Here is a 141699-nt window from a genome sequence, read left to right as displayed (position 1 = left end):
TCAGCCTCAGGGGACGCAACCAGGACCCCAGCAGGGGACGTTTGGCCGTAATCCTTCATACAGATCAGGGACACCAGATAAGGGAGGGGCTTATTCATGGGAGTGAAGCCAAATCTGGTGAATGACGTTTCCAGCAGAGCCACAACAGTGCCCAGTGAATATTTTTACAATATGGTGGTCTAAATCTGGATGGGTATATCCGCACGGATCATCGCTCTGAGAATGACTGAACACAATAATCACAGTTGTCACTGATTACATGCTAATTAATTCTCACTTTCTTTCTTTGGAGGGATCAGTAAAGTTTGATTTTGTTTTTAATAATAATGATATCTGGGTTTACAAGCAGCGGACTGCTACAAATTCATGATGTGCTTGTTCAAATCCAGAAAATTGTATTTCTTCTTTTAGATTTTTTTCAAATATACCAGAATTGTTTTTGTGTCTGGTATATATTTATGGAGCAGCCAAATAAAAGGAGTCTTAGGTTTGAACATTATAAACATCTTGAACTTCAGTAAGGAACTGCAAAAGATTATTTTAACAACTGTAAAGCTAATTATGTGAAAATAAAAGGGTAAAACTGTATGTTAAGGGCTTAACTTTATGAGTTGCTCTGTTCTTTCAACACATATTTTATCAAATAGAGTAGATACGTTTCTCGTTTCCTTTCATCTATAAATTTATATAATTCTTTTTGAAGATTACTCAAAAAATTCTCTGTGGTAGAATATTATTTATTTATGTTCTTCCTCAAGAGATATTGTTGAGACAAGTTTTGTTATTACTAAATGCAGATTTGCATGTTTAGCATGTTTTTCTAAGCTATTTATTAAAAGCAGGACAAGTATGATATTATTATATCAAGTTAAAAAACACACACAAATACTCTTTGTTGCAGCAGAGCCAATTTGTACTTTATAAATAAAATGACAGCCATATATTGGAGAAAAAGCTGTTTTTCATTTCAGATTCACTGAACTTTATATGGACTGAGAAAAGTATAATATCCTTATCTTATATCATTTTTTTGTTTAGATAAACTCCACTTTTATACAATGACTCAACTGAATGAAGGTCAGCTACAGCTTTCCTAAGTAAGTACCACAACGTTAGCAAGTGCTTGTGTTTAAGGACAACTTTTGCAGGACAGTTCAGCAAATATCTGCTGCTTCACTCAGTCTTACAGTTGATAAAGATCACTTCCACAGGCGGAGCTCTGCAGCTGACCTCCTTCTGCGAGGAGAAGAACCAGAGGGTAATTCCCTGCAGGCATGTTGTTATGTGAGCATCCAAACACATACTTGTCATCACACTCTTCTAGTATCGATAGGCAGTGTGATCATTCAGGAAGTGTGACTCAGGTGCCCTGTCTGGGAGCCATTTCAAAACTATTGATCTTTGCCAAATGGAAGAATACTTGAATATTAACATTTACTGTGAATGACTGTTGCATTTGACAGTGATACCGTAATAATTTTGATTTCTTACTAGGAACTTATTTACATGGGGATTTAAGTGATTTTGTATTTAAAATTTTCATGAACAAAAGTGATATGAGTAATTATTCATAACTGGACGGTCTCACAGATGTGTTCATTTAAAGTGAATCAAACAAAAGAAGAAAATAGAAACTGACACTGAAACTGAGGTTTAACAATAGTGACATTTGTGTTGATCACTTGGTAAGTTCCTATTTGCATAATTCCTAAGCAAACACTGTACCGTTCTCATTACTGATTTGAAATTCCCTCTTAATCTTACAGAACAATCATTGTGTGTTGATAAGAAGCATAGTTTGTAGCTGTGCTGTATTTCCGTGGTTTTGACCTTATTGGGGCCTCCGTGTAAATCTCTGTTGAGAAGCATCTGGTCAGGTGAGATTTCTTCACAAACCAGTTTCAGCTGAGAGGCAGCGGCGGCAAACTCCTCCTCTGATTTCCCCTTTACAGCAAAACCTGTAACCTGTGGGCAATAAAACCTCCATCCACTCCTTTGTTTGTTTCACTGGTTATTCCCTCCAGCTCTCCGCAAGACACATTCCTCCTTCTTTGAAGAGACCAACAGAGCTTCAGCATGGTGTCTGCTGGACGACAGATTCTGGGCTTGGCACTGGCCATCATCGGCTTTCTGGGAAGCATCATCATCTGCGCTCTCCCCACATGGAAAGTCACAGCCTTCATTGGTGCCAATATCGTCACCGCTCAGGTGATCTGGGAGGGTTTATGGATGAACTGTGTGACCCAGAGTACAGGTCAGATGCAGTGCAAAATCTACGACTCTCTCCTAGCCTTACCTCAAGACCTGCAGGCCGCCAGAGCACTCGTCATCATCGGCATCATCGCCGGGATCTTCGGAGTCCTTCTCGGCGTGGTCGGGGGCAAGTGCACCAACTTTGTGGACGATGAAAGGGAAAAGAGCAAAGTGGCCATCGCTTCTGGAATCATCTTTATCATCGCAGGCCTCCTGGTGCTCGTTCCCGTCAGCTGGGCCGCCAACACCATCATTCGTGATTTCTACAACCCCGTTATGACCAACGCTCAAAAGAGGGAGCTTGGGGCCTCGCTCTACATCGGCTGGGGCTCTGCAGGGCTGCTGTTCCTGGGTGGGGGACTCCTCTGCAGCTCCTGTCCCCCCAGAGATGAGAAGAACTATGATGTGAAGTACTCTAAGGCTAGCTCTGCACACAGCAGCAAGGCCTACGTTTAGATCTTCAGCGGGAAGACAAACTGGGACAGTCTGTTGGAAAGTGTTTTGATGGTTTGTCCCATGAAGATGACTTGACCAATTTAAGTTGTAAAATGTGTGTTTTTTTAATTCTCTACATGTGAATACACAATGCTTTTGTATTTAAACTATCTTTCACACAGTTTTCCTTGTATGCTGTTTATTAGTCCCACACACTAATATGTTTTCTCTGACACGTTAGATTCAGAACATGACTGCTATATATGAAACACATTGTATATTTATGAAACTTGCATGTATAGTTACTGTTTTGTGTGTAAGCCTGATACTCTTTCTTGATCCGACTACAATACTGATGATAATGGGACTGATTCACAGTAGCTGCTTGAGTAGAATTTTCTTTAGATTTTTTTGTCATTTGTAAGACACATATTTGCAAGCACACAAGTCCTTTTCCATCTCTTCACTGCATTTTTTAAAAGAGGAAATAACAGTGATGGCATGTGCCCAAATAAATGGTGTAAAGTGGATCAGGTTTTCCAAGTGAAGCTACGTGAAAGAATCTTCACTAACAGGTTGTGTGACAAAGTGTGCTTCCTGCCAAAGAAACATTGCTAAATAAACAAAGAGACTGAGTGATAACTGTGTGAATGTTTTGAGTTTAAATTTGTGTTTGTAGAATTCCCTCTTTTATCTTGTTAAACTAAGCACAAGCGGAAGAGATTTCTTGTGTCATTTAAACACAAATATTATGATATACGTAAACCTGGTTTGTTATAATGTGAGGGAAAAAAATGAATAGACATGAAAAGCCAGTGCGTGAAGTGTTTTCTATTTATTCACTTTTAGATTGGAAGGTAGCTTTTTTCTTGAAATAACATGACTTTATTACATTGCAACTTTATTTAATATTACAATTTTTATTCCCAATATATTACGACTTTATCCTTGACTTCTAAGGGGACACAGATATGTGTTAAGTGTTTTGCATGTTTAGAAAGTTTCAAACATGAGCAGAACTCTTGCTAAAAAACAAGCGTGTGTGTTGACACAGCAGAGATAACATTTAGTGAGAAAAGTTGATCTAAATAAGAATACAAAATTGTGAAAGCAATACAGAAAGCCTGAGAGCCTTACTGCTTATATTCCATTATATTTGAATGTTTTCATTTACACAAATACATTTCACCATAAATTGGTACAACATCAAAATTGAGGAAATGAAGTGTTAACCACTCAAAATTTCCTGTAAGAGGAGCCCAAGACCCCCGGCTTTAGAAATGTCCCCTACTCCTTAAACAAAATATCTCTCGGAACTTTAGATGACAGCAAGATTAAAGATGATTTTGTGCCTGATTAACAGGTTAAGTAGTGTGTGTGTGTGTGTGTGTGTGTGTGTGTGTGTGTGTGTGTGTGTGTGTGTGTGTGTGTGTGTGTGTGTGTGTGTGTGTGTGTGTGTGTGTGTGTGTGTGTGTTGTGTGTGTGGGGTGCATGTTTGAAACAGGTTTTTCTATGCAGAGATGCGGAGATTGTGTTCCACATCATTCTCCTTTTGTTACAAAAATACACTCTGCATGCACGCTTTATTCACATCCACAAAAGCCAGAGGATGTGTATACACATACACACACACTGAGCTTACTCAAGTATTAACTTTTGAATCAAATCAAATCTGACTTCTGGAGAAAGAAAATGATGCAGCGCCTCATGAGTGTGCATCTTGTAAACATGTTGAATGCCCAGGGGCCTATTATTCTTTCTGCTTCGTACTAAGCTTATCGTTACCAAAATAATTTCGTCAGACAAAGATGATAAGGGAGGGAATAGATGATGTCACGGTTTCACAGCTACCCCTCTCTGGCTCTCCCTCCCTGTTTTTCTGTCAGCCTCCTCCCCCTTTTGTTTTCCTATAGAGTAGGTGTGGTGCATCCACACCTGTCCAGTAGCACACAGGCAGCAGCTCAGGTGACAGAAAAGAAGGAACACTCTCAGATGGAGAAATAAAGAGAGAGAGGACAGGGAGAGAGAGAGAGGGGATGAAGAGGACAGCAGTTAGGGAAACGAAGGAGGCGGGACGAGACAAAGGAGAAGTATGCTGTAAACAAATTAACTGAGGCTGAAGAGAGACACACCCGGAGTCGAGCTACTGGAGGCTGGACCAACAACTGAACGAGTCAGACAAGGCTCTGTGTTTTTTGGGACACACACCTTACAAGATCGCAACTGTGGCAAGAACAAAATAGCTGAAGAAAAGCACAAAAACGGAGTCGAATGAGAACGGCAACATGACACTTTGAGAAAGACTGACAAAGAAAAGCTCACAGAGAGATACAAGAGAGGAGAAGAGTCACCAGGAGTGACAGCAAAAGAAGCTCCGCAGACAAGAGTAATCCATTAGAGCACTCACAAAGGTCTGAGAATTTCTTGAGCACCTTCAGAGAACTTTGCATCCCCCCTACGTCATGGCCTCTATGGGGATGCAAATGCTGGCCAGCGCCCTGTGCCTCCTGGGTTGGGCAGGGGTCATCATCAGCTGCATACTGCCCATGTGGCGGGTCACGGCCTTCGTGGGGAGCACCATCGTCACCTCGCAGACCATCTGGGAGGGCATCTGGATGACCTGCGTGGTCCAGAGCACGGGGCAGATCATGTGTAAACCTTACGAGTCTCTCCTCGCTCTCAGCGCAGACCTGCAGGCCGCCAGGGCTCTCACCGTCCTCGCCATCGCCACGGGCAGCGCAGGCCTCATTCTGGCCTTCATTGGAGGAAAGTGCACTCGCTTTTTGGATGAGGAAGGAGAGGGGGTCAAGGGCAAGGTGGCTGTAGCAGCGGGGGCAGTTTTGATTGTCACAGGGTTACTGTGTTTGATTCCCACGTCATGGGCGGCCGGGTCCGTGGTGAAGAAGTTCTACAGCGCCACCATAGATGCTCAGCGGAGGGAGATTGGAGCCTGTCTCTACATCGGCTGGGGAGCGTCCATCCTGCTCATTCTGGGAGGGGGTTTGTTCATCAGCTCAGCGTGCCCCATCAAAGCCCACAACACAGACAAGAGCCCTTCTGTCCGCTACGTGGTGGTCCGCTCCTCCAACGGGGCAAGCCAGGCAGGTTCTCAACGCACCAGAGTACCAGCGGCAACGTCTCAGCCTGTCGGAGCGAAGCTTCCCACGTCTCAAAGCGCCAATGGATCATCAACAAAGCCACCGCTGTACACAAGACCTCCATGGGAGGACGGGCCTGAGCAGGACTCTAAGCTGGAGTCTGAACGATCATGGGCACCATCGACAAAGTCTCAGATGAAAAGACCGGAGTCAACAAAGTCTGAAAACAGTGAGGCGCCCTCGACAAAATCTCAGCTGCAACGAGCAGAAGTGGAAGAGATTTTATCAGTGGAGACTGAAAATGAGGACGCATCCTCAAATCCAGCAAGGACTTATCTATAATATGACCCCCACCCACACACACACACACACACACACACACACACACACACACACACACACACACACACACACACACACACACACACACACACACACACACACACACGTATATACACACTTACGTTCAAACACACAATACAGAAGTTTTACATATAGGAGTAATTTAGCAGTAGTAGTTTACTTATTTTGTGACAATTTAATGAAGGGAAAGTAGTTCATTGTATTTATATAGTTATCTTTATACTTTATACTTTGTACATGTTGCTTTGATAAAAAGATGGAAAGAAGGAGGTCTGGACTACACTCCCAATATGAAGGACAATAGCAGTTTCAAAAAGTTATGTGCACTAAAACAGAATTTAAAACCAAAAACGGTAACAAACTAAATCCAGGTGCAAGTGAAGTATATTATTGTTGTATTTTTTTATTCTTTTTTTATTTTAAGAAATTGTCAGCTTTACCTTTGACATGTTGTGGGGCATTAAACTGGTATCAACTTTTTAACTATTTAAATGCACTGAATGAGGTTGAATTTGTCTTAATTACCAACTTTTGCTCAGACTTTTTAGCTTGTTTGTCTCTGCTGGACATTCAGCAACCTGAACAACATCAAGGGACATGGGCAACATACAGAATGAAGCAGCAACATATTTAAGCCTTCTTTAAATTGATACCAATGCATGTTTTAATCAAAGGATGTGCTAATTTGATGAGACATATGGCCATGAAAAACTTGTTGCAAATAAATAGTTACACTATTTAGATTGTAATATTGTCACTGAAATGTGATTCTGTGTTTATTTTATTTGTACAGATATTATTGACAGATATTTGTTCACTTTCATTCATACTTTTCATTAAATGACTGTAATTTGATTGAGCTGGTCTTTTTCACTATTCTAAATGTATTTAACTTGGTCACACATGAGCTGAAAAGGGCCTTTCCTTTGAAGTACACATCATTCCCCTGGACGTTTTACAGCTCCTGGCTATTCAAATCTACAGGATAAACTGGTTTGACAGAGAGTGTGTTAACAGTGGAGGAAGAGGGAGGGCACCGAGTGTTTGTAGAAGAGTTGAATTCAGTTTCAGTGTGTCATGTTTGTGGGACATGGTTTGTTTTATTTATTCATTTATTTATTTAAATGTACTGTAGCAGCATTATCTAATCCAGTGCTGCCAGTTGCCTAAAATGCAAAACACATAAGTTTTACTTTAGAGAGTTATAAACTTTTGTGTTATGAATACGTTTACATACATAAGTAAGGATGGAAACTAGAGAAACAAGTTGTATACACAAATAAAAACATGCTGAAGCAAGCCAACAACAATAAAATAAAGTTATCTGAGTTTGAAAAATGTTTAGGAGTACGACATGACTGACCAAACAATACAGGCCACTGTAACTTCATGAAAACACTTAATTGATGTAATTGATGTTCATGCTCGTCTCATAGTATTGTGAAACACTGCCATCCCATGGTCAGTGGAGAAAATCTGATCAAAATGACAATCCTTGTTTCAGGTCCTGCTTGTCTCAATTCTAGGGCCACATACTATATATATATATATGCATACAGTAAAGGATATAGCCTTTACCTTGTATATTGCCTTTAGCCTGTATATTGTTTTTTTATAGGATACTGTTCTTGCAATTAGCAAACAAGAATTCAACACACTGTTACACTAATAGGAAATCATTCAATATTTACATGATTGGGTGTCAATCAAACTACAACTTTGGAATGCTGGTGCCAATAAAATGCCAAGATTAAGTAAAATGTTTTTCCAACACTAAATAGTTATTTTTGGATTTGTTTTTCTGAGATATTCCTGCAGCTGTGGCAGCTGTTTGCAGCGCCTCCTTTTGCTTTGGGTGGTCCTTTGTGGGAAGAACGTATCATTTAGTATGCATAACTGTTCAGAGTGTACTTTGTTTAGTCACTTTTCCCATTTGAACGCCATCGTGTGTTAGAGATGTTATGCTGTAGTTGAAAACTATGTCAATATGAGTGTTAAAGAATAACTGTGATATACATTGGATCATTATTTATACAGTTAATGTTACTAATTATTTAATGTGTATAGACTTCTACTTGAATTATTTTATTTACTTATTTTGAAGTTCACTCCTCATGTGTCGTGTTTGGTTTTATTTCCTGTTTTTAAGGTGTTTTCTTTTCCCTTTATATTTTCTGCCCCACCCTAATCAGTCTCACCTGTCCCTCTTTTGTCCTGCACTCACCACCTGCTCACCTGTTCTCACTTCCCTTGTTAGTCAGTCACTGGCCACCTCAGTGCCTTTGATATGGGGTTTTTTTCACTTGTAACCTGCCTGCCTTCCTGCCTGCTTGTTGGACTCTTGGCTTGTAAGCTTTTTGCTTAATTACATGGTTTCTTTGTATTTATCTGTCTGACAAGTTATCCCTCTACTTAAAATGAGATATCCACTGCTTTAATGTGAAGTAGTACATTGATTGTTCAGATCAAAACATTTGTTGGGAAGAAGCCCGAGTGGAAAAACACCCCACAGAAAATTTTAAAGAGCATTTAACAGTGTTGTTTGTCTTGGGGAAGCAGGCATCACAGATGCTTTTTGGACAAAAAATATGTTCTGTGTCTGGTATAGTGATTGTAAAAGTGATTCACAAGAATATAAACACTGTCACCTTGTGGTTTACCTTGAGATCATTACAAGATGCAACACTTTTACCAGCAAGTATTTTAATAGAGCCAAAGGGAAAGTACAACACACATCAAATGCATTAAGTTAATTTGCATTTGGCACATTTTCAAATACCAACAGTAAACAATGTTCTTAACATGCTAGATCACATCACATTTGCATTTCACCTTTGAACTTCTCAAACAAAATCACACATTTTTGTGAGAGAATTTATTTGGGAGGCTATACAGGCAAAACTATCAATTGTAAATGATTAGTGTATGTTCCTTTGACAGATTAACATTAGTGTCAGTCAGTAAAAGACTGACGTAAAAATAGAAAAATATAGATACTTGACATTTAAGGTGTAGATTGAGTTACTTGAGTATGTTGTATTTCCTTTCATATTTAGTCTACACTTGCTGGTCTGAGTCACAGCATGGTATGCCTCATCCCTGTGGTGAGTTGTGCTAAAGCCTCTTGTAGAGGTACACATAACCAGATTAAAAGACGTTTCCTTCTGTTGACACTCCTCTTGCCCAGTTTTCCTCCTCAGTGGCAGCTACACAAATCCAGAGACTCTCTTCTTCCATCTGCTTCAGCTCACACTTCAGAGCAGCTTTGTACTCCAGGTTGTCAATGCTTTCTCTGAACGTCATAAGAACGTAGCCAACTAAAAAGAACAGGAGCCAATGTAGCAGTGTTGCTTTGTAAATGGTTACATTATGTCAATATGGACAAATTACACATAGCCTACATAAAATACAATTACAACCTAGTTTAATATGTTTAACCTGGTTTGCAGACGATGCACAGCTCTCTGACCACACTTACAGAAAAATGCTTCACACTGAGTGCTCCACACTTCACAACCAAGTCAAGTGATTCTGCACGAGGAAGTGCCCTTTAAACAGTATTTAAACTGACATGAGATTGATAAGATGATGAATGAAATGTGGGGTGAACTGCCCTTTAAGTACATGTTGTTAACAAGGCATTAAAGATGGTTATGTTGTATTATGATTCAAAAGAGCTGTGGTGGAAGAAATCTATCAGTTAATGTCCCGAGATGAGTCTCAATGACCGTGGAAATAAAGATCAAATGACAATTGAGTGTCTTTGTGGGATTTTATTTCTGCAGGAAGAGGCATATGTTTTACAGAGTCTGAAAAAGAATGCACTAAAGAAAGAGGCTGCACTCTCTGCTTTATAGGCTGTAACAAACATGTCTTGTAATGTCTGTCTTGATAGCTCTGCTGGAGCCTCAGTAGTAATGTGATGGTCAAAGTGGGAAAAACAAGTTGTTTCTCACATGAAACTTTCACACAGTAAATTTCCATTACAGAGCCTAATAAGTACAAAGACATATTATCACCAACTGTAGTCATACTGTGAAGGGATGCTTACACTTCTTTCACAATTTCCAACGTTCTTTGTGATGACTCCATTACTCCGTCCATCTGATGATAAGGGCACAGAGGTCAGGGAAAGGAAGACATTCAGAGGACAAACCAGCGGACACAGAAGAATGAGTTGACGTGTTGACTTTTGTGGCCAGGAAGGAATAGGAGAGGTTCAGCAGAGATGTGGACCAGAACAAGAATTCAGTCGTTTCCTCACAGGGTACTTGGGCCAAAAGATGGTAGCAACGTCCACAATCAAGTGGAACATTTAAAATAGAGGACAGGGAACCTAACGCTCCTTCAAAATAAAGAGAGAACTTGTGGCTGGGCTACAGGCCGAGCTTGTAAGGACTATAGAAGGACTAAGGATCTATAATGATGTTTAGATATGGAAAATATTTAATTAAATTACTATTCTAACTCATTGTACCCCAAAATACCTTGTACCAAATCACTTCAAAATATGCAGCTCAAATGTATACTACTTACTGTGTACTTCTACTTCAGGGGAAACATTGTCTTACCACATTAACATGACAAATAAATGATAACTGGTTATGTTGCAGATTCAGATACTCACATTATATATAAAACTTACAATATGGTGCATTATTATTGATTAAACTATACAGCATCACATAAGAATGTTAGCTCCACATTGACCAGAGGATAAGTGAATTTTCAGTATATTGCGCTGATAATGCCTCTTTCACTCTTAACTTAGTAAGAAGTTGCAGGACCTTTGCTGTGCGGTATTAATAGTCTTACTTCTGAAAGAGAGTTTTGAATACTGTTGATAAAAGTTATATTACTTCATTAAGTTTAAATATATTTCCATGCAAAAAGAGAGACTAAAAGTAGATTCCCAATAAGTTGTCAGTTTACCCAAAAAACACTTTTTGGAAATTTGCTGCGATCGTTTTCAGACAACTAAGAATTGCTACGAGGTGCCTTGAAACCGGCTCGGCTGTCGCCATTGATACTTCAGCGAACCCATGGTGTGAACAGGATGCTGGTAAAACATACTTAATATGAAGACATCCCCGGGACTCACAGTCGACCGGGCCCGGCTTAGCAGAGGCATTTTGTTATAAAAAATGTTTTATATTGCAACATGTTAGACTGCAAAGCCCTGAAGCTCTGCCCCTGCTACTACACAGAGTGCTGTTCACTTCTTTATTCAAAGTTTATTTAAATAACAGATTAATCTCCTGTCTACAACTTGCACTATTCTGTTTAGTTTTGGTTTAATGTGTTAAAACATGGCTTTCATGAGGTCATTACAACATCAAATTAGGATACATTTTTATTTCATTCCACACAAATCCAAACGGCTTTATTTAACACAATAAAACTCTTCACTCTGTATCTTCGCAGTGTCTATAAAGGCTCATGTAAACAGTTTTTACTAACTTGGACATTTTTAGCTCTTAAATAAAGTTGCTCCAGGTTTGTACCTGAGCTGCAGTTAGCTGATGATAGGCTGTCTTTCTTTACATTTCACTTTATCTATTAAAAACTCAAACTGTAATCAGTTCAAAGCAAACTGAGGTATTCACTCAAATGTGTGCTCTGTAGAAACTACATTTGATCTCCACTAAATTGTATAAAGAGCGATGTCTTGAAATGTTAGTTTCAAATGAAGTGGCTTGATTTGAAAAAATACTTGTTAAATTCAGGCTGACGTGTAAACTTGTCTTCTAAGTCTGAGCATTCAGTCCTAAAGTGTAACAGGTCTTTTCGAAACATCTGAGTAATCCTAAAAAATACTGAGCTGCAATTAGTCTATAAACTGCACTATGATCATCATGATCATTGCAAATGGCCAAACATCGTTGTAAAGAGTCACATGACATTTTGTACAAGTTGCCATTACTGTACAGGATTTAGTTTTTCTGCAAAGATCAGGGCAAATCCAACTTTGGATATCAAGATTGTCTTTAAAATGTGTATTTGATGCACATTCATATGCAGATTATTAATTCCTAAGAATTATCTATTATTAAAAAAACATATTTAGAAGACATTTTTTGCTCCGTAGTTAAAATGACAAAATTAACTGACACATTATGGGATGATTAAATTATTGTCTAAGAGACGACAACCAACGTCAGCACAAACATCAAGAAAACAGAAACATTACTGTATGATCACTTTCAAAATAATTTGACAACTCAAATCACTGACACAACTTTGTTGTGCATGTGAGAAACACAAGGCATCTCATTGGCTACAATATTGTTTTTAACTACTGGACTTGGAATTTGGCAGGAAAATCCCATTATAGCAAATATAAAACATTAAACTCTCCACAATGACCTCAAAAAAACATGCATAGTGATGTTATTTAAGCATTTATAGCACAAATAAATAAGGTCAAAGATACAAATTGAAGCACTTAAGCAATGGTTTGAAAAAAAGGACACTTCCACTTAGACATTTGACACAACACCATTTACACAAGACCAATGTTGGGCTCATTTATAAAGAAGTCTGACTAACAGGCTGGTCCAAATAAACAACATGCAGAGTCTCTGGTTGTTCATTTGGCATCCAGCCTCTCCCTTTTTAAGGATGTTATAAGGAGTGTAGTAGAATAAACATTCACTAAGTTTATGCAGGTCTAGATTTGTGAAATGCAGTGCACACACCGCTGTCAATGATCTTTACCATGTGAATTACTATCGGACTTAACCAAGTCAAATGAAAGTAGCCTGTTAAACAAGGTAACCGTTAATGGATACCATACTGTTTGTCTCAGGGAAAAACAATTAGATTCTACCTGCAGTGATTGTCTCCAACACTGACCCTGAGAAGTACATGCGCTGAGGCAAAAAAGAGAACAAGAAAGCCATGAATCTACAAATCTGTAAATCAGTCAGCATATGGCATTAACCCCCAATGCTAACATGAGACACATGAGAACAACGAGAGCAAATGAAACCTTAGTAACTCAAATCATAATAGTAAAAAATAAAGTTCAAGGCACATCAACGGTCTAAAGTACAAAATATAAAAACTTGAAATGGCAGAGCTCAAGCTTGTAAATGTAGAATACATTTCTATGAACTACCAAGATGATGCACTAAGGACAATAGAGACACCTTTGTGCTGTTAACAGTAAAGAGTCTGTGAACCAAGTAACAGAAACGGCAAACAAACAAGTGAAAGACCAAAACAAAGATCAATCACAGTGTTTAACATTTTTATGGAGTGTCACATGTAGCCATGTAGACACTGTCCCTGTACACACTTTTCTGTGTTGCAATTACTACTTTTATAAACTACTTTAATCTGCAAGATCACAAAGTAAGTTTTTCACATTAAATATTATTGATCAATAATTGTTTTAAGTGTATTTAGTGTTCAAAGCTACATTAAACAATAGCTTGGTACATGTATATTCAGAAATTTGGGCATTTTTATTTACTATTTTCAAAAGTGAAGTTTGAGAAACACTTTGCTGGTTTGAAAGAGGATGACCATATTAACAAGATCTTGATGATACTCATAACTTTTCAAAATATAATCCAGCCTGAAAAGATAATTTACCAAATTACATTCAATGGAGGAATTTTGCCTGAAGCCGGTTACATCAAACGTTCACCTCAATCCCAGTTTCAAAATGTTGTAAAGGCATAAATGTCTAACTGTCATTGAGTTATGATATTCTATCTGACATCTTACAGCTAGATATCCCTTAAAAACACAAGAAAACATCAGCAACTCAATAATACATCCATCTTCAGCACCATGTCCTGAATCAGTGTTAGATACACACATTAGTGTGTTCATTATATATGTAAAAATAAATGTGGAAGGTGCTGTAGTGTCGCAGGTGGTACAACCTAGCATGACAACCTGTGCAGGAAGCCCAACTAGTGGCTGTTTGTTGTTTAGGATACATTTAAAGTCTTTCCATAGCACACAGTCGTGATGTATGTGTCTGTCTGTTAGTTTCAGCCAGGTAAAAACAATAACCAAACATGTTGAGAAAGCACTGAGTCAGCCGTAGCCCTCCTTCCTCATATTGCAGGACGAGGATCACACTTCTTCGAAGTAGGCCATCTGAGACATGTACGCAGAGTTTCGCTGCAAAAAAAGACGGGTATGAGAGGTTTAAATGAGCAAAGGGGGCTGAACTCAGTGCAAAGAAATGTGCATTTGTTGTGATAAGCAACTCAAAGTATTTGAGTAGTTATGTAACTTCACTACTGCTGTTAATACTACTGTTACGAAAAAAAATTTCTTATTTAACATTAGAGGACAATGTTTGTGCTCCACGTAAACAATATCAATTCTGGTAGGATAGTCAACATAACAGTACACTCAAATAAATCTACTATCACGGATTTTGACAGTTTCTTTTTTCTTATTTCCATTTGAGAGGGAAGTTTTTGGCACAATATTTCCCATAATGCTTTGGGTAATGCAAATAGGAAGTCCGGTGTTGCCAATGCAGTAAGTCTGCTGTGGTATACTCATGTGAGCCTATTATGATACAGTAGAAAGGGGGGAAACAGGAACAGTATTAGCGCTGTTCGCCAGTTATTTACTCTATAAAGCATCCTGGCAGGTAACCAATCAATAAAACTAATGATATTAGTAATAATAATACAAAGAGGATCCTACGTACATTGCTGTGAGGTATGTAGACAGGCTCCTGGACGTATCCTCTCGCCTCGTTGCGGAGGGTGTAGACGCCGGCCTGTTGCTGCTGCTCCTCCAGCTTCAGAGACTCGATCTCAGTCTTTAGTTCCTTCAGCTGGTCCTGCAGGTGTTTACTCTTCTCCATGTACTCCAGCCTGCAGTAACGCATGTAAAGATATCATGCACAAGCAGATCTGTACTGTCTTTCTAAAGTGTTGTTGCAGGGGATTTAATCTCACCTCTCTCTCTCGATCTCCATAGACAGCCTTTTCATGTCCGAGTCCTTGAAGTCGAGGCGCGCAGACGCTGATTCATAAGAAAAGTCGGCTGCTTCAGGAGGTGCAGGGGGAGCAGGTGGAGCAGTGTAGGCTGCTATGAGCTGGAAGACGGGCAAACAGATGTCAAGTAAGTAGAAACACAATGGCAAAAATGTATAGTGTTAAGAAGCTTAACATGATGCACATAATACACTTTTGTATAAAACCATAACTGCCCTGTGACAGCTGTTATTCTCAGCGACAACACAAAATTAAAGCAAACTATTCCTATCCAACTAAATCCAATCTATACCAAAACACTTAAATAGTTGGTGGTAGTGCACATTGGATTCATGCTTATATTTTCTCGTTTGGTGGAGTATTTATCTGGCTTGATTGTTTTCTGTGGGAAAATGTAAAATTACAAAGGCTCATTTTTGTATGCACTAACCCTCAGAGACTGAGGAGTCATACTTTAGAAATGTAATATAAATGAGCTTTTAAGCACAGCAGCTAATCAATGGCCTAACAAAATAACTGCACTGAAAGAAGCTGTATTTATATTTCAGAGATATTCAATAACAACCTTCTAAACACAGAAGCTACGTTCATCCACAAAAAGAAATAACAAAGAGCACACATGCAGCAGCAGCATCACTGTACAGGGTATGTTGTTTTTGTGATCTCCAGCAGCTTCTGTTTGGCTCTCCGCTCAGCGTCCTTAGCCTCCGTCAGGTCCTGTTTCAGGTGATCTGCCTCCTTCAACCTGGAATAAAAGGTCTGGTTAGTTCAAGGCTGATGGAAGACATATTTATTTAAATACAGTTAGCAGTTGGGAGAATTATAAGCAGAATACTGTATGTGTTTTTCACTTATTCTGGATACATATAACCTAATAACTATTTAAGGATGATTCCAGACCTTCTCTCAGACTGCTCCACCAGTTTCACAGCCAGCTGCTCTGCCTCCCTCATCTTCTGCTCCATCAGCCTTTTCTCCTCCTTGGTCTTCATGGCGGTGACCTCTAACCTCTGCCTGTCCTGCTCAGCTTCTGCAGCCTTGTGGGCCAACAGCTTGGCCTCTTCTTCAGCAATCTGAGCCTTCTCTGCCAGCAGGTCTGCTGTCTCCTCAGATCGCAACTAGAGAAAATGCGTTGTAACATTTAAAAAGCATTTTTACAAATTTAGAGCTTAGCCGTGACGAGAAATCTGGCTCTGTAACGTTCTTCCAATCAACAACAGAAACGTAAAGCTTGCTGCCCAAACAGGAGCTCACCAAAAGTCTGGGAGATGCAACAATTAACTCATATCAAAAATGAAGCTCTCACCAGTGCCTCGTTGGCCAGTCGTGCCTCATCCTGCAGCTGGAAGAGTCTTCGTTCCATCTCTTCTTTTGCCCGTTCTGCTTCCTCTCTCATCTGTTTTTCCCTTGCCAGGATTTGACGCTCCATCTAGATGGATGCCAGGAAAACAGAATTTTAAGGCAATCAAACATGCTCCTTGATGATTATTCTGACTGTAGTATACATATGAATGCATAGTGTACATCACGACTAATCTGTTATTCTTAGTACTTTAGTGGAGCAGAGAGAGCACTGACCTTCTTGCGGGCCTTCTCCTCTTTAGCTTGAGCCTTCATCTGTTGCACTTCAATGGAATCCACCTTCCTCCTCCTCATGAATAGATCGTGGTTACCGATGCACAACTGCAGGATCTAAACAAACAGGCGTTACAAACCAGCAATATCTTACTTCACATAACTCTCATCTAACTTTTGTTATCGTTCAACATTTACACGAACAAAGAGCCAACCAACCAGCTTGTTGACACGCAGTTGAGATGAGTAGAACTTGAAAACATCTTTCTTCTTATCCAGGGGTTTGATTGTAAACTGCAACATGGGAACGTTCAAAGGTTCATTTCTACTACACCACATACAGAGCTTTTTAGCATTGTTTTTCGACAGACAGCAAAGTTTTGCTTTTACAGCCATACAGCTAACTAGTTAGAGTGAAAATCCTGTACTGAACGGTTGCAGGGGTTATGAACAGCTCTATGCATTCACAGTTGTCTTTTGCAGTTGCAAATATTTTCATAACAAAATAATTATGGATGTAGAATTTACATGCAGCTGAACAATCAAAAAAGTTGTTGCCACAACATATTGCACCAATTTCTCGACTTCCTCCAAAGTGACAGGAAAATGCATATCCTGACTGCGCAAAACCAGAGACCACTGCTTGCATTTACCTCTTTTTCGCTGTAAGAGATGTTGCGAATGCCGCTCCAAGGGAAGGATTTGTTAGGGTTGAGTTTGCTGTTGGGGTTGTAGATGTGAAGACCTTGAGCATCCACTCCAAGTAACAGGTCTGTATCCCTCTTATTTTGCTGTTAATGTGATGTGTAAAACAAATGTAAACAAACAGGACGGTAATGTCTAAGGTTGCATTTTTTTTCAAAGCACCATGCAAAATGTACCTTAATTGACAGAACATCAAGGGCACAGTTATTTACACTCACAGTTATGGCAAAGTAGCTGACACCGTACATCTCAAGGTCCTGAGCAATTTTTAAATATTCCATCTCAGCTTCATCTCTGTATGGACAGTGTAAAAATAAAGGAAGAGGAGGCGTATCAAAGCATGAAACATTTAACACACTTCAACCGAAGAATCTAGGGCAACACGTTTTGTAAAGGGGTTCATTTCTCTTAACATCCTGGATTTCAGAATTATATCTGGGTCAGTCCTACCTGGCGATGCCTCTGTGCTCTGCATACCAAGCTGTGATCTTTTCTTCCCACATGTCAGCCGTCATTTGGTATTGCATCAAAACCTAGGATACAGAAACAGGAAAAACATGATATACTGCATGGAGAGACACAAGCACACACACAAGCATTGGCCACCTGCTGTAACATTAAAGTACACCAGACAGAGAATTACTACAGGCGAACAACAAGAGACAAATCTGCCCATAGTAATGCAAACTTACTCTTTTTGGCAAAAGCTCATCTTGTGCCAGGAAGCCCGGCTTATGAAAGTTTGGGTCATAGTCCCCATACTGTGAAAGACATTTAGGGGGAGACGGCGGAAAACAAGGAATTAGATGATGTTACTGTTGCACATTAGCAAACTTAAAAATATATATGTATACGTCAAACCAAAAAAAAAAATGTTGCACCATCACATCGATTTGCACTGTAATTAAGTTGTGCTGTATCTTCTTTTGAGGACACAAAATCATCAACCAAAAGGGATACATTCATTTGTATACTTGTTGATCTTATGTCCAAACACAGATAGCTTCTAAGCATGAAGATGATCAAACATTTTTTTTTAAGTGTCTTTGTATGAAACATTAACAGCTACAGCTGGTCTTTAAAGGCAGTATTTTTTGAGATAACGGTAGGATAAGCATACTGCAGGTGCAGCAAATGATAGTAAGAGAACATTAACCTTGCATGGCTTTCTTACCTTGGCCTGGACGGCATATGACGCCAAGAGAACAGATGCTTCAGGGGAACAGAATATCTCCTCATCTAATATCTGTTTTTTCACCTATACCAGAATTTGAAGACATGAATTGAATTCAGTTTTCTAAAACATGGAGATTCTATTTACCTATAAAAAATAAAACTGACAACAAAATCTCTAAAAGGTGATCTGGTACAATCACTTAAATAAGTAACAATTTAGTACATTTATATCTATGTATTTATTTGTTATATTTAGTTTAAGTCAAGCCTGATATTGCCTTACACATATAAAGAGGGCATACAGCTAATTTATCAAACACTGGCTTTAGATTGGTACTAGTTATCGGCCAATACTCAAAGGCTGAGGAATCAGTATCAGTCCTGAAAAAGTTGGATCAATGCATCCTTAGGTCAAAGGTTATTTTACAAAAATGTTATCGGTTATATCACCTGTAAGAAGAAGAGGTGCTGAGTTATCTCTTGGACCAGCTCTTCTTCTACTTTTTCTGGGAAGAATTTAGCCAGGAAATGAAATGTTATGGGAGAGTCTTTGGGAACCTCCTGATCCAAGACCTTAGTGAACAAATAAACAGAAGAAAAGTGCACAATAAGATGTTTATTAGATCAGACTCTTGCTAAAGCTGGAATACCATGGCATAATTAGAGACACTATGATTAATTGGTTACATGCAACACTTTAAACAATAAGGCAATGAATTGCTTAGTTTTTCGACTTATTTATAAACGTTTAAATTATCAATTATTTACAGTAATTTGTCAAACAAACATGACAAACATTAGCTTGTTTGGCCTCTCAGATGTGAAAATTTGCTGTTTTATATTGTACATTGAATATATTTTGGTTTTCGACTGTTTCTCAATTTAAAGAATTCACTTTGGATAGGTAAATTGTGATGGGTATCTTTTTGGTATGTTTGGACATTTTGAAGCCTAACAAATGTTTAATTCAAACATAAAATAAATTATCTGATAATGACAATGGCATTATAAACTTCAGCCCCATAATTCAGATTAGCCTGACCTTTTGAATTCTGGACACACACAAATCATCTGCATTGTGCAAAACATTTTAACCACATTTAACCATACTGTTTGAGTCAGGCGTAGTTTTTGAATCCTCTTTAGCCAGTTTGACCTTAACAGGTTCACACCTTTACAGGTTCGCTCCGTCACTCACCCGTTTCTCTTGTTTCAGCCAGGCGTAGGTGTCCTTTACTGTGTACCTGAGTCCAAAGAACCAGGTCTCCCGCAAACCAACAGTGCGACACACCAGGTCAAACAGGTCTTTACCTTTCCACTTCACCTGAGAAAAACAGTAAGTGAAACAAAGACCAGTGAGATAAGACGCTGAAAGAAAACATGTTGCTGTTCTAAACCCATTTCCTGTTAAAGGGAGCCCAAATATGATCTTATATTTCATGCTCTTTTTGTGGAGAACCGACTATCACTTTACTTGTTATGGTTAAATCTTGATTTGACCGATTTATGGCAAGTATTAAATGAGTGTGACAATCAATTAGACTGTCATCTTCTAACTAAATTGATCCCAAAATGAGATGCACCAGAATCTTGGCAGCTTGCAACATCTGTTAAACAATTTCCCCGGGGAGAACCCTGACTGATCCTATTCCAAGGGAGTTGTACAACATCTTTCACTTGGTACGTGTTTTTTTTTTTAAAATGGCAATTATGAATGGTTTTATATATAAAGGAAACAAGCGTAACTCTTATCTCCTTCTTTCAGCACAGGTACTAGAAACTTAAAAAAAAAAGTCTACACACCAGGATTTATGCGGAAAAACACATTTAACAAGCAACTATGTTTCAGGCCCTTCTGCAGTGAGTTTGGGCTTGCTTAAATGAATCCATACCTCACAGCTGAACTCCATCTCAGCATCCATGGTGATAACTTTGACTTTGAAAGTCTTTGGCTGCTTCTTCTTTAATCCTAGGATAGACATTTTAAGGGTGCTGCTGTCAACGAAACCTGTGGAAGCACATTTAAAGTATTTCAAAACAGGATCAAATATGACATTTTACAATTGATGAGAAGGATGCAGCCAGTAACTAGAATATAACATGCTAATGCATTTTACAATATTAAACTTTTTGGAGAGATTAAGCCATCTTTCTGACAGTGAACTGAGAGTGGTGTTTGAGCTGGAAATAAACTAACGTAGGCGGTGAGAAGTTAATGTTTCACAGACCAAAAACGCTGACTTCTTAGTTAAATACAACATGCAGCTGAAATGCAGATAAGGCCCATTACCAGCGAGTTAAGTTACCACCGTCTGCCGTCCAACAGGGCTCAGATGAGGCAGGATCTTTTTGTTGTTGGGGAGTCCAATGCTAAGCTAACTGATATTACTAGACAATGTTAGCTTTTTCCAGCTATGCCACGAAAACGCACCAAAAGAAGTTGTAGAAAGAGCGCAACTTTGGAGAGACCTCCATAATGAAACGTATCCAACGAGTTCACTTTGGAGCTACTCAAGTTATTTAAAAACACACTTGGAAACAACTTTGCTGTCGTTGTATTTAGTTACGTGTTTTCCCTGGTTAGCTTGCTTTTTACATAGCAGGAGGACTTTCCAGAAGACTTTTGTTTTGACTCCGAAGTCACTCTACAGGTGGGAACACGAACAGCAGCCTGGGATCAAGTTACTGCGCATGTGCACGAATTTGGAACCTTGTCGCCTTCAGGGGTTGTCGGAAATATTGGTTTTCAAGGCGTTTTAGGACAGTTTGTATGGTGGCCATGAATGCAGCAGCACACCAAATGGACCCTTTGGTGCAGAATTATCTCTGTCTGCTGATTGACTGAAGTCTAATCATACAGGATTTTATTTGCAAGTACAGTACCAGTCAAAAGTTTGGACACACCTTCTCATTCAACTACTTTGAAGAATCTAAAATATAAAACATATTCTGGTTTGTTGAGCATGTGTTTGTTTACCACATAATTCCATATGTGTTCCTTAATAGTTTGGATGTCTTCAATATTAATCTACAATGTAGAAAAAAAAATAAAGAAAAACCATTGAATGCGAAGGTGTGTCCAAACTTTTGACTGGTACTGTATGTTTCTATGAGATGAGTATCCACGAGTCATCAATATATAGACTTTGACCATTCATTATTATTATCTTTTCCTCTCAGTTTTGTACGCCAACCCAGGACAATATATAAAAAAGCAGGAAATGTCACCGAACTCACATTGTTGCCAAGCCGGTAATACTGTACATGCATTTGATTGTAATAGAGCATCTTCGTTACCAATAGTTAACCAATCATCAAACTGTTAATTGTATTTAATCAGAGCTTGAAGTGGGCCAGTACTCACTGGTTCACAGTACCGGCACTTCTACACTTTCTCTTATTTATATATGGCAATTTTGGTCTGTACACTTTTGGGGCATTATTGAGGCCTGTAGCACTATAAGTTGTCCAAATTGTTTCTGAAAATGCATATTGTTTTAAGTCAAATACCTTCAAATTGTTTTGGGTGAGAACTCTCAAACCCATCCATCCATCCATCCATCTCCTTCCGCTTATCCGGGGCCGGGTCAGCAAGCTAAAGAGGGTCCTCCAGACGTCCTTCTCCCCAGCAACACTTTCCAGCTCCTCCTGGGGAACCCCGAGGCGTTCCCAGGCCAGACAAGATGTATAATCCCTCCAGCGTGTTCTGGGTCTACCCCGGGGCCTCTTACCAGTTGGACGTGCCTGGAAAACCTCTAAAGGGAGGCGTCCAGGAGGCATCCTGATCAGATGCCCGAACCACCTCAGCTGGCCCCTTTCGAGGCGAAGGAGCAGCGGCTCTACTCCGAGCTCCCTCCGGATGTCTGAGCTCCTCACCCTATCTCTAAGGCTGAGCCCAGCCACCCTACGAAGGAAGCTCATTTCGGCCACTTGTATTCGCGATCTTATTCTTTCGGTCACTACCCAAAGCTCATGACCATAGGTGAGGATTGGAATGTACACTCAAAAAAATAACTTGTTGGGTGAACGTAATAAAATTATGGAAAGAATTTCCACCTAATTAAAATGCTTTCGTTTAGCAATAAACAATTTTGTCAAGCCAACTAAATTTAAGTATGTTGGGTCAACTTGATGCATTTGTGTTATTGTTACTTAATTACAAGGGCTGAGTCCAACTTAATTTGTAAAGGTTAATTTAACATATTTACTAAGGTAAGATCTGACTCTGACATTTAAACTTAAATAATAGGATTACATGTGACTGAATTTAATTGGGTATGTACAACTACATTTTTAAAAAGTACAATTACACTAGTAAATGGTGCTGATCCAACAACTAAACCAAGTGGGATCATCACAAATGCTTAATGCTGAGAAACAGCCTTTTAATCATATGGAAATACATTCCACAATTGTAATTTTTCAGAGAATAACCTTAGCTTTTTGACATAAAGAATGTTAACATTCAGCAATTTAAACATACATGTCAACTTAGTTTACCCGTTGTTGGTGTCAAATTTGGAAAAATATCACAAAACAAACAGGATTTGTTGGTATAGATCTGTATTCACCAGAAAAGGCAAAAATAACTTTTCTAGCAATTGCTTGCAAAGCATTTTAAGTGTTAAAATACAGCAGACTGCTTCAGCCTTTAAAGTGTTAACAGATAGACAATCTTCCTTATTTTTATACCTTGGATACTAACTTGGTAGCCATTAACAATGAAGTGGCTTTTGCTACATACATTCCAGTTAACATGTTGTAACAACATTAACATGTTCCTCATTGTCACAGATGCATACAAATTAAATATAAAATAAAAAAAAAAGAATGCTGCAAACAAAACAAAAATGTCTTTAAGACAAACTGAAAATACAGCATTGTGCATCCTTATATTTTCAAATGCCAAACAGAAGTTTGAAGTATATAACTTTTTTTTTTCTCAAGAATCATTTCACAACAAATGTCCACTCATATCCCACAAGTAGCAACAGTTGGAAGCATAAAAAACACAAAACACATTTTGTTAATTTTAAAAAAGGCAAATACTTCCTTTTCCCCCCCCAAACATGAACCGATTGGATCTCTTAAACATTAGTGGTGCTGCTGACCCATAACAGGGACCCAGCGGTCACTCAGTTGTGGATGACTCGCACGAAAGTAGTGTTTTAAGAGCTTGAGCTTTTTTTGAGAGTTTGTTTCCATCAAGCTCCATGATGATCTTCTGTAGAGCTTCAAAGGTATATTTCAGCTCTGGAGGGTAGCTTAGGTTAAGAGCATAGACAAGAGCCAACAACAGTGCTACAGCGAATGGTACGTTACCAAGCTCATCCAGAACTTCCACACCCTCCAGAATGATACCCACATCCTCCGGGTCATCTCCTGGCTCTGCACCTTCTTTTCGAACAACAAAGATTCCAAAGATTGTCTCTGTTATTTCCGCTTGACTGCTTTCACCATCTGTGTCCTTTAAAAAGGAAAAAGGAAATAACAGAGGAAAAAATGTTTCATTTATTCTTGTATATATATCCCAGTTTTTTAGTGCTTATGTAAACATTACTGCTGTAAAACAGCTAGCATTTATTTAAATTTACATAGCCAATGGTTCTATATTTCAGAATGAGGACTATAGAAAACTAAATTAGAATACCCTGTATTCTTTCACCAGCTTCTCCGGCTCTTCGTTCAGGTAGACACATAGGGCTTTGAGGATGCACTCTCTTCTGACATCAATGGAGTCGGTCTGAGTGTGTAGGCCAGACAAAGTATGCCAAAAAAACAACAAAAAAAAGAAATGTTTTCATGTCTTCAAACTCACTGTCAGAAGGGTTCACTTTGTATTGAACTATCGCTTCAGCTAAAGTGTCAAGAATGGAAGTTTTAAGTTTAATATCAGGATTCAACAAAGTTCCAGTTTCTTTGAATGCAGCATTGGCCCTGTCCAGCTGCAGCTGACAATCATAGGGGAATCGGGGCACAAGGAAAACAACAGGCCATCTAGAGGATCTTGAAGAGCTGGACTCAGAAGAAGACAAAATGTCGGTATCAAATGAGCTGCGAGATGAAAGTGAAGAGTCATCAAGAGAGGGGGATGTAGCAGGGGATGTAGGAGGAGCCGAGTAGGGAGGGGGCGGGGAGCCATCGGGCAGGGCAGATGCAGCTGAATCAAAGATGAGCTTTATGGTACTTTTGTCCTGGATATCCGATACGGAGGTCAAATTGGTAAATTCCTTTCCAAACTCAGCATCCATGAATTGAAGCCTGAAGTCCGCTTCTACTCCACACTGCCTCTTTATTTGCTGAACAAGTTCACCGACAGTCTCTGGAATCCCATCTTGCAGCATAAGTCTCTGGGAATTGTTTTCTCCTAGGACGATTCTGAGCTTCACTGGAGCAGCCATTTGACAATAGCCATCATATCATGAACCTGAGACTGGCAGATGACCCCTTTCCTGCAGTCACGCTTTGGTTTGTTGAAACAGTCAAACAGGACACTCTCACAGGAAGACAGCAGATGGAGGAGCTTGAACAGGAGAAGCTTGTTGCAAGATGTCACAGGACACTTTTGTAGTCACAAATTTCTGTGATAAATTGAGAGAGAGAGATCAATTCTTGGTTGGTAAGGGAACTACAAATGTTAAAGGTTTGTAGCACAAATAAAACACAAGCATATCATTTGTCAGTAGTTCAAAAAGTATTTGCCTTTTCTAATTGTTAAGTATTGTTTATTAAAAGTGCTATATAATATATATATTAAAAAAACCACAAGGTAAACACCACATTTGTTGCAAAAGATGGCACAAATTTCAAATCATTAACTTCAGGTTTCAAATATTGCCATTACTTTCCTTAATGATCACCAGTACATATAATAATAATAATAATAATAATAATAATAATAATAACAAATCCCTATTTTAGGCCTCAAAAGAAAAGAACAAAGCGTATTTGTAACATATGAATTTTAAATTCAAATAATATATATATATATATATATATATATATATATATATATGGTGTTTGTTCTTATTTTTGGTGATGAGATACTAGCAAAGTTACTGTGAATTTGCCTTGATCATAACATTAATAAAAAAAAGGAAATAAAAACAATCCAACCTGTGCCCACCTTGATCTATTACTGCACGCTCACCTTAACTAGCTATGTATTTTAACATCTTTCACTTCTTAATCTTAATACTTTTTAAGAGTTGAGATTTGCTGGTTGTGAATATTAAACTGTTATTGAATCATTAAGTTATTCACACATGCTAAGTCACATCAGTAGCACCTTAAAGGCTGTGAAAGCTGTTACTAAGCTAATGCTAATGCTAGCGCAAGTCAATGGATTTCTCAATATACAAAGCTCCAATTAAACACTCTAAAGTGCACACAAAGCAATTCGAATATGAAGAGAATTCAGTGTTCACGTCATCATTTCAAAAGTCAAACTACGGGTACCGCGTGGCCGGTTGTTCGCGGGCTTTTTAAACAACGCCATGAAGGAGTTCATTGTAGGAGGGCTGCTCTGGTCTAAACGCGGCCTCATTTCATTAATACACAGACACACATTTAACACTAGCTTGCGGGGCATAGTAAGCTATGCACATGGTGACGGTCGGCTATATAAATCCACTTTAATATGGCAGTTAATAACGAAATAAATCATCCAAAATGTTAAAGAGTACAAGAACTAATGGTTGATGACATTTCTAAACAGTACTTTGTTTTAATTTTGATGGATGAAACAGATTCAGCTTACCTTCTTCCACAGTTGATCTCCTGATTCAAGGTGATGGTTCTTTGCCAGGGCTCTACAATTAACCGAAGAATATGAAACTCCTTCGTAGGATCTGTGTTATTTGTGCATTACTGCCACCTTATTCTCTGGAGTGGTAATCACAAACTATTTGCTATCTTAACCCCTTAGTATTAGGTTGTGTTAACATAAATGAATCTAGTAAATTTTAAGTTGTTGCATGTCATGATGGAACTACATGATTTAAAAGTGTTCATCCACAAAACATGGATTTATATAATAGAAGCTACATGTTACACTTTGGTTAATGTAGCAGACATCCAATCTGGTTTTTTTGAGTGTAGATGGACTGGTAAATCGAGAGCTTTGCCTTACGGCTCAGCTCCTTCTTCACCAAAACGGTCCAGTACAACGCCCGCATCACTGCTGACGCTGCACCGAACCGCCTGTCCATCTTCCGTTCCATTTTACCCTCACTCGTGAATAAGATCCCGAGATACTTGAACTCCCTCGCTTGGGGCAGTGACTCACTCCCAACCCAGAGGGTGCAATCCACCGTTTTCCGGAAGAGAACCATGGCCTCAGACTTGGAGGTACTGACTCTCATCCCGACCGCTTCACACTCGGCTGTGAACCGCCCCAGTGCGTGCTGAAGGTCACGTTCTGAAGAAGCCAACAGAACCACATCATCTGCAAAAAGCAGGGATGTGATTCTGAGGTCCCCAAACCGGAAACTCTCCTCCCACTGGCTGCGCCTTGAAATCCTGTCCATGAAAATCACAAACAGGATTGGTGACAATGGGCAGCCCTGGCAGAGGCCAACACGCATTGGGAACAAGCTCGACTTTGTGCCGAGTATCCGGACACAGCTCTCACTTTGGTCATACAAAGACCGAATGGCTCGTAGTAACGAACCAGGTACCCCATATTCCCGCAGTACCCCCCACAGGACTCCCAGAGGGACACGGTCGAAGGCCTTCTCCAAGTCCACAAAACACATGTAGACTGGATGAGCAAACTCCCATGCCCCCTCCAACAGACCTGCAAGGGTAAAGAGCTGGTCCGCTGTTCCACGGCCAGGACGGAATCCGCATTGCTCCTCCTGAATCCGAGGTTCGACAATCGGACGGAGCCTCCTTTCCAGCACCCTGGAGTAAACTTTCCCGGGGAGGCTGAGCAGTGTGATGCCCCTATAATTGGAGCACACTCTCCGGTCCCCCTTTTGAAAATGGGAACCACCACCCCGGTCTGCCACTCCACAGGCACTGTACCCGACTTCCACGCGACAGTGAAGAGACGTGTCAACCAAGACACCCCAACACTGTCCAGAGCCTTTAGCATCTCCGGTCGAATATCATCCACTCCTGGCTTTGCCGCTGAAGAGCTTTTTAACTACCTCAACGACCTCCGGCAGGCATATGGACGAGTCTTCCCCTGAGTCTTCAGACTCTGCCTCTTCCACAGAGGACGTGTTGGTCGGGTTCAGGAGTTCCTCAAAGTGTTCTTTCCACCGCTCGACAATATCCCCAGTCCGGGTCTGCAGTTCTCCCCCTGCTGAGCACAGCCTGAGAAAAGCCCTGTTTCCCCTTTCTGAGTCGTCTCACGGTTTGCCAGAACTTCCTTGAGGCCATTCGAAAGTCCTTCTCCATGGCCTCGCCGAACTCCTCCCACACCCGGGTTTTTGCCTCATCAACTGCCGCAGCTGCAGCCCTTCTGGCCAACTGGTACCTGCCTGATGATTCAGGAGACCCCTGGGCCAGCCAAGCCCGAAAGGCCTCCTTCTTCAGCTTGACGGCCTCCTTCACCGGGTTCTCGGATTGCTGCCACGACAGGCACCGATCGCCTTCCTGCCACAACTTCTAGCAGCAGCTTCCACAATGGAGGATTTGAACATGGCCCACTCGGATTCCATGTCCCCAGCCTCCCCGGGATGCACAAGAAATTATTCCGGAGGTGGGAGTTGAAGACCTTGCGGACAGGATCCTCAGCCAGACGTTCCCAGTTCACCCTAACTACACGTTTGGGTTTACCGGGCCTCCCCCGCCACCTGATCCAACTCACCACCAGGTGGTGATCAGTTGACAGCTCTGCTCCTCTCTTCACCCGAGTGTCCAAGACATACGGCCGCAGGTCTGATGACACAACTACAAAGTCGATCATAGACCTTTGGCCTAGGGTGTTCTGGTAACAAGTACACTTATGAACCTCCCTATGCTCAAACATGGTGTTTGTTATGGACAGTCCATGACTAGCACAGAAGTCCAACAACAAAGCACCACGTTCAGATCGGGCAGGCCTCCCTCCTCCCAATCACACCCCTCCAGGTTTCTCCGTCGTTACCCACGTGAGCGTTGAAGTCTCCCAGAAGAACTATGGAGTCCCCAGTCGGCGCCCTTTCCAGAACACCACCCAAGGACTCCAAGAAGGCCGCGTACTCCGAACTGCCGTTTGGTGCATAGGCACAAATGACAGTCAGAGACTTCCCCCCTGCGATTCGCAGTTGCAGGGAGGCGACCCTCTCATTCTCCGGGGAGAACTCCAAAACAGCGGTGCTCAGCCGGGGGCTTGTGAGTTTCCCTATTCCGGGCGAGGTGCCACAACCTTGCTTCGTCCGATTCATTGGGGTTTTGTGAATCGAACTCTCAAACCCAATCATTGCAATAACTTTAATCAATAAAAAAAAAAAAGCTTAATATAACTGAACGGTTGGATTAACATTATTTTCACATAGGAAATAATAATAGTGGATTGTCAGTTTTTGGTATGTGTGATCAACTGTGAGCAACATTGATAGTAAAATGTGACAGCAGCAGGAAAGAAAGACCTGCGGTACACACACACTGCGGGTGAAGCAGTCTGTCCCTGAAAGAGCTGTTTAAACTGCTACCACAATGGCAAGAAGTGAAAGAGGCGCTTTTTGTAGTCCTCTTCGAAAGATTTGTAGTCCGGCAGACGAAAGCAACAACCGCCCTCACATTTTAAATATGCAGCTTAGTGTCAGTGCAGGCGGGTTGTCTTTCCTCAAATAGATTAGGATAGGATTCAACATAGACTGTCAGTCGCCTTCACAGTTGTCCCTGGTGAGGTTTTTCGTCTAAGGCTTAGGTTCTTAACCTTATTGGAGGTACTGAACCCTGCGAGCTTCATCAGTGCATTCACCGAACCCTTCGTAATTGGAAAAATAAAATATGATTTCTTCAAAACATAGGTATATATTTTATTAGTGCACAAAATTAACCATGCATCAGATGCACACAAAATCACTGTGTGCAAAGAACAAAACCAACAAAACATGAATTTCACACAAAAACATAACTCAATGAATGATTTGCGATCAGGTACGCAACTTCGTACGATGCTGTGAGGATCGGTTTGTCGACAAACAAAACATGAATTTCACACAAAAACATAACTCAGTGAATATTTACTGCAAATCAATGTGACTTTTGCTGTTACCTTTCAGATACAAGTTCAGAAATGCGCGGCTTCACCTTGGCAAGTGCCACTCTCATATCATTTTCGCAGCAAAGTCTGTTCCTTTTCTTAGTTTTCATGTCCACCATCCTCGAAAAGGATTGCTCACAAAGCGGTGTGAGTATCTCAAGGGCTTTCTTGGCAATACGAGAGTATGGTACGATTTGGTGACACCAAAACGTTGAGAGCGTTGTTGTTCCGAAGAGTTGCTGTTGAAGCTGGCTCTGCTGAAGTTCAATGATTTCGTCGAGGCATTCATCGTTGACATCTGCTGTCATCTGCTGAACGCAGCATAAGTTTTAGCTTTCTCCGTGCTTTTTGGGCTACCCAAGCCACCGTACAGTTATGCTGCGTTCACACCGAACGGGGCGCTCGGTGTGAACGCAATAGACGGTCATTCATTTTTAAAGCGGCGGCTCACTTGACCGCAGTGTGTGTCTGCCGAACCCCTGAGAGTTCGATCGAACCCAGGTTAAGAACCACTGGTCTAAGCAAAGGTAAAGTGACATTAGGACGTGCTTATGTGACTTTTCGACCGCAGCCCAGACGTTCAACTAGATGCAGTAGTTGCACAGTGTAGAGTAAAGGCAACTGAGCTGCACTGTTTATTCACACTTCAAACTTAAACTCACTAATGAACGTTCTGATATTTTTCATCAACAGTTTTGTTAATAATTAGTAATGGCAGCTGTCAGCAACACATTTGAAAATGTGAAAGCGACCATCTTGTCAGCTCATGAAAACACCACAGCAGAATCAAAGGTGAACTTTTACAACTCCTGGGCGGAGAACTATGATCAGGTGATGTACAATAAGATAATATCAGCAATAATAATATTTTTTTTAAGTTAAATTTTAGGTTTGGCTTAAATTATATAATTGTGCAGGGGGACATTACAAATATGACTTCCTATTTTCTTTAAAACGCGCTAAATGTAGATTTGCGGTGCTAATGTTTACCTTCTTTATTTGTGCTTAAAGCCACTGTTCTTTTAAAAAACTGGCAGGATATCGCTCTTCTGGAGTACCGTGCACCAAGTCTGGCAGCAAACAGCATGTCCTCCCATTTCAGCGGTGATCGTGAAGCTGCTGTAGTGTTGGATTTAGCCTGTGGTACAGGACTGGTGGCTAGACAGGTAACTCACAAGATACAGGCTTGAGGGAGTATTACATAATATAATATAATAAAAAATACTTTTTCTTGTCAGAGTAACCAGACTTAAAATAGTCTTTTCCTTGTAATGTGACTTCTGTGTTAATGTCTGGTCTGTTTCAGTTAAGAATTATTTCCAGTGAATCTTCTCTCTAGTTTCCATTTTCAATTTACTTGACCAGTATGACTGTTAATCAACCAAATGTATCTGTTTTGTACAGATGAAGAGACATGGATTTGGACATTTTGTGGGGATTGATGGAAGCGAGGCAATGTTGAATGTGGCCAGAGAGAGCGGGTTGTACCAGGACCTGAAGCAGTCCATGCTGGGAGACGAGCCGTTACCTGTCCAGATGGGTAATTTGATTGTTTAAACAGGCCCTATTATGCTATTTTCTGGGTGCATATTTTTAACTCAAATTACAGTTACAACATGTTTAAATGCGTTAATGCTCATAATCCGCCTTGTTTTTCTCATCCTGGCTGTCCTGCAGCACCTCTTCTCACCCTCTCTCTGAAATGCTCTGTTGTAGCGCTTGCTCCTCCCTCCAGAAAGCAAAGTCTGCCCTGATTGATCAGCTAGCCCACTCTGTTGGGATTGGTCAACGTTTCAAATTAAAAAAAACTCTCCCTCCGGAGTATGACAAATTAACGACGGGTCACAATGTGATTAAAACCTGTGCCGCCCGGGTGAGAGACTGCTATCATAACAAATGCAAATTTCCCCGCTGCGGAACTAATAAAGGATTATCTTATCTTATTTTATCTTAACCACTATGCCATGGTAGATGTGAACTTCACCTCCATCTCTCTTTATTTGTTGTTTGAGGGCCAAACTAGCTGGAGAGTTATACGTCACTTCCGTAACATTATGACCTCATAAAGTTACGGAAGTCAAGGAGAGAATTCAATCGAGCCGTTTCAGGCAGCTCAGGAGCAGTGTTTCTGAGGGGGAGGGTGACTCCTTTTTAGGCGTGGACTTCAGGTTTTAAACTCTACAGACCTTTTACATGTAAAAAATATATATAACACATTAAAGGAGAGGGAAAAAGTGGAAAAGCATAATAGGGCCGCTTTAACTTATGTCACATTGGTCATTAATCTTTATGATTCAGTAGGTGTTCCTCAAGCGTGGTAGGTTAGCCAACTTTGACTTATTTTGAAGAAAATCTTTTATCTCTCATGATATTATGGCTATTTAATAATCTTAATCCTTCTTGTTAATTTGATAGAACTGCAACCTGTTTTATAATCTTTCCCCCTTCCCTTCCTCATGCAGGTTTGTTTGATGTGGTTGTGATCGTTGGAGCAATGAGTGTTGGTCAGGTCCCGGTTGGTGTCGTCAGAGAGTTGTTCAAGTTCACCAAACCAGGTGGGACTATTTATTTTTTGGTTTGATGCTGCCTCTAATGCAATCCTGATCCTTGGTTGTTAATCAGTGTCTCCTCCCTGTAGCCGAGTTTTAATCAATCAAAAACACCACTTATCACCTGAATTCACTAGGTGGCCTTGTTTGCATGACAACTAGAAGTAACCATGCCAACTTGGAATACAAAGCCGCCCTGGAGCGTGAGCTGAAGCAGATGCAGGACGAAGGGCTCTGTACTTGTGTGGAGGTCACTGAAGTGAAGGACTGGGAGAGAGGGGTGTCGGAGCAGGAGGACGGCTACATATCTGGTGCTGTGTACATTTATAAGAAACTACAATTTTAGCCCATTGCAGGACAACAAAGATGTGTCATCACACCAGCAGCGAAGGTACAAAACAAATCATGAAGATAGAAAATGGTCAAATAACTAATTTGGATCTTTCTTTTATTGTTAGTCCCTTATGGACCCAGAGTTAAAGATGTGGCGCTTCATTCACCGATGTTAATGTAAGACTTAAAATGTTCATTACTAAATGTTTCAGTTTCACTTTAAACAATATTAATGGATTGGAACATGGATTGTGAAAATACTGTTATTAGTTGAATAAAAACCTACTCTGTTTATTTCTACATTGAAACATTTATACAAACCTTGTGACAGTGACTATTCCCAGTGAGAGGATATGGGCTTCAAGAATAATAGATTTGATTGAAGTTTAGTCAAGTTTGGATATTTGTATTCAATTGTCAACTTTTATATCAATTACACATGAACATAAACAGTGAATATACTCTAATAAGACACCCAAAAAGCAACAGGAGAGCAACGCCTCCATCAATGAGACACTATCCTCTAAATTCGTTATTTTACCTGCATTTGGATCTGAATCAAAGTAAACGTGGAAGATAATCATGGCGTGTTCAACATAATGAGAGTTTTTGTTAAATAAACCACAGCCAGAAAATGTTCTAGTGTTGGTTTATACATACTATGAAAGGTACTTTTTTAGGTTTTCTTCTTTAATGTCTTACACTGTTAACCAGAAAAGAATGAAATCTCATATCCAGTGAGAGTGAATGCATGATTATCAGACCTTTGACCCCTGACTTTTTTTTTTTAGTCCAGACTGAGTTGATGTATTTGGGATGCCACCAGAGGGCCAAAGAGACCAGATATTAACTTTATGTGGGCTTCAATCATTAAACAAATAATTTAAAAGATGAAAAAACATCCAAACATTAGATGTTAAAGACTATCACAGTGGTTGAACAGCGGGACGTTTTATAATAATTTGTAATGTATCAAAGGGAAAAAGTTTCACTCCCTTCTCTGAATTGAATCAGATAATCCTTGGCCTCAGCATTAGGATAAGTTAATTTCTCTCTCTCTCTCTCTCTCTCTCTCTCTCTCTCTCTCTCTCTCTCTCTCTGTGTGTGTGTATTAACACAGTGTATGCACAGCTGTGACTGCATGAAAGGGTATCATAGTAAAAGTGTTCCACCAGTCTGTAGCAGCTTGTATTTTTCTCAGCAGCACAGCAATCACGTTGAATCATCTGAGGCCTTGAATCAAACTATCAAACATTAACACTTGTTGTTTTTCCCATTAGTTCAGCCAGCTGAAGTTTGGAGGCTATATAAGACAGTTTAAATGTACCACTGAAATATTTGGAAATATGTGTAACTGGAAAATGAGGGTTGTTCTTCCTTTGCTGTTGGTGCTACTCAGTCAGTGCGGGTCGGGGGCTCAGGGGGAGGATGAAGGTCTCGGCGAGGTGGGTGCGATCAGAGAGTTTCGGGAGACAGCTCCAAGAGACACAGCTGAGGAATCGATCGAGCAGACCACAAAGCCAACCACCCCTGACATCTGGGCGGAAGTGAGGGCTCTGAGAGACATGGTGCTGGAGCTTAGGGTGCATGTTCAGCTGCTGCAGAAAGACAATCCCGCAAAGACAGGTAACTTTTCCTGTTTCGTATTAATAATGTTGTCTTTTACCAGCTGGATTGAAATGTTTCAAGTATATTTTTGAGTGTTGTATATGATTTGTTGTGCATGTTAACAGTTCACTCTGCTCTATAATTCTCTGTCATTGCATTAACTCCAGACTTGCCAACCAGACTGTTTAACAGTGAGACTAAACTTCTCCAACTGGAGAAAGAAAATGCAGGTGATGAAATGTGTTAGCGAAATGATAATTATAATGATAGATTGATATTGATGATATGGATAAGATAATTTAGCTATATTAAATAAAACATTGCAGCTTATTTTAGTAATGAATTCAACAGTTCCTAAAAAAAGTCTTCTGTTTTTAGTCAAAGAAACTAGACTGACTGCCACCGAGATCAAAACAAGTGACCTAGAAGGAGAGAATGCAGGTATTTCACTGTCAAACATATGGTTTAATAAGTTTCATGGTTTGTTATTTTCTATGCTATTATATTAAATTGTTAATGGTTTATTATGTACATCATTTAATGTAATTTAAGTTTCTGCTTTTTAGAAACAAAAAAAAAGCTTAAAAAAAAAAGGTGTTGAAAATGTTTCTGTATTTGGTCATAAACCAAGGTGTTGTACACAAATTTGACCTGATGATGGCGCTAGATGGGAAATTAAGAGAACAGGTTTTTTGGACCCTCATCTTGGTTTGATTTACAGAGATAAACTAGATTATTTGATGAGCAGGATTAAGAATCATTTGATCACTGAAAGTACTCGTCCTGACACTGAATGACAATTATTTGGTTCATGCTTTATGCTAATATGTTTTATGACTGTTGCCTCTTTTTTGTGTTTTTTTTTTTTAATGTTGTTTTTAACTTTTTGCTGTTTTATTGTTTAAGTCTCCTATTTATGTTTTTATGTGGCGCTTGTATGAAACTTTTACGCTACCATTGTGGCAAGAACCCACTTGTAAATGAGATTCCAAGTCTCAATTTCAAGTTAATCCATTAAGTAGTTGATGAGACATTTCCCTCAAAACCACAAATGTCTATCTCAAGTTCAGGCTAGAGGACAATTTAGGGCATTGTTAAAGTCTGTAGGAATCATCCTCTGGAGATGAATGTCTATACACAAGTTTGTGGTAATCCATCCAAAAATTGTTGAGATATTTCCGTCGGGGCTAAAGAGGCGGACTGACTGACAGACCAACATCCCTAGAGACATGCTGCTAGCACGGTTAAAAAATGTACTCACAATGAAAACAAGTAAAAAAAATCTTCTGTATAACAAGGTGTATGGAGAAGGGTCAGCAGTCTTCAACTAGCAACACTCAAGGTATTAAGAACAACTTAATTAGTTTACATTAACCACCCTGCTGTCAGATGAGAAATGACTAATAATAATTTTAACTTGGTTGTTTTGGACGGCTCCAACAAATAACCTGTTTTGTCATTAGACATGAGTTAAATATGGTTTGATGTTGTCATGGACATTTACAGAAGTTTCATATTTGATTACTGGTTCAACAGAAAAGATGAGAGTCAAGATACTAAATATGCTTTGTTGTGCATGTTAACTAAAGTTTGCTCTGCTGTAATTCACTGTCATTCACTGAACTCCAGACCTGCAGACCAGACTGAGCAGCAGTGAGAGAGAACTTCTAATTAGCAAGTCCAGGATTGACCAGTTGGAGAGAGTAAATGCAGGTGATGAAGTGTGTCAGTGAAATGATGAGCTGGTTGTGAGCTCCAGGTTACTTGTTTAATGACATACTCTACTTTTCTTTACACTACTTTTTTTTGTGTTAACAGGGCAATCAAAGGTGGCCTTTTACACGGCTCTTACTGATGCAGGATATGTTGGACCCAACAACGCCGACGTCACACTGAAATACAGCAAGGTCTTCACCAACATCGGCAATGCTTACAGTCCAGATACAGGTAATAAATACACTGCAGGACATACGCACATGTAAGTCTACATAAATCAATTGGTATTGTTTTTCATTTTCTACTCTTACTCTGTAGGTTTCTTCACAGCACCAGTCAAAGGGGCCTACTATTTCCAATTCACTATGTGTGGTCATCACACAGGTCTTATGGGTGTATATGTGTACAAGAACAACCAAAGGATCATGTTTAACGTGGAGTGGAAGGAAGAAATGCTTTATAAGTACTTCACCAACTCTGTTGTGTTGGAGCTGAATGCAGGAGACAAAATTCACCTGGTTCTCCCATCAACCCATTCGCTCTATGACGATGGAGATAACCACAACACCTTCATTGGCACCCTTCTCTTCCCACTGTAAGGATGTCGTTTAGGCTGCTGTGTGATTCATTTGTCACGAAATATCAAATAATATTATTCTGAATCTGGCTTGCTTTTTGTGTTATCACATCAAAAATAAAAAAAAGTCGTTATCATTATGTGTAGTGTAGGTCTGTACTGATGTTCACATAGTAAAATTGTTTAACGGTACAAACTAGTAAATTAATAGAATAAAAAATAGCCCCTGTATGTGTAGTTGTAATGGGCTATTATATTACTGGATTATTGTTAAGACATCATTTTAAAGTGGCATTTTAAAGTTGGAGCTGGTTGAGGTGGAGCTTATCCTAACTATTACATACTGTCGGCTAGTTTAACAATTAATTTGGATTTAACTGTTCATATGCAAACTCTGAATTTAAAAAGTAACAAGTACGCTTTCTTAAGGTATTAAAATAATGTAGTGTAGTAAAATATAGCTGACAATAATTCCCTTTGAAATGTAGCAGCATTAAAGTAACTAGCATAAAATAGAAGTACCGCAAAAACAGTAGGCCAAATATAATAATGTCCCTCTCAGGTCTGAGCCATTGTTTCCTATTTACACTGTAATACACAATTATATAATTTACATAATTTTTTTAATGCACAAACTTGGCTATCAGAATATGTATGCTGGAATGATGCACATGGATGTATACATAGTTATATAACCATAAATACAAAAGAAACACAAAATGGAAATAGAACAGATATTTATTCAAATCATACATAGCACATTAATGTTTGTTTACTTTTATTTGTTTTTATAAGCCATTGTGATCAGGAGGTAAAAAGTAGCCAACACAGATCAAAACTATTACATTTCTTTCCGTCAAGTGCCGATTTGTATTTTTGTCAAAAAAGTTTGTTTTGCCTCTCCTGAAAGCGGTTCCTGTCTGCCATAACACAGAGGGCCACATCCCAACATTCCCTGCACACAGGGGGTAGACTTCTTCACCTGCTTGGTCCGCCTGCAGTGTCCACAGGTCCTGTGAATTAACTTGGGATCATAAGGCTCCAAGAAGCCAGATAAATGTATTTATTATTTGTATTGTTAATATTTTTTAATACAATTACTATTCAACTTTATTTTAGACACATGGGTCCACATCCAAAGGTTGTCATAACCTTATTTAGCATTTTTTATCTTTAAATGGTAGGACTGACTGTTTGTACATTCTTATAACAAAAAAAAAAGAAACAAGTAAAATGTTTAAAAGCAGAATAACAACTATACATTAATGGATTGCTTAGTATGATAATCTACACGTTATTTACAATCATGGTATTCTACTCATTATTTTGGTTGCTGCCTGAAAAGCACAGATATACATAATCAAGGTTGGGGTTAAATTCATGTTATGTCAAAAAATAGTTTGAAAACATATATAAATGTACATAAATTGTTAATGTCTGATAGGATCTCATAGTTTATCGTGGTATTATCATTTTTTAAGCTATATTGCTGCAATAATAATTATTCTTGGAGGACAATTAAGTCATCTGAACTGAGATAAACACACAGTATTTCATACATGGACATTAGATTAGAATCAGCACAACGAAGCTGTGAGGTATATAGTTAGATAGTAAAAAAGTGATGTAACTTTGATACAAAGAAAGAAAACAATGAAGAAATGTTAGCCTGGGTGAACCTATCAGCCTTGGTGTGTTAATGTCCAACACATTGTAGAAAAAGTAAAATATAAATGGGTCTGCTGTTTGGAAACTGTATAACCCAAATGACAGGCTTTCTGTGTCTTTACTTTAGTGCCCCCCTACTTGTGTTTGTTTTTTAAAAAAGCTGAAAAAAGGTGAACTGGATTCTCCACAGTAATACACAAAGAAACTTTCTCTATTACAGATCACTTAAAGGGCCTTTTGCTGCATTACATGTCTCAATGGCAGTGATGGATCTGCTAGGATGAGATTATGATAACACACAAAAAAGGATTTTCTAAGAACTAAAGAAGAGTGAAGGAGATAAGTGGATGAGGGAGAGGGTTTCCCTCACAGGGACCCATCACAGCGGGATGTCCAGCAGCCACAGGAATATTATATTTAGGAGAATGAGTATCATTCAGAGAGTTCATTTTCCCTGGAGATTGGTTTGCTCCCTCTTTTACTATTGATACCCTGAGACAGTTTCTTCCATCTGTTTTAACTGTGATCTGTCCCAGGGCATTTGGCACACCGATTAGAGTAACAGGAGAGAAGGGGCAGCAGCACATTTAGAGAATGTGAATTGCATTCTAGGCAGCGGTGACTGGAGAAGAAGGGCTACAAAGACATAAAGGAGGGAAATCACGTCCTACTCACACAAAGAAAGAGAGAACAGGCTTTTGAAAGGGTTTTGCTGTGAAGGCATTTAAATGAGTGAAATAATTGGATGCTGGAGGCCTTGTCTCAGCAAAAGCAAGGATGCAAACCCCATTCTTTCCATGAGTGTTAGGAGGTGAAGTCAGGTGACAGGAGTTGTCATCCAGTTAAACCACAACCAATATCTTTTATTTTCACACATTCAATATGAACAGATTAAGGGCGTTTTTTTTCTGCAGAATCATATCTTGGGAAGAAACCAAGTTATACACAGGATCTCTACACACTGTATTGCTTCTTGAGAGATATAGATCCTTTCATGGCTATTCTGCTCCACTGCAGATGAAAGCGAGCTGCTTCCCAGCCTGGTATCGCCCTGGTGAACCTGGCAAAGAATGAATGAATGCATGAGAAAGAGATGGAGGCAGAACAGTTGAATTCAATCCCATGACAAGGCAATTGGGCTATGGTTTAAAGAACAATGGGACAAGAACTGGGCACGCTTATTCTCATTCATCCTCATTCAGTTTATGGTAATTGAATTGAGCTGAGTTGAGATTATTTGACCCATATTTCATTCAAACATGTCACATGTTAATCACTTTTGATTTAAAGTTTGTGTACAATTCTTGGTTAGTGTGGGCTTGGATACTGAGAACCAAAGTCTATTTTTAGACTGTTCTTGGATTTACTGTCAAAAGCTTCACTGGTTAGCTCATTGCCGCTGCTCTGCTTTGCTCTCATACAGTGGTAACAGCTGATAACGGTGTCTTGACCAGTTGACAACTACCGGTTCCGAAAAGTAAAGCATGCAAATTTGCCTTAAACTTGCATTCTCTCTACTGGCCAGCAGGGGGGACTCCTCTGGTTGCAAAAATATGTCCGATTGTGTAAAAATCTATGAGAAAATTAACCTACTTCTCACTTGATTTATTACCTCAGTAAACATTGTAAACATGAATTTATGGTCTCAATCCATAGCTTAAAGTCCTCTTCAATACAGCATGTTGTTCATTTAGTAAATGATGGTCCCAATTTAAGTGAAATAGCCGATAAATCATGGTATGTTTCAGGGCGGGCTACCTTGTGGTTGGCAGGTCGCTATCAATACCAGGCACGTATTGGGAGTCTCTACATCACTAATCTATAGTTCATATATGGTCACTTTCGTTCACTGGTTGCTAAAAGTAAAGATGATGACCGCCAAAATCCCAAGATGTTGACGGCGAATATGTCGAACCCAAGGCTTCAAACCCGCAGTAAAAAAAACAATGTGTGACATCACAACAACTACGTGCACTTCTTTTTACCGGTCTGTGGTCCTGACCGACAGCGTGGCTGCATAGGTGCAGCACCCATCATCCGGTTCCCCCTCAGGTAAACACTGTTGTCTCTGTCAGCACTTTGAGTGTAGTTTGCACCGTTCGCTGTGAGCCGCCGGCTCGCCTTCACCATGTTGAGAGCCGTTGAGAGGCAATCAAGTTGCTCCCAATTTCGGATCTTGTACCTTTAAGTGTAAAAACAAGATATTTTTTGTTGAATGGGGAGTTACGTGCTATAACTTTTTCGGTAGTTTAGATTACGGCCTGCAACGTACAGCCCTTATGGTTGTTTGTTATCAAAATGCTCACATACCTTGCACAAAGTCGATATACAAGCTTGTTTGATGGCTGCTCATAACAAATATTGGGGGAACGTGGCTGAATGTGTTTGCATATGCTCCTACTGTATATGGGTGTGTATTTGTGTGTGCGTGCCTGAGTGCATGTGTGTGCCGTCTGTACCTGGCAAGGTCAATGCTCCACATAAATCATCGGGGCCTATGGGGTTTCTCTAATCTGTCAAACTCCAGCAACAGTTGAATGCCCAAAACAAATGGTAGATGAAGACTGACTGTTTTATAGCTACAGGGCTTGTTTCTGTGGGATTTATGTGTGTTTGTGTGTTATGTTTGCATGCTTATGCCTTTGTCGAGACGAAACTGAACATATGTATTTCCTTTGTTCATCTGTAACCACTGTGCAGCCTCAGAAGGGACTGACAGGCTACAAGATGAGAACTTCCTCTATTATTTGCTGTCCTTCCCTTTTGAATTGAGGTAGTGAGAACAACAAGATAAATAGATGATTTATTGATTTTATATATAGATTCTTTTTGCAATCAAACGTTCCGTCTAGAGTCTTTCTGGTGGTGTAACACACAGAGAGAGTTGTCTCTTGAGCTAATAAACTTTGTCAATGAGATGCAAATCCATGCAGCTCTGAGGAGGGAGAAAGCCAACAGAGCTGGGATACTGCACACACGCACTCACTCACACAAACACACACACACGCACATGCACATGCACACACAATATTAAAGCCTAACTTTCTTCTTCAAATGCTTCAAACAATACATGCATTTGCTGAGACACTGCATTGTAAAAATGTCTTTGTTCTTGATAAGTCACTTAGTGATTCACACACCGTCGGTGTCAGCTGCAGCACACACAGAGCCGTCTGGGCAATCCTGTGCAAAATTTAATCAAGCCAATAATTCTCACAAAATCCAATCATTCTGCAATACAGGTATTCCATGTGGGGCTTATTTAATAACAGAAGAATTGTTTTCCAAAACATTATATATCCATTTCAGCTGTAAAAAATCCTCATAACCAAAAGGTAATCTCTGTAGAATTGAGGAGGTATTGGATTTTTACATTAATAGTTTATACATTTTTACAATAGATGTTAAATGGTTCATGTATAGCCTCTTTTATACTGATGAGGAGAATCCGGCTAATAGTCGCTGAAGCAGTTGTAAATTGTATATTGTCCCAAACTTCAGTGTGGATAGTTATTGGAAAAAGTTAATAGAAAATAATCCAATCCACCCAAATCGGATGTGGATTGGATGTGATCTGATCCCTGCGTTAGTCCTCTATAACCTTGGGGAAGCACCTATCTGATTCATCATAATATACCGTGAAAGCAACAGGAACATATTTACAACAAGTCATCCTACTTAAAAAACAAGCCATATGGTCACCCTCACCGCTCTGTGATTGGAGGTCACTTTGCGTTTGGCTTTGGTCCGCAGATCTGGTGAAGGTGACGGCTTTGTCAAATTAGATATTGATCCTAAGTGTGTGTAAGCTTATGTGTGGGTTGTTTTTCCGGTCTCCCTGAAATTGATTTATCTAAAAGCTTTATAGCATCTATGAACCATAGGTCATTCCTTTATATCAAGTTGGTAATTAGCCAGCAGCTTGTTGAATATGTGATGTCTTCTTTAAATGCGAGTGTGTGCGTTGTGTGTCATGCATTCAACAAATATTAGTGGATCGATTCTCATCTGTGTGGACAGAGCCTCAATGTGAAGGTTGAGTCCTCCTTATATCTGCAGCTCACCAACATGGGGTTACACCGCTGATTTGACAATGGATCAATAGGACAGGATTCTGTCAAACCAGAAGATAATGAGGCACCTCTGACACTCACAGCATCATGTGTTTGCTGATGCCATATTTTTAGAACTAGTGCAAAACTGTAAGTTGGTTATAAAAGTTAAATTTCAGTTTTTAACAGTTTTTTTTTCTTTCATTTGAGGATATAAATGTATTTTTACAATCACCCATCATTTTTTATTATTATTCTGCTTCATTATCACTTTACAAAGTCTAACTCTGTCTGTGTCCACTGTTACACAATTTTTTTCTCTCCTTACAAATTCAGCAATGAAATACGTACATTGACATTACTACTTTCTTAACTTTCCCAGGTTCAATGGTCAGGAATAAGTTTTGATTAAAACTTTGAAACATATTTTCATGCTCTGTAACATGATAGATTGTACTTTATGTATTGTATCCTCTTTGAAGGGTGCGGTTAAAGCGGCTAAATCGAATGACAATGTGAAAGTGGTGGCTCGTGGTGATGCTTAGAATCATCACATGAACTCCCCTCGGCTTTCCGGAGATTTATAGTGAATTTCAGTTCATGTTTAGCTATTTGGCTGCAACATTACTATTTTGTTTAACTCCCATTGCTCTCATTGTGTTTCTTTTGGCAGCAGTAGGCAGATGTTTAAGGCAAAACAAACTCTAAAAAAACATGTACACTACATACCTGCTCAGCACTAAACTTTAGATGGACACAGTAAGGGACCAGCTGGTGAACAAAATGGAGCATTTAGCAGCTAAAGAGACATTTCCCTTAGGAGTTGTTGTAGGCCAAGAGCAGAGCTATAAGAGAGTGAATATTGGACCTATATTCACCATTGCCAGAAACATATACTGAAATTTCAATGCAAATGCAAATTTCCCCAATGTACTAATATGGGATTATCTTATATCTTATTTTATCTTAAATTAATGCTTTTTTTGCTCCATGTTGGCAAAGCTGTGTCAACTTTATAAAGTGATAATACTGCAGTGTTGGGTTTACAGTGTGTTCCACAGCCTTTAAAAAAAAAATCAATTATAGCTGCTGTAATCACAAAATCTGTAGTAACCTGTTTTTTACTACAAGTATTGAGTTCCACATTCTCTGAACCAATTACATTAAGATTGCCATCTGGAGCCAATCTAAGCCACTGCATGAACTCCAAGTTTAACACCAGTGTCAAAATTGTTTTGTTTAGAAATACAATTTGGCACAAACAAAGACAATTTGAAAGAGATGACTAAGCAGAAGAAACAGCATACAGCATAATGATAGATGTTTGTACAGAACAACAAGCTGCAGCTCTGGCCTCTGTTGTTGTTGGAGTCTGATGTATTTGAAGGATGTTTCCATCTTATTTGAATGCATAAATTGTTTGTGCGCATTTGTGTTGTTAGAGGACAGCATCTAAAACAGACTTGTTTTTATTTTGATACAAGAACTTAAGAGGAAAAGCTCTAAAAGCTCGTATCTACATGTCCCACTTTTCAAAAACATATGCAAATATAAACAAAATGGAGATGGTAAAATAAATTCCAGGTTGCAGCTTATCTTTATGAGATGTCAATGGATTCAGCTGAGGGAGTGAGAGCAAGAATGTGTGTGTGTGTGTGTGTGTGTGTGTGTGTGTGTGTGTGTGTGTGTGTGTGTGTGTGTGTGTGTGTGTGTGTGTGTGTGTGTGTGTGTGTGTGTGTGTGTGTGTGTTTTGGCGCTACCTCCTAAATCCTCAGGCTGTTCATCTTATCTGAGATTTGGCATCTTCTCCCTGTTTGTCTGTGTACGTATATTTAGATATTAAAATATGTGTTTGTGTGTGTGAGATCTAACAATACTTATACGGTCTCTTATTTTTACCTTCTATTTTCTCGCACACACACACACACACACACACACACACACACACACACACACACACACACACACACACACACACACACACACACACACACACACACAAACACCCCCTGCTCCTCTGTTATGGCCTACTTCCTCCCTGATCATGTGACCAGCTGGCAGCGACGGTGATTAAGTGGGAGCACTGTAGGTCCAACGATGCCTGAGGGCACTACAGGTCCCAGGATGCCTTTCTGTTTTCCTTGCCCCCTTGAGACTCCTCATGTCAGTAATTAGCAAACACCGCCTCTGTGTGTGTGTGTGTGTGTGTGTGTGTGTGTGTGTGTGTGTGTGTGTGTGTGTGTGTGTGTGTGTGTGTGTGTGTGTGTGTGTGTGTGTGTGTGTGTGTGTGTGTGTGTGTGTGTGTGTGTGTGTGTGTGTGTGTGTGTGTGTGATACTGTGTGTTTTTGGATTCTTGCTTGCACATGTCAGAGAATACTTTTAAACGAGCTGTTCGCTTCTTCAGTCTGAACCTCCATTTGTTTCTTATTGGTATGTCAATACTGTAGGTCTGCTAACAAGATCTCTGAGTCGTTATATTAGATCCCCCACTTTAGATGTACCCCTGTCCTTTACTTTTATGGAATTTTCTCTCATCCAATTTAAAGACTTCAGTGTCTTGCTAAAGTGCACTTTGAAGGGATCTATGACTTCTGAAGAAATGTGCTACTCTGTGCAAGGATTAAAATGATGACCTTTGAGTCACAATATAATCTCTTGTGGTCTTCAACCTCCTATGGCCACAATTCCTCTTTGCAACCTCTTTTCACATCACTGTTCAACATATCTGAAACAGGACTGTAACTAATAGCTGTCTTCCAATCCAGGAATTTAACGACACATAACCTGGAGCTTCCTGTCACCTCAACTTTTCCAAAGGTGTTGGTTCTAGCTCTGCCTTGTATTTCCATTGTGTTTTACAAACCACAACATTCTGGATGTACTGAATTGAAAAGGCGATGCAGCTTAGGATACCAGCAATCTCTGAACATAATGGCTATCAGTCTGATGACTGATAAGCCTCTGGGGGCCAGGATCTATATTTCTGGGTTTCCGGTGTAGCCAGCAGATATCCGGGCCAAGACTTCCTTTTCCATGGCCTGCTCATTTTTTACTGTCCAATTTGCAATTAGATGTGAGACTGGAGTTGGAGTTGAGATATGACATGTAAGACCACATTGTTTCACAAGTAGCCAGTTTACAAGATCCTTTTTAACTAATTAAAGTCAAAATCATAGGCGATAGCCGGTAGTTTTACCAACTGCATTTCAATGCATTCTGCCTCTTTTTTGCCATCAACACAGACTGTGCGTTTCCCTGCTTTCAACCAAAGCCCTCTGAAACGTGCTTCTACTTGGATTACAAACGGAAACCAGAACGCTTCTGATAACAAAATCTTCTCCTTTTTCCTACAGAGTCTAGATGTGAATGCAGATTCAGTTTATAGTGATAGGATACCAGGACAGACCTTGCCTATTTTATGTTTGGAATTGGATTGCAGTCCAGTTGCAGGCTGAAAACAAAAAGTAAGATTTAAATGATGTGTTGTGGATTTGTCGAGAAACAACATTTGGATTTTATTGTAATTCACTCCGAGTAGTTAAACCTAAACGTATTGTAAACACAAAGAATAAGTAAATGAGTCAGTGCTGCTTTTAACTTAGAAAATACTTATTTTCTTTTCAATTATGAGAGCTTCTTCACTGGTTTTAGCTGTTGCATATATCTACCCACCTACAACAGCTGCTGATGAAATGTCCTTGACCTCAGCCTCACCAGTAAACACAGAGGTTGCACTGGGAAGCGGCTTGCATTAACACAAGGATCTGAATAAATGTGAACATGAGCTGGAAACGCTGCACGGTGGTGTAGTGGTTAGCACTGTCGCCTCACAGCAAGAGGGGCCCGGATTCAATTCCCGGGCTAGACAACCTTCTGTGTGGAGTTTGCATGTTCTCCCTGTGTCAGCGTGGCTTCTCTCCGGGTTCTCCGGCTTCCTCCCACAGTCCAAAGACATGCAGCTTAGGTGCATTGAAGACTCTAAATTCCCCGTAGGTGTGGATGTGAGTGTGAATGGTTGTTTGTCTCTATATGTCGGCCCTGCGACAGACTGGCGACCTGTCCAGGGTGAACCCTGCCTTCGCCCATTGACAGCTGAGATCGGCTCCAGCACCCCTGCGACCCTTAACTGGATAAGCAGGTTACGGAAAATGGATGGATGGATGAGCTGGAAACTACTAGGAAGGAAAAAACATCCTCAATTGTCTCTTTCTGTTGATTATAAAATAATATTTGTTGCTGCAATTCCAGGAACAAGACACTTCAAATAAGATGCGCTCAGATACTCCTATTTTGTTACTCTTCAGCTAGCCGTCATGCTAATGGAGAGCACCATTCCATATTAAGTACGCCCTTGATCCCCCCGTCCTTCTACTGGTGTGGTCCTGAATCTGATTATACATACACTCCAACATGCACACTAACACAGACGTGCGTGACAAACATACAAAGACCCACACATGCACAAACAAAACACACACGCGCACACACACATACACCTTGTTCAATATTTTCCAAAGTCCAAACACGTAAATTCACTCAAACTCAATTCTACCCATACTCTTATCATTTGCAAATTCTTATCCCATTATATTGTTGGCGCACGCTCTCCCTTTTATGACGAAGCTAAGAAGCAGGCAAATGTGGAGGTAACGAAAAAAAATTGTTTAGACACAACTCTCATTATTTCCATTCACAGCAACAGCGACATTGTAATTCCAGAAAGACCTTGCTGTCTCTTCTCGCTCGCCTGCTCCATTTAAGTCTGAACCCCTGAAAAGAACAAATGATTGATGTCTCTCTCTCCCTCTTACTCTTACTCTCCATCATCATTTAATTCATCCATGCAGTCTTTTATGTTCTTCATACGTTTGCCCCACATGAAAAGAGTGAGTGAATATTAGCAAGAGGGTGAAGCTCCAAGTAAACCTACTGAGTGACACAAACTAACCTTTAATTGTGCACTAGAAAGCTTTCTGCCCGCATGTCTTTGATTCCCTTGTTGCAGAATCAATACATAGCAGACAAACATGAATACATACTGACACTCACAGTCACAAACAAGGGCACGCAGGCACACTGATATTTGCAGAAAATCAATCTTCCTTGTTCAGATGTTGGTGTAGCTGCTGCAAATAGTTTCTCAATGTTGTGTTGTTCAGAAAGATGGAGATAAGATAAGAAGAAAATGTACTCTATGAGTTGCTGGACCGAAAACAGCTGAGGTGTTTGTGGATTTTGATTGTGGCATTTAGGATTGTGTAGATATGGGACAGAGAGAGAGAGAGAAAAAAGGAGAGGGGTATGACATGCAACAAGTACCCAAGGCCAGAATCAAATATGGGACATTGCGGTTATGTTATGTGCTGTACACACTCGGGTACCAGGGGGCTCTGTGTGTTGTGTGTGTGTGTGTGTGTGTGTGTGTGTGTGTGTGTGTGTGTGTGTGTGTGTGTGTGTGTGTGTGTGTGTGTGTGTGTGTGTGTGTGTGTGTGTGTGTGTGTGTGTGTGTGTGTGTGTGTGTGTGTGTGTGGGTGTGTGGATGATGTGACACTAACCCGCTCTTCTTCTTGCTGTTTTTCCAGGGCCACTCTCCAGGATGGTTGGAGTTTTTTGTTTATGGAGCTGTTGCTGCACATGAGATGGACAGGTATACTGGTCTCTGATTGGATGTCTGATATCAAGGTGAAGTTACCCCACCCTGTTCATGAGCTCACTCCTCTTTGTGCTATCATGCACTGATGGGAATGTTACATATCTGATCTCCAAGCAGCATTAATTCATAAGCTATTTCATTGAAAAATCGATCAAAAATAATTAATAATAATCAAGATGATGATCAAAGTGGATTTTTATATTTCCTAGTTTCACTAATAGATAAAAAAAAAACCTGATTGTGTTCACTGTGCTGCAACAGTTGATGTTCTGACTACACTACATGTTCAAAATTTTTATTTCATGTGTATTTGATTGCATGTTAAAGGAAAGCCAGTTCGTTTATGAGCATCTGTGCATGTTTACGTGCAGATGGGATGTTGTGTTTGCTGTGTGACAGATGGTGACGTGCAGCAGGTGGCCACATTAAATTTCAACCAATATATGAACAAAAAGTATTTGTACAAAACATCTATTATACTCAGACTTCCTGGTGAGGCATTATTGAAGCTGAGGTGAGACATTGAGGAGTGTCCTAGGTAGGATGGAAACCAATGAAAGCAGTGTTACTATATAAAGTCCTTATTGACAGATAGAGTCGAGAGTTTATTATGGGGCATTAAACTGGCAACAGATGGAGACCTTTGCCCGCTTTTATAGTTTAAGCAAGGGGAAATATCATCATTCTGCTTTGTTTTTTGGCCCTGGTGTGTGTGTGTGCGTGTGCGTGTGCGTGTGTGTGTGTGTGTGTGTGTGTGTGTGTGTGTGTGTGTGTGTGTGTGTGTGTGTGTGTGTGTGTGTGTGTGTGTCTGTGTCTGTCTGTCTGTCTGTCTGTCTGTCTGTCTGTCTGTCTGTCTGTCTGTCTGTCTGTCTGTCTGTCTGTCTGTCTGTGTGTGTGTGTGTGTGTGTGTGTCTGTGTGTGTGTGTGTGTGTGTGTGTGTGTGTGTGTGTGTGTGTGTGTGTGTGTGTGTGTGTGTGTGTGTGTGTGTGTGTGTGTGTCAGAGCTCACTCCTACTCGATGCGGCTGGTCTATGCTTTACTCATTAGTATTAATGAATCACACACTTAATACATCCGTTTTTTGTCTCTTTCAATTCATTGCAGTTCAAGGAGACATTATTAATAAAGATGAAACAAATTACGAATGAAAGCAGATGACAGGAAACATATAAACAAAACAGGTAATGACTGCAAAAAAGGGGAAAAAAGATCTTAGAGGTTAGACCAAAGAAAGAAAATATCCAATCTGTGACTGTTTTAGAGTACTTAAGCCTTGAGGTGCATTTACTTTGCACTGCCATCATGTCGGTTGTTGAACAGGGAAGCGGGGTGCAGCTCAGGTGGAGTGAGCAAGTAACAACCACTTCAGTTTAGTGTAACACTCTGAGACACCTGTCAGTCAAGCAAACATCTGCCCAGAGGTACCCCATTTCATTTACATCTTAAAGCCGCACTAATAAAGCTCTTCATAGTAAAAATGAGAGTGAATATCAGACTTACATTCTTCGTCAAGTGGAAAAATAAACAGCTTCCGATTAATGCTTATCCTGGATGTGTAAATAGGCAAATGTTTGCTAACACATGCTCCATAATAACTGTGTCAATGTTGTGTATGCAGCTTGTCTTGCTAACCTAAAGTTTGTAAACAAAATCTATTGATTTAAGTAAGGTGATAATTTATCTAGCTTACTTATTTATCGACCTTACATAATGAGCGAGAAATCGGGGGTTTACCCATTACCGGGTCTAGCCTTATTAAAACAGAAACAGAAACACTCTATCGTCCCTCTATAATAATCTCCCGTAGAGTATATTTGATTTTTTCTTCTTTACTTTCCACCTGGCTATCTCTAGCTCTCTTTGTGTTTATTCTGATCTGTACAGCTACTGTCTGGACCAGTGAAAAAAAACATAAAAACATCAATCCTGAATCCTCGCAGCCCCAACGCAGTGGCAATGAAATGTGAACTTGTGTTGTGGCAAAGATGACCTCCTTTTCTCCGTCTCTGGGGAATTCGCCAGCATGAGGGGAGAAAAGCGGATGAGGGAGGAATCTTGGGAGGCATGTCTAATGAGAAACTGTCAACGATGAACTGGGAAGATTGGGTTGGTGGGAGGAAAAGGTGAGGCAAAGGACTTTAATGAAATCTAAGGTAGAAGCACTGGAATGAGATGAAGAGGGTGAGGAAACTCGGAGAGGGGGCTTGCATGTAATTGAGAAAAGGCTGGAAGGTAGGAAAGCAGAGGGGAACAGGGTAAATTAAGGGGGAAGACAAGTCAACGGATTGGGGTGAGTGTAACAGGTTACAGCCGATGGGGGTGGGTTGGGGGTGATGGGGCACATGGAGCGCCATCACTCTCTCTGGTTTCTGCCTCCTTGAGCCTCTAGCGTTGATTTACTGCCCGGCACCGAATGAAGATCCCCTCCACAGTTGTCTGAATCCGTCTCCAGTTTAGAGCTCCCTCCCAGGGGGGATATTAATACCTGAGGAAACACGGTGCTTTTATTCACCTGCTGCAGTGGGGACTTTATAGGGCACTTCACTTCCAGAGAGGAAGAGCATTACTCACGAAAAAAGTGTAGTACTATGAAGTTGCAAATTTATTCTCTGCTTTGCCATAGCGACAGTCCACCAGAACCTGAATGGAACAAAACAGCCTTTTGTTGTCACGCTTACTGGTCCATTTACTGTAAAACGTTTGAAAGTGTTGTCATAGGAATTAGCTTCGGTTTCAGCTGCGAGTTTTGTCCAATGAACATATGACTCAGAAAGCTAATATGTTGCCATGGCAATTCCCATGGCAGCTGAGTTGAATATTCCTGTAGCTTGAGTCTGACTAGCTGGCCACACATGAAACAACTTATATTTCCATCACATTATCTTCAGATTTAGATTTGGTTTACAAATAGAGATGTTTTACAGATTTAGAAAAACACACACGTGCATACACACATACACATGCACACGCACACGCAGTCCTCCTGACTCCTCATCAAGCGTTTGTTTACTGTAACCTTCCTGCTCTTCCCTGCTCTTCGCTTCTCCATTATTCACACTTTCTCCTTAACTTCACCTTCCCCTTTTCTCTCTTCTTCCTCACCTCTTTCTCCCCACGACCTCTCTTTCACCTTAAATATAGATAAACTCTTTAGCTGCCTGTCTTTCCCACCTCTCTCCCTCTCTTCTCCCCCTCGCTATCCCTGCACAACCATTCCATCCTCGGCTCCTCTGTGATGTTTCATTTACTTTAATCTAGTTTGATGTTATTTAATTTAGAGAGCCGTGACTTGTGATGGCTCAGTAGGGATTCGGGGTTGTAGCTGTACTGTCGAGTGTGTGTGTACGTGCCTGTTTGTGTACGATCACGCGCATGTGCGTGCATTTACAGGTCTGCAGTGTGCACACGTGCACAGACATGCCCTTCAGCGGAGCAGTGATGTTTGATTTTTGCAGGCTGAGTTTGTCTCAAAGAAAACAAACTAACTTAGAATCACGCCAAGATGGTCATTACTTATTTACACGACTGAGTGAGAGTTGGGAGCCGGATTGAAAAGGATGATGAGGGATAATGTTCAGGTTGCCATTGTGGGGAAGAAATGAGGGCTGCAGGATGAGAAATAGATGAGAAGAGGAAGCAGAGGAAGAGAAGTGACCTTGGGGGGGCTGGATAAACAGACATATTGTGATTTATATGACTTCATGCATTATTGACAAGGAAATTATTAGCTGCAGGGAATGGTCTTCACTTGCAATAAGCTCCAGACTGTTTTGACATGCTGCTATAAACAGTATGCTGGCTATGAAGACAAAAGTGAATTGCCCATTTAAATTCATCCCAAAGGGTGAATTTAAATGGGCAATGGGCTTTTTGTGAGGTATTCTAAAAGCTACAGAGGACCGATCCAAAAGTCTGAGATAAAGAAACATCTTGTCCGTGCAGCATTCACTGTGATATGTATCTACTGAAACAAGATGCCTCGGGCAGGGACTGCTTTATCAATTCTGTTTAACCTGTAGCTCCAGTGATATGAGAATGTATCGCGGTGAGTCTTTGGACAGTTGTTGTTACTATGTGTGTTCTTACGCTTGATAGGTTTCAAAACTATTTTTCAGTACATTTATTTACAAATTCAATAGAGTAAAAGGTTTTTGTCCAGCATTGTTGAGTTTCTTTTCATACTAATTAATAGAAATGCCTTAAGATAACCAACAAGAATACAAGAAATTAAAGGTTTTTCCTAAAACATGGTTCTGAATAGCCTTTGCTATTTTTTTTCTCTTGGGCAGTGTTTTTTAGTGTCGGAATTGTGTGAGAACTCATTTGCAGAATTGTTTGTTTACTTTGCAAAGTTTTGAGCTCAGATGAACTTGTAATCCGTTTAATTTTCATCCCTCAGACTTTCCCTGAGAGCAGCAGTGACGCCAGGAACATTACCATATCAGGAATTAATAGACATGTAATCGTGTTTTAATTAATCCTCATTTAGGTCATTTAGGTCTGTGCGTGTGTGTGTGTGTGTGTGTGTGTGTGTGCATGCGGTAGTGTGTGTGCGTGTGTGTGTGTGTGTGTGTGTGTGTGTGTGTGTGGGTGGATGATGGGGTTTTATTGCTTTTGTGTGTGTCTACAGAAGTGAGTCTGTGCTTATTTTGTGTCTTGCGCTGGAGTGACTCCAGCGTGAGTTTTTAAAGGAACCTTTATTGTGCATGTGCTAACAATGCTGCTCAGACGGAGAAGGATTACTTTTGGGCACTCAATTCTATCTCATTTCATTGATTCAGTTACTTTAATTTTTCTTTTTGCTGCTCGTCTCTTGCTGTTGGTTTGCCTTTACTCTCCCTGTTAAGACATAAGTTATACAGAAAGATATCTGGAGATTAACACGAAATGTGTAGAGAGAAACGTTTTTATTTGTTTGTTGACTCTGTCCACGTACTGCGTTTGTGTGCTTTTTGGATATAAATTCAGGCTGATCCAACCTCAAACCATTTGGAACCAGACAGGATAAGAAGAACTCTGCTGCAGCTGAATTTGGGTGTCTGGAGGGATGATGGACTGGCATCTGCCTGGCTCAGAAGAGAAAACGGACTAGACCAGCTTAAACCCACCAAGGTGTGAGATTTATTCATGCTGTGTGTGTGTGTGTGTGTGTGTGTGTGTGTGTGTGTGTGTGTGTGTGTGTGTGTGTGTGTGTGTGTGTGTGTGTGTGTGTGCGTGTGCGTGTGCGTGTATATGTTTGCCAGGGTTCCGCTGATATGAGATTTTCTGAAGGCTGATTATTGATATACTTATATTGAATAGCTGATATTTTCAGCCTTACATTTAAGCATTTTCATGCCAAAAATGATAATATATTTATACATCACCTCATTTTTCTTCTAAAATAGCATTTAAGCCATCAAGTTGCACTAAACTTCCCCTAAAACCAGATTAAAATGTAACAGCTCCAGGGTTTAACACCTCCTATTGAATGCTGGGGAAACTGGGGGATAAATTGAGCTTTTAATTTAACAAAATATTACTAGATCATTAAATGAGGAAATGAGATCTGCAAAGAACATAAAGAATGGATCTGTGCATCAGAAATGTCAGCAATAAACAACGCTGACTGACTGACACATAGCAGGATGTTATATTGTGAGTGTGTGTGTATGTGTATTCCTGAGCGTATCCATCTATTTAAGGGTGACGATGAGTCACCCAGTAATCTCCAAATGGAAGCAGTGTTACATTTTGAGGATACATCCATCATGTCTCCAGCAGGTACATGCAGGTCATCGGGTGGTGTAGTGCACGGCTACCTCGTTAGGAGCTTTACCAGCCTCTCGCTTTGCCTGTTACCACCCTGGAGTTGTCAGTAATTCCTAATTTTATGCTCTGTGGACAGCACGGGCGACAGACTATGTTAAAGTTACCGTGGCTTATGTCATTACAGGCTGTCAAACACACTATACTTTAGTAATTTAGCTGACAGCTTACAAACAGTGAGCAGGTGAAGCTTCATTGACTTTTTCAAAGACACTCTTTGTGTTCTAGTTGCATGCTATATACTAATTCAGACAGTTTTTCCATTATGCAAATACAGCACATTCCTAGTGGGGGTAAAATGTTTAGATCAAATATGCTCACTAATGCAACCATGACATCTAAAATTGCCCCATTTTTGAATATGGTGTAGAAGGATACCATTTTCACATCATTCAATATGCAAAGGAAAAACAGGATCTGCTTACAGCTGAGAGTAGTGATTATAAAATGGTGGATGGTGATGTGATGGTTCTGCCAAAACATTTGAATTTACTATGAAGAGCATCTGTTATTCTGTTCATACATATAATATGGAATGGGGAACTCACTGACTGACAGAATAAGGTCACTTCTTCTTATAAAGTAGGTACTTGCTGTTTGCAGTAATCTAATCCTCATTAGTCCTCAGTAATGTATTGTGAACACATTTGGTTACTTTAAGCCTCATATCTGAAGCATACAAGCACAGATACAACATTCAACATTGATACCTTTAAGATATTCAGTATTGATTGCAAGTACAATGTTATTTACTGAGATATCTGTTAAACATTTTAAAGGTTTGCCACTTTTTATAAAGTCTTATGAGTACCTTGCCCATGCTTTAGTGAACTAAAAGAGTCAAATTTGTCACACCCATTACAACTTATGATCCTTAAAGTAATGTAGCAAGTACAGCATATTTATGTGTATTTCCATCGTGGGATGACATAAAGATCCATATTTTCAGGGTTCAAGTAATGCATTTTGTGTCCAACAAGCCACTGCACGGACTAATCAGTATCCTGTGAGGAGCCAATAGCAGCTACGTGATATTTGTGTGTGGGAGATGATAATGAGTTGTGACTGTTGTTATCTAAACAACAATGGAGGATCCTAAAAATGGTTAACGTAGATGCTGCTATGGCATCAATTATATCAGACCTTGAGAATATTCTTTCATAGAAAGAAAAGTAAAGAATGTCCTTGAGGCTTTTCACCATGGAAAATATGTTTTTGTTCTACTCCTGACTGGATTCTGTAGAATTTTCTTGACTGATATTTCTTTCAATCATTTGCCATGCATTTTTTTTAAAGGATCGGCTTCTCAGATGGTTCTGTGTAACAAAACATCTTGTTAAAAAGTAGTGCCTTTATATAGCATTGGAAAAGATAGCTCTGGCTTTCGTCTTAGTGCCCCAAGCAAAATGATAGTTACATTTTTTTTATTTATTTTTCTTCCACAACCTACAAAATGTCAGTCATCTTTACTGTTTGAAGTTAAATCTGACATAACGTTCATTATCTTGTTCAATGTTTCCATGTCACGTCTATGTCTGCACATACTCTCTCTCTCTGTGTGGATGTTAAAACCAGTCAGTGTTGCATTATTTATGAGCTGTTGCGGATGTAACCTCCCTGAGGGGAACTTTACATTTTACCCTTTTGAGGGTATTGTATATTTTACAGGACATGTATTGTTCGTTTGTGTGTGTGGAGCACTTTGAGACAGAGATTTTAATAAGGGCACATGATGACCAAAGTTGTTGTTTGGCTGGTTGACCTTTGAGCTGTAATGTTGTGATTGGGTTATATATTTATGTCAGGTCCAGTTCCAACATTCACCTGTCACCACAGATTTCTCTTGATCTCTCTCTTTTGTTCGCACAAAAACGCACAAAAACGCACTGTATCACACTTATCTGCTGATAGTTGTAATATCTCCCCCTGTTCACAATCCAGGGTACATATGTGATTGTGAATTAACCTCCTTAGGGGTTTAAATTTAAATTTTCGGTGATGCCTACGGGGGGAAAACTCTAGCTGACAGAATTCTGTTTTGTCCCCATGGAAGGTCATCATTGCTGCAGGACTTTGAATAAGTATGACAGGGATGTGGAGTGGAATGGATGATGACAATATTTAAATGCTAACAAAAATGAGGTTAGATTTGAAGAGATGTTGAATGTATTATACAGCAGGGTTGTGATCTGAAACCATAATATTCATTCTCATGTTCCTGTGTACCTGCCAGGTTCCCACTTCGTTAGGGAGCAGGAAACAAGATCAAGGCAGTCATAACTTTACAAAGTAGACAGGATTTATATCAGATGTAATTGAAATGCCACACATGTATACAGAAGAGGGCCGTGTCTTCTGCAGCTCTACACCGCAGTATTAAGACAGAAAGGTACAGTTAATTTTCTATTATCTCCAGTTTCAGTTTTATCATCATAAGACTCAACTGACATCACAAACTTTGCCACTCCTCAAGATAATCCTTTCATTTTGATAAACACACCACTCTGAAAGAGGCTATTAAAGCAGCACATTATCCCCACCTTTCACTTTCGCGTAGGAAATAAATTGCCATATGATCTTTGAAATGCTAATCTTCTTGTTCAGAAGACTGTTGTAGTGTGACCTCAACAGAGTCTCTTTCAATCTATAAACCCACTCTGGCCCCTTTCTCTTTTTAGCCATGGTAACAGGCATTATGTTTTCGGGTTGTTCGTCCGTCTGTCCTATTCTCGTAAATGCGATATATCAGGAACAAGTAGAGGAAATGTATTCAAATTTAGCAAATTTGGTGGTCAAAGGTTACTGTGACTTCACAAAGCACTTTTGGGGCCATAATTCAAGTATTAATATGCTAATTAAGACAATTTCACATAAATATCTAATAGGATAAAATAATGACATGGATGTAAACTGCAACTTAACTGGTTGGCGGAGGCATACAATGGCCAGGCTGTAATTCTAGTCTGGTCTGCTAATGGCTAGTTTTCTTCTTTTTGTTTAATTGTGGACAATTTAATACTGTTTTACTTATTTGTTGATTACATTTGACTGGATTTTAGTCCTGTGCAAATCACAAATGCTCCAAGGTTCAAAAACTCAGCCCTTTTAAGACTCTTTTTTACTGGATGTCCTTTCCTTATGTTTCTTGGCACTCTCCACTGTCAACATTCTAATTAAAATAATCTAGTGTGTTAAGTCTGTCACTTCAGGCTATGTTTTAGTCATGGTCACGGTTATGTAGTGATTAAAGCTCGGGAAGGTGGATAAAGGCATATCTCTATTAGTGAGCAATAAATGGTCTGACAAAGCAAACATTACTGGAAGAAATAGGGCAGCCTTTTTGATTGCCGACATGACTCCCTGTATTGATTCATCGTGAGGTCAGAGTCCATGTAAGCGTGTCCCTGTGGCTCTATTGGATGGTTTAGACTTTGTATCACGACTCCTACTATTTGTGAAGGCTGAGGTTTTTCCAATTGCCAATTCCCTCAGATCACTAAGCAAGATCCAGTTGTGAATGTAAAATCCATGTTATACTCAGTGTGAAGTGTATAAGCCAGTCAGCAGGGAACTGTAGCACAGCTGAAAATAAGTCAAGTTCTTTGACTCAGTGGAGAGGTTTGTATTGATGGAGGCACAAAGAGGAGCGGCTGACATTTCGCTATTATGTGACAGAGTGATTTCTTTCTTTCTTTTCTAATGTGTATTGCAAATGCCGCTTCTTTGCAGCATATCGAACAGTGCATGACCAATTCACCATCCCCCCAAAAAAAGAAGCTTAAGTGGATTTCTCAATTCCCTCAGAAAATTGTGCTCAGCTCACCATGAGATTTAAATGATCACCTGGCAAGATATCCGCCACACAGCTGTGTCTAGGACAGCAGATGGACTCCGGTAATATGGTGGACTGGATGTGACCCAGTAGTGGGTGAAATTTTTAGTCTGACCTTTTAACCAACTAATGGGCAACAAATTAAAGGAAACATGCTACAGGACTCACTGAATGGTTTGATGGGTATGCAAATGATGTGAATGATGAGCTATGACTTTCACAGTCACCAGATTTCAACCCACTTGAACATCTATGTAGGATTTTGGAGCAACATGTCAAACAGCCTTCTGCATCAAAACCACAAATGACAGAATTTATTTAAGAATAATGTTTTCAATCCCTCCAGTACAGTTGAGATACTTAAATCTATGAGAAAGATGCTTGTGGCTGCTTATATATTGATATCATGTCCTACAATATAAACCAGCTAGGCAACTGTCCCATGCTACTAAAGAGTATAGAGTACACCAATTTAAGATACTTATCACAGGTATGAGTTTATAAAACTATAAAATAGTAAAACCAAGCACAACACAAGATTGAGCAAAGGACTAACTCCTTCATTTAATTTCTGAGCTATTGGAAGTTTTCATTCAATACATAAAGCCTTGGCTATAAGTTAAAACGTTAAGGAAAAGAAGACTTTTACAATGCATGATGTAATGATCTGGACCTTGAAGTGTTTTTATTGATTGTGATATATTTATTTTGCTTATGTTATAGTATGATGTCACATACTCCTGCATCTATATCTTTTCATCATTATCATAATGGGAATAAGTCCTAGACATACTTGACTTTACTGTAGAAGTGTGTCATTTAATATTTTCCATCTCACACTGTTTGGTTTTTCACTTTTTTGTCACCCAGCTGTACATGATTATTTTTTTTGGGACGTGCATATTATAATATTTTTAGGCTATAAGGGTTCATCAATCCTCAGTTATATCTATCAAATTACATTTATCGATTTTTTTTATAGAATTAGTGGTGATGTATGAAAAGTAGATAGCCTCTAACTCTCTCTCTAGATAATACCGGTGCCTTTGAACAAACTCAAATCTAATATAAAGTCACATAAATCGCTGTCATGCAGCTTAGATTGTCTGTAAAGGCGGACATAAGGCGCATCACTTAACCTTCTGTTGTCCTGCCTCTGCTGGAGAAAGCCCTTCAGCACCACGGAGAGCGCCAAACAGAAATCAGCACCACGGACAGGCACGTGCTCGGATAACTTCCACCTCTTCAACATGATTTCTGTGAGAATTAAAGGGTCAATTGATTTTCTCAGTGTCTCAGATTGGCTGCACGAACCAAGAGAAACTCTATTAGAAACCTTTCTTGTGCTCATTAAATTTGCCCACATTGCTATTATCGCACCAGGGTGAAACATCCGTTAATCACTTGAGTTATCTTTACTTCTCACTAATGCTTCAACTCCCAGTGACAAACAGCAGTATAGTTGTCCACCCTACTGTTTAAACCCCAGAGGCGCATGCTTAATGCATTAACCCTTTGCAAGCAGCAGAAGGGAGAAAGAGTCGCTTGTTAGGCACGTTTCTGTTTCCACTTTGAATTATAACAGTGCAGCAGCGCGGGAGACACAGTTTCAAACTTCAGGGCCAAGGCTGCAAAAAAAAAAAAAAAAAAAAAAAAAAAAAAGAGCTGCTGCGGTTCCACTGGTGAGGCAAACAGAGGCGTCACAGGCTGTTACATAATTAGCATAGGGGATGTAAATGAGAGTGGTGGGGTATTCTACTCAGAGGCAGGGGGCGAAAAGCACAGACAGTCCGATCAGGAGATAAAAGGACGGGAGATATAACCTTGGCAAATAGAGAAGTTTGGGTGGAGGAGGAAGGTGCCTTGAATCTTGACGCCTGGTCCACGAAGAAGATTAAGATTTGGATGGGGGGGGGATAAGACACACACACTGCATAATTTAAGTAAAGCATACTGCAGCTGATGTCATTTCCTAAACACCATAATTGGTCATCAATGACTCTTAGAGCTGTGAAGAATGGCAACAAATGAAAACACACACAAGCACACTTCCCCAGGGGAGATCTTGTAGCTTCACTGATCCATTATTACCCTTAATTGCTCGGACCGTACCCCCCACCCCCACCCTCTCTTTCTCTGACTCTCTCTCTCTCTCTCTCTCTCTCTCTCCTTTGACTCCCCCCCACCACACACACACACACACACACACACACACACACACACACACCTGCGAGCAGCTCTCATTGCATATTCCGCGCTCACCTATACACAGTCTCACCTCTGCCGCCGTGGCCCCCATGTGGCCCCTCCCTTACCGGACTGGACAGATAAATGGGTTAACTCTGTCACCGGGAGTAGCCGTGATCAATGCACCGGGAGCTTCGGGAGATCCCTGCCCATCCCTCCGCTGTTTTACCGATCTGCGCTCAAAGCTCTCAGCGGCCCCCATCCAGCGTGGATTCGACAGAGTAGATTGAATTTAGATCGTGATTCATCTTTTTTTGATAAGAGGTGCCCGGTAACGGCAGCAGCACCAGCTCCGGTTGTTAGACCCAGACCCGTGGGCGGCTGGGTGGCGTCCGTCTGGGCGAGCTGATAGGACGAGGATTTGGCACTCTACCTACCAACTGCTTCATCCTATTTTCTCAAGATATGGCGATAAGAAGTGAGATGTAGAAAACGACTGGGAGTGTGTCTGGGCTTCAGCTAAAAACGGACAAAATCTCCCAGCACGCACCATCCTCCTCCTCGTCTAACCAGTGGATGTTGGGTTTTTTTTTGTGAATAACTATCTAAAAAAGTGTGGAGCACATGACACACTGGTGAATCCCCGAGGCAGGTCCCAGACACAGACTGAATGAGTCCATCTTTGGCTGTCGGACGGACTCCTAAAGAGCACAGGACGGATGCAAACAGACTAAACATATATTTGCAATTCAAAACACCTTCAGCATCTCCGCCAGCGGTGTTGTGACCGAGCGGGGTGAAGCTCACACCGGGGAACCAGTCGCTCCGCAGGCAGGTAGGCATCCACCCCGACGGCTGATTATTGGGCCACCTCCGGGTTGGTGCGTTAAAGGTGATCAAGGTGATTACCGCGACCCACCGCCCATGCGTCGGTCCCGCAGAGCCGACTGCACCTGTTGTAATCTGTGTAAATGTGCGGGGCGTGCTTGTTGCGCGTGCATGTGGAAACAGACATCTATGGATGTCTTGACAGCCTAGATGAGCTGTGCTGGTTTTTTTTTTAATGGCTGACAACGTATTATGATATCTGTGTCTATTTATGCATTCAGTATCCGACTCGGCTGGTTCAGCTGCTCCTGAGCATCTCTTTACAGCCCTGTGCGTGCGCCACGCGCGTCGGTGCGCGCTGTGTGGGTTTGATCGGTGATTATAGGTCCATCACACGCGCGCTATAAGTGTAATTACAGTATAAATGTCTCAACACGCAGTGGGACGTAAAGCACTCCCATCACTATACATTATGCTTTTCAACCGCATTGAAGGTGTTGTGTACGTTGTTGGAGTGCGTGCGTTGTGTTGGGCATTGTGGGTGCGAGCATTTAGGAAGGTCGCGCGCATGAGTGTTTTTTTTTATATTTTCAATCTCAGACACACCATTCTTGGTGCAATGAGGGCGACATGTAGCGCAGACTTTGAGCATCAGGCGGTGCGAATCCAGCTGCGCTCCCTCCGGTACAGATGCGCGCTGTGTGGCAACTCGTCGTGGGTGTCCAACTCTTTTCCCCGTCGGTTAGAACTCTGTTAACATCCAACAAGCGTCGTTTCAGACAACCTGACAGAAGATCAAGGGCTTACACGTCCCCACCTCCTCAGCCTAGTTCTGGTCAAGCTTCACAGCTTTCCAGTAGGCGCTGCTGGTGGTGTTGGGGTCAGATAGAGCGTGCTGGATGACCCAGGTTGACCTCCGGGAGAAACGGCTTTAGGTGACAAGATGGGCAACCCATCCAGCGCCTCTGTTGAGGAAATGTTTTTAGAGTACTGCCTTGATGGGTAAGAGAGAGACAGCAGAGATGACAGCTGTGCAGAGGCTGCCTGTGTTTGCCCAAGGTGACTTCAGGAGGACACTGACAGTGTGACATTGAGCAGAGACAGAAGATTTGATTTCCATTAATTGTTTTTCATTATTGATTTAGCTGCAAATCCAATAAGAAGCCATTTTATTGTTGGTTGCCTGTTGCGGTATAACACATGCCTGTCTTTTGATGTGTAACATTTGATTGTTGTCCATTCTGTTTGGCTTTGTGGTCTATTTGACAAATCACAGAGTTGTACTTTATACCTTTATCCGGTGCTTCAAGTGATCAATGTGGTCCCTCATTATATTTGGCAGGCGGCAGGGGCCTTATCTCCCACACCGGAGAATACATGGGGAGCTAACTGACGTTTTAGTGGCTTGAAGTAAAAAGAATATAATTTGTTGATTTATCTTGTCCATCTGGCTGACTAATATATCCCACATCAGACGGTCCTTGGATGATGATAAAGCAAACAGTTTTGCATGTTGTGATGGTTCATCTGTGACTGCAGCAGTAGTAACAACCTGTTTCCTTTCATCTGATGAATAAGGATTGATTCTGTTAATGCTGTGGTCTTGTCTGGGCTGCCTGCTTGTGATGGCAACGCTGTGCATGTGCTGTTGGGGAAAAAACACCGTTGTGACCTCTCAGCTCTTTTCTGCCATTCTGCTAATGCATTCCTCTCCATGGGGACAGAGGGAGGTGGGGAAAAACATGATTTTCCTCTTCATATTCCCAGTTTTTTGCTCAATCTCAGTGGCTCCTCTTTCCCTTCATCTCAACCGCTTCCCTCCGGTCTGCGCTTAAATTCGTTCTGATCACTACGCTGCAGACTTGAAACTCAGCTCCCTGGGGTGCAGGTGACCCCACGGTTCAAACACTGCCAGCCAGCCCGCTTTCATTTGCTTCTTTCATCCCCTTTGCACCCCCTCCTCCCTCTCTTTATCTCACCTGTCTGTCTATCTGTCTGTCTTTCTGCCACTCCTCTTCCCGCTCTCAGCCAGGAAATAGGCTTATCAGATGGAGGTTTTGTGCTAAAGCTTGTCCTTGTCAGCTCTCATGCCTGTCTCTGTGACAACAGTCTGTGTTTTTACGTGTAGGAATAAAGGCTATCCAAAAATACATTGGAGAAAAATGAGGAGTGAGTGGAAGACAGGAATAATAATGATATAGAATCAGCGTGTGACTGAGTTTGATGTATGTGTACGCTGGTTTTTGCCATGAGTGAGTGGGTGTTCATTTCAGTGGAACAATTGTGAGAGCATTTGGACTGTTAAAATAAATTCTCATATTCCTTTGATATCATATGTCCTTAAAAAAAATTACACTGATTGAATAATTGTTGGATCCTGTTTCATTTGAGGAACTGAATAATTTAGGGATTTCAGGTGTCTGTGGCTTATTTAACAACCATTAAATTCTCATTTTTCATTATGACTCCTTTTTAATCTCTCTTAATCGTGACTAATTCATTAATTTCCATACATTTATCTTCTTTTAAATGCACTACAGATCACTGATACATATTGTAAAAACTTCATACATCATAACATAAATACCAACCAGTCTCTTTACATCACCGCCACTTAAGAGGAAATACCCAATACATCATATATAGTACATGCACAGGTTAACTTGTCTTAAAGACATGCTTGCACTTATGCATCCATAATAATTTAAACATAAACATGTGTTGTTCATTTCACAATTGCTGCAGAAATACACTGAAAATAATGTGCCCATACATATGCTTTTACAATATACATGTATAAATCTGCTGCATCGCCCCTTACATGCCAACACAGTCATTTAGCAACCAAAAGAGCAATATTCACCTATCCCCAACATGTTTACTCGACTATATGCATCTGTACTGGCGGCCTAATCATTCACCGCTAAAAATAACCCTAACAACATATTATTGTCAAGTGAAATATGACACAGATACTTTGAAAAAGCAGCCAATTTGTCTCTCGCTTAGTATTATTTTCAGCCATATATTTCATATAAACCTGTTGCTTCCTGTCAAATGTTTCTGTCCATCACCTTAGAATGAATATGTGTTTGATTTGGAGTCAGCCTTTCTGTTGTATCATCTGCGGATGTGAGAAACCGAAGAAAAGAAGGCTCTTTTGTGGTGCAAAACAAGCCTAATGCCACTGAGGGTATTATGTAGTAGAGGGGCGGCCAATCTCCTCAGTCATGATGTATTAATTACTTTATATTAAATCTTTAAATTAATTCAGTCTTGAAGTTAAAGCAGCAATATTTAGTTGTTGTTAATTTGCCTTTCTTAGCACCTTAATTAAAAAGTAAGTTGGTTTTTTTAACAGCAGCCAATGTGTCCATAAGTGATATCTATTGAAAAGTAGCAAAATGCAGTGTTTGAACACAAGTGGAAAAGACTTATAAAGTTAGCAAACTGACTCAAAGTCTGTTGCACATCAACATCAACATAAAGTTGTTAACATCAGCCACCTCAAGCAGCTGGGACCTGAGAGTCACATCTGAAGAACAGATACATGTTGAGTACTTAAAGGGGACCTATCATGAAAAGCCCACTTTCAGTGCTTGTGCACATACATTTGGGGATGTGGAGTGTCTACCAACTGTGAAATAAGACAACAAAACATCTGATTCAATAAGCCATTCAGATTTTGGCTCTCCTTCTTATGTCACATGCAGGCTCATTAGAATATACCTGAGAACTACATTTGCAGAGTTTTACCAAATTGCAAGCCAATGATAGCAGACTGACCTTTTTTTAGGAAGGGGGCTTAAAGAGGCAGGCGCTAAAATGAATGATTCAGACAACGGTTGAATACTGGTATAATCAGACAGACAGTGTGAGAAAAATAATGTGTTTTTTTAACATTAACATTAAAAGCAAAAACACAAAGTATGAACATCAAAATGAGCATATGTCACCTTTCATGTGAATGTGAGATAGGAGTAGAACCAGGACTAGATTGTCTGAAGGCTTCATTACAGCTCACAAATTGTGTGCTCACACACATCTTTCTGCACACGTATTGTGTCTACTGTGTATCTCTTTCTCATGCACACATATACACACAGCTAATTTCACACCTGTTGTCCGCTACAGATCCCCAGAGCAGACTCGCACCTGTCATGTGGCTCTTAACCTTTTAACTTTGTCATTCAGCTCAGTCTGGGTCCTGCTCTTCATTGAACAGTGAGGAGAGGAGAGTGGATGTTTATACTTGGACCATGTTTCCAGATAGCGAGACATTCCCACTCCTCTCTCTATCTCTCCTGTCTGGCACTGACACACTCACAAAATACCCTCGGGATCTTAATCTCTTCCTCCCTCTGTTACTTTCTATCTCTTGCTCACCTCGACAGTTTAGCATGTACTATTGGCAGGAATATTACATGAAGCAGATCGTCAGTGTCAAAATATTACACAGGGAAAGCCATCAGAGGGGCAACTCTCATGAATCAAAGCAGAGCTTCACTCTGATCATACGACGGCAGGGGTTGTGGCTGATTGATGCCCTGTCAAGCCCTGAAATCTCTTGGTGAGACGTTAGGTGGCAGTTGGGGGTTAAAGGAAATGATAGAAAATGACAGGACTTTAGTACTTTTCTTGTACAAAGAACAAGCAGGACAAAGACAGCAAGAGAATGATCGCTAGATAATTCAGGGTTCCTGAATGTACTCTGATGGTATTTTTTCAGAACAATGAACAACAGTGGAATTTTTTTTGTGAATCCATTGAATAATAATGTGATTACATAATTTGTCACTGTGATTCTGCCACGAGCAGACAGCGGTTTCTCACAGGAATGAGCATTAGCAGAGTGGAAGGAACAATGTTCCTCACAGGAGCTTGTGTTTCTAAAAAAGGGCTCATGACCGTGCTGGTAGTCAGGCTTTGAATACACATGCACACACTGAGACTCAAATCCCCCTTACCTGTAGATTTCTCGCTTACACACACATGTGTACACACACACACATACATGCAAAGTTTATTTAGGTTGTGTGTGTGTTTACTTTGCAGGGAGAAGATGCCATTCCACCATGTGCGGGCGGGCCTGCTCTATCCAGACAACTACCTGAGCAGCTCCCTGACGGAAGGCAGTGAAGCCTTCCAGCTCAACAGCATCTCCACAGAGGAGCTGGGAGGTGAGTGTGCTTACAGAGAGAGAGAGAGAGAGAGAGAGAGAGAGAGAGAGAGAGAGAGAGAGAGAGAGAGAGAGAGAGAGAGAGAGAGAGAGAGAGAGAGAGAGAGAGAGAGAGAGAGAGAGAGAGAGGGGGGTGGGGCAGCAGAGTAGAGTGTGAGGTATACTCCCAATTAATGTTTCACTACTTGAACAATGCAGTTACAGCGCCTCAATTCTCCCAGGGAACAGTTTTCCATTTAGCCATTTTGTCATAGCTTGACTAGATGCATTGGTTTCCAATTATGGTGCTTTTGAATTAAAATCAGTCACAGGACTCAGAGTGACAGAAATACGATAAATATGACTAGGCCTGAAGTGGGACACCAGTTTATTGATATTGGTTTCCACATTCAATCTTCCAATCCATTTTGCATGAAAATTGCATGAACAGTGCTCAAAAAGGTCTCTTTGGTAATAGATTGTATAAAAATAAAACTGTTATTTGTCAATTTGAGGTAAAGTTAAGCCATGTGTTGTGTCTTTAAACAACCAAATCATAGGTGAAATCCACTTTATTGAAAGCACTTACACAAGTAAGTTATTCTACAGCCAATGCAAGAGCCTTTAGGTTAGGCCTCATTAGTCCAAAGTTTACCAAAATTTCTCAATATGATGACTTAGGAAAAAAATCAAAAACCTTTTGATACAACACATGATTGAATGAAAACTAAGGTTTATTACAGCATGGGTTTTATTTTCGTAGCTCTCTGGCCAAAAAGTTGGCAGCAACAAGCATGATCGATTCAATTCTTTTGATTGGCGCACAGGCAAGTTCTAAACAAGGTTAGTCAAATTTATCATGAGGAGAGGACAAAGGGGGATAGTGAAATAACAACTCTGCAGACAAACTTCTTCTTTGATCTACAGTACTTGCCTTAGTTGTGTACACAACAGTCTTTGGTGTGCACTCACAGTTTTTCTTTGCGTTAGCAAAGATTATTAGCAGCATCATTACTTTCAGTGATACCTCCAAATATAGTGGTATCAAATCTGTGTTACCCAAGTAGTAACCAACTGCAATTTTAAGCCAAATTGTCTTAAATTGTCTCAAAGGTGTTTTTACTTCCATGCAGTCTATACAGTGTGTTCAGTGAGTGCGGTACTGACCACAGGCTAAAGAATTCTGAAGCATAGTGCATGTCATTGCATTTGAGTCCTGATTATAAGCTATCCTATGACATAACCTCACATGTGCAATTTGCAACAAAAAAAAAGACTTCTACACTGCAATGATTGAATATATTTCTTACATGGGTTGCTTTGGAGGGAAAGAAACAGCTAATCCTCACACCGAGCGCGGGCAGAGCGCATGAAAGTGCGTTTCTGACTGAGGCTGTTTGTTTGTGTTTGTTTATACATGTGGCCTATTGTAGTTTGCTCGAATGAGCATTGGTATGAAGTACTTTGTAGCATAAATCTTTTAATCCAATGTCCCTTGTGCACAACTCAACCCAGTTCACTAAAACAGTTGCTTTAGTGTGCTGAAAGCAGAGCTGGTACACTGACCGAAGTGTCTCACCATCTTTAGTGTGGTTGGTCTCTGTTGGTTTGGTTTGTCAAGGGCAGCGACAAGGTTAAGATAGTTTGGACCTGTTTAGAGCTATTATGTAAATTAAATTTGGACTCCTAGAATCCAGACATCATGATGAGGCATTATCTAAGCCCTGTCAGCCACAGATCCAACGCAACCAATTGGATTGTTTGATGTGGACAAAATATCACCACTGAGTTTTCAGATGCTTCAAGCATCTGAAAACTCCTAATCCCACTTCAGAGAGTTGCTGGAGGTTCTTCTAGGATCATCTGTTAGCGCAGATAGAAGGCTAGTTAATCACCCCTGTGTTGGATTGCCGCTATCCTTTTCTGTAGTTTTGAGGTGTTTCATCAATCACAGTGAGAACATGTACAGTCCTGGGGGGTTCAATTCGTAATACGCAGCTGCACGCAGGCAGGGCTGCATGCTGATACATACACACACACACACACACACAGGCATTTCCCTGTAATGCATCAAGGACCAGCTCATTCATACCCTATTGAAAATGTACTCTTCACTGTTGAGCTTCATACAAATACATCTCACTTTGTTTTTGGAGGCTGGACGCTCACCCGCATTCCCAATCCCTCTCACTTTATTTAGTGACAGTAGCTCTGCGCTGGAGTCTAGTTATCAGTCGTTGGGGATATCTGCAGGCTTACATGGTGGCTGCGACTGAACTTCGGCTCTCAAGCAGCTGACAAAGTAAAGACAGTCATAGGAGGCAGATCTAAAACGGACTTATTACACAAAAGAAGGAAAGGAGCAGCATGTCAGGACGAGAATATTATTCACCCACAGCCTGAAGGAGACGGACTTCATATAAAATCGCAACACAAATGCACAAATGGCGAATGCCAGCAGAAAAGACACCCTCTCCCACCGATGAAGTGTAGAGATCCACAGGAAAAATGATCACTCTTGAAAAGATGTTGAATAAAGACTTGCAGAGTCTGTCCTCTCTCTGCTGTCTTTATAAAGTCGATAAATTTGACCACCTCCGACCCAGCCTAAAGCTCCACCTCCGCTAAGGAAGTGCCAACTGATTGGCAGGTAATTAGCCGGAGATTGACCAGGGTATTTTCTAAGAAGGTCCTCAGAGGTTTGAGTAATTCTGCTGCACGAACAGATAGATGCCTCATGAGCTGTGTGCGTTTACTGACAATTTCAAGTAAGAAGGAAGCCTTTCATGTGGGAGGAGAGAATCGGAAATGCTCTTGGCAGTGCTGGTGGAGATTGTGCAGTGTGGAGGGATTGATACAGACCCCTCAGGGTTTGTAAAATACAATAAGTATATACAGATGTAAGAGAGACAAGGAAAGAGGGGGGGTGCAGGGTGGTAGAGCGGAAGATCACCATCACCTTGATTTGACGGAGAGAAAGGATGCAGCACTTCCAGTTAATGGGAAAGCCTGTTATCAGCACCAGGGAAGCACATTTCAGCACCGTCTACAGACCTGCTAAAATCTGTTAATCACTCATTTCATTTACATCACCTGATGACTCACTGCTGCAATGTGTAAGACTTTAAGCACTTACAACTTGTTGGAATAAAAAAATATATAATAAGACAATACAGTGATATGTTGTTTGTTTGTCGTGCAGAGATCCGTGAGGCATTTCGTGTTTTGGATCGAGATGGGAATGGTTTCATCTCCAAACAGGAGCTGGGTATGGCCATGCGCTCCCTGGGTTACATGCCCAGCGAAGTGGAGCTGGCCATCATCATGCAGAGACTGGACATGGATGGTAAGGCATTACATAAGGACACACATGCAGCATGTACGCATACACACACACAAACACACATAGCGAACCTTTTCATAAAAGGCTGTTAAACATAAACTGCATGTTTTTAATGTTTATTGTAGCTGTTGTGTCTATACTAAAATATGATATGTAAAAGTAAAAATATTTTCCTTCCATTGAAAGCAAGCCATATGAATATTGTGTTGAATTTTAATGTGTCGTAAATGAAAACTGTTAAAAGTTAATGCGTCTACTAATTTTTCGAGGCAAAATTAGATTGTGTTACTGTCACCATCAAAATGTTCCTGCAAAACAGTTTCTCAACTGCATAATAGCAGCAGGTGGACAATTGTCAAAAATAAATTCCCCTGAAGACAATAAAGAGAGAACCTGTCTGCTGCTGCTCCTTAAACTCCAGCTGTGCTTCTAAATCCACAGAGGATTGCAATTACTCCGAAGCAGTCCCTGAATCACAAACAAGCTAGTCAATCTTTCAACTGGTTCTTATCTGCCTGCTCTTGATTCCACAGCTTGTGGTAAATATCAAAGGTCAAAGCTAAAAGCTTTTTTGCCATTTGTTCTGAGAGGAGACAGTATCTCTTTTAATCATCCACCTCTGACTTCTATCATCTCCATGACGGCTCTAATAAAGCACTGAAAGTGATCGCAGCCCAATTAGTTCAACAATGTAAATTATTATCAGGTCTCAGACAACCTGCACAGTCCTTCAGATGATTAATTTTACGTCATTAAATCCCTGCTTCAGCAATCTTAATCCACTGATCTCTTGCATTATATTCTTATCCTTACCTTAGGTTTATGGCAAAGTAGTCATAAACGTACCAGATTCTATTATGCTAATTTAAAGCTGCATTTCTGAGAAACAGGAGTTGTCAGGTCTCAGAACAGAGAACTGATGCTCTTTGTAATAATAATATACTGTATTACAAGGTAATGCTTAAATTTACAATTTTAATTTCTACAATTTCCTAGTAATTTTTTGAGTCATTTCCAAGACATTTCATACAAATAACTGTGTAATTTACCACTTATTGTCAGGGAAAAAAGGAATTTTATTATTGAAAACTTGATTCTCCTTTAATGTTGAATTGCATGCTTGCCTGTGGACAAATTCCACATTTTTGTCTGTTCAGCTGGCATGCTTTACGATAATTAAAAGACTCCCTAGGTTACTTCAACAGTTAATTATGATTGATTGGATGTGTACTGATTGAATATTGTCTCTGTTTTCCCTGTAATCAGCACCAAATTACATGGTTCAGTCAAGGGAAGTTCTTGGAAATTATTCAGAAATTACAGACCCATAAAATAAAGTGGTATCTTACTACCAACACTAACACAGCAGCACTGAGATGTGTACAGGGTGCAGCTAATGCTTCTGATAAACTGCTTCTTGCAAACAATAAATAGAACATTAGATAACACTGTAAAAGGCTGGTAATATCAATATCTGCGATATATAGTATATAAAGTTGTTTATGCAGTCATAAGACATGCTGTTGTGGGGATGTTCACAGAGTTTTAATTCCACGGGACGCTGGCTGGTGATTGTTATCTCAAAATAACATGCAGCAGTAGAATACATAATGCAAACACAAGTTGTGTCCCTAGAATTTAAAAATGCAAAATGTTTCCTGAATTGTAACTTCAACAGAAAAAACGATCTATAAGCGCTATCTACAATCGCTCGCATACGAAACACACACGCAGGCCCGACTTTGCATAGGATCACACACCTTATTTGAAAGGTGAATTAGTGCTGATGATGCATGGGTGTTTGTCATGGATGAGGGAACATCCATCTGTTGATCTAGCTCAAGGCGCTTTCCATTGTTTCGGCAAGCACATAAAACTTCAGCATAAAATGCTCTTGTCTGCCTACCTTCCTGTCTGTGTTCCTGATTTTCTATTGTCCCGGTATGTCTCTCTGCCTGTCTCTCTCTCTCTCTCTCTCTCTCTCTCTGTGTGTGTGTGTGTGTGTGTGTGTGTGTGTGTGTGTGTGTGTGTGTGTGTGTGTGTGTGTGTGTGTGTGTGTGTGTGTGTGTGTGTGTGTGTGTGTGTGTGTGTGTGTGTGTGTGTGTGTGTGTGTGTGTGTGTGTCCTCAGGGGATGGCCAGGTGGACTTTGAGGAGTTCATGACGATACTTGGGCCCAAACTGCTGTCATCTGACAACAGAGAAGGATTCCTGGGCAACACTATCGACAACATCTTTTGGCAGGTGAAAGACAAAACCTCCTCCTCCTCCTCCAAACGCTAGAGTTTTTCATCACTTTCAATCCCCATTACTTATGAGTTATATCCTTTACTTATCCTCTTACTAACTCTGCCTCACTTCTCACTGTGTATTTCAGCAGTCAGGTCAAGTCTTACATCCTTAAGCGCAAACCCTAGTTTCTGCAGGGGCTTTCCAAAGGCACAAACCAACTTAAAAGCAAAATACACACACACACACACACACACACACACACACACACACACACACACACACACACACACACACACACACACACACACACACACACACACACACACACACACACACACATACACAAATACTCTCAGGCCCCCCACATCGTTCTTCTGTTATCTGACAAAAACAGATACTTTTTTCTTTCGAATCAGGGCCTTGGAGGAAAGGATACCTGCTGAGAATTAAGTGTGTTTCTTTTTGTGAGTATGTATGTATGTTTTGGGATTTGGGTGTGGGTTTATAATCCACAGTGTTGCAGAGGGTATTTCCATAAAAAAGATTTCAGGGATGTGCCCCAGTATGAGGAAAGTCTGAGCTTGTGTGCTTTCAAGTGTCCAAACTGGGCTCAGTGGTGATTAAGGTTGTAGCTCATCTACATGCTTTTGAACGTGCTTGCTCTGTTTTTGGAAAAAAAATTCCTGAAAGAAAAATGTGCTGCTCTCAAAGTGCTTTTTTTGCCTCTTAGGTAAGACATGCGACAATAATGAAAAGTGCAGGGTTTTGAGTGTGTGTATGTGTGTGTGTTTGTGTGTGTAGGGAAGGGGGTTGAGTGTGACGACGGCTGGTTGGGCAGACAACTCTCAGGAGGCAGTCCTCTGCTTTCCTTGAGTCAAATGAGAGGAGAAACATTTAGAGGGTGACTCACTGAAATGAGGAGGTGTGTGTGTTTTCAGGTTACAAACACATACTGGGCCGCATTTACATAGAGTTTTAATTTAATCTAGGCTTTTTATTGTGCGATCACTTCAGAAAAACAAAAAAACCAACTATCTTCCTCACGTCGGAAACTTAAGATTCCTTCCTGAATCGTGTGAAATGGAACACCTTTTATAAAAGGGACACAACACATCTGAAGGAGGGATGGAGCAAGACAGACTTCAGTGTGCCAGCCAGCAAGGCTGAAAGAGAATTGAAAATAGAGAGGCAAGCTGGACAATATGTGAGGATTGGGAGGGTGGTGCTGGTGGTGCGGGGCGCCCCACATAAAGATACAGGAATATAAAGCAAAATCACAAAGGAGGAGAGCGGGAAAGAATGAAAGAAGAGGTACGAGAGCCTGCGATTCATGAAGGTCGCAGACAGTGTTCGTCTCAGGGTTGATTTAAAATATTCACCTCCCACAAAGAGAGAGAGAGACTAAAAGAAAACAGGAAGAAGCGGAAGGAAAAATGAGAGGCAGAAGAGGAGAGAGAGAGGGAGAACTGAAAGCAGAGCGAAATAATATAGGAAGAGAGAGGAGGAGGGGATGAAACGGTGGGAGGAAGTGTGTCTCTGGGGACAGTGAGAGCAGCGTTTTGTGTGTGTATTTTGTGTGTGTGTGTTTATATTGCACAGACCTCAGAGGGAGACAGGAAGAGAGGGAGAGTCATTGTATTAAAAAGAGTAAGATGGAAGAGAAGGAGGCACATCATGGTGGGCTATAATGACTCAGTTCACAATGTTCAGATAATATCCTTGCACTGTGAGAAGTATAATGATTGACTTCTGCGTAGAGACTGGCGTTGGTAGTTTTGGAGCGTAATTTCATTTTGTGTGCATTTGTGTGTATGTGTGGAATACATTTTGTGTGTCCGGTTGATTGTATCCTGCTTGCTTGATTTAGTGAACAGGGGAAATATCTAAACAATATTTCTGTTTTTCTGTATTATGGTCTGAGTAAAAGCTGTTGGGGAGATTTAGATATCTGCTTTGAAAAAACTAATTTCTGCTGACAGTAAATGAAAAAGGAAGCATCCTTCCTCCAAAATGAAGCTTTAGTGCCTAAAGATGGAAAACAACAAGTATCCTCTGAGCCAATATCTTACTGGGGGCTAGCATTAGGGTTTTGCTGACCTTTAGAAGTATAATTTCTCACCTTTGCTAAAGTTATACAAAGATCTAGCTACTCCAGGATCATTTGACATTACTGGTGTAGTTATCGGTGCAATGTTATGTGTGGTCAGTCACAGACGTGAAATAAGCTTAAATATTTCAACCAGAGAGGGCAGTGAAACACTAAACTGTGCTGTAGTGTTTGATTGGCTATACGCTTAATATTATGCAACTAAAACTACTTGTTTAAAGGAGTAGTTCAACATTTTGGGTTATTCACTTGATATAAGCAAGATTTATACAATTCTCAAATCTGTACATTCAATATAAAGCTACTACAACCAGCCAGTTAACTTACCTCCAAAGCTCACTAATAACCATGTCATATATTGTTTTTTGATTTGTTGAAAAAACGAATTGTAAAAGTTGCGGGTTTACTGGGTGTATTATGTGCAGTACAATTTTTTTGTGTAGGTGCAGTGACTACTTGGAGTTTCCAACTCACAGTGGTGTCAAAAAACTGAATTCGCTTAAAGTGCTTGTTTTTGCCACTGACAGACTCAGATTCTTATTTTTAGTGTCTGACAACATTATGAAAAGGACGAAAAGAGAAATTAAACTATTTTCTTTAACTTTCATTTGATCCCGTCTGTATGTTATTGTGTCTCTTGCATGGAGAATTCTAATTCTGAAATCTAGCATCGCATCCACATTGTCGAAAATCAGCTGAATATTGAGCAGTGAAAACGTTTTAGATAACACTAACTCCGCTTTCGGCAAAAACTCTGACAACACAAAACTCCTCCTTCCAGCTCTTACTTATGTTTCCACCATTGTGTTCAGGCAACAAGGCACATGATAAAATATCATAAAGAATTATTTTTATTTATTTCTCTGTAGGGTCCTTACTTAAATGTTGTCAGAAACTTATAATAACAGTCTGAGCCTGTAAGCGGCAAAAACAAGCACTTTGAGTTGACGTTAATTGACGATGAGGAGTTGCCCCAAGAGTTTACATTGCAGTCTGTTTAGCAGCTGCTGGTTGCAGCATTTTCCCTCAATACTGGACCAATTAAAAAAATTCCTGTCCCCAGTAGTCACTTTGACACAAAAACGTGGGCAAATAGGATCCATGTTGAAAAACAACAAAGTTGCTCTTAAATATTGAACAGAAAGACAGGAGAGGGGTATTGATCATCTCATCAAACAAAGCAAATTTGACATTTCCCAAAATGTCAAATTACTCCTTTAATGTTAGGGAAATATTGTGGTCATGTATTGACTGATGGTAGTAGATGGGAAGCCAGTCTTGTACTCTGGGTGTCAAAGCTACATACTTTGTAGGGCCAACAATTCACCTGGACCTTCTCCCGGAGATATCTCCAGTAAACTACACACCATCACTCTAATTTCACATCTGTGAATAAGACAGAACAGCCATTATTTGTGCGACTGAAAGAGGTTGCTCGTCAGAAAAAGGTGAACTAACATAAGTCAGTTTAAAGGAGCTGATTTTAACATTGTGAACATGAATATAGCAGCAAATAACTATTTGCTATGTAAAGATATAGTTCAGTAAGGTCAACCTGAGCAGAGAATGAAGATGCTCTCTCTCTCTGTGTGTCTCCAGTTTCTCTTTGGTTTGTTAACGCACCTGGACAGGCTGTACATGCTTTTATTGTATGTTAGTGCATGTGAGCGGGCCCCACAGGTTAGCTCAAGGCTCTGCGCTACTTTCATACAGCAGTTACAGCTGATAGCGCCTCCCCTGGTTGGACATTATTAGCTGGTTGTTTGCACTGTTAGCGCAGTTAGCACTTTAAGCTACCATCTGCAGGCTCACCATCGATATGTTGAGAGCTGTTCAGAAGAAATCGAAATGCGCCCAATCTCGGTGCTTGCACCTTCAAGCACTGCACAAACCTAGGATGTAATTTATTATGGGTGAGGACAGTCTCTCCAAGCAGACAATTATGTCTCTTTATCTCCACAGTGTGAAAATAGAATGGCAGACTCTTAAAAACTTGTGAACATCCAGTCTGCACTCATTTGTGTCAAAAGTCACGTTACAAATGTTAAACAGGCCCTTATTATGCTATTTTCCGGGTGCATATTTTTATTTCAAGTTACAGTTACAACATTTTTACATGCGTTAATGCTCATAATCTGCCTTGTTTTTCTCATCCTGGCTTGGCAAAGTCTGCCCTGATTGGTCAGCTAGCCTGCTCTATTGTGATTGGTCAACGTTTTGCATGCGTAGGAAATGTCCCGCCCCTTACAAACACAATTCAGCCCCGTCTTCCAGAGCGGTTCAAAACACTGTTGAGCTACGTTTAGGTTGTACTGTTCTGGCAAAGTGTTAAAAATGAAATGTAGCCACTTTTTCTTCATTCCATCTGCCTTCGGAAGTCTAAACAAAGGACATTTCCCCTCGCAGAGCAGAGCACAGCGTCTTCTCCGGAGCTTCAGCTCCGTTTCTCTCTTTTGTTGTTTGAGGGCCAAACTAGCTGGAAGGAGTTTTACGTCACTTCCGTAACAATTGGACCTCAAAATGTTACAGAAGTGAAGGAGAGAATTCAATCGAGCAGGCAGCTCAGGAGCAGTGATTCTGAGGGGGAGGGTAACTCCTTTTAGGCGTGGACTTCAGGTTTTACACTCTACGGACCTTTTACATGTACAAAAATATATATAACACATTAAAGAGGGAAAAAGTGGAAAAGCATAATAGGGCCACTCTAAGTTAAAGTTGTATCAAGTTAGATTTATTTTTCTAACATTAACCTATCATTTCTTTTTTGGTCGACCACCTGTCAGTATAAAAACAAAGACTGAAAAGATGGATGGAGGAAGCGGAAAGAAATAACCCACCAGTGACAGGCTTATCACTGCCGTCTTCATCTGTTGAGACAGTCTGCAGTGTTCATACTGATGACTGGTGATGCCAAATGTAGAGTGAAAAACATTATATAATAAATGCCATTTGGTGGACGGTTCAATCAAAGTGCAGTACTGTGAGTGCAATTACTTTAACACTGGTGTCTCAACAGTGACTGGGATAGGGCCTCTTCGGTTTAAGTGCCTCGAATGTGGAATATTAAGCATTTCATCATATTGAACATATTGAGTCTCTGCTTTCTTTGGTAAAAATAACTTATCTCACCTGCAATTGTATACTAAGATCGGCCCCCTACAATGGTTTGTATTTGTGTACATACAGTTTAGCACATGTGCACATCTTTGTCTTTATATTTTCCTTTTGGCTAAAGCACTTTAGTCCAAAGTGAGACAGAAACTTTACTTGGCCTTAAAGATGCCACCTAACCCTGACGGCACTGCTGCGAGACATAAAATAAGACAAAAGGAGTACAGAACAAAAGAAACAAAGCTGGCAGGTTGCCACTCTAGGTTTGGAGAAGGGTCAGAAGACAAAGCAGGTGAACGACTGGCGAAACAAGCTTGTTCTGTACGCGGGCAGGCAGGATTAGACGGGAGGGACGGAGTGTAAGCACCTGTTCTTCTGATTGATGTGTCCTGGCTCCTTCAGCATGTCACCAGTCACTGCTCACCAAGGGCGAAATACCCATTCATTTTTGGCAGCATTTCATTATAATCTAGTTATGTTATTATATTGTTTAAAGTTTACTTGATGTTATACTCACTTTTAATTGTCGCTTCACTATAACCTGACTGTTTTATTTAATCCCAATACTTAATTCATGTATCTGATTATTTGGCGTACTGAGCGGTTAAAACCTGCCTCCTCTTCTCGTAAAGCTTTAAGAAGACAAACAGAAGGCATGAAAATAAAAACAGTGGTTAGTGGTTGGCCATTAGATTGGAGGTGATAAGACTGTGGTATGTTTGTTAACCCCCACAGCACCACCGAGAGAGTGGTCATGGTCAACTTTCGATTGTACCCGACACAGCTAGGACCCACAGTGAGGTAACAGCCTAGGGAAGACATTCTGAGGTAGTTGAAAAATAATAAATTCAGAGTAATCAAGACTGGTGGTGAGTCTCTGTCCATCGGGAAAAGTAGCTTCTGTTGTGTGGTATAAATAGCCTCAGAGACCAAGGCGACGACTTGCAGAGAGTGCTCTCGAGGTAAACACTTTTTGAGTTTTTGTCTTAAAAATTCAAATATCCACCACTGTTTCTAAAAGAAAAGAACAGAGTAGAAGTTAATGGAGAGCTTTTTATGCTACTGCAGTGTTTGTACATGTTGCATGTGTGCATCTTTGTGTTTATATTTTTCTTTTGGTGAACGCACTTTAGTCCAAAGTGAGACAGAAACTTTACTTGACCTTAAAGATGCCACCTAACCCTGACAGCACTGCTGCGAGACATAAAATAAGACAAAAGGAGTACAGAATAAAAGAAACAAAGCTGGCAGGTTGCCACTCCAGGTGACTTTTTGGAGAAGGGTCAGAAGACAAAGCAGGTGGACGACTGGCGAAACAAGCTTGTTCTGTACGAGGGCAGGCAGGATTAGACGGGATGGACGGAGTGTAAGCACCTGTTCTTCTGATTGATGTGTCCTGGCTCCTTCAGTATGTCACCAGTCACTGCTCACCAAGGGCGAGCAGTTTCCTTTTAGTGAGGAAAATAGACCAAAGAGCATCCTCAGGACACAAGCTAGTGATATGGCGGTTGGCTGCTGGCCAAAAACTTTTTGAGAACTTTTGTCTCTCTGTGGACTTGGATGTCCTTCAGAGACCAGAAATCACTCTGTTGGTTGTAACAGGTGGCGGCTCCACTGTGACTTTACCCCCTCAGACAAACAGACAGACAGGAACATTACACATACTCCGTGCTCCTGCTCTGAGCTGTCATGTTGTCTGTCCTACGGCTGCAGTCCAAAGAGTTGTTTCTCCTTTTCCCAGCATCCATTCAATGCATGAACAGCTTTGGCAAGAAGGAGAGCAGATCAGGCAGCTCAGGCCCTCCAACTGTGGCTGCCGCTCCTGTTTCTCTGCCCTGCAGGGCCTCACAAGGTTGCATGAGTCGGAGCAGTTAAACATCCAATTAGTATTTTTGTTTGACTGTATAAATACAAAGTATAATTACATATGCAATAGAAGAACTTGAACACATATAAAAAAAACATTATCATGCCATTATCATTATCATCATTGCCATTTTAAAGATTAATCTGAGATTAAGATGTTGTCTAGTGTTAGTCCAAGGACAACAGCATGCAAAATCCATACAAAAAACAGAATCAGTATCCCGAGTTTAATGTTTAAATGTTTTCCCTCTTCTCCTGCTGGCTTCGACAAGAGTTTGATTGACATGTAGTTTATCCAATCACCTGACAAGTATTTTTTTAAGTGCCCGCCCTTTTCCACAAACTTTCTAATGATGGCCTCTCAGATGGTTCTATTTCAACGGATAAATATGTGAGTGGTATCATTCTTTTCATCTAACTCTCAGCAAGAGCATGTTTCCCAAAATGTCGAACCAATTCTTTGAACTAAACCCCAGATCCAACCAGGCATTCGAGGTCAAGTTTAAGTAATTGATGGTCACACATTTGGGTCAATGGCAATATTTAGGTTCGATACCCAGTCCTATAGTGGTACAATTTCTAGCCTCTCTTCAGCTGTTTTTCCTTTGGTAAACAAAATCTGCTGTTTTACCCAAGGTGATTGAGCATGAAAGATGCTTTTTTAAGGGTTTCAGCGAGCACAACAATACTGCTCCCTCGTTGAAATGAACATTTCATCACCATCACAACTCTTTTATGTCTCTACCAAAATTTGTCTGTCAGTTCTGTTTCCTCTATCTGTGTCTCTCACTACTTCCTTCGTCTCATTTTCTCTGACCTCACCATACTTTCCTATTTTCATCTCACAGTACGTATCTCTCTCTTTCTCTAGAGATTTATACCCCCTATTTTCTTCCTCTTTGCTTCGCCTGCCTCAGTATGTCCATCTGTTGTGATAAACCAAGCGACTGATTGTATTTGAGGCTGTCAGTGAGGTAAATAATCTTGACATAGATGCTAGTGGGTTTGTGGATGGTGTGTACAAGTGTGTCTATGGGTTGTAGAGGGTATCAGCTGGGGGGGACATTAAGGACGTGATGTTTTGGGAGGGCAGACAGGGAATAGGACAGAGGCTAAGATTCAGAACCTCAAGTGAACACACATGAACACACAACTGAGAATACAAGCACCTAATGGGACGTAAATATGCCTGTATTTCCTTTGCCTCTGATACATCAATTAAACCAATTGTGCTTGCATACATTTATTCTCCTTTTATCAATGCACACATACACACGCAGGTTTGCATACTGATTAGGCAACATGCTGCCGTTACATTACAAATGACACCTTTCCAACTTTTCAGACTGTGTTAATTACACATTCAGGCAAGAAAACGCAAACTCATCCATGCCATAAATTTGTGCAGCTTATACATTTCACACCTTATTCTTATCTTCTATATTTATTTGCCCTCATAAAGCCAATTTGTGGATGACAGTGTCTCTGCATTGATCGCATTGTGCCCCTGCAGTTTGACATGCAGCAGCTGTCTCTGGATGAGCTGAAGCAGGTGCTGTTCCACGCCTTCCGGGACCACCTGACAATGAAGGACATAGAGAACATCATCATCACCGAGGAGGAGAGCCTCAATGAAACCTCAGGGAACTGCCCTGAGTATGAGGGAGGTGAGGAAGGTGTTCTTGTGGAAACTTTTCTTTTATAATTAAATGTACTTCTATAAAGGTATATACTTGTACACTGAGCTTATTGAACGTATCCATGACCGAAACATTCTCCTGATATTAATATAAATAAATAACTATATGCTTAATCAAACTGTTTAAGGGATCGTTTGACATTTTGGGAAATACACACATTTGTCTTTTTGCTGAGAGTTAGATAAGAAGATTGATACCACTCTCCTATCCGTCTGCTAAGTATGGAGCTAAAGGCAAGAAGCAATTTGCGTAGTTTAGCATAGGTTAAAAAGGGTTAAACTAGTCTGTTTTCAGCCCTCTGAAATTCTACCCACATCTCTAATTTGTTCAGCATTTCATATAGTCTGGTCTGGTATGTTCATTGTGGCTGTTTATGAGAGACAGTCAACCAAATGGCTTAGACATGAGGAGCTTTAGCAGCAACTACAAATTACGTCCATGAGGCAGATATGTCACTACTTATTGGTAATAGCAAAATTAAACAAAATACCCTCCCTACTACACATCGGCCAAAATGGCTAGTCACAGCTAGTCTGGCTCTGCAAAGTTCAAACATACAACTACAAGCACCTCCAAAGCCCACAAGTTAACATGTTATCTCTTGTTTGATCAAACAGGAAGCAAACAGAATTGTGATTACCACAAGTTGTGACTACCTATTGGTGACCAGTTGGGGGATACAACAGAGGCAGAGTGAAATAGATAAGAAAAATATTGTGGAGTGTGATGCGAAGAAGAAAGGTTAAGAAAAGTGCGATCACACAGCAACAATAGAAACTTGCTCTGAAGTTTTAGTTTTGTAAGAATGAAGTGGAAAAAACTAAGTGTTGTACACTTTCAACACTTTTTAACTAACAAACTTTTAAATTACTTTCTAAAACATGCTTCGAAAAATTTGAGGTTAAATTTGTCGTTTTTAATCTGCTGCTCTACCAACATCAATATCCTTCACAGAGGGTTTCATCTGTAACGGGGTGATTCTGAAAGCAAGGTCAAGAATGCTGAGGCATACTGAAAAAAAATGTAATCTTTAAATGAGAAAATATATTAGTCTCAAGGTAATGCATTTATTTTGTTGAGTTTTGAAGCAAGTGTTTGAGAGCCAAAGGGTACCACAAAAGGCATTTTTCCTTAATCGTAAGACCAAGTTATGTTGCTTTAAGGAGAGGAGGGGCAAAAAACCAAATTTGACCCTGTGTCAGCTATGGTGCAGAGCATGAAATTGTCTTTCTGCTATGAAACATCCCCAAGTCAAACTAACACAAAAGTAAAGACGGATCAAACACGCTAGAAAACTGGGAAAGTCTTAATGAATCCATTGGGTACTGGCCTACAGTCTCAGGGGAAACTAAAAAGAGACAGCTGGGAGGAAATGGAGAAACTTAGCAGAGAAGGGGACAGTGAAGGAGGAGATAAGAGGCTAAAGAAGGGATCAGGGAACTGCTGGCTTCGCACTCTTTCACAAAGTTTATGGTGTTGAGGGAAGGAGTTAGTGAGAGGAAACCGTATAAAGGCGTGGAAAGAGGAGAACTAAGAAGGGGGGAGAGTAAAGAAGAGATGAAGAGGTAAAGAGCCTCTCTTGTGAAGAACAGTTGAATTACTCCTCACATTTAACCCTCTTCCCACATCCTCTCCCTCCCTCTTTCATGCGTGCTTCCTTTTCCATCTTCTTCCTGTCCGTCGGGACGTCAACGCCTTTCACAGTCCCTCTTAGATCCACGACTCAGAGCATTGAGTTGATTTATTGATGCAGTGTGTGATTCTAACACACTGAGACATGGAAGCTGACAGAGAGGAAACTTTTGGTTCTTGCTCCTGCTGCAAGGCCTGTTGGAGGACACATCTTCCTCTGGTCCTATTCCTTTTTCTATCTCCTTAGATTACGTCTTTGGGGGAGAAACTTTCTTTTAGCCTCCACAGATAGGTATCAGAACAGAAAAGTTCCACGCCACTCCGCTCGTCTTTGTTCTGCTGCCTTATAGAAAGTATTAGAACAAGTTTGTGACCGTCATGTATTCTTCATTTTTACATTGGAGATATTTCCACTTATGATTTAGGTCACAGATAAGCTGCAAAACATTGGAACTAGAAATGTTAGCTGCTATTTCATCTGTACAGTATTTGTTTGGGAGGTGCATCTTGAGAAACAGGTTAAAATATATTCACCATATCTCAAATGTCCATTTACCAGCTTTTTCAAAAGCTTTTGACTATATGTATGAAGGAGTCATCATGTTAGCTTCGGTAATGTGATATCAGGTGTTCTTACTGTGTGTGGGAGGGGATCATGACCCCTAGTACTGTTAAAGGATACTCATTGATGTGCAATGTATCTGGCTCTATCCAAAGAATCAGCACCTTTAAAGTACACAACTTGATATGTTATTACTTGTCTATTTAATCCATACAATAACTAAAAACTACTATGTACAGCGGGTTATGTGCTGGACTATTTCTAGTGACTTCCTGGAGGGAGTCTTTGTTGTTTTTTGTACAAAAATGTAATGGGTAAAATGTAACATGTTACTAATTGAGCATTTGTGCTGGTAAGCAGATTTATTTTCATCTTTGGACAGAGCCAGGCTAGCTCTTTCCCTTTGCGCCCAGTCTTTATGCTAAGCTACGCTAACCATCTCCAGGCTCTAGCTCCAGATGGTATCACCCTTGCTCTCTAACTTCCAGCCAGAAAGCAAAAAATGTATGACCTTTAAAGTTGAATTTTATATTTCTTTACATTCATATATATCATTACATTGCAGTCAATAAACTAATCAATTGATTAACTAATCACCATCACATGAGAGGCATAAACTGGGGATAATAAATTACACCGTATTCCTGTCTCTTACTTCTTTTCTCTTTTCTTTCACCCCCCTCAGTCCATCCTAAGAAGAAGAATCGACAGACGTGTGTCAGGAAAAGCCTGATATGCGCCTTCGCTATGGCTTTCATCATCAGTGTCATGCTCATCGCAGCCAATCAGATGCTGCGGAACGGCATGGAGTAACCAATTGCACTGTGAGCATGGGGAGTGGACAGAACAGCCATGACCTCACATCTTGTCTTTGCAGCCAAAGCAGGACCAGCCACAACCCGAGCACTTCTCTAAACAATCAGTTGAGTGTTTTTAAGTTTAATTTGAACTTACGTTGTAGAAGCAGACAACGTGAGTGAAATGAAGAGAGAGATATTTGTTGTGCATTGAAGATGTCAGCACCTAGATTTACTGGACTTACTGCTCACAAGGAGCCAGAACTGCAAAATAATTATGTTTTTATATAAACCGTAAGAATAAATTGAGGGTATTATTTTGCTGTTTTCAAGACGAAGACCGCCCTTTAAACTTGATTTTCTAATCACCGAAAATGTTTATAAGGTGCTTTGAGCCATTCCTTATTTCAAAATCAAACTGCGGTTATTATGGACAACTGCATATTTACCCTAGAGAAGTAGCGTTGAATGAGAGTGAATGTTGGGAACAGTATTTAAATTCATAGTAAATCACTCATATCTCATATAGTGATGTATCAACATCACTCTTTATGTGAAACATCGACATACTCGACTCAGTCCACTTATCTTTGGGCACATGAAGTATTTATGTGTATCTACAAGGAGCACAACTTAATACTCAGTGAGGGACCAGGGAATCATCACTGTTAGTCTGTCTCATAGGTCTTGGCATTGATTGATTGATTGATTGATTGATTGATTGATTGATTGATTGATTGATTGATTGATTGATTGATTGATTGATTGATTGATTGATTGATTGATTGATCCCTTGACATTTATGTGGGTGTGTAAAAGACAGTACATAATGTAAGCTCAGGCTGTCTGAGAGGTGTAAAATGTATGAAGGAACAGTTGAAATATGGTTTTAGTTATTAGTAGGACCAGATTCTGATATTTTTAGTTATTCGTCGGTAGAAAACATTTCATCTCAGCTTCTCATTGTAATACTGCCCAACTGATGTAAATTAAACCGCACAAAAAGCATGCCAGTATATATACTGCCATATCAAACATTACTCTAACTCCCATGGATTTCACTGTATATATATATAAAGTAGTACTTTTTGTGTGTAATGTATTATTCTTCTCAAGCAGAATGTATGAAGGGTAGAAACTAGTGAGATAATTCAGGGATATACAGTAGAGCTTTGACATGCTGTACAAGCAGCTGTTTTCTTAGAAAAGGTTGCAGTCTAGTGGTTAAAATGAGATCTGCATCTAAACGCTTGAACAGCCACGTTTACAAGGTGTTCAGAGAGTGAGGAACAACACCATTGAATTTGAGCTTTGATATTTGTTGTGTCACTGGAGCAGTTTGTTCTGTGTAGTTGAACATTCACTATTTTCATTGGCAAAACCACAAGTCATTTCCCCCACAACCCAAATTGTGTTGTCGTATCAGTGTTCAGCTCAGGATTGAAAGAGAGAGAGGAGGTGACAGCTGCAGCACCTGTGGTAGTTTCTCATGTCATAGCTATGTTTTATGGGTCAGACCTGATGGTACTACAATTTTAAATACTATACAGTGGTGAAAATATTTGGAAAAGATCTTGTAGGAGTTTACAATCATGTTCCTCTTCTTTTATTATGGAGACCCCCACCCGAGGTTGAACATCCCGTGAAACCTAGAGCTGGGTGATAGAGAAACCTCATCATTTATCTACTTTTCGAAAAGCATCATCATTTTATGTTCATATTCTGATATTGTTATAGGACTGAGAATGCATTTTTACTAAACACATTCAAAGAGTCAGTTGAACACAGTTCATTACAGTGAACTTCCTTTCTATGATTTTATATATGATTATTTTGTGATATTACTAGATATCGTAAACATATTTTCATTAATGTTGTGACATTTATTTCAACCACATCAACTGGACCTATGTTGATGCCATCTTTGAGATAAACCGTTTGTTCATACCGATTGCAATATGTGTCATAACAGCAACATATGTTGATTCCTAATTCGGACGGTGCTCCCGTTGGACATGATTGGATCAGAGACTGGTTTGGACTAATGACTACCTTGGAGCCATTATTTGTTCTTTTGTCTGATGAAAACCAAACTAGATATTTCAATCAAACTAACGTGCAGCCATGTGAGTTTATACGCTGTCAGGTTAAGTTGAAAAATAAAGGGAAGAGGGCTTTCTCTTGAAGTAAAAAATAGCTTTGTAAGATCAAGTATCACAGCAAAAATGTATTATACTGTAAATCAGTATGCATGTTGTTGTTTAGATTTTCACGTCTTTGAAAGACAGGGAAATCCATTTAATCTTTCTTTGTGGTGGCACAGCCTTGGTATAAATGTTGGTATATACGTACTACTCTCACATATTTGACTTTCCAGTTTATACTGTAATAGCCATTTTTTTCTAATTTCTACCAGCTATTAATCAAATCAGAGTGCAAGAGAGGGCATTTTCATAAATATGCAAATACAAGGTCACATCATCATCATCTCTGTTTCACGTCATCTAGGGTAGAGTCTGTACGCCTCACTGTGGATGATTAAAACTGACATTGGATACAATATATTGTGTGTTTTAGTCACATTAGGTTTTTATTGAATGTTCTCACTGCCTCATAGTCCTGTATAAACTGCTGTTTAATGTATGCTTCACTAAACTTCGTAGGTCAGTTTATGTCTTTGATATTCTCAGCACATTGGCATTTGACCAATGGACCATGTTTTCACCTTCTTCTGTTAGCTTCGTGGTCCTTTTGAAACCAGCATGGACCACTTTATCTTTACAATTCTCTAATAATTGTGCCATTCAGACATCCTTGCATGGCCATGTGAGGGAAACTTGTTTAAAAGACCTTTTATCAACACTTTTGAAGTTTACATTATGATACTGTACATCTGTAACAGGACGGAATCAGTTCATGTGTTTCATGTTTTTGAAAGTTGCTTTGGAGATTTGGAGATTTGTTTTTACCAAAACATGTTTTTACCGTGTAGATTGTATAGAGATAAAACTAAACACAGATATGTAATAAAAACCTTGGCATGCTGCTTAGAAAAGGAGAAAGAAAACAGCAATAGTCGCCAACTGAATGGATATTTAAAAATGCAAATAACAAGTTTAATCTGTTTAATCTAAAAAAATATATCTATATGTTTATGCAATAAAACCTTGTTTTGATAGAAATATAAAGCATCTGTATTTATTTGTGAAAGATGTTTATGCCTTAGGATTTTGCAATTTTATAACAAACAAACAATATTATTAAGTACATTATTCCATAAGACTCCAAAATTACATATAAATGTAGGTTTCAATAAGTTGGTGAGCAGTGACTACTTTACTGACTGTTCATAAATGTAGAACTCAGTATAAAGTAGGCTTGTTAGTTCACTTGTCACTTGTTATCATCCTCGCTGTGTCATTTTTAATACTAACCCTAAAAATAGGATGACAACACAGCGTGGTTTTCGCTGAGCGCCCTTTACTGAAGTTTCCCCATGAAGGCACCAGAGCACACATAAAGGAGCTGTGAGTCAGAGGAGCAGCCTCTTCAAGTGCAGAAAGCTCTCATAGCACCTTCACACAATTCATGCAGGTCATGTAGCACTACAAACAACTGCTTTGAATGGTCTAACCTTGGCGGGTGTGACAGACACAAAGGTTCTTTATCCACCACTGAGGTATACATGTTAAAATACTATTTAGCTGGATGCAATATGACTTGAGGTCCATTTGGACCTTTTTGAAATGTGTCAGAAAAGTGCGTCCTATGGAGCAGTGCACACACTAGCCCGTACTCTAAATCATGATAATTAGGGAGCATAGGTCAAACACAAGTGTGAATAGCCTCATAGCAGATGCATTCAAGCCCCATTAACTTCCAGATAATGAACCAAAACATTCCATTAAGTGGACAAACAAGGCATTATGCTAAGTACAATGACCAAGCAGACATTAACAGCTTCCCTTACTTGCAAATCCTTGAGTCTGTTTTTATCTTTGAGGGTAAAATAAGGGTTTTGGCCTTTATAAAGTGATTCCTACTTGCTCAATCAATGTATGATCAAGTAAATGGACACCCGTATAAATGAAACATTACATTATATGTCTATTTTTTCGTGCGCTGCTTTTATCGCATAATTCACGTTGGCAAGTTGTGCATATAGTTATCAGGAGAGTCATTGATGACATCAGTGATTTGTTTCAAGTGATCATGCATGACGGACCAACTGAGAAGAGTTGCCAGATAATCTCATCTGTCGTGGTAACTGTGGTGCAAATTTTCCCTTTAACAGAATATAAAACATGAATTCACTGGGAGCATCTGTCTCTCTGAGTTTTATTCTATTAAGAGGAAGATTTCCACAATTTGGCATTGTCGGGAGGATCCCAATAGAACTACGAATGGTAGGTGTAAAATGTACATTTTGACGGGATCACTAAGACACTATTTACATTTTTTTATTCAATTTGCCAGTTAGTTTTGAGATCATAAGACTATGTGCGGTTTGTTAATCCCCACCTCACTGAGAGGATGTGTTTAAGGACACCTGCCAAGGTTGAAAATATGTGTCTTTATTTGAACTTCATTAAGTATCTCTCGCTCTTTAACAGTCCGGATGGGTGGGAGGTCCTCATTTGCAAATGTGGATCCTATTTATTGCAATTCATGTTTAATATTCTATTAAAGGAGAATTTCCACTGAATGAAAAGAAAGTCAAATAAAGAAGTCTCGCTTATACTGGTATGCATAAAAATCACTTTAATATGAGGTATTCATTGCATGTTTGTTGATCAAATGAACCTCTCGAACAAAAGTTGATCTAACACATGCATGAACAGACAGCATGAATGTAAAACACTGTACCTTCTCCCAGCACTTGGAAACTGATCAAACCAAGACAACAAACAGCATCCAGTTCGATGATGTACATTTAAAAAAAACACACCTCCACAGAAAAAAAAAAAGCTTATTCTCTCATGTCAGTTAGTGTTAAATAATTTATATGAAACACTTAATTAGCCTTCAAGGGGGGGAAAAGTATTGTATTAAGGTAACACTGCTTGTCCATTGAGAATAATATGGCTTACAAATGCCATAAAAACTCAATAAAATTCTTATGTTTCAAAAAGTTTCAAAGGCTTCACAGCTTAAATACCTAGCCTACAACATTTTAAAAAGGATAAAGGCACAAGTGTAACAATTTTTTTTTAATCCAACAAAGCAAAGACTTACTTGATGAATGAATACTTATCTGCAAAACCTGCACTGCCTTCTGTGTTGCGGTGTGACTGCTGATGGCAGTTATTTAACAATAAATAACAGCTGAGAGGATTTAAAGCGTCAAACTCTAATACAAATTAGTCTTTGTACAGTAAAACAAAAAAAATGTTAATACCGTAATGTCTCCTTGTACATGTTGAGGCAAACTATAATTCTGGTCAAATTTTGTCAGCTCTCTTGAGTGTAGTTGTCAAGTTGTGTTTTGTAAAACACATTAATTAAGGAAAGGTTGGTACAGATTGATAAGGTGAAGTTATTGTGCCCTGATCCATGACAGACTTTGGCACAGTCTCCTCAAAAGATGATAGTCAAAAGGTGATGGGAGAGGAAAATGAGAATAGAGGTTGTGGGAAATGTGTAATTAGGGACAGAGGTAGGAATAAAATTGTAGACAGAAAGTACAATTGGGAAGTGACAGAAGCAAAGAAGAAAAAGTGGGGTTCAGAACTCTGTGTGTAGGTGACTGTAGTCCGGGCTGCCGGCCAGGTTCTCGCTGGGCTTCATAAAGATGCCTTCCATGGCCTTCCACAGGCTGTGCTGGCTGGGGCCCGACATGGCGTGAACTTCCCTCTGACCGTGGATCGGCCGTCCATACTGCTCCCCCGTCACTGACAGTAGTGCATCAGTGGCCTTGTGACGGAAGCGGACGGCCTCCTCGCGCTTCCACACCAATCCCCCACACTGAACCATCCACTCGTCCAGGTGGTCCCCTTCCCCGTCGTCGCCAAATGCACTCACTTCCTGTGGACAAAAGAGATTAGAAGAAAGGATGGATGGATGAGAGGATGGCGTACCTTGCTTTTGTGACATTTTACAATGACTTAACTTTCCACACATACATAATACTTATGTTATGATTTTAACCTTCAGCTATCAGCCGACTTCCTTCTTTGTACAATAGGAACATCTTTCACGGACCCCATTATTTACCAAGTTAGATATCCTAACACAGTAAACGTAAAGACATGGTTTTGTCGAGCATTCTCTGGCTTCTTGTTTCTTCCCCAAACGTACAGTTACATACACCCTTAAGTTTCCAGTGAAGGGTTTACTACTACTACTGATACTAATGTATCAAACTTCTTGAGAGGGTGAGCCAGGCCCAACAGGCTATGTTGTAAACATTGTGTGTTTGTAGATTAATTATTTTATCGTGGTATGTAAAAAAAACATGATTTGGTACATGATCTGAAAACCATGTTAAGAAACTGCTTACAAAAAAAAAGAAATAACCACACAGGAAATATCTATTTTCTGCTAATACCCATCTGTAAAGGAACTTCATCACATTGATGCAAAAAATTTGAAAATCAGTGTCCACAATCATCCAATACACACTGGGATGTTAAGAGAATAACTACCATGGCATAAAAAGTACACCAAAATGTCTGACAGATGACAAATTTCTATAATCGCATGTTACACATCTTCCAACCCTGTTACACTTCAACCACACAGCGTTTTTCACACTTCCTCAATATTGAAGAGGTTTTTGATGACCCGAGGCTGTTTTCCCAGAGAGTCTGGTGAATTCCATGAAGTGTAAAAGCTGCTGTCAACTCAGTTCCACCTCAAAATATTGGTCTTCACTAAATGTGAGCATCAACCTCTTAATATTTTACATCTAGTACTGCATATCAGTAATGCTACAGCAATGAGTTTATCAGTGGACTTGGCAGGGTGGAGATGAGTTCTAACGATATTAACATTCTTCCATTGAACTTTTAGAATTAGGCTGGAAATGTCAAACCATCTTTAAGACATGCTTCATGTAACATGAAACCTCTTCTTCTTCTCACACCACCCACCTGGTTAGAGGACAGCGGGGAGGCGAAGTAGTGGCTGTGCAGGTTACGGCCTGTGTTGACATGGGTGAGACGAATATTCTGCCCGCATTTGATCGGGTTGCCACGATGGCACAAGGTGTCACCTGTCCCACGGACACTCCAGTAGCTGTTGCTGTCTTCCACTGTGGTCACTCCTGTTACAGACTGCTGCCCACTACCTGCCTCACACACACATAAGCACACACAGTGAGCAGAAGAATGAAGATCAAACTAGGATTTGGGCTAAAAAAAAGTTGAATTAAGGAAGATTAAGACTCAGATGTTCATGGTATGAAGGTCTGTAAAGTCAATTACAGATTTGAATTGGTGATTGTTGTTTTGGGTTTGACTTTGAACCCAAGGGCTCATGTTGGCAAACAGATCGTGGTTAACTTTGAGGGCTGGAGCCAACAACATTTCTATATTTGAAGAAAGTTTGGACCTAGATTCAAATTTGAATTGTCTTTATGAATCTGAGGTAAACAACTTTGTTTACTCTTCTGGTTAAAAGAAAAAGAGAATGTGCTTTTTAGGGAAAAACCAAACATTAATCTAGTTCATATATGCTGACTTCATGTTCATAACTTCAGAAAATATTTGCATTCTAAATTTCCCCCAAAAAAGAGGCTATGTCACAAACATATATAGATATATGTGTGTACCACTATTTGACAGTATCGTTTCCCATAATGGGAGTCAGCATTAATTATTTGTCAAAATAAACACTGTTCATCCATTCACATAGAAATCAGTCATTCTAATTGCAGATGTGGCAAACGGTACAGTTAATGTTAATGACAAAATGATTTAAGGTTACTTAATAGTCGTTTTATGAGAGGAAACTCACCGGAGCCGTAGCGTACGTCGTGCGAGTGTAGTCTCACATTGTGCTTTATATTTAACAGTTTAAGGACGGATCCGCATGTCACAAAACCCAGCTCCGTACCAAGGGACAGTCCACATATACAGGATAGTAATAACAAAAAGGTTGGTAGAGAGTGTGGAAGAACAGCGCAATCTAAATGACCCATTCCTACTAAATGTAAAGCAGTCGCCGATGCTTCTTAAAGATTTGTAATATGTGTGGCTACGTCATGAAAGAGGTACCGAACGCCGATGTGACGTAAACGGAACAGCGCCCCCAGCGGCCCGGAGGCGTCACTGCACACACATATGGAGTTTATTTTGTTTTTTGGGGGGTTTATCTGGCATCACTTAGATATGTTTTTATATTTATGATAATAGTATAATATCTCCATTCAATACCAACAGTGGTCATGTCGTGCAGGCTTATGTAATTGTTTTATTGAGTGTATAACCAAGGTGAACCAGCAGGGGGCCTCGCGTCTCCACTGAGAAGGACGGGAGCGTAACCGGATTTGCCATCACGCCGCTCGTTTTCGGCCATTTTTACAAGTACAAGCTCCTCGAAACACAAAACACAACACAACCCCGTTATAATTGTAAAAAAAAAACGGAGTATACCCCAGCAGTGAGCCGCGTAAGTCCAATTTTACTGTGACAAAGTGTGACGTTAACACTGTGCTGCTCAGCCAACAGCCGGCAGCCAGGCAGCGCGCGTGCTGTCGGCTGTTGTTGTCGTTCTAGCTAATGCTAGGCTAACGGCTAGCGTAGCGACATGCTAACGCTAGACTGCGACGCTGGCTGAGAGGCCTTGGTCTACCTCTACAACAGTGAAATGTGTTTGGGTTAGGGTTAGGGTTATTTACTTGTCAGCCGATGTATTGTTATGTACAGATGTATTTTTAAACATGTCGTTAAGTGTCCTGTAAGGTTCACGTGTCATGGGGAAAGGCTGCATTGTTCGCTAGCATAGGTGCTAGCCCAGCGCTAGCCGGTGGGGGCTAGCTCACAGGTTTGGTAAAGCAAGCTAACGTTAGTGACCAGAATGGCCAATTCAACGTTAGTGTTACAGTTTGTTTGGTCCTCAGATAGCTGTACGTGATCTCCATCACGTTGGCTTCAGACAGCACGCCGCTACTGGCCGACCGCCGGTGTGTGTGTGTGTGTGTGTGCGCAATGCGACATCTCCAGTGAAACGTGTTTTGGTGTAAACCTCAATCTAGTTTGGTGTTACGTATGGTGCTTATTACGAATGAAAACAACCGACAGGTCGAATACAAATAGTACAATATTGTTAACAAAACATTTAGTGAATGTGCCAGGAAGGGTTAATAAAAAAGAAAAGGATGAAATATGTTGCAGGGATTAAACAGCTTGTTTGAAGGGGAAACACAAAGTATACATGAAAAAGACTTGACCTCTTCAGTCTGTAAGAACTCGTGCATTGCAGGCGAACATTGTTCAAATACACAGCACTTTATTTTAAATTCTGGAGGAGATCCTGAGCTTTAAAAGTATACTTAAATCTTCTACAATGTTCCCATTTGGTGGAATAGTGCAGCCACAAAAAAACATAATGTCTTGCATTTGAATATTTCACTCAGTGTTATCATTTAATGTTAATGAAGAAATGGAACAATCTGATGAAGAATATAGATAGATATTCCTTTATCGATCCCCATGGGGGAAATTCCGGTGTTGCAGCAGCTCGTATACAATAAAATAAAAATAAAATAGAACACATATAATATATGTGTTATAATCCCAGAACGTGTGAAATAAGGATTTTTCCAATCTTGAAGCAGAAATGAAAGGAAATTGGATGTTATGCAGTGACTTTGCAATTACATCACTACACTAGAGCATATTGCATGGGTTATTGTGTTTGTTTGGCTTTTGTATGTGTGACCAATGCTTGGATGATGTTGACAATGTTTACTGACAGCCTTCTGCACTTCTTCTCAGGAACAGCAGTCATGTCCGACTTTATTGAGAGCGAGGCTGAGGAATCAGAAGAGGAGTTTGATGAAAAAGACCTCAAACCTAAAAAGACCCAGAGGTTTATGGAGGAGGATGGTAAGATTTGAATGGTTCAGTTCTTGGTTTGTGTTTCAAAGGTGGGGTTGTGTCACGTGTGAACCATTTATCTCTCATTTCTCAACAGATGAAGAGGAAGAAGAAAACACAGAGGACCAGGATGAGCGAGGAAATTTACGCGGACTCATTGATGATGGAGAAGAGGAGGGGGAGGAGGAGGAGGGAGCCCGTCCAAGAACTGCAAGTGCAGCGGGGAGTGACTCAGAGGAGGAAGTCAGGCATCGCCGTAAAAAGCGCAGTAAGTGCATCATATGTTTATAAAGGGTTAGAGCCGGCATACAGTGTGTTATTCCCATTAGGTCCCCACATGGCTCTCACTACCAAAAACAAAGAAATCACTATTCAGACATTGACTATTGTTCATTGTCTGTAGAAATGTTCCACAACTGCAATAATTGTAATATTGCAGTTATAACAGCTTACCTTTGTTTACAATAGGAACATCACATTTACTGTTGTTGAAGTCTCCCCACTCTGCTATTGATGAATGTGGTCCCCGTTTGATGAGTCACATGTATTTTTAAGTGTAAGTGCTGTATTATGTTGGCACTTCATTTACATATTTATGTTCATGTTGGTGAGTCAGTAGGTGGAAAGCACTGATGAATGATTTTTAATTGATACCACCCCTCTCACCAATGAGCAGCAAGAAAACAGTAAAACTTGAAAAAAGTAAACTGCCATCAGAATTGACAGTGTTGTGTGGTGTGTATATGTCAGCTGAAGAAACTGCAGTACAGAAATGTCAAACTGTTTGGGGTAATTTAGTAAATGTTTTACCATTATTAAGTTAGTTGTCCATACAGCACTTACAAATTGATTTTACAACTGTAAAATGTCCTGCGTGGTATATTATTTGTTTTCTTGTTTTTTGAACGGTAAATATATCTTTATCAGATTTTTTTATACACCCACATATTACCTAAGAACACAAACTAAACTCAGAACTAATAGAAGAAATAATACAATTGACCTCACATTGGGGTTTTTTCCCGGTAAATTAGTCAGCACTTATTTCTCAATATAAAGCAGAATTGATTGTTGCCAATTCAAGATGTATTGTCATTCTGTAATACTGCAATAACATTTAATTGTTCTTTTTAATTAGTTCTCTGGTCGCACTTTTCTACTTGACTGTGCTGAACAGCAAATTTTTAAAGTGAGACGAAAAATATTCCTGATTAATCAGAATAGACGGTAAACTTATTTCTGGCATTTGTTAGTTGGGCAGGTAAAACAACAGGTTGACTCCGTCTTTTCTTGTGCTTTCAGCTCCATAAGTTGTGGGGCCAGATGCATCCACATATTGGGTGCATTAACCGCAGCAGGTGGCACTGGTGTTAGTTCTTTGCTGGTGTGGTGTATAATCTACTCTAATAGTTTTGCTTTCTCGTTATCAAATAAACTGAAATTCTTGTTTCAGCCACATTCACCTGCATTTATCTCAGTAAATAGATAACTGCCTGCGGCATCCAATAAGACTCGTTCAAAGGTTTTATGTTTAAATTGATTTTCTCCCATCCCTATACCTTAACATTTTCTCGTGTATCATACATAAAAACCAAAGGACTGTCTTTACAGTTGTAGCAGTTGTTTCCTCTGACTGAGACTTTTCCTCTGTGCAGATTATGACGACTACCTCGATGACGATGATCTGGACCTAATTGAGGAAAACTTGGGTGTAAAAGTGAAAAGAAGGGTAAGAAAAGATTCTCATTACTACTATCTCTGTAGTAAGTTTGAACACATTTTACCTAAAGCCACTCACATTTATCGTACACTTGAAAAAGCTTATTCTAGCAGTACTGATGTTGTAACTGTCTTTTGTTGCAGAAAAAGAAATATGACCGTGTAAAACTGCTTGATGATGATGAAGAGGATGATGACGACCAGAAAGACCAGATCGCAGATGAGATATTTCATGGTGATGCAGAGGGAGAGCTCGAGGAAGGCGAGGCCGTCGAAGAGCCACTCCACCACGCAGATGACGAGGAAGAGGGAGAGGACGAGGAGTCAGGTGGGCCAGGAATAATGGGTTTTTAGATCTTTGTGGACCCAAGTATCTAAAAAGTTGCGAAATAGTAGAGAGAAAAATCAGTCCCACACTTGATTTCTAAATGTTCTGGTATATTATTGATTTGTTTCTAAATTTTTGCTTTTGTCTTACAGATATAGACGATTTTATTGTTGATGATGATGGCCAACCCATTACCAAAAAGAGGGGCAAGAAATTCTCGGGATACACAGACGCGTGAGTAAAGTTTATAAGGCAAATCTATCCTTTAAAAGATTCATCATTTGTAAGGCAAGAAGCTCGCTAATAGATATTCATATTTGGTAACAATGAGACAAAAAACACAAAATGGCAAACTGCTTTTAAGACATGAGTCTTATGAAACACTTAATCACTGCTTCTCCCCTCTTCGCTGTTCGTCCTCCCACAGAGCCCTCCAGGAGGCCCAAGAGATTTTTGGTGGAGACTTTGACTTTGCTGACTTTGACGCAGACGCATACGACCAGGGGGAGGAGGAGGAAGAGGACCAGGATGAAGAGAGTTGGGACCGACCCAAGAAGCAGACGAAGAGGAGGCAGGGGAGGAAGAGCATCTTTGAGATCTACGAGCCCAGTGAGCTGGAAAGTAGTCACATGACTGACCAAGACAATGAGATCCGCTCTACAGATATGCCCGAAAGGTTCCAGGTGTGTGTTTGTCAGTGTTTTTGATGCTAAGTGTTGATTCACTGTTGTTACATATCGACAATATAGGTTCTTTATGACTGCTTTCTTAGGTGTATGCATAGTTAAGCCTTGAATTCTTACTTAGTCATTGATAACGTTTGAGTGCCTATTTTTCTTATCTATACTCCGTCTTATAGTTGCGATCCATCCCTGTTAAACCTGCTGAGGATGATGAGTTAGAAGAGGAAGCAGAGTGGATCTTCAGACATGGCTTCTCCACTCTTACTATCTCCATGCAGGTACGTTCTTTGACATACACATTCACATGCATGCACAAAGAATGCAAAGAACTTTCTTGGATTCTCAGTCATCACCTGTTTAGATTCCCCTTTTGGTGGGTTAGATCATTCTCCTTCGGTCTAGATCACATCTAGATGCTTTCTCTTTTTTTCTGTGCCCTAACCAGGAGAGCACAGATTATTTAGACAGGGGGACAACCACAAACTTCAGCAGGAAAGGACCCAGCACAATTGCTAAAATCAAAGAAGCCCTCAACTTCATGAGGAATCAACAATTTGAGGTACAGTGAGCTGACCTTACCCATGTCATACAGTTCCTTCATTTTCTCTAAAAAACAAAAACATTGTCTTTTAATAAAATATACAAAATTGTGACATTATCGCAAAGAACCAATTTTATTGTGTTCTTTCCCCCAGGTCCCATTCATAGCTTTCTACAGGAAAGAATATGTGGAGCCTGAGCTAAACATCAATGACCTGTGGAAGGTGTGGCAGTGGGATGAAAAGGTAAAGCTGGTATAGCATTTGTGCAGAAGAATAGATTACAGACTGAACGGAAAGCCCCTGTATGAAAGGGTGAATCCTCTGGGTGCACAGCCAATCTTATAATAATCATTTCTTAGATTAATTAAACATTGTTTAAAGTCATTATCAATCATTTGTTTTCATCATCTTGGTGTTTGTATGCCCCTTCTGGTTTCTTGACTTAAACATTTTCTTCCACCAGTGGACTCAACTGAAGTCACGGAAGCAGAACCTGACCCGTCTGTTTCGGAAGATGCAATCCTACCAGTATGAGCAGATCTCAGCCGACCCTGACAAACCTTTGGCTGACGGTATCCGCCCTCTGGACACCGCTGACATGGAGAGGTACATCTCGAGGGCCAGGGCTTAAAAGGATAATCTCTTATTATGTGTTGTATGTTGTGTGCTGTATTTGGTTGTGACTTCAATTTTTGCAGGAAATGAAAGAAAAATAAAGTTCACATGACGGCTTACGATAAACAACTCTGTTTTCTGTCCCTTTCGAACCTATTTTATCATTTTCTATAGGCTGAAAGATGTGCAGACTCTTGAAGAGCTGGGTGATGTGTACAACCACTTTCTGCTCTACTACGGCCGAGACATCCCTAAGATGCAGAATACTGCCAAGTCCAGTAAGAAGAGGCTCAAGAAGATCAAAGAAGTGACGGAGGATGGTAAGATTGATGCGGCCGAATTGACTGTTTCATTTGTTGATGGTTCGACAGATACTGCAGAATTGTTCAGTTCTAATTGAAACAAACTTTTCAGTTTGGAGTTGAGCCTTATTGAAACAATTTGCTACATGACTGATTTTGCATGTTGCCTCTTTAGGTGAAGAAGAGGAATTGGAGGTAGAAGAGGAAGAAGAACAGAAAGGACCTGACCTCAAGCTGGCGTCCGTAGAGATATGTACAGCATCTGTCAGAGTGTGGGACTTGGTTAGTATCCATTTTTACCTGGCACACCACAGTCTCAGTATTCAAGTATCAAATATTAATTTTTGTTTTTGTTGTTTTTTCCCTGCTTGGTAGCCCTCCAACTTATATCTCTGTTTTCTTTCTTACTTCAGATGGCTTGGCTAAAAAGTTTGGGTTAACTCCAGAGCAGTTTGGAGAAAATTTGAGAGACAGTTACCAGCGTCACGAGACGGAGCAGTTCCCAGCTGAGCCTGTAGAGCTGGCCAAAGATTATGTTTGCAGTCAGTTCAGCACTCCTGAGGCAGTGCTGGAAGGAACCAGGTACATGGTGGCCATGCAGATTGCTCGTGAACCGCTGGTCAGACATGTTCTCCGACAGACCTTTCAGGAGAGGGCCAAGATCAACATCAAGCCTACAAAGAAGGGCAAAAAGGTATGGACACATTTATTCACAGACATTTGGAAAACAAAAGACAATCACGCATCCTATCCTAAACAGAAAGGGTTTATCTAAATCTGCTTTTTCCTTATCTTACTTCCTGTAGGAGGTAGACGAGGCTCATTTTGCCTACTCCTTCAAGTATCTTAAGAACAAGGCTGTAAAAGAGCTGAATGGGGATCAGTTCTTGAAGATGTGCCTGGCCGAGGAGGAGGGGCTGCTTTCCATTGACATCTGTATAGACCTTATAGGGGTCAAAGGGTAAGCACAGTGACAACACTGACAAAAAATGTAATGGAGGAAGATCTGTTCAGTGACGTTGGTCTGCCAGATCTGCGTAGGATAAACCTTATCAATCCAGGTGTTAATACGTGACTATAGACAGATTTAGGAAGCTGGACAACTAAGGCAGATTTAATCAACCAGATGGAGGAAATCATAAATATACAAACATCCCAAGATCTTATAAGTGATAATTGGTCATAGGACATTTACCAAGCAAAGGGTCTGATGTGTTGTGCCATTTTTAGCATCTGTATAGCTGGGATATTGGCGAAAAGGAGGGTGGATAAGTAGGATAGGTCCCTCGAGTTTAATTTATTTTTAAGCTGCAGCTTACATTACGTATCCACATCCTTGTAAGTAGAACATGAAGCTTTTGAATATTAAGGCTCACTTTTCTGTCTCCGCTTCTCTCTGTGTCTTCCCTCTGCTTGTTCACAGGTATGCTGGGGACCAGACGTACTTTGATGAGATCAAACAGTTCTACTACAGGGATGAGTTCAGTCACCAGGTGCAGGAGTGGAACAGGCAGCGAACTTTAGCCATAGAGAGATCTCTCTCTCAGTTCCTCTACCCTCAGATGGCCAAGGAGCTCAAGAGCAAACTGATCACTGAAGCCAAAGAGAGCATTGTCAGGGTAATTACTCATATCTGTCTCCATATATTGTGTTATTACATTATTGAAGTAGTTTTACACAGAGAAAGTTAACACAGTAAACTCTTAACACATGCATCATGTCTATACAAATTATAGAGCAGACTTGATAAACATTCTGCTGGTCTCCATTTCTCCTCATAGTCCTGCTGTCGTCGGTTGTATAACTGGCTCAAGGTGGCTCCTTACCGACCAGATCAGCAGGTTGAAGAAGATGATGATCTGATGGATGAGAGTCAGGGCAAAGGCATTCGGGTGCTGGGTGTAGCCTATGCGCCAAGCAGGTATGCACCCAACAGTTTATTTTTTCCTCAAATATATCAGTAGCTACAATTTTTGGTAAAAACAGAAGAGTGCTCACTTTAAAATGTGTGAGAAGTACTGCACGTTCTTACAACCATGTAAGTCCAAGCACAGTTTAACGCATAAAAGACACTTATGTAATATAATATATGTATGTATGTATATATTGTCCCGTAACCACAAGGTTGGTGGCACAGCCGAGGTGTTAGCAAGACATAAAATTGAGCCCACTGCTCCTCCGGGATGGGTTAAATGCAGAGAAATAATTTCCCCATTGTGGGACTAATGCTTTATTATTATTATTATTATTATTATTATTATTATTATTAAAGTACAGATTCTAACTTGCAAACTTTGCTCCAACAGAGACACACCGGTTTTCTGTGCTCTGATCAATGGTGAAGGGGAGGTGGTCGACTTCTTGCGTCTGCCCTACTTCATGAAGAGGAGGAATGCCTTTAGGGAGGACGACAGAGAGAAGAAGGTACATGCAAGGAACACGAATGTGCTTCTCTGCAGTCAACAGATGCTTTTTGTTCAGGGATGGATCTTTGAGATGATCTTTTTCTGTGTGTTATCTTCAGGCCCACGACATCGAAACTCTCAAGAAGTTTCTGTCTGGAAAGAAACCTCATGTGGTAGCTGTCGCTGGGGAAAACCGGTAAATAGTTGATTTTATTTGGACATTTTGAACAGTATTTACAAGATCAAAGGAGATGAGGTTGACATTTTTCAATACTGGGTGTTTTCAGAGACGCTCAAATGATCATGGAGGACATCAAGAGGGCTGTCGGCGAACTTGAGCAAGAGTCCTCTCTGCCTGCTGTTGGTGTGGAACTTGTTGACAATGAGTTGGCCACACTGTACATGAACAGCAAGAAATCTGAGGTAAATGCTTAACACCTCACCATGCTATCTTCATCATACTCAGGAACAGAAACATCAGGGATTTTGCTCTTTGACTATGGCAGTCAATTACATCAATGTCATTAACTGGTGGATCCAAAATGTGGCCCAAAGCTCCCTTTGATGCTCCCTTTCTCCTGACCCCTTGCTTTCCATCTGTGCAGGTTGACTTTAGGGATTACCCTCCCTTACTGCGACAGGCTGTGTCGATAGCCAGGAAGATCCAGGACCCCCTGATGGAGTATGCTCAGGTTTGCAGCTCTGATGATGACATTCTCTGCCTCAAACTACACCCGCTACAGGTGAGACATTGAAGACATTTTGGGATTTGTGTTGTTGTTATCTCCATCTATATATCTATTGCTGTATATTGTTGAAGCATGGTTTCTTTAAAAAGTATCAAAGCCAGATTTACAACGTTTTCTGTGACATCACTGACTAATTGTATACTTTTAACGCAATACTACTATTTGGGGGGCAGATTTTTAGCTTTTTGGACATTTGGTAAAAAGAGATGTAATTCCTGGTTGTTTCTCCATCTTTTATTCTCCGTCTGAAACAAGCATTCAATAATCATTTCAGCCTGGTCAGATTATGATTGGTTGACACTATGTGTCATATGACCAATATTAAGATAATAATGTGATTTTTAGCTTCTCCAAACTCCTGAACATCACTTATGGTTATTAAAACAAGATGCTTGTAGACATTAAATTACGCATGATTCTGTAGCTACAAATGTGTGAAACTGAGCTTCTTTTCCTCGCTTTTCTCAGGAACATGTGGTAAAGGAAGATCTACTCAGTGCTCTTTACTGTGAATACATCAACCGTGTCAATGAGGTTGGAGTGGATGTGAACAAGGCCATTGCCCATCCTCACACTCAGAGCCTAGTCCAGTACGTCTGTGGTCTGGGACCAAGAAAGGGCTCCCACCTTCTCAAGGTATGTTTTATTGTGCTGTCATTAACTCTTGTGTCACATATAAAAGTATTGAGTCTTTTCTGCTTAAGATTAATGACCATGGTCCTTGCATTCGTGCAGATTCTGAAGCAAAACAACACTCGACTGGAAAACAGAACTCAGCTGGTCACAATGTGTCACATGGGACCTAAAGTTTTTATCAACTGTGCTGGTTTCATCAAGATTGACACTGCATCGCTTGGGGACAGGTTGGTACCTTGTCTGTTACACGATTGTACTATTTTCCATAGAGCTAGTTCTACTATTGTCAGACAAAGTTGTAATCTACCATTCAGCCTGTTTTAAATCAGCATTGTTTTTTCTTCTCTCAAACCTTCCACACAGTACTGACTCCTACATTGAGGTTCTGGATGGATCTCGTGTCCACCCTGAGACGTACGAGTGGGCTCGCAAGATGGCCGTGGATGCCCTTGAGTATGATGAGTCGGCAGAAGATGCCAACCCGGCTGGAGCTCTGGAGGAGATCTTGGAAAATCCTGAACGTCTCAAAGATCTGGACCTGGATGCTTTTGCTGAAGAGCTTGAAAGACAGGTCCGTGTGTGTGTTGTGGCTTTGACTGCAGCAATGTCTGACATTTATTAAAAGCTTGGATACAATATTCTACAGTGCAGAATAGGGCTGTCAAAGAATATTCTTAATTTGAATATATATTTAATTTGTAAAAAACATTTGAATATGAATATAAATATTCCAATTAGGTTTTATTGTGAAATGAGGAGGTATTGTATAGATCACTAATTCAAAGAGAGCCTCCAACAAACCTTTCACAGAGTTTCTTGTATTTTCTTTGCTTTGTCCATGTAGGGTTACGGCAACAAGGGGATTACTCTTTATGATATCCGTGCAGAGCTAAGCTGCAGATACAAAGACCTGAGAGTTGCCTACAGAGTCCCCAACACTGAGGAGGTCTTCAACCTGCTCACCAAGGAGACTCCAGAGACCTTTTATATTGGTAAAATACACCACACTGAAGTAAACATATTCATCTCTTGAATTAAATTTCACCAAATATTAATAATATACTCTAACCACTAGCACACAGACGATGGCGCAGTTGTCACAGCACATGATTTGTTCAAAGGAACGATATTGCTGAAGTCACAGTACAGATGCAGCTCTGTTGGCAGGTGTGGTTGATGTTTTTTCCTCCTTTTCTTCCAGGTAAGCTGATCACCAGTATAGTAACTGGTATTGCTCACCGGCGGCCTCAGGGAGAGAGCTACGACCAGGCCATCCGTAATGATTCTACAGGGCTGTGGCAGTGTCCCTTCTGCCAGCAGGACAACTTCCCTGAACTCAGCGAGGTACAAGACACCCAAGTGTTTTTCTTTTGACGACTCAGTGGTATAAACAGCTGAGAGTCTGACACCTAAACTTTTTATTTTGTGTTCCTGCTCTAGGTGTGGAATCACTTTGATAGCGGTTCATGTCCGGGTCAGGCCATTGGGGTGCGGTCCAGATTAGATAATGGTGTCCAGGGATTCATTCCCACCAAGTTTCTCAGTGACAAAGTAGTCAAACACCCTGAGGAGAGGGTCAAGGTGAGGCTTTTTTTGTTGTTGTCATCATTTGTTGTGCTTTGCTGATGTTGTTCTTTTACTTTTACTTTTGTCAATTTCTTTTGTGGCACTTGTGTAACACTAGCTTGTTCCTCTTCCTTCAGGTGGGCATGACGGTTCACTGCCGCATCATGAAAATTGACATTGAAAAATTCAGTGTCGACCTCACATGCCGCACCTCAGATTTGATGGACAAGGCCAATGAGTGGAAGCTCCCCAAAGACAGCTACTATGACTTTGACACAGAGTCTGAAGACCAAAAACACGAGGAGGAGCTCAAAAAGAAACAACAGCGAACACGTTAGTATAATAACACGATTAACTAGAAAGGTGCATTTAGTAGAATGCAGATCTCTGCCAGGTGCGTGTTCAACAACCGAAGCTGTATTGTGTGATTGAATGAACACAACCCACAATTGGCAAACCCTCTGTCGATACACCTATGGCCTATAAGGCGTTATAAAACACAGTCCATTCAAACTCAAAAACAAGGGGTGATGGATGAAGGCGATCAGTTCGTATACAATCTTGCCATAAACTTAATTAAATTCACCAAACTTTCTGCCAGCGTAGCAGCGGCTGAGTGCTAGAGCAGTGCTCAGCAGTGTGTGAACTTGTAGTTCCATTAGCTGTTAGTGTTTAGCAAAACACTCTTAAAGTGAACAAACTGTTTTCCCCCCTCTGTCTCTGGGCAGAGCAGCCACTCGGGGGTTGGAGATGCACTCAGCTGTGTTATAAATAGCGGCCCTACCCGAGGAGTCGGTTAGTGTTTTTTTAGTGTGATTCACCGTAACCAGTAGAGGTCCTTGAGCATGCAGCCACAACTGGCCACCCAGAATATTATGAAGTTTGCTGCCACAGAGGGCAAGATTAGATGTGGACAGAAACAAGGTACGCATTCACGGATGTGGACACAAACTCAGGCAATGTTCGGCCCTCCTGGCAGAGATAATTATAATTGAATAGAAATAACTAATAAAACAGTGCGTTACTTTTGGTTATTGTTTCCCCATAATACACTTTGGTTACCTTACAACATTTACCTCCACATCACTGTCCTTATACTGTTTGTTTGCTTTCCCTCTGTCTTTCCAGCATACATAAAGCGTGTGATTGCCCACCCCAACTTCCACAATATTAGTTTCAACCAGGCGGAGAAGATGATGGAGAGCCTGGACCAGGGAGACTTGATCATCAGACCCAGCAGCAAGGGAGAGAACCACCTCACAGTCACCTGGAAGGTAAGAAACCGGTAGAGAGGTACTTAACGTGGCATCAACTCAACATGTCCCAATCTAACTGTGATGTTTTTAAGGTGGCCGATGGCATCTACCAGCATGTGGACGTGAGAGAAGAAGGCAAAGAGAACGCATTCAGCTTAGGGCACACTCTCTGGATCAATAATGAAGTAAGCTGTTGTCCTCTCTGTTTAGCATGATCTTGTGCTTCATAGTCAAACCTACAGAAAATGTCTTGTGGAACATCAGTGATTTGGCTGCTGCATGTTCCTCAAGAGTCTTGCATTCTCTGCAGGAGTTTGAAGATCTGGATGAAATCACTGCTCGGTATATTCAGCCGATGGCGTCATTTGCCAGGGATCTACTGGGGCATAAGTACTTCCAAGACGGCCTCTGGGGGGTCAAGGAGGTATACTTTGACTTTAATTTGATATCATTCTTACTGTAACTCTTGCATAACTCAACAACTCATCTCATTCTACTACTTTGCGCCGCTCATATCTCATTTTGTCTTGTTCTCTCTCTCATAGAAAATGGAGGAGTTACTGGTTAAGACAAAGAGGGAGAAGCCTACTTTCATCCCTTACTTTCTTTCGGCATGTAAAGAAATGCCGGGAAAATTCATACTGGGCTACCAGCCTCGTGGAAAACCAAGGTGAGCAGAAATGTTTTTACTCTGAATATTCATCATCTGGTAGAGACAAACATGTTTTGCTACTGTTAGCTAGCTAACGTTCCCTCGGTTGCAGTGAAACAAAATGGTTTTGTTTTTTTAATTAAAAAAAGAGATGTGTGAGAAAACCCTGATCCAGTGAAAGCCTCATAGCGCATGGTGAGGAAACATGACCCTGAATGCATCAAATTTAGATTCATAATGGCGACAGTTATGGTTGAGGGTAAGCAGAATATGTATTTTGGTCATTGCAGCTGACCTATGTTTAGCCCAGTTTTTTTCTCTTTATTTATATGTTTTGTTCCTTATTTATATGGGATGGAGGTCCTCTGAATATTTTTAAAAGTCCGAAGTGGCCCTTAAGCTACAAAACATTGAGAACCCCTTCTCTAAATATCACAGTCACATATGGTGACATGTACAGGTCCAGAGCTACTTACAATGGCCCAGTCCTACATGTCATTCATTTTGTGCCAAATTACCAAACACCACATAATTCTTATCCACTCTACCTCACAGCTGCTTCTCTGCCAAGACATATTTTATTAGACGTTTACTTTAATGATTGGACACAAGATTTAAAAACAGGTAGAACTGAATTTCAACATGCCATCTTTTTTGTTTGTTTAGGGTTGAGTATGTGACCATCACCCCGGATGGCTTCCGCTATCGTACGCAGATATTTCCTACAGTGAATGGACTATTCCGTTGGTTTAAGGACCATTACCAAGAGCCTGTGCCAGGTATGGAAGCACTATACCTATTTTTGAATATGTATATTACGGCAGTTGTAGGGTATTGTGGGTTATGAACTAACATTTTCTCTTCTGTCAAAGGCATCACTCCCAGCAACAGTAGCCGAACAAGGACGCCTGCGTCCCTGAACGCCACCCCAGCCAATATCAACATCGCAGGTGAGTCCCGCTCTCTTCCGTACACACAAATCTACATTTTCAACATACAGTATGTGCAGTTGTAGTACATTTCACTATTTCCTAATGTATTCCTTCCTTCCTAGACTTGACGCGAGCTGTCAGCGCCCTCCCACGCAACATGACCTCTCAGATGTTCAGTGCCATCGCAGCAGTAACAGGCCAGGGCCAGAACCCCAACACCACCCCCGCACAGTGGGGCTCCAGCCAGTACGGCTACAGTGGCAGCACAGGAGGAGGAGGAGGGAGCTCCTCTGCTTATCATGTGAGTGCAGCTTAAATGTTTAACTACTGTGGAAGGAAAGAGGTTGTTAAGGAGATGTTGGTGGCTCCTAACAGACCGACATATTATTTTACACAGGTCTTTATAAAGTCATTTAAATTATTCAAAATACAGATACATCAGATCTTGTGATAATGGTAAATAGGAGGAGACTTGTGAGTTTTTTTCCGAGAAGACAATCTGTCTATTAAACTTCATGTTGAGTGTCTTACAAAAACCTCAGGGTGAAGTTTGGTTTCTTCTATAGAAACGACCTTCTTTTGCTTCAAGAAAAAGATTCTAGCAACTTTTCTGTCACGTTTTATAATGGTTATGGTTGATATATACATGCAAATTAATCTTCGTCGAAAATGTTACATTAAGTGTATCATGCTGTGTTACGGTTTGTGTCTGATGGGGCTTCCACACGTCATTTTGAAATATATTATTACGAAAGATTTTTAAAAACAGGAGCAAACCTCGTTTGATCACTGAATGTCCTGGCACTGAATGACACTTCTTTTGTTTGTTCTAAGTCCGCATCTCTTTTATGTGAAAATTAGAAAGCAGAATATCAACACAAAGTGAAACATGTTAAAATTGTGCTGGGTCACTCTTCTTAAATATACAGTTATACATTTTTTTTAAATGAGAACTGCATGTGTTCTGTCCAACAATCTTGTTTAATTAAAAGGTAAATTCGTACTGTACCATAATAGAATTTATTTATATTTATTTATAATCCTAAATGTGTTAAACGATTAAGTCAATGACCTGATTAAATTAAATTGAAAAATGTGAAATACCAAAATCTTTTAATTTTATTTCAATTGGACCATTTACTGAGACTGTGCTTATACTAGTAGAATATATATTGACTTTTCTCTGGTAACTCCTTGATCCACATTCATTACCCGCACTTCCTCCTCTGCAGGTATTCGCCACACCTCAGCAGCCCATGGCGACACCAATGATGACGCCCAGCTACTCTTACACCACACCGAGCCAGCAGGCCCTGGGCACGCCGCAGTACACCGGCTCCACCCCGCAGTCCACGCACTCTCACGCACACGGCCATCCACACGGAAGTCATGTGTCGCACCACAGCCATCACGGCCACAGCAGTCACCACAGCCACTCATCCGGCACGCCGACATCCTCTACCTCATCCAGAGGAAGGACACCGCAGCAGCAGCAGCAGCAGCAGCAGCAGCAGCAACAGGCGCCGCCGCCGAAGTAAGTACAGGGGGAATCTGTGTGGGCGACCTGATGTGTTCTGAAAAGGCATCCTGGTTTAATTGAAGTTTGTGTGTTTGAGTTACATTTACTATAGCTTCTTTTCTTGGGTAGTGAAACTGATTATTCATCTACTCTTTCAGCTATTCATGTACAGTGATCCTAGAAATTATATATCAATATCATATTTTCCTTCACATCCAAGTCAGGAATGTGTAAAGTCCATTTTGCAGTAATAGTACCGAGCCCGTTTGAAACATGGCTGTTCACAGAGCGTGCCCGTTCACAATGCCTGCACATTGGGAGCAGGCCACGTGCTTGCTGCGTTGTTAGGGGGCGTGGCCGTTCAGAAACACACGCCCCGTTCGGTGCAGGCTTATTTCTGGCCCACTGAAGTGCTGCTCGCCCCATTTTCGTGAACCGCTTATCGCTTGTTGACTCCAGGGAAGTGAATAAGAGTTCAGTTTTGGTCCCAAGCACTACACCTGCCAACTGATAGATCGGATGGACGGATCCAGAGATATGCAAAGGACATACATAGATTCCTTAGCTTCATAGTTAGATACAGCTCAAATGAACCAGTTGTTGAAAGGTTATGAATGAGTTGTTTTTTTTCTGCCATTAGATGGTGCTAAACCTACAATCTGCATCATTTAAGTCTAAGCAGCAGTCTGCCATTCATTCTGTCACTGTCTTTGACTAAAGTACCTCCCCGTCTGTTCTCCCTCCCTGCAGGCCCAGCGGAAGCAACGCCTCTGCGGTGGACTGGGGCAAGATGGCGGAGCAGTGGCTGAAGGAAAAAGAAGCAGAGGGGCGGAAGAAAACCCAGAGGATGACGCCACGACCGTCACCCAGCCCAATGATAGAGAGCACACCGATGTCCATCGCCGGAGACGCCACGCCCCTACTGGACGAGATGGACCGATAGGACATGGAGGGGGGAGTTGCTACACCCCCCGCCCCCCAACTCAACTACATCCTACGTACTGGTTCTTCATCTGGATAAAACTCCACCTTCTGTCTCTCCCCACCACCCATGAGCCCCTGACTGCCCGTTCATATCCCCCCCCCCCTGATATTATAGCTGCAGTTTATCAGTTTGGTATCATGGCTCACCTCATCTCCTTGTTTCCGCTTGTCTTCCTGTATGTCATCCCAGATGTTTCACCTCGTGACCTGCAGCCAACCCCTCTGGCGGCATATAGTATTCTGTAGAGTCAGATTACCACTGTATGTGTCATGCAGAAAGTCAGTACAATGGCAAAAAAAAAAAAGAAACTTGAATATCAGACAGCAGATTAATATAGGATATGGACCTACACAGACAATGTCAGACAAGCTGTCCTCCTCTCTTTTTATTTTTGCTATGGCTTTAGTTTGATCCATGAACGGCTTTGACAGAGGGGCACAGTTGCAGCTTCCAGAATCCACTTTTCCTCCTTAGCGGTTGGTGGATTTGTCTGGAGCAGTTGCCAAAATAGCGTTTTGCCAAGCCAATCAGGAAATATAATTTTTGTATGGAATGCGTCAGAATAAATAAAGCCTGTTTTTTCTGTTTGAACGTTAAGCCTCTGCTCTTCACATCTGTCTAAACTAACACACCTGGGACCGTACGGACACACACACCAAGTGTGAGGGTTGAGGCTGATTTAAAGAAAATCTAAATGAATTCAAAGAGGAACCTTCATGTGAGCTTGAGTTACCGCTAGATGTCTGTATCCACCACATGCTGTATTATGATCCGCTGACTTACTTATTTGGCTCCTGTAGATAGCCTCTACTGTATTGGTGATTCTTAATGACCTATCTGAGAATACTGTGTGGACTAACATGGTGCCACGTTCAAGGTACCAGTGGTTTGAGAAGACTTCATCTACATTTATGCGAGACAGCACAGAAGAAGCTGGTTAAGATTTTTAAACCGTTGAGTTTAGTAACTGTAAGTGGAAGTACCTCGTCATGTCAGTGTCACGGTCATTTTTTGAAAGTTGACTCAAATTTGGATCTGATGTGTCTTTATTGTTCAGTGAGTATTTCACTTTTGACACTGAGATATGATGTTTGCTGCCTTGGAGGGTGTGATCTCCGGAAACACAGCTGCTGCATTTCAGCTCAAGAAAAGTATCAACAGTAAACTAAGACGTTTCAGTGGATGAGTTCACTATCACCAGAAGCTTCTATCAAACTGACTTCCCACTGCGGTTATATGTATAATAGTCTGAACTGCACGCAGCTATTTCAGTAGAATAAATATATTGTTGTTAAAAACACATTGAATCGCTATTGTGATCGTCGTGTGGCAGTTTTAAGCCACTCTCTGCATCCCTCTTGACTTATGCATTCAGTCGTTTTATTTTTTATATTTTTGCTGCACCTCTGTGCAGCAGTACAAACAAGCAGCGCTGGTATTCAATGGTGTGCTTCATTTTGCAGTGTGCAAAGTATCATGGTCGCATAATATGCATATTGTTTTAAATAATTATGTTTTTTGAGTAAACTAACTTGGTTTTACGTCTCCTGCCAGATTGAGATATTTCATCTTTCTCAGCGTGGCTGTGATTGGTTCGGCGGTAGTTGGTGATAAGAGGAGAAATGATGTCTCTGGTGACCTTTTCTACCTGTGAGCCCTTTAATAAAAGTGTTCATATTAAACCCTGAGTCTTGTTCATGCTAATTTGAAAAACAAACTGGCTGTCTAGACATGTGATGTACATAAAAGCATGTGTGTGGTTTTTTTACAGTACAAATGTGATTAGCTGGGAAAAGAATGTGAAGAATGTTCCTCATGGTTCGTTTACGCAGTCTAGTTTTTATCACTTCAACAGAAAGACAGGTGATCAAAGGCAATTTATTTACAGTCCGTCATGAGCTATAATGAAAGTGTCTGTGTTTAATAGTAGAGAAGAGAACTCATAAAGACTTATCAAGACTCCTTCTTCCTGATTTAACTGAGTCAGGAAATCGATTAGTCTCAGATGTAACTTCCTGTTTGTTTCTGTCCCTGGAAACAATCCCTCCTTTAACATCTCAGAGCAGAGAGATGCGTTGTGGGTATCACTGCAGTCATGGGAGCCGGCGTATGCATCACATTAGTGGCACAGACACATGACAAGAGGACCTGTGAGGTAACCAGAAACGCACAAGAGTGGTGCTGATGATTTCTCCAATGTGTGAGAAAAAGAGGCAGAGGCAGACTGTGTTTATGAAACCAAGAGCCGTTTAATAAAATATCTATAGGAATTATCTTTTTAGATAAAAGTGTTAATATCTCACAGCGCTTTATTATTTAGTAACCCCGGCCAGCAGTGCAAACATTCCTGAGAGGACTTCCTGTTGGTTACAGCCTCGACAAAGAAATCATTATGTACAACCTCCTCTTAGGCCATTTGCAGAACGACACAAATACAGCTTTTACAGATATTACATCTCTACCACTTCGCTCTGCTGCCTCGGGGCGACTGGTTGCCCCGTCGCTCAGAGGTCCCTGCGGCCGATCCACCCGGTCACAGCTTTTTTCTGTCCTGGCCCCTCAGTGGTGGAATGAACTCCCCACCGACGTCAGGACAGCAGAGTCACTGCCCATCTTTAGGCGCAGGCTGAAAACTCACCTCTTCAGGAAGTACTACCCGGAGCCTTCCTCGTAGCACTTATGGCACTCGTATTAGTTGTTGCACTTACTGTATTCGTATCAGTTCGCTGCACTTATTGAATTTGTATTTGTTTACTGCACTTATCCTATTCGTAGTAGTTTGTAGCACTTACTATATTCGGATTAGTCTGTTGCAATTATTGTTTTCGTAGTAATCTGCCTCTGCACTGTACTTTTGCTCTGGCTTATGCTTTTAGATGCTTGTTTAAGAAAGGAGATGCACTTATGACTTCTGGTGACTAGTAGTTCTCTTGAATACCTATGTTGAATACACTTCCTGTAAGTCGCTTTGGATAAAAGCGTCTGCTAAATGACTGTAATGTAATGTATTGACAGGATCTATTCATGACATCCACACTGAGCGCGCTGACTTGGATTTTCCCCTTTACATTTAAACATTTTGTGTTGCTCCGCGGTCAGCTCAGTGCGTCCAAGCGGCCATTCTCTTTCATCAGCAGCAGTTGGATTTCCTCCTGTTTGGTTTGTGATTGGCCTCTGTGCTGTCTGTGAGCCCTGTGGGAAGCAAATACAAACAACTTTTGCATTCTTGGCATTCAGATGAACAACGTGAGCTTCAGTAGGAAGGGTTTGAATGATACGCCGGGCAATAATATTTGTATTTCTTAATGTCAGCAAATCCCAGGAAAAGATCACAGCCACCAATGAACTGAACCGAAGACTTACATTGTCAAAAAACTTTAAAAAACATTAAATGAGCCACACTGCACCCGGAGGATGCAAAATTAATAAAGGGATAAGAAAGGAAGAAGTCTTTTTTTTTTTTTCTCTTTTGATATAAAGGTACCTTTATGTCTAAAACCCTTCACAGCAAACAATCTGAGAAGACAAATCCCTTTGTGATTAAACTGCTCTAAACTTTATAATCTTTGATAAGAAATTGCAAGCAGTCATTGCGTCACTAGTAGCACTATGGAGGGTTTGTATTGTCCCTGTCTTGTTTGACTCGTGCATCTGCAAACAGATGCATGTGATGTGATACGTGACCCTGGTGTGGTTTCACACAGAGAGCTGCAGGAATGAGTCCTGGAATCCAGAAAGATTCTTTTTTAAATGTTTGTTAGCCACAGAGCTTATTTTCTGCAATAATCTGAAATCCATTAACAAGTCGTTTCGGTCTTAGTCAACTATGATTTCTTTAGTCAATTATTCATTTTGGAAACCTTTTCATTGTCGAATGACTTATTTACGAGAAACTTGTGATTACATCCCCGGTAAACCCAAAATATAAAGTGGTGCAATCGCATGATTCTTTGTGGAGATACTCAGTTTTACAGATCTGTCGATTAAATCACCTATCCGATTAGTCTATACAGTCTTATGAGTTTTCCTATGAGAAAGATTTTTGGGGTTGAGGACAGTCTTAATAACATCTGTCTTGTCCTCTTCATTTTCTGATCCCAACTTCAGACATGCCAGAGATACAGAACAGGCTGAAGCAATGCTTGGGTTCACATGTCATGAGAAAAACTGATTTTCAATTATGGAACTAATTAATTATTAAATAAATCAAAGAAATAGTTGAAATTGTGATGCTGCATTCTTACTAATGAGACTTAATTGAGCAAACTGACTCACTGATAATGTCACCAACGTGCCTCGAGCCACTTCTCTCGATATCGGACAAAACATTGGCCTCAAAGGTCAGTGAGGCCACACGGAAGAAGAAATCTCTGACACAGTCTCCTGGAACAATGAAGAGATGGAGGTAAGAGTTTAGTGAGACAAAAAAGAGAATAAAGCAACAGATAAGAAGCATGTAGCGATTTTGACTGATGGGGATTTGTTCATGTTATTATGTGATTGACGCCCACCTGACTTGGCAGACACAGCCCAGTACTCTGCTTTGATCTCCTCAGAGAGTCTGATGGCTTCCTGCTCAACCTGAAGCAACTGATCAGGAGACTGAGGAGTGAAATAAAAGGCAATGTGAACGGAGCGGTGGACGAAAGTGATGAAGCTTCAGGCCATTGGTCAGTATAGAAATACGCTGATCATAAACTAAACTAACCATTTGATGGTTTCTGGTTCTCAAATGTGAGAATTTACTGTTTTGCTTCAAAATTGTTGTGGGTTTAGTTTCTGTCGATCGACAAGAAATCAATTAACTGACGCATTTTTGATCAATTTCACCCACACTGAGGTCTTTCTTCGTGCCGACAAGGAACAGTAAAACACTGGACGGGTCATTTTCCTTCATGGCGTCCTCCAGCCACTGCCTACACAGACAGACAGTTATTAGACTTCAAATTGAATCTTAATGCTACAATAATTAGATAATAATTCCTTACCTGGCGTGTTCTAAAGAGCTCACACTGCTCAAGTCAAACACCACTATAATGGCTGGAGAGACAAACAGTATAAACAATGAGAGGGTGATTGTGTGTGAGAGGACACTGTTCATTCAAGTTAGATAACGGGGAGACATGTAACACTGTACTTCGGAGACTGAGCTACATTCACCTTGTGCTCCTCTGTAATATGTTGAAGCGATGCATTTGAAGCGCTCCTGACCTGCAGTGTCCCACCTGAAAGAGATCAGAAGCAGCTTTGATGGTGATTGTTGAGATATTGGGTGCAGAAGAAGGGAAGAAGAGAGAGAAGAGCTGTGGGATGCTGCCCCCCTTTAAATTGCACTAATTCTACACATGTGCACTTGCATGCATGACCAAAGCTAACACAGAGGAATGTAAATTAATAATGTAAGGCCTCCAATTTAAGTCGTGGTCAGGCAGCATCTGTGTGTGTCTGTGGTGTGGCGACATACTCACAGCTGTAAGCTGTAGGGAACACCGAGCACCTCGAAACGCTCCATCTCAAAATCCACTCCTATGGTTGCTTTGTAGTTCTTATCAAACGCACCCTTACGAAACCTTAAAGGAACAAGGGAACAGTGAAAGAGAGAGAAACATTTCTGACCTGTCTAGAAAAATGTCATAAATGTTTCTTTTTCTTCTTAGTATTATTATTCTTTTTATTCTTTTTATTAATAATAACAATAATCATAAAGTTTTCTACGTTTACAAGTGTTTCCATTGTGGCAGGTAGATTTCCAGCACTTCTATGAAATGTGAAATGAATAAAGGCAAAGTATGCATGGACCTGTAATGATTTTAGTCATCCAAAATGAAAAAAAATTTGTAGAATTACAACCTCAAGTTGAAATACAATTAGGTTCAACCATAATTTTGTGGAAACAAAATTTGAATGATGCCCAAAAGCACTGCTGCTACATACAACTGAAGAGGAAACACTTCACAAGTAATACAGTCATTATTCAAATCAGACTTAAAATCTAAAGACAGCCAATCCTGTAATTGATCTAACCATTCACGCCCCCTCCTACCTGCTGATCAGACACGTCTTCCCAACTGCAACATCTCCCACTACGATGACCTTCGCCATATTAAAGCTGGCAACAGAAAAAATATTATGTATCATGTACATATCATGAAACACACAGCAACATGATCATTAACATGCAGACATTATTGAACTGCCTGTTTGGCCTAACAGCCCCCTTTAACTTTAGATATTCTTAAATTTGATCCTGAACAGACTTAAAGCATGAAGCCCTTAACACTGGAACTCCAGGGGTCGTTGTATAGCTAAAACCAAAAACGGGGTCAAATCTACCGGCTGTTTGAATGCTTTGGTTTACAACCTACAAGTTTAATTTATTTATCATTCTATTACACAGGGTTGTATAACACATTGCGGTATAACAGTTGCGGTCCCTTTACTCTACTCACAACAACAGTCATATTAAACCCAGAACACATTGCAGTCGACATGAGGCGTTGCCATAGCAACATAGAATATCTATCCTAACACACATAATTAATAGTGTGAAAATGGCTGAATGCTTTTTAGGGGTACATTTTATGCTGTTCTTCAACATGTATTTAAAACTTAAAAAGCATAGCACAGACTTGGGCTGAACTCTGCTGGATCTTTTCAATTAGCTAATGTACCGAAAGTTAGCTTTCTGAACTTAAAGGCAGTTTTGCTCTAGATCTATCTTACCAACATTTAACATTTATTTTTAATATATATATATATATATTAAAAGTCATAAAACAATTTATTTTAAGTATGAAGCACAATGATTTCTGCACAAATTGTATTATCAGAGAAAAAGAGAGAGAATAGCTCTGTTTTCATACTAAATGTGTATCACTCCTCTGTGGAAAACAGTCCCCAACAAACGCACATATTCTCCTGTTCGAGTAACGTTTAATAAAAACTGCAGTGCCCGGCTGATTTAGCAATTTGATAAGGTTTATTTTTCAATACAAAACATTATATTTGTGGCTAGTTTGTCAAAATGTACACTTGTCACAGAGAGAGTAGGGGAAGTATTGAGATATGGACTTTTTCAAATTGTGTCACTGGCCTTGTACTCTAAATCAGATCAATGCAGTCAGATGTGAAGGGGGAGGTCAACGGCGGTCAGCTGACTCAGCAGATACAGCATGACCTAAAGGGCCATGCCCGAACTAATTCATTGAATTCAGAGACATCACAGTGTTTATAGTAGCAGGAAGGGCGGCCGGTGTGCTGTCTGGTTCACCCCTCTGTGACTTTACCTCACTGTGTCTTTCCTCTGTAACTGGCATGCGGCCTTCACATTTGGGTGGAAGCCATCTTTGGTATGCAGTGCTGCATTCGGACTAAAACACTTTAAAGAAAGTGGGAGAGGAAAGGGAAAGAAATGAATTGAAAAATGTACAATAGAAAGTCAAGGAAAAAGTGGAGGGAAGGTACAAAAAGCAGGGAAGTTGCAATGTTACTAACTTGATTCATCCCATCATTCCTTTGCCTATGTATTTTTTTTGTATTTCCAAAGTATCAACTTTTCATATAGCAATGAAAAGAGGCATTTCTATATCTTAATTGCAACTCAAATATCACCAAGACTGGAGCAACAGGTTTTTGTGAGGACAACAACATTTTCCAAATTTGCAGCCGTCCTTTTTCAGAGCAACAAAGAGCAGCATTTAAGACTCTAAATGACGTCATCATCAGCTGTAACACTGTTAGTTGTAATTGTATAACAAGGCATGTGTGAGTGAGTGTGTGTTACTAACATTTGGGAGCTGAGTAATGACCCGGTCCTTCTTCACAGGGGGCAACATGCTCCTGCAGTGGATCAATGCGCGTACACCTTCAAACTGACACTCTCACTGACAGCAAACACACACTTTTCAAACACTTCAAGAAGACACACACACTTAACTTTATTTTTTGTCACTACTCCTTCCACAAAACTAGCAGAGGATAGTTAAGGTCTTCACAGTTTTCTTAAAATAGAGCAATTAACAGTAAGATAATATGTTAAATATATGCAAACTGTAAGAGTATCAGACACAGTTTGCAGTGAACTAACATCATCAAATCCAGTTGGATCAAATTGTGTTTGGTTTTTTTTCTAACGTGACAATTCTCATTGGACCATTTGTAGGTCAAGATTTAAGGAAGGTGTGTAATAATTGTGTTTACAGATAAAAGATGGAGCAAAAAAACCAAAAACAATCTAAAAACAGGTTTAAGTAAGTTTTACAACTTTACCTGAAACTTCTGGGTGATGAAATGCAGGAGGACAGATGTGATGTGGTATCCAAAGTCTGTCGAGAAATTAAATCCCGAATCAAATGAGGCTCACAGCAACGAACCGAGTCTCCAGACTGACGGACTCCAGACATGCAATTAATGAGACGCTCCATGTAATAAGTGGGGAAACCAGCCAATAAACTGTGAAACAGCGCCATCGTGTGGCCACGTGGTATTCCGACTTAAGTTGCTGATAAATAGATTCGTTTATGCAACTTAGATGTAACTTAAATAACATGTTGCTGTTTCAATTATTTTGTTCAGTTGCCAAAAGGGGATGAACGGCGGGAGGTAAGAAATAATTTATTTAGGTATCTTTGAGACACATGAATATAAACACAACATAAAGTCAATAAGTCTTATTGTCCCTCTCTACTAATTTATTGAACTATCACTGTAACCTTAGTGACTGTAAACATTGGGTTTGTGTCTGATTTAAAATATTTAAGTTTACCAAGTATGTGTCCAGTTTATGTGGTTTCAATATATTGAAATCGTAATTATTTTTTACTTACAGAAACAAATTATTATTGCATGGTAGGCTATTCCATTATCATACATAGCACGTGACTATATATATATATATATATATATATATATATATATATATATGCAGAGATTTGAGCAGCAGGACCAATGAACATATTACCAACAGAAAATCAATAAAAAGTAAAACACAAAAATAGAATGTAACAAAGCCCAGGTGACGATAAAAAAATACCAGCCCATAGCTGTAACATAGTAGCCTTATAGTTAAACACACGTTCAGTTAAATGCCCTATACATTTTTAAATAAATAAAAACATTGTATAACATTCTATAATATTACCATTTATGTTCTAATAATTGAACAGATAGATCTAATTTTAACTAATAAATTACTGTATTATTCGTTTTAAAAAAAGATCCTGATCTTAATCTCCAAACAAACTAATTCATTCGCACAATATATAATTGTAGTGAAGTAAACGATATTGTAGCATTTGTCTATACTCCTACGCTTAAATATAGTGGCTAATATTAAGTATTTAAATTTGACTTAAATTACTTTCACACACAAGAGAAAATGTGTCCTAAAAACACGGTCTGGTGTCGTGACGTTTACACTCCGCTACAGCAGAGGGCGACAGAGCGCCTTCCAGTCGGTTGATTCGCGCCAAAAATAAAGCGCATGTGACGTTTTATTCCTGCGACATTAGGGGTTTAAATAGTTCGCCAACGCGTCGCTGCTGTCTCTTTCAGAATCGTCTGTTGGCCGAGTGTGTGCGTCTTCCTCCACGGTCTTCATTTGACCTGTTAAAGTGGTTAGTGGATAGAAGGCCTCACTACTGACCGACCCAACAACAGCAACACAGTGGAGCAGGAGCCGCAGGGTGAGGCTGTAGTTGAAGTGAGATATCTGCCAGACAAACTATCGTCCCGACGGGCCCAAAAGCAGCCACGTGGGGAAGACCGAAACATGGACAGGATGGTGGACAAGTGAGAATTTTATTTTTTCCCAGCCCTACTTTTAAGCATTTGATCCAAAGTTTGTCCACATTATATGGTCTAATATTTTAATTGCATTATAACAATGTGGTCAAACTGAATCCCTGTTGCTTTGTCATGACACCTTAAGAGAACACTACCAGTGACTTTAGAAACGAGGCCTTTTAGTGTAACCCCAAATCAAACGCAGGCTTCTGAAGTGTTGTACATATGTGTCTAATATTGATTGAATTTTTTCCCCCCAATAGGTTGACTTCAGGCTGGAGGTTCTTTACATCAGGTTGTACAGGCGAAACATGGCCTCCCCTGGTGTCTCTACGAGGTCAGTTACAGTGAAGGAAACTCATTTATGTCTTAATGCAGTTGTCAGTGATGAAAACTGTGAATAGGAAGTGCCGTCCGATGCGACAACTGACGATGTTTCATTCTCACTGTTCTGAGTCTCAAACTGCCATTAATATTCACTGGTGATGATCAAACAAATTGTCAATGGGAGTTCATTATTTATTTTTATATTTTTTTGAAGGTATGTCAGAACGGACCATTCAAGATGTCAAGTCACAACTGAGGTTGGTTTAATGTTTTTTTTTTTTTTTTTCTTGTGTAAATTGTGCTGTATCCATTAAGTGTAGTGATGAACTCCAAACTGAAACAGCTGGAATTACCGGCAGATTGTTTAGTGGTGACTCTCGGTTTTCTGAACATTAGAAGATGCATTTCTCTAACTTTGAACTAAAAATATAGACTTAATATCAGTAACAAATAACATTGTTTCCCCCCCCCTTCTGTAGATGAAAAGACTTGTGAGCTGCCAGAAGATGTGAAATTGCCATTCTGCATACTTGCCCAACTAAACCAGATGACTAAAGATCCAGGTTGTGCAGGTGAATATTCTTTCAGTGGTTAAAATATTGCAACTAGTTGCTCCTGTTGTGATGAACTCCAAACTGAAACAGCTGGAATTACCGGCAGATTGTTTAGTGGTGACTCTCGGTTTTCTGAACATTAGAAGGTGCAGTTCTCTAACTTTGAACTACAAATATAGACTTGATGTCAGTAACAAATAACATTGTTTTTTTGATTATTTTTTTTCCTTCTGTAGATGAAAAGACTTGTGAGCTGCCAGAAGATGTGAATTTGCAATTCTGCATACTTGCCCAACTAAACCAGATGACTAAAGATCCAGGTTGTGCAGGTGAATATTCTTTGTCACTGGTAAAATATTGCAACTAGTTGCTCCTGTTGTGATGAACTCTAAACTGAAACAGCTGGAATTACCGGCAGATTGTTTAGTGGTGACTCTCGGTTTTCTGAACATTAGAAGGTGCAGTTCTCTAACTTTGATCTAAAAATATAGACTTAATGTCGGTAACAAATAACATTGATATTTCCCCCTCCCCTTCTGTAGGTGAAAAGACTGCCAGAAGATGTGAAATTGCCATTCTGCATACTCGCCCAACTAAACCAGATGACTAATTATCTGTGCAGGTGAATATTCTTTGTCAGCTGTGAAATATTGCAACTAGTTGCTCCTGTTGTGATGAACTCTAAACTGAAACAGCTGGAATTACCGGCAGATTGTTAGTGGTGACTCTCGGTTTTCTGAACATTGGAAGGTGCAGTTCTGTCGTTTTTAGACTAAAAATGAATTGACTTAATGTCACTTACAAATTGTAACCTTGACTCTTTTTTTTTTTTTTTCCCCTTTCTGTAGATGAAAAGACTTGTGAGCTGCTAGAAGATGTGAAATTGCTGTTGTGCAGGTGAATATTCTTTGTCAGTGGGGGAAAAATTGCAAGTAGTTGCTCCTGTTGTGATGAACTCTAAACTGAAACAGCTGGAATTACCGGCAGATTGTTTAGTGGTGACTCTCGGTTTTCTGAACATTAGAAGGTGCAGTTCTCTAACTTTGAACTAAAAATAGACTTAATGTCAGTAACAAATACATTTATTTTTTTTCCCCCTTCTGTAGATGAAAAGACTTGTGAGCTGCCAGAAGATGTGAAATTGTCATTCTGCATACTTGCCCAACTAAACCGGATGACTAAAGATCCAGGTTGTGCAGGTGAATATTCTTTGTCACTGGTAAAATATTGCAACTAGTTGCTCCTGTTGTGATGAACTCTAAACTGAAACAGCTGGAATTACCGGCAGATTGTTTAGTGGTGACTCTCGGTTTTCTGAACAAATGTGCAAAAACATCTCTTTGAATAGACTTGATCGGTGCTAGTATTCACCTTTTTTGACTTTTGTCCTCTTTACTCAAGGTTGGCCCAGTTACTGTGACTAATCTTCCAGGAAGCATCTATGGATTGACCTTGAGATGGACCTTGTAAGTTTATTTTACTGTGTCTTTAAAATAAAGTTAGCCTTCAGGTTCACCTTGGTACAAAAAACTCAAACATGGTTGATTTGAGCATTTGGATTACATGAGCCTGTTCTGCATTATTAGCAGAGAACCCACCACAAACTGAAAAACACAATTGATTTGATAATTGACATGATTTGCAGCAAACTGAACTCTGTTTAGAGTTGACATTAACCTGTCAAGTTGCTGCATACATCAGATTAATCCTAATCCCCCCACTATATAGAAATCACAATACTTAAAGCGAAATCAGTGAGTCAATTAGTCATGTTGTTCCTGGCTTAGAACAAAGCCAACTTTGATCAAATTTTGGACAAATGATGGTCAAGACTGTGGGTTAGATTGTAAGTGCTTTGGCTCATGTTGTGCAAATAATTATTTGGAAAAACTTGTAAAGGGGTAAACAAACCCTGTGTAGCTTTGTCAGTGATGAAAACCTGGAATAGGAAGTGCCGTCCGATGCGACAACTGACGATTGTCTCTGATCCACTTTTCTGAGTCTTTTAAAGCTATACTTGTAGATCGTGTGTTTGAATTTTTTGCCTATTCCTGTTTTACAATGTGTATGTCTTTTTTCTTTTTTTTTAACAGGTGTCAGTTGAAGTGTGCTGTCCCCTGAAATCTACAGTCAAGTGAATTTGAAGGTAGATACGAATCTGTTTTACACAAATTGCTTTTGTCCATTGTTATGATGAACTCTAAACTGAAACAGCTGGAATTACCGGCAGATTGTTTAGTGGTGACTCTCGGTTTTCTGAACACTTAATGGCGGCATTACACGGTACACTGGCAGCAAATAATTTGTGGACTCAAGTTTCTCTTTCTTATCCCTCAGAATTGGAACCTCGTGGCTGCATCAACTCTGCCTGCAAGCTAAATGTGGTGAGACATCCATCTGATTCGTTTATAATAATTATGTATAATCTGTAGAAAAATATATTTTGCAGCATGATCAGACAAAAGACTAGAGTTTGAATGGTGCTTGTAACATTATAGATGGCATAGACAACCAGTGTGTTCAGTGGTGACTTAAGGTCTAAGCTGTGTATTAAAAGTCTTTTTAGTATATTTTACAATACTAATCTGCCCCTTCTCTTCCTCAGATGACCAGACCTGTGGGCACTTTCTGAAGATGAATGTCAACTTGTTTATTTGGAAAAACATCTCGCTGTGTCAAAATCAGACTTGACTGTCAATAAAGTGTCAAAACATCCTGAAAACTGAAATGAATGGTGCTTTTTGTTGCGCTTATACTGTCAAAAGTAAATGTGAGTTTAAAAATGTATAAATTCAGAAGATGAAACCTTCAATTGTGAGATGTCTCCAAACCTTCAGAAAGATGCAGGACAATAAAACTATTAAATAGGTGCATCTGCATGGCATTGTTTTTGTTAATACACATTTTAGGGACCAGAAAGTCAGGGTTAGTTGTAGGTAGACTAATGGGATGGATTATTTTTTTTTTCTCAGCTTCAAAGGACGGCTCATTGAAAATGAGTGCAAAGTTAGGCAGGTTTTGTCTTTTCTTGGTGCCTTGTTTTTACTATCCCTGATAGCAGCCTAATCAAAGTGAATCTAATCTATTGCATGAGGAACCTATCCTAAGATGTAGACCTATCTAAACTGTTAGAGGTTTAGGTGGGCAAATTAGCAACTTCAGGTTTTGTCTGCACAAAATGAACTTTGTCTCAGAACAGGGTTCTCTGACTTAAACAATCATTTACCATTTCAGATGCTGCAAAGGTCTGTAAACTGTGGCAGAATTGCATTTACCCCCCCTAGATGTTGGTGTCTTTTGGAATTTTGAACTTGTAATTGTGTTTGAAGAATTGGGTCCCACACTGTACCTGACACCTGATGCTATATTATGTTTATGTAGTTTTAATTCAGTTTGGACCAAAGCTGTTGAAACAGTTGTCTTATCTGGTATGGTGTTTAGAAAAAAAATATTCCAGTCTGACTTTTAACAGGACCATAACCCTGATTTGTTGTGGACAGGACTTCATAGTTTGACTATACAAACTTCTACAATGTTATTCACTGTAAAAGCTGGGCTGAGCCTTCCAGTGAAGGTTTTGGGATTAGTTCAATTCTCTGACGATGTTTTGTGCTCCGTTTGTCTTTATCTATTAGAGTGTTCACCCAAGTAGTGCCTTATCCTCTAAAAGTCTCAAGGATAACTACGCTGGGTAATTTGACTTCAAGGTAAAGTCGTCTTTTCTTGTCTATCAGTAAACTTACAGCCCAAACATTCATCAATGGATCTTTTTTTTTTTTTTTTTTTTACACATTATTTCTTAGCCCATTTTACCTTCATCAGATAGAGAGGACAGACTGCTGAGAGGAGATCGATAGGGGACAACATGGGGTTGAGTCGATGGTGTGTCAATCCCTCAGTGGATCATTTTGATTTATATTTGAAATATGCTTTCAAGATGGAAGTATTTATATAACTTTGTGCTGATAACGACTCATTTATTATGTTGAAGGATTTGAGATTTGGAAAATGGATTGATGTGTTGCTTAACAGTTGCTAAATGTAATAAAGAAGCTGTCAGTTTCCTCCAGGTCTTGAAAAGAGTTATGGGCCCCTCTGCTGGAGAAATATTTTACTTAGTCTGGTAGAATGTACGCACACTGCATACTGTGCTGGGTATTAGTTTAACCAATCGTACCCAGTATGTTGGGGTCAACAATACCCTCTCTTAGCCCAGACTAATCATCAATGGTGCCCCTCAGGGTCCCTCCACTGTGAAAACATAATAGCTATCTCTTCAGATGATACAGCCGTCCTGGGCCCAACACACAGAGACATTTTACCACTGAAATAGAGAGAACTTTGTGACAGTAATCATCTTGTGTTTAATTTGAAGAAGACTGAGGAGATGTTGTTTTAGTGGGTGATCAGAGGCTATTTACAATTATTCCATCAACCAGGTATGTTATTAAAAGTACTTTGGGGGTTCATATTGACACTACACTCAGCCACAACCCATTTTGAAAGCCTCATCTAGACTGCAACAGTGGATGTATTTTCCAAGGAGATTTAGGGTCTCTGGAGTTGAGCAAAAGTCCATGTTATATTTTCTTGGGCTAACCTCAGAGGAGCAGAACAACCTTGTCGTTCTATCCCCTGAGAGCTCTTCATTTTTACAGTTTTGGTTGCATCTTGCCACCGAATATCCAGAGTTCTCGTAGGGGACAATTGAGTTGTAAAGCAGTATATTTTGGTGCCTGTGGCGTTAGAGACCAACTAAGAGAATGCAATCTCCGTCTGAAGCTGACGTCTTGTTTGCAGTTGCATCACCAATCTTATTAGGCCTTGATGGTAAGCCTGTCGTATCACGCTATAAAGTTTACACTAGTTCACAATGGAATAAGTTCACAGAATTGTATATTTGTACATGAAATAGTTTGCAGAGTCAACGATATAACCTCTTTGGCAGAGAAAAGAAAAAACAATTCGTATACACTCCTACATTCAATGGTACCCATTTATTTTTTATTCCAGGGTTTGTGGTTCTTCAAGAAACATAATTGCTGGAGATACCTGAAGCCTTCAGGGGTTTCACACAGTCCCAAATTCTATATTTGTCGGAAGACCTGTTAGGTATGGCTGAGGCAAAACAAACCCACTATTTAGAAAAAGTGTCCACATACTTCAGGAAATAGTTTAGTTAAGAACAAAGACCCATTCTGGGGGCAGAGAATGTAGATCTTGTCACATATGATCACCATCAACATATCATGTTGCACTACCCAGTGATGTGAGCAAACATGGAATACTGTGTTATATAACATGCAACCATCAACCATTCCTTGTAAGGTGTTGTCATGGCTTAAATGAAACAATAAGGATAAGTTCAACATAAAGGGAAATCAAATCACAAGTATATTACCGTAATATTATTTACTTTATGTCTTGTTTTAACGTCTTTCCTTTCGTGTGCACTGCAAACTCAAATAACAAACAAAAGAGTGACTGACAGGGGAACTCAGAGGAAAGCAGAACCGGTTTGAACCAATGTAGCATGTGAAAGCTGCTCTAACCAGTTTTAACTATTGCATGACATTATAGCTGATTATAAACAACAGAACATAATGTCCTAACTGTTATTGCATTATGTTTAGTAATCCAAATTCCTTCAAAACACCGGCATCATTTCCACATTACTGCTTTCTGCTATTAAATTCCCCGGGCGCTTCATTGCAGCCCACTGCTCCTCCGGGATGGGTTAAATGCAGAGAAATAATTTCCCCATTGTGGGACTAATAAAGGATTGATTATTATTATTATTATTATTAAAGTCTTCATTATACAGCAGGTAAAATAAGTATTGAACACGTCACCATTTTTCTCAGTAAATATATTTCTAAAGTTGCTATTGACATGAAATTTTCACCAGATGTCGGTAACAACCCAAGTAATCCATACATACAAAGAAAACAAAACAAATAAGTTCAGAAATTAAGTTATGTGTAATAAAACGGAATGACATAGGGAACTGCACTGCACATCACCCCAAAAACACCATACCAACAGTGAAGTTTGGAGGTGGGAACATCATGGGGTGGGGCTGTTTTTCAGCATATGGCACTGGCAAACTTCATATAATTGAAGGAAGGATGAATGGCCAAAATCAAACCTGAGCAATGCATGCGACTAGTTTCTCCATACAGGAGGCGTCTTGAAGCTGTCATTACCAACAAAGGTTTTTGTACGAAGTATTAAATAAATTTCAGTGTGTTCAATACTTTTTCCCTATGTCATTCCGTTTTATTACACATAACTTAATTTCTGAACTTATTTGTTTTGTTTTCTTTGTATGTATGGATTACTTGGGTTGTTACCGACATCTGGTGAAAATTCCATGTCAATAGCACCTTTAAATTATAGACTTAAAGCATGCTTTAAGTCTATAATTTCCTATAGCAGCATGTGTGCAAGTGCTGACATGTCAGGAATTTACAGTTTAAAAGGTTTTTTTGCTCCTTTGTACGCTTGTCATTTGTAGTTTGCTTGTACAGTGAGCACTGTTGGAGCCATAATCTGGAAGTGGAAAGAACATCATTTCACCATAAACCGGCCACGACCAGGTGCTCCTCGCAAGATTTCTGACAGAGGAGTGAAAATAATTATCAGAAGAGTTGTCCAAGAGCCAAGGACCACTTGTGGAGAGCTTCAGAAAGACCTGGAATTAGCAGGTACAATTGTTTCAAATAAAACAATAAGTAATGCACTCAACCGCCGTGGCCTGTATGCACACTCACCACGCAAGACTCCATTGCTGAAGAAAAAGCATGTTGAAGCTCGTTTAAAGTTTGCTGCACAACATTTAGACAAGTCTGTGAAATACTGGGAGAATATAGTCTGGTCAGATGAGACCAAAATTGAACTCTTTGGATGCCATAATACACACCATGTTTGGAGGTCAAATGGCACTGCACATCACCCCAAAAACACCAAACCAACAGTGAAGTTTGGAGGTGGGAACATCATGGGGTGGGGCTGTTTTTCAGCATATGGCACTGGCAAACTTCATATAATTGAAGGAAGGATGAATGGCCAAAATCAAACCTGAGCAATGCATGCGACTAGTTTCTCCATACAGGAGGCGTCTTGAAGCTGTCATTACCAACAAAGGTTTTTGTACGAAGTATTAAATAAATTTCAGTGTGTTCAATACTTTTTCCCTATGTCATTCCGTTTTATTACACATAACTTAATTTCTGAACTTATTTGTTTTGTTTTCTTTGTATGTATGGATTACTTGGGTTGTTACCGACATCTGGTGAAAATTCCATGTCAATAGCACCTTTAAATTATAGACTTAAAGCATGCTTTAAGTCTATAATTTCCTATAGCAGCATGTGTGCAAGTGCTGACATGTCAGGAATTTACAGTTTAAAAGGTTTTTTTGCTCCTTTGTACACTTGTCATTTGTAGTTTGCTTGTAAAGAAACCTAAAAGAGCCTAAACCGAGAACTATTGTTTTATTCAGTATCATGACTTGACTGTCTATAACTTGACAAACCAGATCATTATTTCAAATATCTTGTCACTAGGGTCATAGACATGCTTGTTTAACAGTCTGGAACAGCATCAGCGTCTAGTTTTTCCTTGCATTCATTAGGCTTTAAACAGGCAAAAATGTTGTATAAGTTTGTTCTACATTTTTATTTTTCACTACTCCAGTGTTTACCAGCCTGGAGGAAGATTCAAGCAATAGCAATAACAAGTACAAAGACAGTACATATATGTGAATTCCAGACAGGAGACAGTGAGAATGTCAGGTGACATTTTGTAGAAGGGAATGATTCATAACACCAGCCATAAAGCCCTCTGGCATTTGCTTTTCTTTACCGTCTGGGGGGTGTGTTCGATTCCAACCTTATGTAAGACATTGTGAATATATAGTCTGCTGCAGAGACCAGACCTGACACCTCCAAGTCTCTTCTCTTGAAAGGAAGCAGAAGTTGGTTGCAGCCGTCTAGCAGGTAATTATCTCCATCTATCTCTGAAACAGCAGCTTTTGCATTTAAATTACATTCTTTATTCTCCTCTTTTGTATTTGTTCTTGTGTCACAGAGTCTGTCTGAAGCCTCTTGTCATCATGTCTGAATCTGGAAAGTGCACCTCTATCATCAACTTGCGTTACCAAGATGGCAGCGAGGGGAGCCCCTCCAACCCTGCCAAGTTCAACAACCAAGACTTTGCACAGCTGAAAGATAACTACCGCCGTAAAAGGAGACAGTTTGTGGACAACACCTTCCCACCAAACGACCAATCTCTAGGAGACCTGCGTGGTTTGACCTATCGGCAGATGGCCCAAGTGGAGTGGCTTCGACCAGCGGTAAAATGCTTTAAATATGTTTTTTCTTCCTAGTATAAATCCAAAGTTTATAGATCACATAAGTATTTCGGTGATGTAGAGGAAAACAGATTTTTACATTTTGAATTTTGCAGTTTTTATCCAATTTCAACGTCTATACATGCGTCTCTACATCTGATTTTTTTTTTCCTTTTTTGTATTGTCCAGGACATCTTGAAAGCACAAAATGACAGCAGTGATCCTGTTTTCTGTAGCAAAGGAGCCTCACGATTTGACTACAGTCAAGGCGTTGTGGGTAGGCAACCTTCTCTTACAGCCAACGACAACAAAACATGAATACCTTTCTTAGGTGGAAATCTGGTCTATATGCCAGTGCTTGATTTGTTCACTTAATTTACCAGGTAACTGCTGGTTCCTGGCTGCAATTTCATCACTGACGTTCAAGAAGGGCCTGTTCGTTCAAGTTGTACCTATGGACCAGACCTTCAGTGATTATGCAGGGATATTTCATTTCAGGGTAAAGGATTCATGATACATGAGTGTGTTACAAAAATGCTTTCACAAAACACTCTGGTCTAACTTGTTATTCTTACGTGTCGTTTCTGTATCAGTTCTGGAGGTTTGGCAAGTGGGTGGATGTTGTCATTGATGACTACCTGCCGACACTCAACAACCAGTTGCTGTCTGTGAGCACCAAGAGTGGAAATGAGTTCTGGGCTCCTCTGCTGGAGAAAGCTTATGCCAAGTATGAAACCAACTCATTCACACTCATATACTATACTTTAGTGGGTCTCAAGACTTAAGGTGCTACATTAGCTAAACTCCCCTTAACAGGATAAGCAGTTACGGAAAATGAATGAATGAATGAATGAATTAGCTAAACTCTCAACATGAATGAATTGTTTCCATGACAACAACCTTCAAAGGCAGCAGTTACAGATTTTTTTCTGTCTCCCACAGATTGTGCGGTTCATATGCAGACTTGAGCGCTGGATTGCCATCAGAGGCCTGCAAGGATTTCAGTGGAGGCCTGCACAAAAGTTACCAACTCCATGAAGTCCACAATGTAGGCCATGATGATGAGCTGTGGAATGCACTGGGCATTTCCACCAGGTGCGACTCGATGATTTGCTGCGGGACTGCTCAGAAAGGGGTGAGAAAAAATATCTTGGAGGTAAAAGATAAAAATGAAAGTCACTGCTGGGATTTAACTGTTCTCTCTGTTTCAGGGAGAGTTGGTGAACACTGTGGAGGACACTGGTATAGTGGATGCACATGCCTATTCTGTCACAGCAGTCACTGAGGTAAAGTTCATGTTTTGTATATGGCAAGAAAAAGCTTAAAATATGAGCCTTAGGAGTTTTATTGCCAGCAAGATTTAGCTTCTGATTCGTCAATTTATCATTTTATCTTAAGGTTAATTATTACGGTTCCAAAGTGAAGCTGGTGCGACTCATGAATCCTTGGGGCAAAACTGAGTGGAACGGAAAGTGGAGTGACAAGTAAGCTCCGTGAATTAATCAGACAATCGCCCAATAATAAAACTTTCACTGCACCACCACTGAAGAATACATTTTATTTTCCTCTTGTGACAAGGTCCACCATGTGGAATAGAGTCAGCCCAGAAGATCAGGAAAAATGTTCTGACCGCAACGATGGAGAGTTTTGGTAAATAAGCTTAAGTTGTTAACAGTGCATCTCACCAAGCTTTGAGGTCTAACAAATGTGTTGAATGTAGTTCCTTCCTCATCAACAACTGCAAGGCCAATTTTGGGATTTAATTGAAACAATGCAGTTTACATTTTTGTTGCTAGCTTGAATTCTGCTCCATTTCTTGGTCTGCTCCCATCACCAACTGTTGATCAGTGGAATAGTGTGAGACAAGCTTCCTTGTCATAAAAACATTGCTCAACAGTGCTACTAGTGGTCAAATCATCACAAGGTACCTTTGAGTTACAGGGTACTCAACTCATACCTTTAAAACTCACCCTGACCTGAAGAAACCCCACAATGTCCTGCAGATTAGAATGGGCTTTAGGTCTGAACAACTGCAAGGGTCAACCGACAAATAACAAAACAGTAAATAAGATCTTTTATTGGGATTTTGAGCTGTCTCGCCATTCAGAAAACAAAAGCTTTTTAATAATCTTGTTCATTCACAATAACGGGGCAAACAATTTTTTTCTCAAGTGAATTAAATTACGCTTCCAACTGATAACGAACAAGAGTAAACATTCATGGATGAAGTATGAATATACGGTAGAACTAAAGGCCATCCTTTAGTTTGGATGTAGAATGCAGTATATTTGCTTAAGTTGTTGACATCTGGCCTTTTTCTTTTGTTTATCTTTATCTGTAAGGATGGAGTTGGAGGACTTCTGCTTTTATTTCCAAGAATTGTTCATCTGCTGTGAGAACCCCAACTTTATTGACGGAGACCTCACCTGCCAGTGGAAATCCTTGACTTACGATGGCAGCTGGGTGGCAGGGAGATCCGCAGGAGGCAACTTTTCCTACGGTCAGCCAAATTATTTTACCTTCAACTATAACTGCAATGATGCTTGTTGTGTCTTTTTCCTTTTATGTGTGAAAGTGTAAAAAAAAGATTCTGACATTGTTAATGTTTGTCATCACCGGTAGATTCCTTTGCGAAGAACCCTCAGTATCGCTTGAAGGTGTCCAAAATAAACAAGGAGGAGCAGTCGGACAAAAACATCTTCCTTTCTCTGATGCAGAAACCTCAGCAACAGAATCGCAAAAGAATCAATAACTACCCGATTGGACTAAACCTCTTTAAGGTTTGCATCCTGAATTTTGGTTCTTTAAATATGAAATAAAGATTAAATAACACATAATACTAATTAGCAAGTATAACAATTATGACATTGTTTAGGCTATTTCTGTCACAAGCACTTGTGGCTGATTTGAAAACTGTAAAATGACTTTTTCTTTTTTTCAATTTTGCATCCAACAGATTCAACCAGGGGTAAGAACAAATATCACACAGATACAGAAAGCGCAGTCCACATTTATATTACTTGAATAATGTAATATAATGCTCAAGAACCAGTATCATTACATTAACTAAGGTTCATATTCTTTTCAGACACCACAAGGACGTGTGAGGCCCGACTTCTATAAGAAGAATGGGCCCATCGACAAAAGAACGATTTACACCAATAAAAGGGATTTGATTCAGCCGTACAGTCTAGAGCCTGGAGAGTATCTGATCGTCCCTAGCACAATGAGACCCAACATGAGTGCAGACTTTGTTCTCACCGTCTACACCAAGGCTGAGGCTAAGATCAGGTATGGACTTACTGATATTTGATGTTTGACTTTTATACCAAAACAAGGATTGCTCATTTGATTATATTACCATGCCTTGCCAAAATGATTGATACCATTTGAAGCTGTGATGTTATCAATGGGTCATGAGTCAAAACTATCATTGAGGATGCTGAGGGCAGGTCCATATATTTGGGGGGAATTTGGGGTTTTGGCAAGATGAGGACAAGTCTCCATTCTACCAAATAAATGAAAACATGGTGGTAACTTTAGAGGCTGCTTCCTGTTTACTACTTTTAGGCCAACACAACTGGATTAACATAGAAATAGGATTTATGATGCCTCTCATACCTAACTTTAGGGACAATAAGCAAGTTTTAACTTTGGTTTGCCAACACATTCACCACAACAACTTAATGAAGTGATTATTAGTTTTATTAGCATAATTGGTATGATGTTGTGTTGCAGCTTGTTGTACTGCCCAAAGTTTGCAATTCAATTACCAATTGAAACACATAAAGTCAAAGTACTAACTAAGGTTAAACTGTCTGATTTGGTCTTTGAATTCTTGAGTAACAATCCTCAGATTATCAGTAGTCTGACTTTAAATGCATTCTCCAATGCATTCAGCCCGCATGATGAAGATGATGACGACGATCATGACCATGAAGAGGAGGAGAACTTAATTCTTCCTGAGGTATGAATTAGAAGAATATAGTGCATACTTCAGCTGTAAATTAGAGTGCAAGTTCCTTAATTTGATGTCCAATCCATTAACTTGTCATCTTTAGCCGTCAACCGACAATGACAAGGACAATGAGGAGACCACTGACAGGAATCCCATCCGTGCCATGTTCAACAGATATGCTGATCAGGTGTGTAATTTTCTTTGTCTGCTCATCCATCTGCTTGTCAATTCCTACGTTTTCTGATTTCAATCGATCACACTCTCTGTTGTCAGTATGGTGAGCTGAAAGCCATACAGCTCCAGTATCTCCTGAATGACAACTTCCCTCATGGTAAGTTGATATACATCACTTGTGCTTTGATAATATTTAAAATCTTAATTCATTCGTTGTAACTCATGACACCAAATCCTCGAGTTACTTCCGGGATTTGAATTGATCTGTTTGTACCATTAACAGGCACTCGGTACGGCATTGGTTTGGATACCTGCAGGAGCATGATAGCTATGGTGGATGTATCCTTAAAAGAAAGATTTTAATGTTTAACGATGTTATGACTTTTTTTCTGATCCTACAATTCATAGCACATTATCATGTCAGAAAGTCAGAATGAAATCATAACATTCTGATCAGGAGTTAAATTGTAAAATTGCATATTTTTCTGATGAGGCATCCTTAACGTGCAAAGACCAACCAACGAATGACGATGACCTTCTCTGAGTTCTCAACTCTCTGGGAGAAGATTAACAAATACAAGGTAATGCAGCAAATATGGGCATGATGAAGATGTATTTAAATTCATGTTTGTATTCATTTATTTCCCCAAAACACTTACTATATCTGAAGTGCAGTTAATAATAAAAAAATCTGATATACGTGTTTAAAGTGCTTTTTAGTCTCTAAATGTAGATTCATCTTTTTTGCAGAAACAATTTCATCGTGCAGATTTGAATGGGGCGGGATCTCTGTCTGAATATGAGCTCAAGAAGGCGATTGAGGCTGCAGGCAATTTACCATTTAAAATATTATTACAACTTAATAATAAGCTTCTAGCAATACAATAAAAGGGAAAATTATTCATAATCACGATGGTAACTCGGGTGCTTGTCACTTTCTCACCAGGAATTGACACAGACGACCTCATGGTAAGGCTGATGATGGCCCGGTATTCAGGCTTTTCAAACACCTCCATGGAGAGCTTCATCACTCTCATGATACGCATGGAAAAGACTTCGGGTGAGTGACATGGCAACGACCAAACACTTTTAAAAAAACTCACGGTTTTGAGAAATGAGGCCTGTTTTTGTTCAGAATGAAGAGAGCAGGGGGACTAAAGAACTGATTCCACCTTGAATCCAGAAATCTGGAAAACTCAAATACACATCACTTGATGACAAATTTGAACATTGCAAAGTATTACAGCTTATAAAGTGTTTATCCCTATCAATCAACAACTATAAATAAATACTTTTTAGGCTTGTTGCATTCAATATATGTCACTTGTCGTTTGTTTTCTTTAAAGATCTTTTCAAGAACAATTCATCAGATGGAGTGATCCGCTTGTCCTGGCATGAGGCAAGTCTATTTCCACTTAATGCCACATGTTGTTCTTTTTCTTTCTCAAGACATGCAACACACACAATATTACATATGGCAGAAATATTCAGGTTGTTAAAAATACAAATTATTTTGCATTGACAAATTTTCTTAAAATGGTAACTATTACTAGTAACATTTTTGTTCAGTATCAAAAGTAAAAAGTTCTCTTAAGTGCTGCATTACTGTTATCAACGCATGTATAACTAGCATTTACTGTTGCAGTTGCATCGCATTTTATGAGCCCATCATGTGTTCATATGTTAAACATAAAATCTTTAAAGTAGCTTGTTAATAAAGCTGTCGATTAAATGTAGTGGAGTAAAAAGTATAGCATTTCACTTTGGAATTTAGTGTTCTAGCAGTATAATGTAGCATTAAGTTGAAGTACAGTGCTTAGTTAATATTGTAAACCCAATATGTGCATAAATAATTTATTTGAAGAATTTAATATACTCAAAGTTCTACAAACTGCCTTTTTTGTTTCAGTGGTCCAACTTCACCATGTACAACTAGACCGAAGCTGACACAGGAGCACAGGAGACACATGAGAAGATTCCTGCAACCAAATGCTGCTATTAATAGAATCAATGTCTTCCTGTGCACAACCTGCAAAGCAGTAACACGTTTCTGTTATCAAACTGTGAAATAAACGTTGTTACCTTCTGAATTGGGAATCAAAGTCTTAATTCTTGTACACATTTCAACATCAAACAGCAAGAGGTGGCTGAACAAGCAGGAAGCAACAGAAGAAATTGTGGGACAGAAATGATTTATTAACTCATCGCTGACTACATGGGAAAAATACAAAATAATTCAACAAAAGTGATCAACCACAACCATCACTGGCTCACGTTGTTCCACTTTTCCTCTGAATTCTGCAATAAGGTAAAATGTACTTTATACACTCATTCATGTGTGTATTGTTACGATGGTTGCGCTGTCAAAACTCATATTTACAAGTTTGTGTACTCATTTCAAAATCATAAACCCCAAATCCATCAATTCCAGTTCAAAAGAATGATATTGTCCAGCTCTCTCTCTCTTTTGTCACTGACAACCAGCACACTCTGCTGTTTGTATCTGTCCACTGCAGTGTTTAAGTGGAGTCAGCGCATACAGGATAAGGTTGGCAATATTATCAATATTATTCTTATCGTCAGTAGATCCCACTAAAAGACTAAAACCAACAGTGAATTGTCTTGGTAGTCAATGCCACAGCTACCTTTATTGACCAAAACTATTACATCAACGAGCCACACTATGAGACTGGGCGACATGTTCTTTAATAACAATAAACATGTGAATTACACTTTATTTGAGTTAATTCTGCATACTTTATTACAGTAAATACTCACTAGAGCATCAAATGAAGGCTGAAAATAATCCCTTAAAGTAATATAACATACGATATAATTATATTTATTCCTGCTAGAAGAAAGCTTGCAAAAATCAGTGATCCTAGAAAAGAGTCAGTTTTTTTTAAAGATTTACATCTCCAGTTACCAATGGGCTTGGCTAACAGGCAACGGAAGTCAGAAGATATTGATAGAAGAAGATACTAACTCAGTGTTGGTTTTTGGCATTTTCATGGGATTTTTCGTAAAAGAAAGACATGAAATAACAAGCCTTGTCTTCTTTATTGTGCTGCACAGCGCTCAGTCCTCCTCCTTCTCTATATAAGTCTTACATGACGAGCGGGCTATCTGCCTGGCCACGTACCTGTCTCTCGCCGAACTAACAGTGTGATCCGTGCTGCGCTTTGCAAACTTGTTCGCCTTCTCCTCCGCATCCTCTTTCTCCTCGTCTTTCTGTTTCTGTTCATCTTTTTCCTCCGTGTTCTGTTCTCCGACTGCCTCCTTCTTTTCTGGATCTTTTTCGTCTCCCTTTACTGCCTTCTCGCTCTCTGGTTGCTTCTTTCTATCCTTCTCTTCTTCCTGATCTTTGTCCTTTCGCTTGTCTTCATCGTGATTCCTTCTCTTGTCTCTTTCCCCATTCTTATCCCTCTCTCTTTCCTTAGGGCTCCTCTCCCTCTTCCCATGCCTGTCTTCCCTGTCTGTGTCCTTGGCTCTGCTTCTGTCATCGTCCCTGCCTCTGTCCCTGTCTTTCCTTCCGTCCCTTCTTCCCCCGTGTCTGTCATCCCGTTCCCTTCCCCTGTTTCGGTCCCTCTCTTGATCTCTGTCCCGTCCTCTGTCTTGATCTCTGTCCCGTCCTCTGTCTTGATCTCTGTCCCGTCCTCTGTCTTGATCTCTGTCCCGTCCTCTGTCTTGATCTCTGTGCCTCTTCTTATGTCTGTCTCTCTCCTTCTCTCTCTCCTTCTCTTCTCCACTCCCTGATGAAGGTGACCTCTGCCTATATTGGCGTTTTGAGTGTGTAGAGCCTGCCCCAAGCTTGCTAAATCCAGTCTTCTGCTCATGCCCCTCCTCACTGTCGCTGCCTGAACTTGGAATATTGTCATGGGACGTAGATGAGGGAACAGGGGAAGTCCTCTCTGTGTCTTTTGAAACCTTAGAGTTTTGAGTTCTGTGGAAGCGGAAACAGAGAGATACACATAAAGGTTCAGAATAGTTTTAAAATGTGTGCGTTATGTTGTCTTTATGGATGAACAAGTAATGTAAAGCTACGACTGACTTGTTTGCTGAGCCATCTGGTATCGCCTCCTCTCCTACGGTCTGATTCAGCAGGTGGCGGTAGAAGCCGCTCAGATCTTTCTGTTTCTTCACGTCCAAAGCCGCTAATTGAAAAAAAAGAAAAAATGTACATACCTTCATATGAAGTTGCCTCTTTAACACAACATTTTTAAGTCTTTTGGTATTAACAAATCCAATTTAAAATATATTAATATGTTGTTTTTGGAGTTCAAAGTCTCATTATATCACTTGGGACAAAACCCTTTCTGCCTACAGCCTAAAAACAGTTGTAGGTTATCGGTCTAACCTTCCATCGCAGCCTCTCTTTTTTCTTTCTCCAGCTCCTCCTTCTGCTCCTGCAGTTTTAGCTTGTAGGCGGATGTAACGTAAGCGTCTTTATCTGCAAACTGCTCTCCTTCTGCCTCTCTTTCCTTCTGGATCTTCCTCTCTTCCCTTCGTTCTTGTTCTTTCTTTCGGTCCTCAACTGCTCTCATCAATTGGTGGATGTACTTTGGCTGTAACAAAAACACACACATGAAAAAAGAAAATGAATTAATGTCCATGTTCATGAGGAAGTTCAAGCTCACATTTAGCTTTTTTCCTCACCAGTAGGATGTCAGAACTCAATATCAGCAAAACAGCAGCACCACAGCACAAGGAATCAGGGTCTTGCCCCAACATATTTTAGTACATGCTGGACAGTCTCTCTAACCATTAGATCACTTTGAAATGCTGGTGTGGACAAATGCAGCCATACAGGTGACATAATGAGATTACCTTTTTGTCAGCGCCTCCCAGAATTTTTTTGTTGCTCTCAAGTCTCTGTTTTTGAATGTCATCGTACACACCATCGTAGTCATAAACAGTGCTGTCCTGTTCTAGGGCCTTGTGCATTTCCAAACGTGTCTTTAGAACAAGAGCGGGGAAAAAAAACAGAAATGTAAATCACAGAGGAATGATTGAAAAAAGAAAATGTAAACTTGATTAAAGCACTACATGAAATTAAATCAAATAAAGTCCTTGAATTCTTGCTCTCACCTGCTTCATCATCTTCTTTTTGACAGCTTCTTTCTGCAGAGTCTCCCCAACTGTGGTCTGAGAAACAAAACGCATTCAGTAAATTTTGACAGAAAATCTGCAAAATGTAAACAGATACCTGTATATATATATATATATATGTTTTCTAAATTATCATATATTTTACAGATAATCTTTTAGTTTCTATAGAAGTAAAAATACATAAAATCAAATGCAGTGATTGGTGAATGACAAGAGACAAATTATATTGTCCCGTTTATAACTAATCCAGAGGTTTACCCACCTCATCATCTGAGTCATCCTCAAACACAGAGTGTTTCTGCAGGCTCTTAGACAATCCTTTCTTCTGGGACAAAATCAGCCCGTACCTGGACAATCAGGAAACAAAGCTTCGTAAACCCTGTTGTACTTCACATGTGAGTTGTAATTCATTGAGAAAAGGGGTATCTCTACTGGGGAAAAAAGCAAAGGCTTTGCATCTGACAAATACTAAAGCAAATGGCCTAAAAGTGGGGTGTCTTATACTTAATTTTGAGGATCACAGAGATAAGATAATCCTTTATTAGTCCCGCAGCGGGGACATTTACAGGATTACAGCAGCATAGGGTATAGTGCAAACAAGAGACATAGTAAAAAAATAAAAACATTTTTATAAATAGCAAATAAGCAATAAAAACAGTAAAGAATCCACAATAACTGAAATATTATATATACAGACAGAATAACTATTATTGCACAGTGTATTTGTATTGCACAGGTTTTTAGTGTCATGTAGTCTGGATAGTGAGAATTAGAGATTTTGTGTGCAGCTTTTAGATACAAACAAACCCATAGCTTTTAAATACTGGTATCAATAAAGTGAATCTAATAATTTGACTCGTTTTGTCAACAATTTGCAAAGAGCAAACTATTACTTTTCCATTTTCCTGTGGCAAGACCAGCGATGTTTATAGGATGGTTTGTTAATAGCTTTAGGATACATTTTATTTCCTTCATGAATGACTAACGTTACTCTCTGACTGGTTGTCTTTGCTGAGGCAAAAAGCTAAATAAATTGAATGACACGCTGATAGATAAATGGCAGGTATGCATCTTACAAAAAAGATGCATAGTTTTGTAAAAGTTGTCAAACGTGGCTGTTTTAATTGCGAGGTTAGCATGGCGCTAGCATGTGGCTCACTGGCTCAGGTAGCGCTAGCTGCAGCAGCTGCAGGGGGAGATCCACCGCTTTCACCAATACTCCTGTGCTGTTAACACCACGGCTAATAAAGCACATTAAGCTCTCATAAATGACTATAACTACAACCCAGGCCAAGTGAAACAGTTGTCTTTAAATGCTGATCACACAGTGTCGTAATCGCTTTAGCTTTTTTACAACTTACTGTTTAGTAGGGGCCGCCATCTTGCTCTGCTGACTGTGAACCAGCACGACAGATTCGACACAATATTTGATTAAACCAAATATGATCTATGAACTAATCACAATTTCAAAACGAAAGAAAAAATGTTTTTAAATTTAGATTAAGTTGTTTAATGTTGTTGGTTACATAACAATCTGCACATTACTTTCCCCCTTGACACCCATGTATTTTTTACATTCTATAATCACCATTTTGCTGTATTTATATCAGCTTAAAGACCTATCCCAGCCAATATCTACCAGTTGTTAATTGCTGCTGAAGAATAACAAGATAACTGCGATGGAGACCAGTTCCAAAGACATGAGTTTACAGTAAACCTGAGATAGCTTTTTGCAGATGGCAAACTTATTCAGGACACGTTCTGCTGTGTACACGACAGGTATTTATATTTTTGGCTGCTGTTTTTTCTTTGCAATATCGCGATATTAAAAGCACATTAATATAGACCCCTGTGCCCCTTGTGCTTGTAACCAGAATGTTCCCCTGAAAACCATAGAGCCAAAAAACCATGGTAAAAAAAACCATGGTAAAACCAAAGACTCAATGGATAAAACATTACAACGATAAAGGAATTGTTTTGACTTACAAAAGATGGCACTATTGCTCCAAATTATACTTAATGATTTATTAGTCTCTTGCAAAAAGCCTAACATAACACAGAAATTAAGGTTTATCAAGGAAAGGAGATAACAGATAAAGATATATGTAAACTTTGAAGAATTTGTGTACAGTACCAGTCAAAAGTTTGGACACACCTTCTCATTCAACGACTTTGAAGAATCTAAAATATAAAACATATTCTGGTTTGTTGAGCATTTGTTTGTTTACCACATAATTCCATATGTGTTCCTTCATAGTTTGGATGTCTTCAATATTAATCTACAATGTAGAAACAAATAAAAATAAAAATAAAGAAAAACCATTGAATGAGAAGGTGTGTCCAAACTTTTGACTGGTACAGTATAACATAATTTATCTGGACACAAATGCTTTTAATTTAAAACTATGTTAATAGATAGGCCCAATTATTATTTTGATAATCCTAGGCACCATTTATTACTGGAATTTGATTGATTATGTCTCCTATATAATTGCTTGTCAAGACATTTATAATGCAGACATTAAATAGGCCTACATCAAATGTCTAGTCTCAATTAGGCTCACCCTGAGTGTAAGCTAACTTACAAATTCACTAAAACATACAATACTTGAACTAGGGGAATAAGGTTCAATACAATGTTATGTTTGAACTTTAGGTCTATGAATTGAGCGTGAAAGCATAACTAGTTGTAATTCATTGTCCTGAGTTTTGAAAATCTGCTCAGCTCTTTGGCTAATGAATTCCTTTTTATTAAAAAAAATTGACATTTCAGATAGACACATTTTCACTTGATAGCAATACTTAATTTAATAGTGGATTCCCAGGCTTTTATTTTGATACCAAATATGTGGTGTTGGTACCCATCATCACATGGTGCATCTTTTGAGCAGATCAATCAAAGAGTGATTTCTCCTCATAAGAACAATGTTTTGATGCCTGATGAGGTAATACCATACAGTATTTCAAAAAACAAAAGAAAAAAGATTAAAGTATGAAAAATATACATAGTTTGTGTAGGAGAATTAAGGTGTTCAAATCATCCTGCATCCCCCAAAGTTCATCTCATGACCCATTGAAGGTGTCTTAACCTTTGGGAACCAGTCTTCTACTTTTTATCACCACAATGACTAGACACCAAAGCTTATGATAGATAAGTAAAGTAGATAAGTATTTTATATTATGTTCCTGCAACCACACATCATAAAGCTGCAAAGTGCTACACTTAAAATACAGGGAATACTGTTTGAAATTGAGTCTGCTATTCTTGCTGGAGAGGAAACAAAGACATGACAGTCTGCGAAAACTATCTGTCTTAGAGCAAAGAAAATTATCTAATTTCATGTTATTCGCTCATTTTACATGATGTTATGTTACTTTCAATGTTACTCTGTTCTTAACCTGTAGTAAGTCATTTTCTTAAGTCAGATCAGAGACCATGTGGCTCACCTGTGATTGAAGCTACAGCTTTGAATTTGCATTGCCTCCTCTGAGTGACTCTAAATCCAAACACCATTATCTCTGTCGTAATCTCCATCTCATCTCTGGCCTCACTACTAATCCCTCTGGTACTAACAGAAGGAACAAAGCTGCCTGATGGATGGAAGGGTGGATGGAGGGATGTAGTGGTGATAAAACGAACTATGGGGCATGTTGATAAATTGATTGGTAGTACAGGAGGATGAATGGAGTGATTGATAGAAACTATACATTGTAAAGTTAGGGGGGGAAATATAAAGGAACTGATCGAATACCTTTTCTTTTTTTTACAAAGAACTGAGAGGCACATTCTTGCTGATGAAAAACAAGCCAATACAGTTCATTAATTCGATTGTTGTGTATTGTTTTAGCTTGGCTCCAGACCTCTGAATATCCTCCCACATCTGTCATTTTTGTCATTCAGTCTTATCAATGTGTAGCAGGAGAGGGGAGATAAGTTTGTACGCCTGCTGTAATGATAGTGGAAGTTCTGGTGCATCTGTGCTTACATGCAAGCATTGAGATCTGGGCTATGTTGCTGTGTGTGCTGATGACACACACTTCACATTTGAGTGTGTGGTTTTGTGGCAGGCTACAGTAGCTGCTATCCCTGATCTGTGCCTTCAGGCAGGGAAGATAAAAGTTTAGTAGTGCAGGTTCAGTCAGGCAGGCTACACTTTAGGAGTCATGCAAAATCACCTGAGGTTTTTTCTTGGTCAGTACTGCAACCACTTCACTGAAGCTCATTTTTTAGGTAAAGATCATATGACCTCTGGCTGATAACCTATCGGGAAGACAGGCCTCTCTTCTTTTATGAACTGCAGCCTCAAGTTGGAGTACCAGAGGTTAAAACTAACTCTCTTAAACCAATACATGAATATATGGATATTTTACAGAAATCTTTAATACTTTAATTTCATGCTTATAATTGAATCATTGACTCTAGAGGTTGATGAAAGAATAAAATAGAGTTATGGGACTCAAGCGGAAGTTTGAATCTATTTTATTTACTTGAGAAGAAAATACAAAGAAGAGCTGACTTGACATAAGTTTCCAGTGACTTGAGATTTAATTCACACTTAAGGTAGTATCTATGCATTAAATTGATAGTTTGCATAATAATAGTCTGGTTTTTCTGTGTCATTTATGAAAATACATTGTCTTTCAAGAATAATAAAGCATATTAAGGTATATTTTAAAGGGGAACTCAACCAATGGTTATCATGAGGATTAATATTCAGCCTGTAAAAAAACAGTTGTATAGTGTTTTTCTGTGCTCTGTGCTTTTCAAACTCTTCAAAAATGTCTTCAGGATTATGTTGGTTTGGACTTATGTTGGATTTTGGACTGAGGATTTACCAGGCGTGGAGGGTGTAGAGAGATCAGTTGCCTGATTCATGGATATTGTAGGATCTAATGTTTTCGGGGCCTCACCAACAGTGGTCAACTGATACAGGTTTTCAATGGCCGATGCCAATTTTAAAGAGCAGTGCGGCTGACATATAATGCTGATATGATGTGTTTTCTTCTTTACTTGCATCTTACAAAAAACATAATTTTTTCTTAATTTAACTAAATTGCAAAACTTAAATGAACATTTATTTATTTATTTATTTATTATATATATATATATATATATATATATATATATATATATATAAAAAAAAGCCTGCCCATTTGAATTAAAACAGCCCAAATCATTACTAAATTAAACAAAGCTTTATATCTGCATCAAACCAATGAGTCAGTAATTTAAGTGAGTGGACACAACGTAGTTTACAGAATTTTGTAATAAATTAGCTTGTTTGGTAACAATATTGACAAAAAGATCCCAAATTTAATGTGCAAGCCCAACGCTATTGTTCTCTGCCTTACTTAAACAAAGTTTAAACAAAAGCCAAATCTGGCAACATTGAGGGGAATTATTAAAAGTGGCTGG

General features: G+C 39.9%; 10 protein-coding genes, 1 long non-coding RNA gene and 9 other non-coding genes across 23 annotated transcripts; 16 read left to right on the top strand and 4 right to left on the bottom strand.

Moving 5' to 3' along the window:
- The first annotated feature begins 2076 nt into the window (after positions 1-2076).
- On the top strand, positions 2077-6128 carry LOC129113608 (claudin-4-like). Of its 2 annotated transcripts, none has more exons than XM_054626009.1 (2): positions 2077-2555; positions 5144-6128. In XM_054626009.1, the coding sequence occupies exons 1-2, from the start codon at positions 2077-2079 to the stop codon at positions 6126-6128; spliced, it is 1464 nt and encodes a 487-aa protein (XP_054481984.1). The 2 variants fall into 2 exon arrangements, with proteins under 2 accessions (XP_054481984.1, XP_054481985.1); XM_054626010.1 differs by lacking the exon at positions 2077-2555 and adding an exon at positions 4992-5074 and having other exon boundaries at positions 5129-6128.
- Positions 6129-13599: 7471 nt separating this feature from the next.
- Positions 13600-21195, bottom strand: nf2b (NF2, moesin-ezrin-radixin like (MERLIN) tumor suppressor b). Its single transcript, XM_054625265.1, has 17 exons — positions 20871-21195; positions 20473-20588; positions 19779-19904; positions 19031-19153; positions 18579-18662; positions 18097-18165; positions 17855-17937; positions 17623-17698; positions 17353-17490; positions 16919-16993; positions 16703-16816; positions 16431-16553; positions 16025-16242; positions 15767-15869; positions 15086-15225; positions 14833-15001; positions 13600-14288 (listed from the first exon to the last, which is right to left on the bottom strand). Exons 2-17 carry the CDS (start codon positions 20560-20562, stop codon positions 14241-14243), a joined length of 1779 nt encoding a protein of 592 aa, XP_054481240.1. The 5' UTR covers positions 20563-20588; positions 20871-21195; the 3' UTR covers positions 13600-14240.
- An 8908-nt stretch (positions 21196-30103) lies between these two features.
- On the top strand, positions 30104-33288 carry mettl27 (methyltransferase like 27). The gene is made up of 6 exons (XM_054626063.1): positions 30104-30307; positions 30474-30611; positions 30818-30946; positions 31185-31320; positions 32243-32335; positions 32467-33288. Exons 2-6 carry the CDS (start codon positions 30492-30494, stop codon positions 32673-32675), a joined length of 687 nt encoding a protein of 228 aa, XP_054482038.1. The 5' UTR covers positions 30104-30307; positions 30474-30491; the 3' UTR covers positions 32676-33288.
- Positions 33289-34005: 717 nt separating this feature from the next.
- Positions 34006-36661, top strand: LOC129114009 (uncharacterized). Its single transcript, XM_054626511.1, has 6 exons — positions 34006-34288; positions 34438-34500; positions 34649-34711; positions 35900-35983; positions 36089-36217; positions 36305-36661. Exons 1-6 carry the CDS (start codon positions 34009-34011, stop codon positions 36583-36585), a joined length of 900 nt encoding a protein of 299 aa, XP_054482486.1. The 5' UTR covers positions 34006-34008; the 3' UTR covers positions 36586-36661.
- Positions 36662-65652: 28991 nt separating this feature from the next.
- Positions 65653-83112, top strand: caln2 (calneuron 2). Its single transcript, XM_054626502.1, has 5 exons — positions 65653-65770; positions 68951-69094; positions 71221-71333; positions 79919-80072; positions 82985-83112. Exons 1-5 carry the CDS (start codon positions 65653-65655, stop codon positions 83110-83112), a joined length of 657 nt encoding a protein of 218 aa, XP_054482477.1.
- Positions 83113-87837: 4725 nt separating this feature from the next.
- sdf2 (stromal cell-derived factor 2) lies at positions 87838-91278 on the bottom strand. The gene is made up of 3 exons (XM_054626217.1): positions 91053-91278; positions 90188-90384; positions 87838-89120 (listed from the first exon to the last, which is right to left on the bottom strand). Exons 1-3 carry the CDS (start codon positions 91234-91236, stop codon positions 88821-88823), a joined length of 681 nt encoding a protein of 226 aa, XP_054482192.1. The 5' UTR covers positions 91237-91278; the 3' UTR covers positions 87838-88820.
- Positions 91279-91606: 328 nt separating this feature from the next.
- Positions 91607-109707, top strand: supt6h (SPT6 homolog, histone chaperone and transcription elongation factor). Its single transcript, XM_054625861.1, is given in 38 exon segments — positions 91607-91706; positions 93035-93145; positions 93234-93404; positions 94792-94865; positions 95000-95183; positions 95336-95417; positions 95611-95866; positions 96043-96144; positions 96312-96425; positions 96562-96651; positions 96872-97014; positions 97198-97343; positions 97501-97563; positions 97566-97607; positions 97739-98019; positions 98132-98286; positions 98749-98944; positions 99107-99246; positions 99632-99749; positions 99850-99926; positions 100018-100153; positions 100336-100473; positions 100948-101115; positions 101215-101342; positions 101479-101686; positions 101960-102107; positions 102317-102459; positions 102556-102696; positions 102819-103014; positions 103810-103955; positions 104030-104122; positions 104248-104361; positions 104483-104607; positions 105256-105368; positions 105462-105539; positions 105644-105822; positions 106754-107055; positions 107791-109707. Coding segments are annotated over 37 exon segments (5283 nt in total). The 5' UTR covers positions 91607-91706; positions 93035-93045; the 3' UTR covers positions 107984-109707.
- A 1448-nt stretch (positions 109708-111155) lies between these two features.
- LOC129113971 (ras-related protein Rab-34-like) lies at positions 111156-116393 on the bottom strand. The gene is made up of 11 exons (XM_054626463.1): positions 116294-116393; positions 115813-115908; positions 115312-115403; positions 114069-114134; positions 113494-113595; positions 113186-113250; positions 113014-113065; positions 112860-112941; positions 112537-112627; positions 112301-112408; positions 111156-111217 (listed from the first exon to the last, which is right to left on the bottom strand). The coding sequence occupies exons 2-11, from the start codon at positions 115858-115860 to the stop codon at positions 111156-111158; spliced, it is 768 nt and encodes a 255-aa protein (XP_054482438.1). The 5' UTR covers positions 115861-115908; positions 116294-116393.
- Positions 116394-117559: 1166 nt separating this feature from the next.
- LOC129113634 (uncharacterized) lies at positions 117560-121531 on the top strand. 3 transcript variants are annotated; one of them, XR_008532398.1, is made up of 12 exons: positions 117560-117814; positions 118072-118145; positions 118350-118392; positions 118615-118707; positions 118926-119018; positions 119232-119311; positions 119538-119586; positions 119796-119888; positions 120091-120155; positions 120783-120835; positions 121027-121073; positions 121295-121531. It is a non-coding gene; the product is annotated as an uncharacterized LOC129113634 (long non-coding RNA). The 3 variants fall into 3 exon arrangements; XR_008532400.1 differs by lacking the exon at positions 119232-119311; XR_008532399.1 differs by lacking the exon at positions 119538-119586.
- LOC129114101 (small nucleolar RNA SNORD49) lies at positions 118189-118260 on the top strand. Its single transcript, XR_008532422.1, has one exon. It is a non-coding gene; the product is annotated as a small nucleolar RNA SNORD49 (small nucleolar RNA).
- Positions 118453-118526, top strand: LOC129114090 (small nucleolar RNA SNORD65). The gene has a single exon (XR_008532413.1). It is a non-coding gene; the product is annotated as a small nucleolar RNA SNORD65 (small nucleolar RNA).
- LOC129114096 (small nucleolar RNA SNORD65) lies at positions 118754-118827 on the top strand. Its single transcript, XR_008532418.1, has one exon. It is a non-coding gene; the product is annotated as a small nucleolar RNA SNORD65 (small nucleolar RNA).
- Positions 119066-119139, top strand: LOC129114095 (small nucleolar RNA SNORD65). The gene has a single exon (XR_008532417.1). It is a non-coding gene; the product is annotated as a small nucleolar RNA SNORD65 (small nucleolar RNA).
- Positions 119359-119431, top strand: LOC129114097 (small nucleolar RNA SNORD65). Its single transcript, XR_008532419.1, has one exon. It is a non-coding gene; the product is annotated as a small nucleolar RNA SNORD65 (small nucleolar RNA).
- Positions 119635-119708, top strand: LOC129114093 (small nucleolar RNA SNORD65). The gene has a single exon (XR_008532416.1). It is a non-coding gene; the product is annotated as a small nucleolar RNA SNORD65 (small nucleolar RNA).
- On the top strand, positions 119936-120009 carry LOC129114092 (small nucleolar RNA SNORD65). Its single transcript, XR_008532415.1, has one exon. It is a non-coding gene; the product is annotated as a small nucleolar RNA SNORD65 (small nucleolar RNA).
- LOC129114088 (small nucleolar RNA SNORD49) lies at positions 120614-120691 on the top strand. Its single transcript, XR_008532411.1, has one exon. It is a non-coding gene; the product is annotated as a small nucleolar RNA SNORD49 (small nucleolar RNA).
- LOC129114091 (small nucleolar RNA SNORD65) lies at positions 120878-120951 on the top strand. The gene has a single exon (XR_008532414.1). It is a non-coding gene; the product is annotated as a small nucleolar RNA SNORD65 (small nucleolar RNA).
- A 5274-nt stretch (positions 121532-126805) lies between the features above and the next one.
- Positions 126806-133110, top strand: LOC129114076 (calpain-9-like). Its single transcript, XM_054626592.1, has 21 exons — positions 126806-127045; positions 127232-127319; positions 127426-127541; positions 127636-127769; positions 127985-128177; positions 128254-128328; positions 128441-128526; positions 128621-128692; positions 129385-129542; positions 129665-129822; positions 129999-130010; positions 130131-130333; positions 130943-131009; positions 131104-131187; positions 131274-131331; positions 131458-131513; positions 131687-131755; positions 131925-132003; positions 132121-132234; positions 132521-132573; positions 133084-133110. Exons 1-21 carry the CDS (start codon positions 126806-126808, stop codon positions 133108-133110), a joined length of 2142 nt encoding a protein of 713 aa, XP_054482567.1.
- Positions 133111-133349: 239 nt separating this feature from the next.
- nsrp1 (nuclear speckle splicing regulatory protein 1) lies at positions 133350-137747 on the bottom strand. The gene is made up of 7 exons (XM_054626136.1): positions 137645-137747; positions 136546-136630; positions 136263-136319; positions 136002-136130; positions 135532-135739; positions 135226-135328; positions 133350-135117 (listed from the first exon to the last, which is right to left on the bottom strand). Exons 1-7 carry the CDS (start codon positions 137662-137664, stop codon positions 134253-134255), a joined length of 1467 nt encoding a protein of 488 aa, XP_054482111.1. The 5' UTR covers positions 137665-137747; the 3' UTR covers positions 133350-134252.
- Between the last annotated feature and the right edge of the window lie 3952 nt (positions 137748-141699).

The sequence above is a fragment of the Anoplopoma fimbria genome, chromosome 24, assembly GCF_027596085.1.
Source record: "Anoplopoma fimbria isolate UVic2021 breed Golden Eagle Sablefish chromosome 24, Afim_UVic_2022, whole genome shotgun sequence".
NCBI lineage: Eukaryota > Metazoa > Chordata > Actinopteri > Perciformes > Anoplopomatidae > Anoplopoma > Anoplopoma fimbria.
The sequence above is the reverse complement of the archived record's forward strand: the minus strand, read 5'-3'. Positions and strand labels throughout refer to the sequence as shown.

Coding starts and splice junctions, on each gene's coding strand:
- caln2 (XM_054626502.1), top strand. CDS start 65,653: ATGCCATTCCACCATGTGCGGGCGGGCCTGCTCTATCCAGACAACTAC. Junction 71,334..79,918: donor TCGACAACATCTTTTGGCAG/GTGAAAGACAAA, acceptor GTGCCCCTGCAG/TTTGACATGCAGCAGCTGTC. Junction 80,073..82,984: donor CTGCCCTGAGTATGAGGGAG/GTGAGGAAGGTG, acceptor CACCCCCCTCAG/TCCATCCTAAGAAGAAGAAT.
- nf2b (XM_054625265.1), bottom strand. CDS start 20,562: ATGTCTATCCTAGGATTAAAGAAGAAGCAGCCAAAGACTTTCAAAGTC. Junction 18,166..18,578: donor CATATGCCGTCCAGGCCAAG/GTAAGAAAGCCA, acceptor TGTCTTTCACAG/TATGGGGACTATGACCCAAA. Junction 14,289..14,832: donor TCTACATACCTCACAGCAAT/GTACGTAGGATC, acceptor CTTTTTTTGCAG/CGAAACTCTGCGTACATGTC.
- LOC129114009 (XM_054626511.1), top strand. CDS start 34,009: ATGTGTAACTGGAAAATGAGGGTTGTTCTTCCTTTGCTGTTGGTGCTA. Junction 34,501..34,648: donor ACTGGAGAAAGAAAATGCAG/GTGATGAAATGT, acceptor TTCTGTTTTTAG/TCAAAGAAACTAGACTGACT. Junction 35,984..36,088: donor GTTGGAGAGAGTAAATGCAG/GTGATGAAGTGT, acceptor TTGTGTTAACAG/GGCAATCAAAGGTGGCCTTT.
- LOC129113971 (XM_054626463.1), bottom strand. CDS start 115,860: ATGTTGCCCCCTGTGAAGAAGGACCGGGTCATTACTCAGCTCCCAAAT. Junction 113,596..114,068: donor AAGACGTGTCTGATCAGCAG/GTAGGAGGGGGC, acceptor TGTTCCTTTAAG/GTTTCGTAAGGGTGCGTTTG. Junction 113,066..113,185: donor ATATTACAGAGGAGCACAAG/GTGAATGTAGCT, acceptor TTGTCTCTCCAG/CCATTATAGTGGTGTTTGAC.
- mettl27 (XM_054626063.1), top strand. CDS start 30,492: ATGGCAGCTGTCAGCAACACATTTGAAAATGTGAAAGCGACCATCTTG. Junction 30,947..31,184: donor CAGGACTGGTGGCTAGACAG/GTAACTCACAAG, acceptor TGTTTTGTACAG/ATGAAGAGACATGGATTTGG. Junction 32,336..32,466: donor GTTCAAGTTCACCAAACCAG/GTGGGACTATTT, acceptor TGAATTCACTAG/GTGGCCTTGTTTGCATGACA.
- nsrp1 (XM_054626136.1), bottom strand. CDS start 137,664: ATGGCGGCCCCTACTAAACA. Junction 136,320..136,545: donor AGGATGACTCAGATGATGAG/GTGGGTAAACCT, acceptor TTTGTTTCTCAG/ACCACAGTTGGGGAGACTCT. Junction 136,131..136,262: donor AAAAGAAGATGATGAAGCAG/GTGAGAGCAAGA, acceptor CTTGTTCTAAAG/ACACGTTTGGAAATGCACAA.
- sdf2 (XM_054626217.1), bottom strand. CDS start 91,236: ATGGGTCATTTAGATTGCGCTGTTCTTCCACACTCTCTACCAACCTTT. Junction 90,385..91,052: donor CGACGTACGCTACGGCTCCG/GTGAGTTTCCTC, acceptor TGTGTGAGGCAG/GTAGTGGGCAGCAGTCTGTA. Junction 89,121..90,187: donor CCCCGCTGTCCTCTAACCAG/GTGGGTGGTGTG, acceptor TTTTGTCCACAG/GAAGTGAGTGCATTTGGCGA.
- LOC129113608 (XM_054626009.1), top strand. CDS start 2,077: ATGGTGTCTGCTGGACGACAGATTCTGGGCTTGGCACTGGCCATCATC. Junction 2,556..5,143: donor AACGCTCAAAAGAGGGAGCT/TGGGGCCTCGCT, acceptor TTTGCATCCCCC/CTACGTCATGGCCTCTATGG.
- LOC129114076 (XM_054626592.1), top strand. CDS start 126,806: ATGTCTGAATCTGGAAAGTGCACCTCTATCATCAACTTGCGTTACCAA. Junction 127,542..127,635: donor CAGGGATATTTCATTTCAGG/GTAAAGGATTCA, acceptor TTTCTGTATCAG/TTCTGGAGGTTTGGCAAGTG. Junction 132,574..133,083: donor TCCGCTTGTCCTGGCATGAG/GCAAGTCTATTT, acceptor TTTTTGTTTCAG/TGGTCCAACTTCACCATGTA.